The sequence below is a fragment of the Emys orbicularis genome, chromosome 10 (assembly GCF_028017835.1).
Source record: "Emys orbicularis isolate rEmyOrb1 chromosome 10, rEmyOrb1.hap1, whole genome shotgun sequence".
NCBI lineage: Eukaryota > Metazoa > Chordata > Testudines > Emydidae > Emys > Emys orbicularis.
In genome coordinates this window covers 62,709,220-62,853,398 of record NC_088692.1, presented here as the reverse complement: position 1 = coordinate 62,853,398, position 144,179 = coordinate 62,709,220, and the positions used below count along the sequence as shown (strand labels likewise).

The 144,179-nt window shown below is 43.4% G+C and overlaps 1 protein-coding gene across 1 annotated transcript; it reads left to right on the top strand.

Moving 5' to 3' along the window:
* Positions 1–47,452: 47,452 nt before the first annotated feature.
* On the top strand, positions 47,453–137,259 carry CHRFAM7A (CHRNA7 (exons 5-10) and FAM7A (exons A-E) fusion). Its single transcript, XM_065412229.1, has 10 exons — positions 47,453–47,507; positions 49,053–49,192; positions 95,014–95,058; positions 109,868–109,977; positions 127,649–127,728; positions 129,381–129,548; positions 130,179–130,373; positions 132,095–132,181; positions 134,207–134,316; positions 136,741–137,259. The coding sequence occupies exons 1-10, from the start codon at positions 47,453–47,455 to the stop codon at positions 137,257–137,259; spliced, it is 1,509 nt and encodes a 502-aa protein (XP_065268301.1).
* Positions 137,260–144,179: the final 6,920 nt, after the last annotated feature.

Sequence of the window (144,179 nt, the reverse complement as noted above, 5' to 3'; positions counted from 1 at the left end):
ATTTGTACTTTACAGTTGTGCTGCATTAACCCATTAAAATACTACAGTATTCTCCAGTAATCTCAGAAGACACTGCAGTATTGCTATTGTAACATATATTATGTTGAATCATTACAGTAGAATATTGCAATGTTTTCTCATAAGAAAAATTAGCTTACAGAAATCAAGTTATCTGCTGCTTTTATTACCAATCCTAGCATACTGTATCCTGGAATCATCCACATTAATGGGTTGCTGAATGTGTATTATCCACATGTTGTTACACATTATTTAAGCATTTGAAAAGCGCTATCCGTATAATGGAGGTGAGGGTAAAGTGTTTTTCTCACCATCTGGTTAAATTTTTCAAGATTCACTAACACTGGTCCTCTCTTTAGCCTCTGCTTCCTCTGCTTCCATGCCATGGTATGCCACCACTGGATTGATCGTAGGGATTATTATCATCAGTGGGATAGCCTGGTTGATCTATAAAAAGAAAATCAAATCAAAAGGTAGGAAAATTAAAATTAGTAATTAAGATCTGCAGGAATATTATAACTGTTGAAACTTTACAGTGTGTTTTATTTATCTGTTACAGGAAAGCCATCTGCACAACTTCCCAGGTACGGCCTTGAATGGACATAACCAATGAAATATTAGTATCATTTTTAAAATGTTTTTTCCAACCGATAGAAATGACTAAAGAGATTCTTCCCTTATCTTCTTATTTTAGAGCTCAGGCTGCTCTTGAAATTCCAGGAGATGAATGTGAGCATTACATTTTTGATAAACCTTTTTGAAGTGATTGTCTACTTAGCATAGAACCTAGCAGCTAAGTGATTCTGAATAATTTTCCTAGCTACTAGAGGTGGGGTACTGTAGACAGTAACCAACACAGGTCTTAATTCTGGGCTGAATAGAATGGAGTCAAATTCCATTATTTGGGGGTAGGAGAGAAGAATTTATTTAACGTCCTTTTTAAAGGGATCTAATTACTATTTTATTTAGTTGATTTATTTTAGTTGATGTTTTATTTTAATTCTGTGAGATTCATAAACTCTTTGATGCAGAGTACTTGTTTTACAGGTTCCCCATACGCAGTGAGCGGCAGCAAAGACTTGCAAAGAAATGAAGTGTTCTATTCACTTGCAACAAGCCCATATGAGGACTCAAATGCAACCTATTGTACAGTGGATAATACTGCAGCATCTGGCAAGGGGCCAGGAGATGAAATACATACAGTCTATGCAGTGATGCCACAATAGCTGTTCCTGTAAGTGACTTGTAAGAGGAAGTGTTATTTTTGACAAATGACATTGCAAATAGAACCACCCAGGTTAGTCACACTAGTATAACTAATAGGGGGCTATATGAGTACAGTAACTCCTCGCTTAACGTTGTAGTTATGTTCCTGAAAAACGCTACTTTAAGCGAAACGATGTTAAGCGAATCCAATTTCCCCAGAAGAATTAATGTAAATAGGGGGGCTTAGGTTCCAGGGAAATTTTTTTCGCCAGACAAAAGACTGTCTCTCTCTATATATATATACACAGTACAGGAACTCCTCACTTAACGTCACCCCTGTTAATGTTGTTTCGATGTTAAGTTGCTGATCAATTAGGGAACATGTTCGTTTAAAGTTGTGAAATGCTCCCTTCTAACGTCTTTGGCAGCTGCCTGTTTTGTCCACTGCTTGCAGGAAGAGCAGCCCATTGCAGCTAGCTGGTGGGTGGTTGGAACCAGGGTGGACCAGCAGCCCACCTATCAGCTCCCTACTCCCCTAAGTTCCCTGTGCAGCAGCTGTCCCTCCCCCCACTACCATGTGCTGCTCCTGCCCTCTGCCTTGGAGCTGCTCCCAGAGAATCCTGCTTGCTGTAAGCAGGGCCGGCTCCAGGCACCAGCCGACCAAGCATGTGCTTGGGGCGGCACCTTGGGGCGGGGCGGCGCTCGGGTTTTTATTTATTTATTTATTTTTTGGTTTGTTGGGGCAGCACTGGAGGGTTTTTTTTTCCTTTCGGCAGCGCGGCGCTCGGGGGTGCGGGGCTTCGGGCGGCGTGGCACTCGGGGGGGCGGGGGCTTGCCGCGGCGCTGGGGGGGTGGTGGCTGGCGCGGCATGCCGCTCGGAGGGGGGCGGGGCTTGGGGCGGTGCGGCGCTCGGAGGGGGGGCAGGGGCTTGGTGCGGCGCAGTGCTCGGGGGTGCGGGAGCTGGCGTGGCACTGCGCTCGGAGTGGGGGGCGGGGGCATGGCACGGCGCTTGAAGGGGGCGGGGCTTCAGGCGGCGCGGCGCTGGGGGGGGCGGGGGATTGTGCGGCGCTCGGGGGTGGGGCTTCGGGCGGTGTGGTGCTTGGGGGGGCAGGGATTTCGGCTGCGCGGCGCTCGGGGGGGTACAGTGGGGCGGCACTCTTCTTTTTTGCCTGGGGCGGCAAAAAAGTTAGAGCCGGCCTTGGCTGTACGGGGGGTGAGGGGAAGAGTGTGGCTAATGTCAGGGTGTCTCCCCCTCCCCCCTGCTCCTGCACCCCGCTTACCCCATCTTCCATAGAGCAGGGGGGACACGCTACGGAGGGAGCTTCTAGGCAGTAGCTGCGGTCTCAGGTCTCAGCAAGCTGATTTAATTAACAAGGCAGTGTACTTAAGCCTGGGGTCAGCTACTTAAAGGGGGAATGCGCATTTTTTCTCTCATACACAGGGTGTGTGTCTCTGTCTGCCCTCCCTCCTTTCCTGCTGTCTTGTAGAGTGAGAGAGTTAACCCTTGAGGGCTCAGTCAATTGCTAGTTCATTTAGCAGTAAGGCATTCCCTGGGAAATATCCCAGCCTCTGACTCCTCCACCTCAACCAAGCTTCACAGTCATCATCACTGTGTACCAGTATTATATTGTTTGTTTAAAATTTATATTGTGTGTGTGTGTATATATATATATATATATATATATATATAATATAGTCTTTTGTCTGGTGAAAAAAATTTCCCTGGAACCTAACCCCCTCATTTACATTAATTCTTATGGGGAAATCGGGTTCGCTTAACATCGTTTCGCTTAAAGTTGCATTTTTCAGGAACATAACTACAACGTTAAGTGAGGAGTTCCTGTATAAGTTTTAAACAAACAATTTAATACTGTACACAGCAGTGATGATTGTGAAGCTTGGTTGAGGTGGTGAAATCAGAGGGTGGGATATTTCCCAGGGAATGCCTTACTGCTAAATGATGAACTAGTAATCGGCTCAGCCCTCAAGGCTGAACACATTGTTGTTAATGTAGCCTCACACTCTACAAGGCAGCACGAATTGAGGGAGGCGACACAGCATGGCGGAGAGAGACACACACCGTGTGTGTGTGTGTGTGTGTGTGTGTTTGTGAGTGAGAGAGAGAGAGAGAGAGAGAAAGAGGGAGAGACAGAGACACATACCGTGTGTGTGTGTTTGTGTGTGTGTGAGAGAGAGAGTTGCACATTGCCCCTTTAAGTACGCTGACCCCACTCTAAGTACACTGCCTTATTAAGTAGATCAGCAAGTTGAGACAGTAGCTGTTGCCTGGAAGCTCCCTTCGTCCTGAGCCCTGTTGTGTCCCCCCTTGCTCTGTGGAGATGGGGTACCCTGACATTGGCACCCCTCTTCCCTCCCCCCCCCCTGCACAGCAAGCAGGAGGCTCCTGGGAGCAGCTCCAAGGCAGAAGGCAGGAGCAGCACAGGGCAGTGTGGGGAGGGATACCTGAACTGCCTGGCAATTGATAGCCTGCTGGGCGGCTGCCGAACAGGGAACTTAGGGGAGCAGGGAGCTGATAGGAGGGCTGCTGGTTCACCCTGGTTCCAAGCCCCCACCAGCAAGCTCCAATGGGCTGCTCTTTCTGAAAGCGGTGGACAAAGCAGGCAGCTGCCAAATAACGTTATAAGGGAGCATTGCGCAACTCTAAACGACCATGTTCTCTAATTGATCAGCAACGTAACAACGAAACAACGTTAACTGGGACGACGTTAAGTGAGGAGTTACTATATGCACTAATAATGGGAAATATGCTTCCAGTTGTATGAATCTGCTCAGGGGTCTGTTTCTCACTACAGCAGTAAGGAACTTTAGTTATCCCCTGTATCTTCCCCTTTTTGTGCTGTGTAAGCTGTAGATTTGGAATTTCAAATTTGTGGCAAAAGGAACAGGCTAATCAGGGAATTGTTTAGCCCGAGCAAACCTTAAATTGATCACACACATTGGACAGCTGTGACCTTTCAGCTAGTGCAGAACACGCATGAGGGAGATGGCACAAGGAGCAGTGCATTGGTTTGCCATAACTGCAATCTCTGTGCTCTCGTGAGTGCAGGAACTGCTTCCTGGGACACAAGCTGCCCAAAACGTGTAATAGAAGATGCAGGGAGATGGTATGGCCATGGCCCGACCTGCTCCACCTTACACTCTCCTTTGGGGACGCACAGCTTCTGTTCTTGTCCAGCAATGCAAGGGAGTTCCAGGAGACAGTGGGTAAATTGCTTTCCTGTCACGTATGGCTTTGAATACACATAGAAAGGTCTTTTATGGCTCATTTAAGCTCAGAATTCTCAAAGTTGTATTCTTGATTGTTGGTACCATTGTTCTGGCCTGTATTTCTCTTGAGCACTAATTCGCCTTTGTAAAACAGACAGGAAATCCCCACTACTACTCCTTTTTAAGAGTAAAAAAAAATCACTTTGAGAGTAATGGGCCATAGTTTCCTGTCATATGCAATTGCTTTGATATCAGTGTAACTGACACCTGGGAGGAAAATTAGTGTGAGACTGTTATTTAGAAGGTATAATGAATACTGAAATATATGACTTTCTCTAAAACCATATTTAAAAGTTCTCTACTGACCATAAAATTGTTTTTCTTTTAAAGGAGCTGGAGAATGGACGCCAGTTTGAAAATGACTATGAATTTTTGGCTGATTTTAGGGGAAAAAACCCAGCTTAGTAGCCTTGACTACCCAATTTTGACTATTCAATGCCCTATCTTACAAAATATTATGGGGCAGATCCTCTACTGATATAAATTCTCATAGCTCCATTATGAAGCTATGTCAGTTTGCACCAGGGGAACATAGGAATTGTCACACTCAGACCATTGGTTCATTTAATTCAGAATCCTCTCTCCGGCAGTGGCCTTCACCAGATGTGTCAGAAGTAGATGCAAGAATCCCCATAATGGACAATTATGGCACAACTTGTTCACAGGAGAAGTTTCTTCTCAACACCTATCAGCTAGAGATTGGCTATACCCTGAAGCAAGAGGGTTTTATAGCCCTCATACATCTTATCCTATCTAATGTAACTTTATCCTTAGAGTATGAAAACCTATATAAATGAACGATTGCTTTAGGAACAAAGATCTTTATTTTCCTCCAGTTTTACACTGGTGTAATTCTGTTCCATTGGAGATACTCCTGCTTTACATTGGTGTAAGTGAGAGGAGGATCAGAAGCTTAGACACTCAGGTGTGATTACTAGAGCAGGCAGAATCAGTTAAGGACACTATTAGCCCCTACCATAAGTTTTTTTTCTTTAAAACAGGCACATTGGGTATAATGTTCTGAAGGGAGACTGGGGTCCTTTATGTATCCCCAGAAAAGGTACAGCACAAATCATGTTCCAAGAATCAGGACCTGCAGCAGAGCCACTCTCCTAGTAACCTAACAAAAACAGCTGGCCTGTAGTTGGCTGCCTGATTGACTACACCCCCTGACTGGTTTGAAGAGTCAGCAGCCCAGCACTTAAGCCCAGCAGCAGCTCAGTGTCTCTTCAAATCATGTACTCATGGCTGAGCTAGCTCCTGTGTGTGCTTGTTCTAGCCCTGCCCCACTTCAGGGAACCTGTTTCTGACCCTCGGATCTGATTCCTAATTTCAGTTCTGGTACCTAGGCTCTGACTGTGGCTCTGACCCTGGGCTCTGGTGCCTGTGCCAACCACTAGGCATGACTGCCCATGTGCTGGCCACTGACACCATGGCAGTGCCAGTGTCCTCACATAAGCCTTTTTAGCCATCACAAAGGTGAGAGGAACCTCAGCTAGGATGAGAGGATAGGTGTATCTCTGTGCATATTTAAATCTTCAGTCCACTGGAATTTCCATATTCTCCATTTACTTTCCCCTGTCCACCTCAAAAGCTGGATACTGAGTGAAGTGATCCTCTTTCAAGAGTCTGTTGGGTCCATTCTGGATGCTCAGATAGGATGTCTTTGCAGGGGTGCTGGAACAACTTGTATAGTGGGGGTGCTGAGCACCATTGAACCAAACTGTAAACTCTGTATATAATGGAAACTACTACTACTTCAAGCCAGGTGGTGTGGCAGCACCCCATGCACCTCTAGTTCCAGCACCCATGTGTCTTTGTAGTGTTCCCATCCCTTGCTGGTCCGGGTAGGGTGACCAGATAGCAAGTGTGAAAAATTGGGACACTTTATTTTTCGGGGGGAGGAGAGGCGTATAGTTGCCTATATAAGAAAAATCCCCTAATCCTAAATGGTTAATAATATAAAACAGTGGTGGGCAACCTGCAGCCCGCACACGGCCTGTCAGGGTAATCTGCTGGCGGACCGCGAGACAGTGTTTACATTGACCGTCTGCAGGCACGGCCATCTGCAGCTGCCAGTGGCCGCGGTTCGCTGTTCCTGGCCAAAGAGAGCTCCGGGAAGCGGTGCGGGGGCCGTGCCTGCGGACGATCAATGTAAACACTGCCTCGCGGCACGCCAGCGGATTACCCTGATGTGCCGCAGGTTGCCCCCCAGTGCTATAAGAGGTGACTGACATTTTTCTGGTGCTCAAAGTATCATATCCAACTGTCACTGAAGTCAGCAAAAGACTCCCTTTAATTGTAGTGGGAACTGGATCAGACCCTAAATGAAGACAGATTGTATTGCTTCGATGTCACAGCCTTGCAATAAAGCTTTCTGATAACATAGCTACAAGATAAGCATTCATTTTGCTAGCTGGCATTGAGATTTTTGCTACATCCATTAGAAATAATACAATACATTAAGTAGAATAGAACATGATATGCGTTTTTATGCCTCTGATTTTAATTTCCATATTGTATAATGGTTTTTTTTCTTGTTTATTTTAGCCTTCGTGTATGTGATACCAGTGAATTGCAAGAGGGCTTATAAAAGCCACAGAACGGTGGTAGTATGTAATATTACAGATAAAGCTTTGAAAAAATTGCAAATCAACTAGATTAAAAGTATTGATGTTAAAGTGTTTCAATTTGCTGGCAGGTAAATGTTAACTAAATCCAGGGACATGTTTGTTACTATGGACAATATTAATATTCATTCACTTCACGAAGGGCTTGTGAGAGTTAATCAATTCATCTTTTTATTGGTTTTTGAAAAGTCTATAGCCCCAATCTTGCTTATACATAAGCACATGCTTAACTTTAAGCATGTTAGCTTCATTGAAGGGAAAGGGACTATTTACAAGGTGTGAAGTTCAGCATATTCTTAAGTGTTCACAGAATCGGGGCTTATGTAGGTGCAAGATTATTATAATGTAAAATAAAAGGGAACGCAGGGCCCTACAAGAGCTCCTCACAAGCAGCATAGCCCCACCAGTTACGCTGCATCCTGGGCTGTCCATGTCCATGGAGGGGTGGGAGAGAGTTTCAAAATGTGCTAATTTCAGTCATATATTGTAATGGGCTTCCCCTCTCCTGTTGGCTGGGTTGCAGGTGGGTGTAGTTTGAGAAAGGCGGGGAGATTGGTAATTTAAACAAAGAGGGTTTTTTAAGCAGGAGGGAGGGGGTGCTGCCTCTTGTCAGCTCCAGGCAGGCAGTAGACGCAATGTGAGGGCTCTAGTTGCATTAAAGTTTGTTTGGAGTTTTAGAAAGCACGGTCCTGCTTCATTCCTTCAGCTCTTCCTGCTGCTACAGTGTTATGAGATGGAATTTCTCAATAGACCAAAGGAGCCAATTCTTCTCTCTTAAATATTTTTTAGAATTATGATTTTGATATGAATGAAAATTCAAAGTTAAGACTGAAGCATCATCCTTGAACTTCTCTATTCTCACATATTGTGCAGCTGCCAGAGAGTGAATTCTTGGGTCAATTGAATGTACTTGTTTTGCCAAGGAAGTTTTGCCATCAGTGGAGCTAGGATTTCACCTACAGCTTTTGTAAAATTACCCACTGGTACTTCAGATCTTTGAATACTTTGGAATAATAAGTGAAAGACAAATTGACATATTCCAGGCAAATGTCCTTGCTCTTTTTGGTTACAACATTAAGGTAATATAACAATTTTTGTACTTAGGCCAGGGTACATAGTTATTTTAATAACTAATGGCACAAGATCTATTTTATAACCTTACTAATGTTGCCAAAACCACACTGTGCTTACAGCAGAGGACCATGTTCTACATCAATTGAAGTGTTCAAGTCCAATAATCTGGATGAACCCTTCTGGGTGACAGAATTTCATTTTGCATTTCCAAATAATTTGTGGTGATCTTCTGACAAAGCCTTAAAGCCAAAGCAACATCAAGTAATCTGAAATGCCTGGACTAAAACTATTATGAACATATTCAACAAACAAAACTGATATAATCTGTGTACATAGTAGAATTGAACAAAAATAGGAGGAGTACACAGTAAAAATATCTATATGGCGCTGGGTATCTGGCCCTATTTCTTTCTCTCTACTCCAAGCTCTTAATAATGATGTGCCACCTGGAAGAGATTAAGAAGTTTTTTGTTAAATAGTTTTAACAACTCATATTTCTTTGAAAGCCTGAAGTAGACTTATCTCATCACCAGAAAATATGTATCATGTTTACCAGTGGCTAGAGGTTATGGCAAGATAGGCAATAAATATGTTATACGAAGTATGTTATACATGGTGTACTGAATTTAAAAATCATATAGTAATTGTAAGACTATTATCTGTTCAGAAAATTAAAACAAATTTGATTAAATGCCAATGAAAATGTCCTATATTTATAAAAGGAAAAAGCATAAAAACACAAAAGAAAAATCAAAGGATGTTTGATTTGGCCTATCAAGTAAATCTTGTATGCAGTGGTGTTGTAGCTGTGTTGGACCTAGGATATTAGAGAGACAAGATGGGTGAGGTAATGTCTTTCATTGCTCCAGAAGTTGGTCCAATGATAGATATTACCTTACTTACTCACCTTGTCTCTCTAAAGTAAATGTTGTCATTTTACAAGAAATATGGGCATAGCCCTGTGAAAACGAAAAATTATACCTGTATTAAATGACATACAAACAAGAAGAAATGTGTTGCCCATAATTCTGATCCTAATCCTGCAAAGTACTGAGTGCCCTGAAATTCTCTTGAAGTATATGAACAAACACTCATGTCATTAGGTGCAGTCACAATGCTCTGCCATATGGTGCTAGCAAACAAATGAGTTCATAGGCTCTTAAGAAGCATTGTGACAAACCATTGTGAGGCATTGTCACTCTTCAGCTTAAAAAGTGAAATTAACTTCCCCAGTCCATCTCCTGGTGTCACAATTACTTTCTTATTTTTATATGTTTCTTTCCTTTGGCTGGTGGACAGACCCACACAAACAGGATGATATTGGCTATGCCAGAGAAATAGTGAAATTGACTATCCACAAGTTCTCCTCAGTGCATGATCCCTATGCTCATGTCTTTCTCCCTGTTCGATCCCCCTTGGACAGTCCTCACTGCATGATACTCCATGGTCTGTCTGGTTCTTGAATGAACACTGGCTTCCCCAGCATCATCTTGCTCTGCTGTATTATGGGGTCTGCTAGCAGCAACGGGCCATGAGTGACAGACCCGTTGCAACTTCTCCTGTGATGAGAATGTCCGGATGGGCTGCCCAACCAGCCCCCTCTGAAATCCCAGATCACCTCACAGATTAATGGATTTAGATAAATGGAAGAATCAAAAGCAATGTGGTTGTGCAGAGGCTTTGGAGTCAGAACAACTGGGTTCTCTTTGTGGCTTTGCTGCTAATGCACAGTTTGGTTTTATAAATTGATTCTCTCCATGTCTTGGTTTTACTATCTGAACATGAAGCTAATGCTTGGCTCCCCATATTAAACTGTTTTGAGCTCCAGTGATGGGCTGAGGTTCTAGAACCAGGACCGGCTCTAGGCACCAGCAAACCAAGCACATGCTTGGGGGCGGCACATTTCAAGGGGTGGCATTCCGGCCCCCCCTTTTTTTTTTGCTTCGGCAGTTGCACTCTCGGAGCTTGGGATGGCAAATTTTTTGCTTGGGGCGGCAAAAAACCTAGAGCCGGCCCTGTCTAGAATATGCTGAAGTGTTAGTAACCGGCTGCTTCCTGCTGGCGTTGTTGGTTCCTGCTGGCTTTGAAACAGTTCTCATTTTTCAATGACTCATCTGGGGTCTGACTCACTCCACAGAGATGAGAATAGGATGAAGCTTCTTTTCAACAGAAGTTGACTCTTTTGCATTGAACTGCACCCTATCTGGCTGGTCCAGCACGAATTATATATGGGTGACTCACTGAATTGGGCCCAAACCTTCCTTTGCCCTTTCTTTGAAGCTACTTTTTAATATCCATTGTTGAATACGGTCATTTTCTCTGTAGGTGGGGGCCCCTCAGTATTCCATTCCCTCCCCAGATGACTCCATTCTGGCTCTATCACAATCCATGGTATAGCCCTGATGACAGCCGTATCCCTTCCACTGATGTGCAGTGATAGACTTTGCTATGCAATAATGCAGTATTAATATCTTCACTGCACAGACCCCTTTCCCCCTCCCTAGATGGGAATAGGGGGAATGTTGCAGGACAACTGGCATAAGGGAGGCCATTCCCTTTACAGAGTTCAGATATGCAGGCACCATATTTGGGATCTTTCATTATTCACCTCTCTTTGTTGTTGGGGAAGCATCTCCCTCTCTCTCCAAGGTGGAAAGAGCAGAATGTTCAGTCAGCAATGGAATCTACTTTATGACAGACATATGATTGAAAGGTGCATTAAATTCAAATGACTAGAGTTTGAAAGAGGAGAGGTATGGAAATACTGTACTATTCCTGCTGAATGAAAGTGGCCACCAGATGTCACTGTTGCCCTAGACAAACGAAAGAAAGTTAAATTACATATATATGACATCTTTGCTAAGACAGAGTTGATACCGGCCTAAACAATTTCCAGAGTTGTAACACATGCTCTCAGGCAAATCATGGAAGTTATCTTACAAAGTCAAATGTTGATATTCCAGAGACACCAGTTATTAAATCATCAAGGCTCAAACTTGGAGATTCTCACTCAAGGAAAATTCTTGTTGTATCTGCGTAAGGGCTGCTGGGTTTGGTCTACTCCTGCATGACCTCTGTGCATGGAACTGCCATTGAAGTAAATGGGAATTATGTGTATGCCTGACTCACTGAATTGGCACCAAACCTTCCTTTGCCCTCACCACCAGTGGAGACAGGGTCACTATAAAATATAACAAAACAAGGTAAAAACAGTAGAAATAGTAAAGTTAGCAAAGCAGCCTCCTGAATGACAAGTTCTAAAACAAAGCAAAGGTGTAAAGGAATAACATACAGCTGCCTGCTAATGTCTTTAAATGCCTCCAGGAGCTGCTGCTGATGTACAGACCTTTCCCGCCTCTCCATCACATCCCAATACAGGCTGTGGTTTAAAAGTCCCAGCATAATCCAAAATGTTTACCCCCTACTATGTCAACTGTATCTAGTTTTAGAAGGAAAGGCTGCTCTCAGGCCATATAGGGCCCTGATCAGGTGAAGCATTATAGTGGAATGGCATAAAACACTGGAATGTAGACAGTAGGAACAAGTGTAATCCTCAGATGATGTAAATCAATGAAGCTCCATAAACTTCAATAGAACTATGCTGATTTACACTAGGTGAGAAGCTGGCCCTGATTCTTCTTTTATATTAGTTGCAAAGATTGCTATTTAGATTTATTCTATTAATATCTAGGAAGCAGACATAATAACAAAAAAGATATGGATTAGGATGCATGTTTGATTACAGAAGTAAGGGATTTTTGGCTATGCCAAAAATGCTGAAGATTGGGGATTTGACTAGGCTGTGAGAAACAAAGTCAGACACTGATCCATTGGGAGTTACTGGACACATGAAAATATATATACAGTGTCATAGAAGCAAAACATACATACTTTCTACAGCTCTAAAATTCTTTGGCCTCTTCCCAGTGATGAACACAGAACTGAGCTAAAGCTGAGCTCTGGCTTTGCAAATGAGAAATAAAAGAAATAACTAAGACTGAAAAAAGCAAGATAAACGTCACATACTGGAGAGCCTCTCATCACATGCTGAAAGATTTAACTACTGGACACACAGCATAGAAAAAGTCCTCAGCAAGCTGATAAGTATCCACTGAGGAATTAAAGGCAGAATATAAACAGAGAACATGTGAATTAATCTATATCATATTAAGATAGTATGCTTTTATAAAAATCTGCCAAGAATGATGGAGTATTAAGATGTCAAAGATGAAATTGCAGGATTTACCCCAAAAAAGTTGTTTTAGGAGTTGAGTTATAAGAAGGAAGAAATAAAAAGGCATGATAGTGTTTATTGACTGGTTGATGAATAATATCACCAGGGAGAGCAGCTACTGAAAACTAGGGTTACCATATTTGAACATTCAAAAAAGAGGACACACCACACGGGCCCTGGCCCTGCCCCAACTCCACCCCTTCCCCGCCCCCATTCCAAGCCCTTCCCCAAAGTCCCTGCCCCAACTCCGCCCCCTCCCTGCCCCATTTGACCCCTTCCCCAAATCCCCGCCCTGGATCCACCTCCTCCCCTGAGTGCGCCGCATTCCCCCTCTTCCCTCCTCCCTCCCAGCCGTGTGAAACAGCTGTTTTGCCGCGCAAGCGCTGGGAGCTAGGGGAAAAAAGCAGGCACTCTCTCGAGTGATCAGCATTCACTTTCTTTCTCAAATGATCAACATTCACTTTCTTTCTTGAATGATCAACTCTTCTTTGTGGAAAAATAATAATGGCAAAATCCCGGACGTTTTTAGATATTTAAAAATTCCTCCCGGATGGCGATTTAAGAACCCAAAAGCTGGACATGTCTGGGAAAATACTGACGTATGGTAACCCTATGAAAACATTCCAAGGAATCAATGCGAAAGTCCTCGTTTGCAGGAGTCTTCGTGGCCTGACTCCCCGTGGTGGCAATGGTAAGCCTTCAAACTTCCCTATATTCTTCTTGTGTTTGGGTTTGATGCTTAAACCTGTGTGCGACACTACTTTTTTATGTGTGATCGGTTTGATTGCATGAGAGTATAAGCCACTGAACAAATAATTAGTGCCTGAAAGGGGTCGAAGGCCTGTTCAGGGATTCATTCTCAGTTCATGTTGTAAGTCCCTGAATATCATCTGCAAACGTAACCCAGGTTTGTAATAGGGAGATTTCTCTTTAAGATATCTACAGAGAGGGGGGAGGGGGAGGAATGAGTTGTCTGGATCATTGTTGCTAGGCGGGTACAGATTTAGCATTCCACACCCAGAAGTTTCTGGAATTGGGTATGGTAGTTTTGGGCATGCTCAGTAGGTTCCCTGTTTCTGGATTCAGACTCCATTGAGGGCAAGAGGTCAGTTCTGCAAAAGGGTATCTGCATGAGTTGGGAGAAGCTGAGCTACGGGAACAGAAGGGAGACTATTTCCCCCCCTAACTCTGAAGCATTTTGCAGCAGGCTAGTGATATTGGCAGTGTTCATTACAGAAAGGGGAAATTGGGAGGGAACACTATTTTTTTATTTTAATAATTGTGACAGACCCAGACCAGTGGGGTACAGGAGTCTGGTAGAGGGTAAATATACTGGTCACTGGATGAGTAGTTTTCTGTTCCCTGAGTGACCAGAGAAGGGGCTGCACTAGAGTAATCAGGAACCTGCTAGAACCAGTTAAGGCAGGCAGGCTAATTAGGACAGCTGGAGCCAATTAAGAAGAAGCTGCTAGAATCAATTAAGGCAGGCTAATCAGGGCACCTGGGTTTTAAAAGGAGCTCACTTCAGTTTGTGGTGAGAGTGTGAGGAGTGGGGAGCAAGAGGTGTAAGGAGCTGAGAGTGAGAGGGTGTGCTGCTGGAGGACTGAGGAGCACAAGCGTTATTAGACACCAGGAGGAAGGTCCTGTGGTGAGAATAAGGAAGGTGTTTGGAGGAGGCCATGGGGAAGTAGCCCAGGGAGTTGTAGACGTCATGCAGCTGTTACAGGAGGCACTATAGACAGCTGCAGTCCACAGGGCCCTGGGCTGCAACCTGGAGTAGAGGGTGGCCCTGGGTTCCCCCCAAACCTCCCAATTGACCTGGACTGTGGGTTCTTCCAGAGGGGAAGGTCTCTGGGCTGTTTCCCAACCCACATGGTGAATCTCTGAGGCAAGAAAATCCGCCAATAAGCGCAGGACCCACCAAGATAGAGGAGGAACTGTGTCACATAATATATTTTGAATGTTTGCTTTTAGCCAAACTGTCTTAGTTAAATTGCCTCAACCAGTATGATTCACCAGCTCGTCTCGTATTTAAATGTGGTGATAAGGAAAGAATCATTTATATTTTGCTAGTCTCAGTTTTGTATTTTTTCTTCTAATAAGGTTTTTTAAACTGCATGGTTGGTTAATTAGTTAGCTAACTGATTGCAGTAGAAGAGTGGGAACAGTCTGCATGTATTCCAGCTGAAGATTTCTATAAATAAGGAGAGGGATGGTGTTGCTGTGATTTTGATGATCAGAGACAGAGGAGAGCTCAACCTAAAAGTTTGGGAACTTTGAGTTACTTCTCACTGTATTACTGTGGGGACTGACCCTGTTTACATTCAATTTTTCTTCTTCATGTTTATGTATAACTAAAGATAATGTATGTGGATTATAAAGTACCCATGTTATGCTGTAGAAATTAAGTCATGTTTATAAAATCTTAGAATGATAAAGTTGGTAGTTAAGAATTAAGTTCATTGGTTTTGGACTTAATTGTGGGGAGGTTGACCCTGTGCAATCCTTGTTGAATATCCTCAGTGACTGAATTCTGGGTCTCAACGTGCCTTTTTATGGTAGATTTTTAGATACTAAGAGGAGGGCAGTGAAGCAAAGTCTGTTACTTACAGGTAGCAAGAATAACTGTGTAACAGCATGGACTGGGTACTTTGGTATCTTTTGGTTATAGAATAAAATAATAACGAATAAACTTCACAACACCTTTGCTAGGTAGGTATTCTATCTATTTAAGATCTAGGAAAATGGGGAAGACAGAGTTTGACTCAAGGGCCAGGAACAGAATCTAGATCTCCTGATTCCCGGGTTGGCCCTTTAACTCCTTTTCCTAAGCTTCCTTAAGTAACAAGCGTGGTGCTTGCAAACCAGGCATCAGCTTATGCCAAGGTACCCATGCCTCACTTGAATACTGACAAACGCATAGCTGGAATCAATCTGGTTCACCTGTGTGTGTTTAGTATTGGAAAATAAGTATTAGTTATAAAAATGTGCTTAGTATTTAGGCTTTATTGAATGCTGTTAAGTTGCTGCCTGTATTAATCTCATGTATAACATCTATAACACATACAGTAAGGTAGTGTTTGAACATTTGCACTGTAAGCCTCTGTAACTGTAAACCATCAGACAGGAAAGAAGCATTAACTGGTGTGAAATAGTAGTCTCCAACAGGTGTTATGTCCTGCCTGACAAGGCCCATCAATGCCAGATAAGCTATGATGGAACATCAGAAAACAAGACTTTGTTGATTGCTCTCCTCTATGCACCATGAAAAGATGTGCAACTGAATTCCTCTTATTGGCTAAGTTTGTACCTTGAAGCAGAAGGGGGAGGGGAAAGAAATAGGAAGCCCTAACAAGGAAATTATGCTGCTTAGACTCTGAGGGGCAAGGATTACTAAGCATAAAGGAAACATCCCCATTGTTTAGTCTGGGTTAGCTTAATGGACACAAGGCTTTTTTATTACAGAAGCTTCTATTACTTTTTGAAACTTAAAATTGGAACTCGTGTGTGTGTAATATGTCTATCTGCTTTAACCTTGTAAATAACTCTCATTTCCTTTTCTTATATAACAAATCTCTAGATATTTTATTATAGGATTGGCCAAAAGCATTGTCTTTGGTTTGAGATCTAAGGTGCAATTGACTGGTCCTTTGGGACTGGAAGTAACCTGAATGTTACTGTGATCTTTGCTGTAAGAAAGGTTAGCTTACCTGAGTGGTAAGACTGACTGGAATACCCAAGGGGGCTGTCTGTGACTCCATGTTAAGGCTGTTAGTGCCTAAGCAGTTTATACTTGATAATTGATTGGTGAAAGAAATTTTAAGTTCTGAACTCTCAGCCAATTTGGGGTTTGTGCCCTGCTTCCTAACAGTCAGTCCTGAGGTTGGTACTCATGCTCTTGAGCCACTGTAGGACAACTTGACAATGAGTGTTAAATTCTACCATGTCAGGAGAATATCCTATTTATAGAGAATTCTCCTGCTAAAATGTTTTTTATGAAAAAGTACTGCAGTAGTTAATATTTAAATAACTGTTCCCTCAGAATATTACCAGGTCTCATTGCAGATACTTTATAAAGTATTTTCAGTGATTCACTTCAAGGATTTCTATAAAAGTCATGCATTTTTGTAGTTAAAAAACTGTTAAGGAAATCTTCTAGCTCCTAAAGAAAAGTATTGTCCCTGAAGACAGTAATATTCTCTACCTACAGGAATCAGTGGATCCTTTGGTCTCTTTTATAAAGAAGCAACAGAGCATTCAGGAAGGGAAATGACCCAGTTTCCTAAACCTTACAAAAGTCTTTATAAATGCCAGTGAAATGACCCTGTAAACAACCAATTTAAAACAAAGAACTGAGTTTCTGGCTCTCCATTATTACTAGAGGTGGGTCCAAGCTTCACAGTTCGGTTCTAGATCCGTTTGTGGATTTGGATTCTCCCTAAAATTCAAAGCTGTGTGGATCTGAGTTTTTGGGGTGATTATTGCAGAGCTATTGGGCCAGATCCCCAGCTGGGTTATACCCACAGATGAGGAGCTGGCCTAAGGGCATGAAATTCAGATCCAGGCCTGGTTTGAATTCTGAATCCCCCACAAGGTTGTTCAGGGGTGTTTAAAAGTTCATTTCTAGTTACCATACATGGAGGAAGAAAAGGGCTTCTCTTATAGACAGATGAGGTGCTTGAAACGGTATTCACAAAATGTCAACTACAGCTGAACTTGTATGGCTTTATTCTGTGGTTCTTTACGGCCCTCAGTCCTGCAATACCCTAAAGCATGTGTGTAACTTCAAGCACGTGAGTAGTCCCAGTGTCTTTCAATGGGACTACCTATGTGCTTAGTCAGGGTGGATTTGATTTAAATCACTAGTCAGGAAGACTCAATTTAATCATGGATTTCTAAATAAAAGTGCATTCTTGTTGGTGGTTATAACCTTAATACATATTCTTCACAACTCAGAGATAGATGTAGGTTTCATTTTTAGAAGGTACACACTATACATTTTTAAAGTGATTTATTTTGAAAATTTTTCAGATTAGTTTTACAGCTATATCAGAAAATAAATGATTGTTTGGTTATTTCATTTACCAAAGGTAATTGAAGCAGATAGTTCACCTCCCAATGACTTCATAAATATCTCCAGTTCAACAGGTTAATCATTAATATTTGGAGGATTTTTTTGCCATGCTGTATTAGGAGGAGAACATCACCAGACAGACATTTCCATTGTTTTATTAACTAAAACAACAATGTTATGTATTCTGGATTTTTTTCTTCAACAGCAAACATATAATATTTTAACAAAACAAGCACATGAATTTTTGAATTTAAACATTAAAGTTTTTTAAAATCAGGTTTGTTTTTGTTAAAATGGTGTTTAACTAAAATAGTTACGTGAAATATTTAAAAAAACACAAAAATTAAATCGACTCTGTCAGCCAGGTCAACATGAGAAACATAAAATATTGGCTTCTGCAGCTAACTCAGTCGTCTTCACCTTCATTTTCCTGTCTGTTCATAATCTGGAAAAGAAAAACAAGCTATCCTGCTTTTTCAGGTCCCAAATGATTTCTCAATTCGGAATGAATTAGTCCCAAGGAAGAAAATATTCTTTCTACACTGGCAGAAGAAGCTACTTCTGTTAAAAGTGAGATTATCACTTTAACAGTCTCTGAATCCAAGTTCTTAAGTGACTTCCACCAGTTCACTGGTGTGACTTTGGCCTGGTCTACACTAACCCCCCACTTCGAACTAAGGTACGCAAATTCAGCTACGTTAATAACGTAGCTGAATTCAAAGTACCTTAGTTCGAACTTACCGTGGGTCCAGACGCGTCAGGCAGGCTCCCCCGTCGATGCTGCGTACTCCTCTCGCTGAACTGGAGTACCGGCGTCGACGGCAAGCACTTCCGGGATCGATCCGGGATCGATTTATCGCGTCTAGACAAGACGCGATAAATCGATCCCAGAAGATCGATCGCTTACATCCGGACCAGGAAGTAAGTATAGACGTACCCTTTGTTTAAAACATCATCAGCAAACCTATTTCTTAAATGGTTCACCCTTAGCTCTGAAGTTTATTATAGTTGGCATTATGGAGGAATGATTGCTGGATGTCCATGTCATAACTGCTGAAAAAGAGAAGTTGGCTAAGGTTTGACCCTAGTACAGAGTATTGAGAATATTTGCAAGAAAATGACCTGGAGAAAGTGCTTGTCCCATTTGTTTTTTTTAATGTTTGTATTTTAACTCTGTCATTGAATATTTCTCTTATTAAGATCTCACTCAGTTCCTTCCAAATTTCAACAGCATCAGCAATAAAACAGCTATTTCCTGTATTTTGTTCAAGGCTACAGAAATAGGCTTCATGGTACTCAGCATGTGTTCAACATTTCTCTTAAGACCAATGCTGAGAACTTTGGCTTTGACAGTGCCATCTATTTTTTCACGATTTTGTTCACAAACTGTCATCAGATTAGGCCAGTTCTTGATATAGTGCTCAAAACAGTCCACTACTGAGTTCCATATCACGTCTTGTGGGAGAGTTAGCTTGGTTCCTCCCACGTTTTTCAGAGCAGCTGCTGCAAAGCGGTTCTTACGGAAGTATTTTGCAATTTCAACAACATTGGCCTTTATTTCTGGAACACTGAAGTCTTTGGCTAGGAGGTGCATCAAATGAGCATTGCAACCATATGTTATTAGCTTGGGACTCTCTTCTAAATAACTTCTCATATTGGATAGATTTGCACCATTGTCTGTGACCAAGCTGCATACTAGACATTTGAATTTTTTTTCACAGTTTATCGCTTTTACTGCTACTTCTTGTAAGTATTCTGCTGTGTGTGCATTTCCTGATGTATCAATTGTTTCTGTAAGGAAGACATTCCCTTCTTCTGTTGTCACACAAGCACATACAACAGGATCATTGTGGACATTGCTCCACCCATCAAGACTCAGGTTAACAATTTCATCTGCTAGACCTTTTGCACACTGCTCAATTTCTCTTTCATGCACTTTTCCCAGCAATTTGCCTGTGACATCTGCTCTGTTGGGTGTACTGTATCCTGGTCTTAATGACTGAACCATGTTAATGAAGTGTGGGTTCTCAATCATACGGAAAGGAGAGTTTGTTGCATAAGCAAACCAGGCAATTTTTTCATCAATTTCCTCTTTTTGTAATCTGCTGGTTCTTATCACAAACTTATCTATGGTTGTTTCTGGATGATGGAGATTTTTTTTTTTTTTTTTTGGTACAGGTGATATACTGTGGCTATGTGACATACATGATGTGACTGAAACACTATCATTGGCTGATAGCTCTGAAACTATAGAAAATGACGGTGATCTTGAAGGTGGATAGTCTTCAGAATCCTGTATGTTGAGAATGGATTCTCCTAAACAAAATAAGTCAATGCAGTTATTTAATTACTATTACCATACTGCTCATTTAGTATTACTCATTGCATTCACTGACACTCAGTACTACTTTAAAGGTGAAATTGTAAAAGGAAGATCTGCCTATTTCAGCTCTTAATTTTTTATCACAACTGCATCTAAAATGATAGTACCATAGAGTAACAACTATATTTTTTGCTCAAACATGAGAATTCAAGAATAGTCCAGAAGGAAGACAGGCAGTCGTTAATTAAGAAGTATGAAATAAAGTTTACGAACCTGAAGATCCCGCATGTTCAGACATGTTCCTTTCATCATCATCAACGCAGCTTCCTCTGGAGAAGGAACACTTCTCATGATGCTGTTTCATTCGGGCAACCAGGCCTTGCATTTCTTTGTTGCACTGTTTGCATTTTGCACGCATGCCTGTCTTACCCACAGGTAGAGGAACTTCATTAAAATATTCCCAAACTGGGTCTCTTTTATGGCCTGCTGCCATTGTAGGTTTTCCCTTCTAGTGAGAGAATGGTATGGTAGATCTCAAATCAATGAAGGCTACACTCAGAAAGACCTCAAGACTTCTGGAATATACTGCTCAAACAGTTTCACTTTTGTTTCTACTGCCTGTCCCTCCCTTCTCACATTTATCACCAACCTTCTTCTCCTTGTCCAGATCTAGTCCGCCCCCAACAATCTTCTATTCATTGAACTTTTTGAAACTTTGCACTTTTAGAGAGAGGTAAGGGATTGACTCTGTGTGTACACAAATTTGCAGAGGGACAATAGGGTTGAGGTCTGTTCGTTAGTTATAAACAAACATTTTTGCTGTTAACAATCATGTTATCTCTGGAGACACATCCACAATTTGAGAACTGCAAAACTAAGCATCTCTGATAGTATCTTCTAGACTGAGCACTGAGTCCCATTAGGTAGTGTGACAGACCCAGACCTGTGGGGTACAGGAGTCTGGTAGAGGGCAAATATACTGGTCACTGGATGAGTAGTTTTCTGTTCCCTGAGTGACCAGAGAAGGGGCTGCACTAGAGTAATCAGGAACCTGCTAGAACCAGTTAAGGCAGGCAGGCTAATTAGGACACCTAGAGCCAATTAAGAAGAAGCTGCTAGAATCAATTAAGGCAGGCTAATCAGGGCACCTGGGTTTTAAAAGCAGCTCACTTCAGTTTATGGTGTGAGTGTGAGGAGCTAGGAGCAAGAGGCGCAAGGAGCTGAGAAGGTGTGCTGCTGGAGGACTGAGGAGCACAAGCGTTATCAGACACCAGGAGGAAGGTCCTGTGGTGAGAATAAGGAAGGTGTTTGGAGGAAGCCATGGGGAAGTAGCCCAGGGAGTTGTAGCTGTCATGCAGCAGTTACAGGAGGCACTATAGACAGCTGCAGTCCACAGGGCCCTGGGCTGGAACCCGGAGTAGAGGGCGGGCCTGGGTTCCCCCCAAACCTCCCAATTGACCTGGACTGTGGGTTCTTCCAGAGGGGAAGGTCTCTGGGCTGTTCCCCAACCCACAGGGTGAATCTCTGAGGCAGGAAAATCTGCCAATAAGCGCAGGACCCACCAAGATAGAGGAGGAACTTTGTCACAGTAGGTAGAAAGATTAACCAAAATAATCTATACAGAAGCCCGTGGAACCCCATAAGATTGGGTCCCTAATCCATGAACTATTGGAACTCATTTACAAAACTTTTCTTAAACATTACATGAATATATTGTCTCATACTATAGAATTAGAATTTATAATCCCTATTCTATGATGAGATATCTTTGAACTATAATGTATCTTAATTAAAACTACCTTTAGATAGGTTTTTTCCTCAAAAAGCATTTTATCAAAAAATCAGATTTTTTTTTAAAGCATTGATTTTTATCCACCCTGCTTAGAGATAAACCTCCTATCTCCATTCACTTGCCAGGACTTTCTTGTAAGTTTATACAGTACAAGGTTACACTGGAAAGATGGGGTGGAGCTTACTTTGCAGCCTAGGAGACAGGATCTTCAGAAGCAGTGTTCTGTGGAATATTTTATCATATTTTCTTTTAAGCCTCCTTCATTTGAATTCAGCTGACTTTGCCCAAAGGCAAACTCTGCAGGAGCATCTGGCCTAAAAAAGATGCTCAAAGAAGAGGAAAAATTAAAAATCTAGTTGGCTCTTTTCCCCCAGCCTGATTTGGGACTCTAGCTATCTATCTTGGGTATTTATCTGGCCCCCATTACTGTAGCATTTGAGTGCCTCACAATCTTTGTAATGTACTTACCTTCATAATATCCCTGTGCCACGAGGATTATTAGCAAACTGCCTGATATTTGGGAATTCTGGTTCATGAGAAATTTAGACATTTTCGTTTTTCATTCTGAATTGGAACAAACCATCTCTTCCCCCCGCTCCCCGAATTTTTTGCAAATCCCCCAAATTTATTTTGGAAACATCAGCACATGCTGTTTCTGAAATGCAATATGCTCCTGGAACCTGCAGCTGCTGACTGAAATCGAAATTCTTGTCAGTTTCATCACTGCTCATACCCTCAGTCTAGGCTCCTAGCTGTGTATACATGCCAAGCAGAAACCTGCAGCAGCATGCCTCAGAGCTTGGGTATAAGATTTGGGCTTGTGCTAGGAATAGCTATGTAGACATTTGGGCTCGGGCTCTGAACCCTAGTGTGGATGACCAGGGATGCAACCCCATGCTCTGGACTTGTCATAAGCCTCTAACTGCCAGAAGCTGGGAGTGGATGACGAGATGGATCACTCTATAATTATTCTGTTTTGTTCATTCCTCTAAAGCAGCTGGCACTGGCCATTGTTGGAAGACAGGATACTAGGCTAGATGGACCACTGGTCTGACCCAGTATGGCCATTCATATGTCTTAATAGAAGCCATATATACAATGGACCTGCTTATCAGGAAACTTGTGATATCGTTGCTTTATGACATACTGTGGGTATGTCTACACTGCAATCGAAGGCATGATTGCATCTGGGGTAGACTTACATGTCCCAGCTTTAATCCAGCTAGTGTGGCTAAGAATAGCAGTGAAGCCATGGCAGCATAGGCTTCAGCCGGGTCTAGGAATGTGAGTACACACCCCAGGAGACTGGGTGGGCTCATACAACCTGCACTGAAATGCGCGTGCTGTGGCTTCACTTCTATTTTTAGCTGTGGTTGCTAGATGAAAGCTAATGCAGGCATGTCTGTTTTGAGTTGCAATCATACCTTTTGATTGCAGGATAGATACAGCCCGCCTCTTTGGTTTGAGCTCTCCAGATTCCAGGGCTCTCTAAGGCCAGGTCTACACTACCGCGGTAGTTCGACAGCTGGCAATCGAAGTTCCGGGTTCGATTTATCGCGTCTGGTCTGGACGCGATAAATCGATCCCGGAAGCGCTCGTCGTCGACTGCGGTACTCCAGCTCGGCGAGAGGAGTACCGCGGAGTCGACGGGGAGCCTGCCTGCCACGTGTGGACCGCGTCTGAACCGCGGTAAGTTCGAACTAAGGTATGTCGACTTCAGCTACGTTATTCACGTAGCTGAAGTTGCGTACCTTAGTTCGAATTTGGGGGTTAGTGTAGACCAGGCCTTGGTCAAGTACATTTCACAAGTACTAAATCACTTTCAACACTAAAAATTAAGATAAATACACACAAATGATAAAGCTTTAGGGTAAATTTTCCAAAACCACCCAAATAACTTAAGAGCCTAAGTCCCATTTTAAAAACAATTTAAACATGAAGGGGGAGATTTCAATGGCACTAAAGTGTTCAAATTACTTTTGAAAATGTGACTTAGGCTCTTAAATCATTTGGGTGCTTTTGAAAATTTTACCCTAACTCCCGTTGAAAGTCAATGAGAGTTTGGTGCCTCCTACTTGTGCCTTTGAAAAATCTTCCCTTTAGGCACCTACAACCCATTAGCATTCAATGAGACTTAGGTTCCTAAATGCCTAAGTCACTTTTGGCTCCTATGTTGTTTTAATCTAGTCTCAACCTTAAACTTTAGGTCAACATAGCTATGTTTTTCACACCCCTGAGCAATGGATCTATGCCAACCTAACCCCCAGTGTAGGTGGAACTTGTTTGATGGAAGAAGCATTCTTCTGTTGACCTAGATACCATCGCTTAGGGAAGTATTGCTCCTGCAGCAACAGAAAAACCCCTTCCATCGCTGTAGGTTGTGTCTATGATGTAGGATTATGCTGGCATAGCTACAGGGCTATAGCTATTCAGGTATAGTCCCTGTACCATAGACAAGCCCTTAGTCACTTCTGAAATATTTACCTTTAGTAAATATATTTAATCTACTGTTCAACAAGTAAAAAATAAAATCCTATCAGTGTCAGTACCAAAGGGAATGAATAAGGAAATTAATTGACTTAAACGTTCAAAGCCATCTGAGCTACTCACACACTATGATTATAGTCTGGTATTAGAGATGTTACTGTTGCCATTGATCTGCCATATTATCTTCTTAATTAAATGGGAATTCAGAATAGGAGTTCTACTCATCATAAAAAGATAGCTTAGCATTAAAGCCATTAAAGAAGTCAATGGCATTTTTTATTTAGGCATTCCCAGAGGATTCATTAGGAACTACAGCTTCAATTATGAATTAAGATATTATTTATGTGAATCAGTAAATGTAGGAACATTATTTTAATAAGGTGACAGATTCCAGTTGCATATAAGGAGGATGTAGTGATAAACAAATCTCTGTAAATTCAGTTTAATTCATATAAACTTGTTTATTCAAACTTTTATAGTTGAAAAATCAACCTCGGAAATCTTACAAGAACAGGCTTTCTAGTGAGATCTCCCATACCTCTTGCTTTCAGCCAGTCTGGGAATACCATGATATTTCTCATGTTCTTTCAATATTTCTAATGAAACTCTATTGATACTGAATTACAAAATGGATAAATCTGGCTAGTTGTGTCTCTCCTGTCAAGAAATGCAGAGCACATACAAGTTCAAACAAACCGTGTGAACCAAGCTTATCTATGAATCTCAAAAGGTTGCAGGTTACATTGATCTGAGTTTGAGGCAAATGTTTCGATCAGTTTTTATTTTATTTTAACCAGATCATCTGCCCTTGATCTCATGTCTAGTAATTAAAACGGCAAGAGCTCCAAAATTCCTCCTGCTGAAGAAACTCTAAAATAAACAACCCATAAGCCTCTTCAAGCCTGAAAATCTACACTGAGTTAAATTTAAAACTGAGTAAAAATATGCCCTCCAGGATCCCCGCCTCTTTCTCTAATTCTCCCTTCCTTTCCCTGTTTCACCTAACTTCTCTCCCACAGAAAAAGGGAAGTTCTAGCATTAATCTGACCATAGTAACTATACAAAGTTACCTCATATTTTTTTAATAAGCTGTTTGAAGAAACACTCCTTGAGGGCAATGAGATTCAGTCATGAGTAACAAAATCTTTTAGTAGGAATTAAAAAAACAAGAGCACTTGTGCTAGGGTAGCCACCATTTTTAAAAGCAAAGCCCCACGTATTGTTGAGCAACCTTTACTTTGGGTATGCCTGTGTAATTTCAGGTGGCCCATAAATGTACTTGCTCGCATCCTTATGTTGGGATTATCATTACTGTTATGTTTATTATTTATTTGTATTATTGTAGCTTCTAGGATCCCCACTCATGGATCAGGCCCCATTGTGATGATGGGCGATCACTGGTTACCGAGTATGATTGTCTTCCATGGGAGTTATGGGTCCTCAGGTGGCTAATAAGGGCAATCCTTGAACCACAAGTTCTATTGCAGTGAGGGCAGATGTTTTCAGGCTCAGCAGGAGGCTGTTGACCATGACTGGAAGCCAGGCTCTCCTTCCTTCTGCGCCTCTTCTCCTCTTCAGCTTGTCGGCGAGCAAGTTCAAAATGCAGGGGACCATCACGTAGGACTTCACTCCATTTTAAGCGATCCTGGGCAAGTGTCTCCCAAGTGTCAATGTCAATATTACACTTTTTTAGGTTGTCCTTCAGTAAGTCCTTATAACGCTTCCGTTGTCCACCCACGTTACGGTACCCTTCTTTCAGCTGAGAGAACAGGATCTGTTTTGGGAGGTGATAGTCTGGCATCTGGACAATGTGACCAGTCCATCGGAATTGCTGATGGATGATCATTGCCTCGATACTGGTGGTCTTTGCCTTTTCCAGGACACTAATATTCTTGCGCCTGTCTTCCCATTTGATCTTCAGAATCTTACGAAGGCAGCGCTGATGGTGCCTCTCAAGTACTTTCAAGTGGTGTCTATAGGTTGTTCAAGTTTCAGACCCACATAACAGTATTGGGAGAATAATGGTTTGATAAACAAGAAGCTTGGTGTCTGTTCGAATGTCGTGATCTTCAAAAACCCTGTGCCGTAAACGCGAAAAAGCTACACGCACAGCTCAGGCGATGTTGAATTTCTGCATCAATATCTGCCTTGGATGAAAGATGACTTCCAAGGTAGAGGAAATGATCAACCTTCTCCAGTGCCACTCCATTGATTTTGATAGATGGGGCATGTAATAACTCATTTGGAGAGGGCTGATAGAGCACTTTAGTTTTCTTGATATTAAGAGTGAGACCAAGACATGCGTAAGCATCGGCAAACACATTCAAGGTAATTTGAAGATCTTTCTCAGAGTGGGCAAAGATTGCATTGTCATCAGCATACTGAAGTTCCGCAATAGATGTTGTGGAGATCTTACTCTTGGCTTTCAGCCTGCTAAGCCTGAACAGCTTTCCGTCCATTCTGTAAATGATTTCAATGCCAGCTGTAAACTTCTCAGCAACTAGGTAAAGAATGATGGCGATAAAAACCGCAAACATGGTTAGACCAATGATACAGCCCTGTTTTACTCCTGTTTGTACTTTTGAAAGGTTCACTCTGGGAGCCAGTGCTGCTCAGAACAGTCGCTTTCATGTTATCATGAAGCAATTTTAGAACATTCATGTATTTATCAGGACATCCAATCTTAGAGTACAGTCCAGAGGGCACGGCGATTCACAGAATTAAAGGCTTTAGTTAAATCAATAAAAGACATGTACAGTGGTTGGTTTTGCTCCTGACACTTTTCTTGCAGCTGCCGTGCTGTGAAGATCATATCCGCAGTTCCATGACATGGTTGGAAACCACTCTGTGACGCTGGTAACATTTCTTATGACAGGGACAGAAAGCGAGTTGCAAGGATCCGCGCCAGAACTTTGCTTGCAATGGCTAGGAGGGAGATACCACAATAATTTTCACAATCCGCTTTATCCCCTTTCTTGAAGAGGGTGACAATCAGGGCATCCCTCATTTCACTGGGCCTCTCCTCCTTTATCCAGATTTTAAGGATAAGCAGGTAAAGCTGCTGAATGAGCTCTGGTCCACCGTCTTTAAAGATTTCAGCCTTTCCTTTGGGTATGCCTATGTAATTTCATTGCCCCTTACCTTGTGGCCCATAAACATACTTGCTCACATCCTTATGTTGGGATTATCGTTATTGTTATTTATTATTCATTTGTATTATTGTAGCTTCTAGGAGCCCCACTCATGGATCAGGCCCCATTGTGATAGATGCTGTATAAACACAGAACAAATCGCCAGTCCCTTCCTCAAGGAGCTTACACTCTAAGTATAAGACAAGAGACAACAGGGAAGGGGGAGCCCGTTAAGGGATTCGAAGGGAGGGGTGACATAGTCAGAATGGTGGGCTACGAAAATGATCTTTCCAGCAGTGGCACTTTGAATGCATATGAGTAGGGCCAGATTGCATACGTCAAGGCCAGAGACAAGGATATTGCAGTATTCAAGATGCAAGTTGATGAGCGCCTGGATGAGTTTTAGCTGTATGGATGGATAAGAAAGGCTTCAATGGCTTCCTACTTCTTACAAAGCTATGGAAAAGAACAAGGTTTTCCTCCAGAATGTTAGTAAATAGTATTTACTGCCTGTGAGTCAGAACCTCAGCAACACTTCCTGTAGAGTGAGCCACACATGGCTCTTCTCCCTAGGAAAGGAAATGATAAACTAAAAAATGAATATTTTTATTGGGAGTGGACACATGTTGCCTTATATTTTTTTGCTTTACCATAGTTAGCATAGCTAGTGTGCACTTTTCTGCTTCGTGATTCATGCAATTGACACGTGCCACAGGCAACCCCACATGTTGGCTAGCTCAGTCAAGATCAAGCACAGCCTGCCTATTTTTACTAAGAAGGATCAGGGTAAAGTCAAATCCCTGTCACTTCAACACACATAGCAATATCAGAAGTCGAGTTGGGAGAGGACCACCTCCTCCTAATGTGGTTGGACATTTCTGGAAGGTGCTCGGAGACAGTGATGCTTTCTATTGGCTACATTTGACAATGTTTTTCGAGTGTCAAAATAAAATCTCAGTAATCTAATCCACGTAGAGAAATCTATCCTTCCTTGCAAGAGTAAAAAGAGTTGGCCAAATCTTGTTCTCATCACTCCTACAACCAACAGCAGAATTTGCCTCAATACGTACACGATAGCTGCTTTTTATTTTACTATCAAACTAATTAACTACATGTGGTCAAAAAGGTGCAGAGAAATGAATGAGTGGGGAGCAAGAATGAGAGAGACAAGCTGAACCAACTAACTGGACAGGACAAGAAAGGATTCCATCCACCAGCTGAGACACAACTGCAGGTGTTGATATCCTCATTTTAGGCTTTTTGACTAAAACAAACTGCTTAAACACCAATCGTTTACCTCTAACATCAAAGGACCTTTGAATATACTTTAGAAAATTAAAAATTCCAAATACAGAATGCATTATAAAATACCAATGGGCCTAGACAGCTTTGACACATGAGTCACAGATCACCTGACAGTGTTATGATTTAAACTAAAGTACTTGCATTCATTACCAACAACAGACTGATCACAGTAGGTTAATTTTCTCTACAGCATTTTGTCATATTGTATTTTAATGACTACCGAACCTATATTTCTTGTATGTATGTATGTGACATTTGATTGCTGCAGTAGCTTTGGGTTTGGTTTTCCAAGGCCAAAAACAGACGTGATTAACCACCAATTCCTGTTTTAATAGTAAACTAAATGTCTGTTTCAATTCAGTAGTTTCATTATGGCCCATCACTAACATGCTAAATTGCAGATACTATCGTACTGGAATGCTATGAGCTGTCGGGCCTGATCCTGGAAACTGGATCAGGCCTATCATGTTTTATATCTGCACTTTTTACTGAGTATCATCTATCCCTGTAACTTTGGAGAAAATTTCCTTTAAAATATGCATATTTTGCATATTAAGTTAATTAGGGGAGTTTTATTTCATTGTCATTGACCCTAGTTTGAACATACCATGGAAAATACCTCTGTCACAAACTTATTATTTTTAGGAAAGAATTTTCAGTCTGAAAACTTAAGGTGACAGGAAAAAACAACTTGCAAGCTAGAATCCTCTTATAGATATTTTGACAGCTAAAACATTCTGACAGCTAGCTAAAATGTTAAATAGTTAAAACTACTTTTTTATTTCAAATGCTCCAAGAGACAGTCTGCTAGTCAAAACTTACTATAACCACTTTTGATACTTAAAAGGTTGTAATTGCTTGGGGTATGTCTACACTACGGGATTAATCCGAATTTATATAATTCGAATTTAGGAAACCGATTTTATAAATTCGAATGTATTCGGCCACACTAGGCACATTAATTCGGTGGTGTGCGTCCAAGCTACCGTACTAGCATCAATTTCCAGAGCGTTGCATTGTGGGTAGCTTTCCCATAGCTATCCCATAGTTCCTGCAGTCTCCACCCCCCTTGGAATTCTGGGTTGAGACCCCAGTGCATGATGGGGCAAAAAACATTGTCGCAGGTGGTTCTGGGTACAGCCTCCCCCTCCCTCCCTGAAAGCAACGGCAGACAACCATTTCGCGCCTTTTTTCCTGAGTGAACTCTGCAGACTCCATACCGCAGCAAGCATGGATCCCGCTCAGCTCCAGAACGCAGTCATGAACATTGTAAACACCTCGCGCGTTCTCGTGGCGTTTATGCTTACCCAGGACCAGAAAAAAGAGGCGAGGAGGAGGAGGCGGCGACTGCAGCGCAGCGACAAGCGTGATGAGGACATGGACATGGACCGTGAATTCTCTCAGACCGCGGGCCCCGGTGCTTTGGAGATTATGATGTTAATGGGCCAGGTTATAGGCTTGGAACGCCGATTCTGGGCCCGGGAAACAAGCACAGACTGGTGGGACCGCATAGTGTTGCAGGTGTGGGACGATTCCCAGTGGCTGAGAAACTTTCGCATGCGTAAGGGCACTTTCATGGAACTTTGTGACTTGCTTTCCCCTGCCCTGAAGCGCCAGAATACCAAGATGAGAGCAGCCCTCACAGTTGAGAAGCGAGTGGCGATAGCCCTGTGGAAGCTTGCAACACCAGACAGCTACCAGTCAGTCGGTAATCAATTTGGAGTGGGCAAATCTACTGTGGGGGCTGCTGTGATGCAAGTAGCCAAAGCAATCACGGAGGTGCTGCTACGAAAGGTAGTGACTCTGGGAAATGTGCAGGTCATAGTGGATGGCTTTGCTGCAATGGGATTCCCTAACTGTGGTGGGGCGATAGATGGAACCCATATTCCTATCTTGGCACCGGAGCACCAGGGTACCCACTACATAAACTGCAAGGGGTACTTTTCAATGGTGCTGCAAGCACTTGTGGATCACAAGGGACGTTTCACCAACATCCATGTGGGCTGGCCGGGAAGGGTTCATGACGCTCGCGTCTTCAGGAACACCAATCTGTTTAAACGGCTGCAGCAAGGGACTTACTTTCCGGATCAGAAAATAACCATTGGGGATGTTGAAATGCCAATTGTTATTCTTGGGGACCCAGCCTACCCCTTAATGCCATGGCTCATGAAGCCATACACAGGCAGCCTGGACAGGAGTCAGGAGTTGTTCAACTACAGGCTGAGCAAGTGAAGAATGGTGGTAGAATGTGCATTTGGCCATTTAAAAGGTCGCTGGCGATCCTTACTGACTCGCTCAGACCTCAGCCAAACCAATATCCCCATTGTTATTACTGCTTGCTGTGTGCTCCACAATCTCTGTGAGAGCAAGGGGGAGACCTTTATGGCAGGGTGGGAGGCTGAGGCAAATCACCTGGCTGCTGATTACGCGCAGCCAGACACCAGGGCGATTAGAAGAGCACACCAGGAAGCGCTGCGCATTAGGGAAGCTTTGAAAACCAGTTTCATGACTGGCCAGGCTACAGTGTGAAATTTCTGTTTGTTTCTCCTTCATGAAAACCCGCCCCCTTTATTGACTCATTCTCTGTAAGGAACCCACCCGCCCCCTTCCCCCAGCTTGCTTTCAAAGGAAATAAAGTCACTATTGTTTAAAAATAATTTATTCTTTATTAATTGATTATAAAAAGAGGGAGAGAACCTGAGTGTGGTTTGGGAGGAGGATCAGCGGGAAGGAAAAGCCCACTAAAAAAAGGTTAAAAAAATGGCAGCCTTTTGCTTGGGCTGTCCACTGGGGTGGAATGGGAGGGTGTACGGAGCCTCCCCCCCCCCCGTGTTCTTACACGTCTGGGTGAGGAGGCTATGGAACATGGTGAGGAGGTAGGGGGGTTATACAGGGGCTGTAGCGGCACTCTGTTCTCCAGCAGCCGTTCCTGAAGCTCCACCAGACGCTGGAGCATGTCTGTTTGCTCACGCAGCAGCCCCAGCATTGCATCCTGCCTCCTCCGATCTTCCTGACGCCACCTCTCATCTCGAGCGTCTCTCCTCTCCTCACGTTGGTCCCTTCTGTCCTCACGTTGGTCCCTCATGTCCTCACGTTGGTCCCTCATGTCCTCACGTTCACTGGCTTCTTTCCTATACTTGCAAACCGTGTCCTTCCACTCATTCAGATGAGCTCTTTCACTCCTGGTGGATTGCATGATTTCTGCAAACATCTCGTCTCGCGTCTTCTTTTTCCGACGCCTTATCTGGGATAGCCTTCGGGAAGGAGGAGGGAGGCTTGAAACATTTGCAGCTGCTGGAGGGAGTGAAAAAAGGAGAGAATTTTTTTAAAAGATACATTTTTCAGAACAATGCTTATACTCTTTCACGGTGACAAATACTATTCACATTACATAGCACATGTGATTTCTGTGCAAGGTCGCGTTTTGCCTCTTAATATTGAGTGCCTGTGGCTTTGCTACTAGAGATCACAGACGCAGGTCCGGGCAACAGAATTCAGCTTGCATGCTGCCATGGTAAGCCACTGTCTTTAGGCTTCTGCGCCCTGCTTTCCCACATACCAAGCAAAGCCCGCTGTGCTGCAGTTTTCCTGTTAACCTTCAGCAGCAGAAAACAAGCTAACACCCCCCCACCATCCAATTCTCTGGGATGAGTGCTTTATCCCTCCCCCCACCGCGTGGCTGGTATCAGGGAAGATCCCTGCAGGAACCAAACTAACACCCCCCCCAACCCGCCATGAATTCTCTGGGATGAGTGCTTTATCCCTCCCCCCACCGCGTGGCTGGTATCAGGGAAGATCCCTGCAGGAACCAAACTAACACCCCCCCCAACCCGCCATGAATTCTCTGGGATGAGTGCTTTATCCCTCCCCCCACCGCGTGGCTGGTATCAGGGAAGATCCCTGCAGGAACCAAACTAACACCCCCCCCAACCCGCCATGAATTCTCTGGGATGAGTGCTTTATCCCTCCCCCCACCGCGTGGCTGGTATCAGGGAAGATCCCTGCTAGCAAAACGCGAAAAGCTCTGGGCCAATCCTCCCCCCCCCTTTGCACTTGGCTAAATGCAGGGAAGGATTTCTTTTCAGCCACAGGCAAACAGCCCAGTAGGAACGGCCACCTCTGTCCCCTTAATTAAATTCCCGTATTTCAACCAGGTTACCCTAAGCAATATCACTCTCCTGAGGATTACACAGCAAGATAAAGAACGGATGTTGCTTGAATGCCAGCAAACACCGGGACCATACGCTGCCAGGCTTTGTCATGCAATGATACCAGATTACTTGCTACTAGCATGGCGTGGTCAAGTGTCCTACCATGGAGGACGGAATAAGGCTGCACTGCCCAGAAACCTTGTGGCAAGGCTTTTGGAGTACCTCCAGGAGAGCTTCATGGAGATGTCCCTGGAGGATTTCCGCTCCATCCCCAGACATGTTAACAGACTTTTCCAGTAGCTGTACTGGCTGCGAATGCATCCCAAGTGCTCAGGGCAAATTAATCATTAAAAATGCTTGCTTTTAAACCATGTTTTATATTTTAAAAGGTAAACTCACCTGAGGTCCCTTCCATGGGGTCATGGTCTTGGGTACTGGCTTGGGAGGGTACTTCAGTCAGAGTGAGAAACAGATCCTGGCTGTTGGGGAGAACGGAGAGCTGGGTGCTCTCTGCCAGCTCGTCCTCCTCCTCCTCCTCTTCCCCTTCCGCGGAATCATCAGGTGTACCTGATGAGATTATCCCCATCTCGGAATCCACAGTCAGAGGTGGGGTAGTGGTGGCGGCCCCCCCTAGAAATGCATTTAGCTCGGCGTAGAAGCGGCATGTCCGCTCTGACCCGGAGCGACCGTTTGCCTCCTTTGCTTTTTGATAGGCTTGTCTGAGCTCCTTGACTTTCACGCGGCACTGATCTGAGTCCCTATTGTGGCCTCTCTCCATCATGCCCTTGGAAATTTTTTCAAAAGTTTTGGCATTTCGTCTTTTCGAACGAAGTTCTGCTAGCACTGAATCCTCTCCCCATATAGCGATCAAATCCAGTACCTCCTGTACGGTCCATGCTGGTGCTCTTTTTCGATTATCAGCCTGCATGGTTACCTGTGCTGATGAGCTCTCTGTGTGTGATGGTCACCTGTGCTCTCCACGCTGTGCAAACAGGAAATGAAATTCAAATGTTCCCGGGGCTTTTCCTGTCCACCTGGCCAGCGCATCCGAGTTCAGATTGCTGTCCAGAGCGGTCACAATGGTGCACTGTGGGATAGCTCCTGGAGGCCAATAACATCGAATTGCAGCCACACTAACCTTAATTCGGATTGACAATACCGATTTTGACGCTACTCCGCTCGTCGAGGAGGAGTACAGAAATCAAATTAAAGGGCTCTTTAATTCGAATTAAATGGCTTCGTTGTGTGGACGGGTCCAGCGTTAATTCGATTTAAAGCAGCTAAATCCGAATTAAAGTCGTAGTGTAGACCAGGCCTTAGATTCCAGTGGCTGCTTCGATAAACGGAACATGCTGAGATGTTTCACGAGCCACTTTCACAGCTGCAAGTCTATAAGTGTTTATCAAAGAGACAATCTCATAGCTGCTTTGAGAGTTCCTTTAATGTGACATGCTATTGGAGAATCTCCTTTTCAAAGTTTTCCCTTCTCTGAAGGACCCATGGCCTTTGAAGATGATGTATTCCCACTACAAAAATGACTCAGTTTTGTTCTTCATTTCTCTAAAGAAATGCTCACAGTTGGTGAGACATCCCTTGAAGAAGTTATCACCAACATGCTTGGAGACAATCAGCAAGAAAACAGTTGTTTCATTGAGACATGACTGGCATATATTCTAAAATACTAACGGTGATGAATTCCTTATTCTATCTTCATAGTAACACCACAACATTTGCTCTTTCTTGTAGTGAGAGCGATACAGGATGGTGGTAGGAAGGAGATAATTATACATGCATCATTTTAAAAGCAGCAGATGATACACAGTATTTGAGTTAGTTCCAAATGCTTGAAATATCCATCACTTCTGGATTAATTAAAAATATCACACGCAGACTTGCCTGATTTTCTGTCCTTGCATGATTGATGGAAGTTGGAAATGAGACTGAGAGCATGGGAGTGAGAGGTTGGGAGGGGAGGCCGTGCAGTGTAACAATGTGTTGCTTACATGCAAGATGGAAAATATCCCTGTAAGTTTTCAAACTCCTGCATCTCAAGACCAAATAGAGACACCTTTAACATTTAAAACCCTTCTTTTTCATATCATCCTTATGGAAGATGTATTTAATTGAGGAAATTAAAACTTAATCATAAAAATGCCACATGGACCAAAAATATGGTGCTCCTTAAGATGTGGAGAAGATCAAAACCAGCGTGCTTTTGTGTTTGCCAAATCTCATCACTCAAGGCTTGGCTTTGCAAAACTCGGATATTTCAAATCTGGGTCCTACTTTGTTTGGATTGCCAAAGTTTGAGTGAATTTGGATAAATAGTTTCCGTTTTAACCCACCTTTATGAAGAGCTGCCAGTGAAAGACCAAATTTCAAACAATCCTTTCTTTGAAAGGATTAGAGTTAAGCTTCATTTTCAGAGGCCTTATTAACATTAGCCTCTCTGCACAAAATTGTCATTTTGGGCAGGAATTCATTTAGCTATTTAAAATGTAGCAGATGGTAAAAGAGGAGACCTTCAAGTGTTTTGCTCCAGCGGGGAAAAAAAAGTTGATTTTCAGATTCTTATAGATCAGGATCTGTTAGAGCTGCAGGCCTAACATGCAGATTTTGTGTCAAACTTAATTGTCTTTTAAGGCACCAAAATTTATCTTCAGTAATTTAAAATTAACTGGGGAAAAGAGAAGAGTTTTGCCAAGTTTCTAGATTGATACAGTGAAATGGCGAAGTGACAGTGTGATGCTGTGATTGCAGTGTCAGAAGCGACGGCAGTGCCCTGCAACCACAAAATGCCTCACCAGGACTTGACAGAGGCTGAAATGACAGCACCAAGTAATTACTTCTCTAGAAGTCAAAATGGAAATGTGCCAGGTCTGATATGAAAAACTCAGGACAGCTTTCAACCGGGGAAAGCACCTGTGGGGTATTTGTTGGGAAATCTCTGAGTCTTACTTGTGTGACACCCAGTGACTAGGCTCCAGCTGTCAGAAGCAGGGAGACCCACTTTTATTTAATTGGACCTACCATTATAAGAGATACAAAAGTTCATCTCTGGCATAACTGTTTGGTGGAGACAATATATATATAAAGGCCAAAAGGATGGAACTTTAAAAGATATAGTTATGTCGGGATTGACCAGATGGCACTGTTACCCATGATTTTACAAGTTTTTATTCTTAACATGTGAGCACTGTTAAGTCTTAAGAAATACGGCATTGTTGTTTGATTATGGGTTTGGGTTTTTTTTAGAAAGTTGTTGCAAACAGCAAAAGAATTTACTCTCTGCCTTCATCTCTCTAGCTATAGTCAATTTTGGGGGGCATTTGCTTTCTGGGAATTAGTTCTGGGTCCGGTGTTTAACATAGAATCATAGAATTCTATGTTAATAAAGAGGTCCCTTCCAACCCTATCAGGGTTGGAAGGGACTTCTTTATTAATGACCTGGATGTAGGAATAGAGAGCATACTGAACAAATTTGCATATGACTCAAATCTGGGGGGGGGGGACGCTGCAGGAGAGGTTGCCAACACTTTGGACGATAGAGCCCTCTGAATTTTAGATCTTGATAAATCATAGAACTGGGCTATAGCCAACAAAATGAAATTCAACAAAGACAAATGTAAGGTGCTACACTTGGGGGGGGGGAAACAAATGCACAAATACAGAATGGGGGATAACTGGCTTGGCAGCAGCACTGCTGAAAAGGATGTGGGAGTTGTGGTGCATCACAACCTCAACATGAGTCAACAACGTGATGCTGTTGCAAAAAAAGTAAATGCAATTATAGGTTGCATTAACAGAGGCATAGCATGCAAGTCACGAGAGGTGATAGTACTGCTCTACTCTGGTTAGGCCTCAGCTGGAGTACTGTGTGCAATTTTGGTCACTAATGTATAGAAAGGATGTAGAGAAACTGGAAAAAATCCAGAAGTGAGTGACAAAGATGATCAATTGGGTGGAATGTAACCCATATGAGCAAAGGCTGAAGGAACTGGCTATATTTTGTTTGGAAAAGAGGAGATTAAGAGGGGACGTGATATTGGTCTTCAAATACTTGAAAGACTGCCATAAAAAAAGATGGAGAAAAGTTGTTCTCTCTTGCCACAGAGGGCAGGACAAGAGGCAATAGGTTCAAACTACAGTATAGCAGATTTAGATTAAATCTCAGGAAAAACTTTCTAATTGTAGAACAGTAGGACAATGGAACAGACTGCCTAGGGAGCTTGTGGAAGTTCCTTCACTGAAGGTTTTCAAAAGGAGGCTGGATAGCCATCTGTCTTGGATGGTTTAGACACAACAAATCCTGCATCTTGGCAGATGGTTAGACTAGATGACCCTTGTGATCCCTTGTAGCCCTATGATTCTCTGACATTGGTGTTGGAGCTGAGATTTCTAAAAGGACAGATTGCCTGTGCACTGTTTGTGTCCACCTCCGTTCAAGAACTGGTGTATATATATTATAGAATCATAGGACTGGAAAAGACCTCGAGAGGTCTTCTAGCACTCAAGGCAGAACTGAGTATTATCTGGACCATCCCGGACAAGTGTTCTAAATACACCTCTACACCGATATAACGCGACCCGATATAACACGGGTTCGCATATAGCGCGGTAACCCCAGGCTCCGGCAGCAGGGCTCGGGCGGCGCTTTAAAGGACCCGGGACTCCGGCTGCTGCGGGGAGCCCCCTGGGCCATTTAAATCACTGCTGGAGCCCTGCCGCTGCTACCCCAGAGCTGCGGCAGCGGGGCTCGGCCTACGATTTAAAGGGCCCGGGCTCCCCACAGCAGCCGGAGCCCAGAGCTCTTTAAATCACCGCTGGAGCCCTGCCGCTGCTACCCCGGGACTCCGGCAGCGGGGCTCCGGTGGCGCTTTAAAGGGCTCTGAGCTCTGGCCGCTGTGGGGAGCCCCGGGCCCTTTAAATCACCGTCGGAGCCCTGCTGCCGCTACCCTGGGGCTCCGGCAGCGGGGCTCCGGTGGCGCTTTAAAGGGCTCTGAGCTCTGGCCGCTGTGGGGAGCCCCGGGCCCTTTAAATCACTGTCGGAGCCCTGCTGCCGCTACCCTGGGGCTCCGGCAGCGGGTCTCGGTGAGTTAAAGGGCCCGGGGCTCCCCGAGGCCGGAGCCCCGAGCTCTTTAAATCACCGCTGGAGCCCTGCCGCCGCTACCCCGATATAACGGGGTTTCACCTATAACGCGGTAGGGATTTTTGGCTCCCGAGGACCACATTATATCGGGGTAGAGGTGTATTGTAAATAAACAATTTGCACTAAGGAAATACCTAGACTCCAACTCACTGACTTCTTCTCCAGTCGTAACCTGACCTGCAAGGCTCCAAGATCTGCAACCTCTTGGCAAAGGGGTGACAATACGTTTAATGTCAGAGTAGCCCAGAAAGAAAAAGAAAGTCCAAGAAGTACAATACATGGTTACATTTTCAGAGGGCTGATGCCACTGTTTGAACAAATTAGACTACTGTAAATACAACACCAAGAACATGGAAAGTGCTTGCTAGGACTCACCTTAAGATCTGAATGTATGGGAAGTAACTAAACAGTTACATAAATTATTTTTATTTGAATAATTAGAAAATTTAAATATATTCAGGAATGAGTCCTCTTTTGTAGGGCAAGCAACTGAACTGCTCACATATATTGTAGTTTACTTTTTTTTAACTGAAAGGCATACTCTTCTAGCCTATTCTACATCTATTGTATCTGCTCTATATGACTTGCAAAATCAAATCTTCTATGACATGGCAAGTCCTGGGTCACTGCAGTCATACAAGAATTATATCAAAGTCAGAAATCACTACAGTCCCTTTCTAGTTGCATCTAAATCACAGTCACTTTTGCAATGATATAATCTCAGGACTGTCATATCATTTTTCTGTCATGTTAATTGCTTTGCATGTCCTAGGCCTCTGCAGAGAGAAAAAGATCTTCACTCACAGATATGAACCAGTCACTGAACCAGTGCAGCATATTGCAATCACTGCACAATCCTAATAATTCTGCAGTCAACTGGCAAATCACTTTGAATTGTCTTCAATCCTTGTCCCCTGTGCATTGACAACTATACTAAACTTCCTTATACTGTATATGAAACTAGAAAAGCTCTCAGGTATAGATGAGCTATGGTTTATGTAACAATTTGTGTGTGTGTGGGGGTTCACGTAAGCTTTAGTGCAGGATTTTGCAGCTTTTTCAACAGTAGTTTTCTGTGCTATTTGCGTGGAATTTACCCCTGTGCAGAGGGCCAAGAGACCTTTGCACCATTATAATTTCATGTAAATTCTCAAATTAGGGTTTAAGTGGGATCTATGCAATACGTGGATGATGTGCTGCACAGGGATACATTTATCTTTTTGCATAAGAGAGAGAGAAACAGGCCACATTTTCAAGTTAGATAAATTTGTGCACAGATATTTGCTTGCGCCCAATCTTACCTCCAAATGCACAGTTTGAGTCACACTCATTAAAATTAGGCAATCACAGATGTGTATTGATACAACTGTATTTTCTAATTTTGAAAAACTGGATCAATATGTTGGAAAAACAAAATTTATATTCAGTATTTTGGTATGCTAATAGTTCTGCATTCTACATGCTACCCAGAGGTGGGTGAACAAGATTTTCTGCAGAAATTTGTTTGCATTTTTAAATGAGTTTGCTTTGACCATTGTGACAAGGTTAAGCAGCTCCCTGGGAAGGGCTAATGGATCCCTGCCTATCACATGGCTGGATGACATCTGTAAGAAAGAGGAAGCTGGACCTACAGGGTTGACTGGAACTGAGTGGATTTTTCTCCTTGGGTGTTGGAGGCAAGGGAAAAACCTTGGGGGACTGAGATAGCATTTGTCAGCAGAGTTGTTTTCTTTTGTGTTATTTATGTCCTTTGTTTACAAATTATAAATGGAGCCCTGAGTCAAGGGCCTTTAAAGGATCTGGATGTGATGTTTGCTTATCTGCCCAGGCTGCTGAAACAGCCCAGCAATGTACAACCATGTTTGCAGCCTTTTCTGTTTGCTTCATATGTCTTTTCACTCTCTATGAATATTAACGATAATATTTTAAACTTGAGCCACTTCCTGTGAGCATTCACACCAGAAATCTCATAAGAGTTAAACTCCAGCGAGGAAACAGAAATAATACCACAAGATTTATGTGCCCACTCACAGCGAAGTATCAGAGTTCACATTATGGATTTTGAATTTAATAGCAAACTATGGAGTATATAAAATGGATTTAATAACTTCAAATAACAAATGTGAGCTATTCCACAAACAGAAAAATAAGATTTATCAAGGAAATTATTTTTATGAATTATTCTCTCAGCGCTTATACTACTGGAGGTTGGGCTTCCATATTATCCATGAAGAACAGACATTTCTTTTTAACCTTTCCTAATGAACAATTAAGTTGCTGATTTACCCTGAGTTTCTACAGGTAAGTGTTAGTTTATTTTTACTGCAGGTTTATTCTTTATTAATGTTAATGAGCTCATTGTTGGAAACAGAGCAGAATTTTTATAACTGAGTTTGCTTTTAATTACTAAGAAGGAAAGATGTTGAGGACCCCAAATGGTTCTAAATAACGTGGTTGTGTTTGTCTTTAACTGGCATGTGTTGGTGATTTGAGCATTGCTCTAGCATGGAAGCTCAGTCTAGACTGCATAGGGCAAGATTCACAAAGGGGTCTTAGGTGTTGCAACACCTAACAGTGCCCTGTCACCTAGTGGAATTCATAGCTCCGAGTTAGGTGTCCAGGCACCCCATGCACTGTAGGGATTCACAGAAGCCAGCAAGCTGAGCAGGGAACTGCCTAAGCTAGTCAGGAGTGAAATACTGGAGAAGGGGGAGCACTTAGGGCCTGTATCTACTAGGGTGACCAGACAGCAAATGTGAAAAATCGGGACGGGGTGGGGGGTAATAGGAGCCTATGTAAGAAAAAGACCCCAAAATCGGGACTGTCCCTGTAAAATCGGGACATCTGGTCACCCTAGTTCTACAAAGGGACTTAGGTGCCTCTTTGTTAAGCATTCATGGCTCTGAACCCTCTTCTGGAGTTAAGTGGCGGGAGCCCTTATAGCCAATAGTCCTGTGGGTAGGGCACTCAGCTGGGATGTAGGAGATCTGCTTTTAAATTTCTTCTTTCTGATTTGCCATAGAGACTTGAAGGTAAGTCGCCCAGATCCGAGATCACCCAAACTGCTGGGCTGTAATCCTGTACCTTAGAGGGACCCCACTGGTCACCTAGTCTAAGTCAGGGGTTCTCAAACTGGGGGTCAGGACCCCTCAGGGGGTCACGAGGTTATTACATGGGGGGTCGTGAACTGCCAGTCTCCACCCTAAACCCCGCTTTGCCACCAGCATTTATAATGATGTTAAATATATTAAAAAGTGTTTATTGATTTATAGGGGGGTCTCACTCAGAGGCTTGCTATGTGAAAGGGGTCACCAGTACAAACGCTTGAGAACCAGTCCACTGCTCTAAGTGGTTCTGTGATTCTCTAAAGGGCACAGCATGAGACGCCTGATTGCGCTGTGACACAGCTGCTCTTAGCTCCTTCCTGTGTGTGCTGACAGTCCGGGGGCGAAGGGACCTTTGGGTGCACCCAGGCCTGAGGGTAATTGTCCTGCCCCCATTTCAGACTGCGGGGAACAGCATGGGTCTCCCGCGTCCCGCCCTCACTTGCAGGGGCAGCCTGAGGCTACTACCCCGAGTCACGCAGCGCAGGGGGCCCAGGACCTGCTCTGGACGGCCCGGTGCGCAGGCACGTGGAAAGCTGCAGCGGCCGCGCCCCTCCCATCGCGGGTCGGCTCCGCGCCCTCAAGTTGCCGAGGCTCGGGAAGGGTCAGAGCGGCGGGATCGCAGCCAGCCAGCAGAGGGCAGCGCTGAGCTGCGGACGCGGTCCCCCGGACCGGTGCGCAGGCGGCTCCCTCAGGCGGCCTGTGGCAGAACCAGAGCGGGCGCGGGCAGCCTCTGGAGCCGGGCGCTGCGAGGGCGGATTGCAAAGGGGTGATGGGGGAGGAGAAATGCTGCCGAGCTCTGGCTGGAGTGAAGCCGCGGTCAGCCGCAGGTTTGTCCCTGATTCCCAGCTCCTCATTGCGGCCGAGATCTGATTCCAGCCCCCAAATCAGTCACAGCCTCAGGCAGAGTATTTAAAAGGAAGCCACTGAGGCGTTACCCCGGGGCGGGGGGATTGGTCTTGATGACCGGACACGCCTTGGGTACTGTGTGATTTCAAACGAGCATGGCTTTTCTATTGCCTCGGCTTGCATCTCATTGGCCAGTGTCCCGAAGAGGCTGCAGGAAATACACCACCTTGTATGTGAAAAAGCAGAAATGTTCCTTCCTGCTCAGGCTGTGCACACTTAGCTGTTGCTTTTAGTTCCTGGTCTTGAGACTAGTGCAGGCACCTAGGTACCAAGTGACAGGCCCTTTAGAGATAACTAAACAGATGATATGATAGGTAACTTAGGTGAGCATCTTAGATAATTAGGGTTTGGGGTAAGTGGCCCTTCAGAGTTCAAAACTAACAGTGACTGATAAACTGCTCTTTTCTATATTATTTGATGAACACTCCCTGTGGTCTATCACAGATAAACAAAACAATAGCAAATATCTGCTCAGATGCAGTTACCCAGGACATTAAACTATTGTAGCAAAAGCACAGAATCTGAGGTCAGGGATTTGAACCGAAAGTAACAACCCACTTATTGACTTAAAATGCTTTTAAAATTGTAAATGGGAAACACAGTCAAATATTTTAAAATACATAATAAATGTTGCATGTGTCATGATGATTTTCCAAATTTTGTATATTAGAATTGCATCAGATCTTTTCTATTCAGTCATGTGATTGTCATGAAATAAACCTTGATGTTTCTCAGAAATACAGTGTGACAGCTAGTTATGGGGTGGTTAAACTTACCTAAAGCCATTTTAACAACTAAAATTAATCAGAAATGGATCCTACAGTCCAATCAGTCACCAGCTCAGTCACTGACACCCCCCCCCCACTCTGCTGTTAATTTTCCATCTGACATTGCACAGTATAACCCATGTCATAGAGCTCCTGACCACAGAAAATCTGCATGGAGAAGGGTTGATTTACACCATTAAATCTTGCATTATGGTGTTGGAGAGGGGAGTACGCAGCAAGCCAGCACAACCTAAAATGTGGCCAGGGATGGCCAGTGGGAGTGTGATTCACATGCAATGCCTGCTGGTGGAGATCCAGTGGAGTCTCAACTACAAGGTAGCACACATCATGAGCAAGGGTAGTGCAAACATTGCCACCCTCCCTGAGACTGAATCCTTGGTTTGAAATGCACTGGCATCTGCTAGTGCAAGGAGTTGCAGTTTGTACTTTACTGCCCTAGCAGGATTCAGTCAATCCCTAGGAGTGAAATTCACTGGCTCCCTTAATGTGGCTACAGAAAGGCCCAAGTGCAACTGAAACACCCTGGCTGTGCTGTGTGCAAGGGGGCCGGAAGAGAAGAGGCTATTCATGAGAGACTCTGCATCTTTCTACATACTGTGGGACTGAGGACCTTGTGACGGGTTGGATCACAGAAACCCCCTTGGGAGCTGCCACCCAATGTGCAAAGACTACCCCTGCTTCTGTTTTCCCTGCCAGCTCAGGACTCCAGCACCCTGTCTTGCTGAGCCAGACACTCCAGTCTGCTCTAACAAAGACTCAGGATCTGAATCACTTGTCCCAAAGCTGCAAGTTTACCTGAAAACAGCTCTCAGTAGTGTGCTTGTCTTTAGCACTCAGATGCCCAACTCCCAATGGGGTCTAAACCCAGATAAATCCGTTTTACCCTGCATAAAGCTTATGCAGGGCAAACTCATAAATTGTTCGCCCTCTATAACACTGATAGAGAGATATGCACAGTTGTTTGCTCCCCCAGGTATTAATACATACTCTGAGTAAATTACTAAATAAAAAGTGATTTTATTAAATACAGACAGTAGGATTTAAGTGGTTCCAAGTAGTAACAGACAGAACAAAGTAAGTCACAAGCAAAATAAAATAAAATGCGCAAATCTATGCCTAATCAAACTGAATACAGATAATCTCACCCTCAGAGATGCTTCAGTAAGCTTTTTCGCAGACTGGACACCTTCCAGGCCTGGGCACAATTCTTTCCCCTGGTACAGCTCTTGTTCCAGCTCAGGTGGTAGCTAGGGGATTCTTCATGATGGCTCCTCCCCCTCTCTGTTCTCTTCCACCCCTTTATATATCTTTTGCATAAGGCGGGAACCCTTTGTCCCTCTGGGTTTCCACCCCCCCCTCACTGGAAAAGCACCAGGTTAAAGATGGATTCCAGTTCAGGTGACATGATCACATGTCACTGCAAGACTTCATTACTCACTTGCCAGCACACACATATACAGGGAGACTCACAGGTAAACACAGTCATCTGCAGACAATGGTCCTTGTTAATGGGAGTCATCAAGATTCCAAACCATCATTAATGGCCCACACTTTACATAATTACAATAGGCCCTCAGAGTTATGTTTTATATTTCTAGTTTTAGATACAAGAGTGGCACATTTATACAAATCAGATGATCACACTCAGTAGATTATAAGCTTTGTAATGATACCTTACAAGAGACCTTTTGCATGAAGCATATCCCAGTACGTTATATTCACTTTTTACCATATTTTTCTAAAACTATCCCAGTTACATTATATTCACTTATTATCATGTTTTTATAAAACCATATAGACTGCACAACGTCACAGACCTGTCTACGCACATATTGCACCACATATAGTTAGTGATACAGCCCCTCTACTGCACACACCGTTAAATTAGTATAGTTTCTTCTTATAAGGTAAGGGGAATAAAGTGTAACAGTATAGCTACAGCCACAGGAGGGATTGTACAGCGTTAATTATTTCAATAGGAAAACAAGTCCCTAACTGAAATAATTGAATTGGTACAAAACAGTATGTAGACCAGACCTAAACGTCATGGTGGCACTCCTCCACATCAGTATCTGTGTTTGTGTAGGGACTAGGGATGTGTGCTTAAGCTGAGGGAGAGTGAGAGCTTGAGGAGGTAGAGTCAGAGTCAGTATATCTGTGAACTTCAGGGATCCACTGTGTGTTCTGCTGCTAGGAGAAAAAATTCATCTACATATGCCCAAGCTCCCCCCACCCTCACCCATTTACTCAGGTTCTGCACTTGGGCTATGGATTTCAGGCTAAGTGAAAGTTTCTGGCAAAATAGGTACATTAAAAAGCCCTATTAATAAATTTGTATTTTGACTATTTCTAGCCAGTTCCAATCAAAAGTACAGAGTTGTGGCAAATGCACATTTTTTTTCTCCTAAGCACTGATTACTTACGATTTATGGTTTTAAGGCAGTAGCCTAAATGTTTGTTTCCCTGGAAATGTGCTTTTACTATAAGTTATGGTTTAGTGAACTGTAAAATGCCCCACAGATGCTGATCTACGAATTAGCAATTCGTAAAGCTCTCCAACAAAATGAAGATGTCTCTTTGCAAATCTGAGCTTCACAGAAGGTTTAAGCAAGGGTGTGTATGGCGGGGGGATGGGGGCGGGGGAGAAGGGTGGCTGTTGACCACTGGCTTGTCAGAGTTATGATTACATTTCACTGGTTGATTAAGTGATCCCTGTACGGGGTTTGTGTGTAAATTTAGGTTTGTTAAAGTGCTTCAGTATCCTTTGGTTGAAAGACAAGCAAATATAGAAACACTATTGGGTATAAAGTAATCCACTATTTTAATATGCTCCTGAACAGCTTTAGAAGCCTGATCCTGCTGAGTGGCTTCAATGCCTGTTGAAGTCCATTGATGTGAAGGATGCTGAACATCCAGCATTTGGCACCCAGGAGGACTGAAACTCTTAAGGAAGAGCATAAAATTGCATGTAAAGACAATTTTTTTTTTGAAGGAAAGGAAACCAGACCTCAGAAGACTAATATTTTTGTTGCTTCAGTGTAAGAGCAAACAGACCTGAATCTCATTGGGTGCGTAGCATAGCGAGGGTTTGAGGCTGTGGGCTGTGTCCCAGATCATTGGATATGGCTGACTTTCTGGTGTCCTTTAAAAAAATGTGTTTAGCATAATCAATAAATCAGGGACCATGGATTTCTCCTGCAACTCTTTTTAAATTACGTGGTATTCTAGACACTGGAAAAATAACCATCTCACACCTGAGCTCCCAGCTCTGTGCATCAGCTGGGATCTAAAGATCACAAAATGGTTCATGTATATACAACGTTATCTGATTCCACCTGCCCCCCCAAAACAAATATGACTGGGGCCAGATCCTTGGCTATGGCTGCAGTGCACACAGTGCAAGTCGGGGTTGGGGAGGGGGGCAAAGGTGACTTATAGCTCTCTTCTGCAGTCCTCTATCCTGCTGCAGCTATGGATAGACCAGTACCCTTCTTTGTCACGTTAGAGCAGCAAGTTCATGCCACGGCCAGTCTGCAATGGCCCCTAGAGCCGAAGGCACCGGTGAGGAGCAGTATGGCATGGGGGTCCCAGCCACACTCTCTTTTTCCTTGCTACCCCAGCAGCCTGGAGTGAGAGAGGCATAAAGCCACCACTGCACCAGCAGAGTATCTTATATGGGGTTATCCTTCCTGAGGCCAGTTAAATTGGGTTTAGGACTAATTCATGCTGGCTGCTGCACCACACCAGAGAATCAGGTGCTATGTTGCTGAAGACCAGCGTGCAGGGGGTTGAGTGAGGTAGGAGTGGGGGCTCTTATTCCCAGTTTTCCAGTGATTGGATCTTTAATTGCACTTAAAGCTAATCAGGTTCCAATAAGGTGCTCTCACTTGAGGGACCACCAGAATGTATATTCCTGCCTTATAAATAAATGCAAGTTTGGCACAAGTTTTGCTTTGCCCTTATTTGTCCCAGGAGAGGAGCCCCCATACTGCCGAGTCAGCTCCATTTACTAGGAATTGCTGGATTTGTGGCCGCCCCAGGGTCTGGCTGCTGTGCAGAGAGAAGGGTCTCTGCAGGCAGGGACGAGCCAGAGCTGCCTCCTCTGTGCTTCGCACCCCAAAGGAGAAGGCTCCAGCTCAGCTTGGTAGTTAAAACGTGAGCAAGAGTAGCTGGATCCTGCGGTAGTGAAGTGCCCCTCTTGGAGTGAACTGCAGAGACTGGCAGTGGGATGGGGCCAGAGGGGAGTTGTGCCTGAGTGACTGTCACAGGGCTGAGTAGGGAGGGAAGGGGTGGAGAGTGAGATCCGCTCTTAGCTCACACGCGCAGCCCTATAAAGCTAGGGCTGCTCTGTTGAACGGGCTGCATTTCTCCTGCTGCTGCTGCAGCAGCAACGTCTCTGCCTCCCCTCTGCCCTGCCTGAGGGTCTAGAGGGATTAAGGAAAGTAGGGAAATCCATCACGTGGAGGAGGAGGTGGAGGGAGAGGGGCGGTCATTAGCATTCCTGTGCTGTGCCTGAGCTGGCAGCATCTCAAGGAGAGATCCGGGGCCAGCCCAGGAAGAGGAGCTGGAGCCCTGTTCCTGACACCCGGTCCCCCAGAACCCCTCAGCCCGGTGTGCCACCAAGCACTCGCCTTCCAGTCTCTGCTCTGCGTCTCTTTCCCGTTCTTTATCCCGCTCGGAGTGCCTGTTCTCGGCAGCTGCCTGGCTGATTTGGGGCTCGAGCTGAACTTTGCTTCTGGGTTTGGGGCTCTGCAGCTGCTGCACTTCCCCGGCGAGGCTGGCTCTTGGGATGGGACTCCGGGAGCTGACTGTCTGGCTGATCGTGGCTGTGGGGCTCGTACATGGTGAGTGGACTTTTGTGCTCCTCTTTCCCTTTCTGCCCTTGTGGCTGTGTATCTGAGGGCTCTGCTTGCCCACGCATCCTTTGCTAAGCCCCTTCTCTCCACAGGGCTCGGGCTGGAGTTTACTCTCCTGGTTCTTAGTCATCAGGTGTAGCCTTGGTGATGAGGCCACTGTGCAGATGCTCTGCAAACTGCCCCTAGCCCAACAGGTAGCTGTGGGCAATGTTTGGCAAGCTGAGAAGAGGGGATGTGATCCCTAATGTGCTGGCATGTAAGGGGGATACCCATGTGGGTTAGGAAGAAAGGCAATTGCCTTTAAATCCTTTTGGAGAGTCTTCTGCAGGACTCTTCTGCAGTGGTGGGTGGACTGATGCCCACCCCCATATTGATTGGTGCTCAAATCAGTGGAGTGAAAACTGTTCCCTAGCCAGATCACTGTCTGGGATCAGCCTCAATAGTGTTTACCCCCTTGGCAGGGGTAGGGGCTAAAAGATGAGGGGGGGGGACATACCCCTGGCTTTTAGACAGTAAGCTCCTCAGGGTAAGGACCCTGGCTTCCTTTGTGTGGGGAACACAGGGCTGGTGATCAGGAAATAAGCTGGGGTGAAGGTGTGAGGCGGGAAACAGATGACATTGCTTTGCGATGGGGACAGACACACAGGTCAAACACAAAAAGGGCTGATTCCTACAGTGATGTGGATTTCCACGTGTACAATTCTCTCCTGTATTTGCTGTTCCATCCCTCCACCCCAGGGGTATGATTTCTCTCTCACCAAAAGTAAATGACAGAATGATATGGAGCTTTGAGGTGCACAAAGATGATAAAATTTCCCCAGTGGTGTGATTTAGTATTTGTATTACTGCAACGCCTCGGAATCCTAGTCATGGACCAGGACCCCATTGTGCTAGGTGCTGTTCAAGCACAGGGCAAGAAGACTATCCCTGCCCCAGAGAGTTTACAATCCAATGATATGGGTACTTTGGTTGTCCTTGTAACCTCCAGTTATTCTGTCATTGTCTTGTCCTTTTCAGGTATATCACATTATTCTGTTTTTCTAGTTACAGCTATGCTACAGTAAGTATCAAATTATGAGCAGTGTATTTCATACATTAAAAACTGCTACATCTCACTAGTTCTCATCCCTGATACAAAGGATACAAATGTTGACACATTGATCTTAACATTTGGAAATTGCTCTCCTTGGCTAAAGAGGGGAACTGGCCAGAGTGGCAGATTCTGAAAGGTGAGACACATCAACCAGAAGTTCTACCTACTAAGTCAGGGAAGAGAAGAGGTGAGTGGTAGCAGTTTTGGGATAAGAGTTTGCTATGGTAATTAATGGAATAGATGTAATACATGAATTATGGTAGCATTTCTTGGAAGGAGGAAGTAGAAAATAAAGCTAACATAATAGCTGATTTGGCTAATGGGAGCAGATTCTGAGTGGAAAGCATTTCTGAGCGCTGCATTCTTTTACATCATGATGCTGGCAGTAGATTCCTAAGTATTTATCAATTTACTTATTCAAACAATTTACTTGTTTAAAGTGTCCCTGCAAGGAGAGTTCCAGAGGAAGCTCTATAAGGAGTTGCTGAAGAATTACAATCCTCTGGAGAGGCCTGTGGCCAATGATTCCCAGCCGCTCACTGTCTACTTCACTCTTAGCCTCATGCAGATTATGGATGTGGTAAGTCTTTAACATTACAGGATGCTATTTCTTTAAAAGGCTAAGTATTACTTCACCCAATTGACTTAGCCATGGAAATATGATGGTGATGGGTGGATGGTAGAGCTTCTTTGGGAAAGCACGGGTAACTCGGACAGTCCAAAGCCAAGTTTTGACTGATTCATTTTTAAAAATATAAATCAAGATTTTAGCTATGTCAAATGTAAGTCTCTTTCTGAGATCTATTCAACCTCCTAGATATTCACAAACCTACCAATTCTCAGAACAGATCGCTTTCAAAGAAAGAGTCAAGGTTTCTTCTTTGCTTTATTCTATTCCTTAATTATACTTTGATCCAATGTAAAAATGCTGTCTTTTGAAAGAGATGTAAAACAAAGATCCTGATTACAGTGGCTGTTAAAGAACTCGTGGCACTTTGTGGTGGTGGGGTATCCGGCCAAATCTCACCTTGGATCATTGCATTTTACATTGCTCCTGTATCTTAATTTAGATAAGCTGTTCTTCATGTCCTATCCTAAACTTTTATGTAACTGTGTGCTGTTAATTAGCTGCTATGTTCCACGCCACAACTGGCTGCATATCCATGGTGAATGAAATGATTCCTGTGCAGAGTTTGTTATATTTGCATTTGTGAAATGACAAAACTGCTGGGAAAAATCCCATGAATAGCTAGAATGTACCACATGAGGTCATTGATATGTGATATTGGGGTGGTTATACTTTACTGTTCACCACATCATTCATTTTTATTAGATTTAAAGTCATTTAGTAAAGAGGTTAGTTATTTAAAAACTAATAGTTAACCTCCAAATGCCATAATGTCTCCAGCAGATGTTCAAAGTAAAAAACATTAGGAGCAGCAGAATAAATAAACGGATGGGATTATACATGACAGATAGCTTGTTATTTTTTTATTTCCTTACAAACTGCCGATTGGCAAAAGCTGGTCATTGTTGATTTACTATCAAAAGGTCAGTACATTGAGAGCTGTGCAGGCTTAAATGTTCATAGTCTCTAGTAAACATCACTTTTAGGGTGCAAGTTTTCGATTTCCAACATCTAAATGGGAATCATGATAGGTATTTCCAGTGTGTGATTTATTATTCACTGACATGAGTGTAGCTAGTAGTAGGCAAATTTTTGTGTCTGTGCAATTAAAGCCAACAAGTAAACCTATCACTTATATTCTAGTTGTGGCTATTGTCATAATAGTTTTAATACATGGCACATCAGAACATAACACTGGCCATACTGGGTCAGACCAATGGTCCTTCTAGCCCAGTATCCGGTCTTCCAACAGTGGCTGGTGCCAGGTGCTTCAGAAGGAATTAACGGAATAGGGCAATTTATCTAGTGATGCATCCCCCTCCAGTCCCAGCTTCTAGTAGTCAAGTTAAGGACAGACAGAGTGTAAGGTTGCATCCCTGACCATCTTGGCTGATAGCCATTGATGGACTGATCCTCCATGAACGTATCTAATTCTTTTTTTAATCCATTTATACTTTTGGCCTTCACCACATCCCCTGGCAATGAGTTCCATGGGTTGATGGTGCATCAACCTGTGGAACTGGTGGGACACTGGATAGGAGGACAGAAATTACAGGCAGTGTGTCTCTAGGCGCATTAGGGAGGGAAGGATGGGTGTTTTATGTAGGCTGGAATAGGCAATTTGAAGAGGCACTGGCAGGTTAAATTTGCTGCATAATTTAATCACAGACTGTGGCTGCACCTGCATGGGCACATAGTATCGGGAGAGGTCAACTATGATGTGGGTCAGAAGCACAGGCACAGCAGTAGACTAGTGCTGTAGATGGTACTACCTTCCCTGTTGGACGGTATACAGGGCGATGGTATTAGTAGTAACCGTTTGTTATGGTAGTGCCTAAGAACCGACCAAGAATGGGGGCCCATTGTGCTAGGTGCTGTACAAATCCAGAGTTACAGACTGTCCCTGCCCCAAAGAGCTTACAGTCTAAATGGACAAGACAAGCACCAGATGGGGGAAGGGGTGTTAAACAGAAGCATAATGAACAATGTGATGGCAGCAAACGTGTTAGTTCCACATTTTTTTGGGGAGTGGGGTGGGCTTAATTAGGAGGGGATCAGCTAAATGGAAAGAAAAATGAAGGAAGAGAGCTCCCTGAGGAAAGGGGGACGGGGCAGGGGACAAGAGGGTAATAGGGGCTGATGTAGATGGAAGCTGAGTTGAAGGGAGTGGGAAGGAGAGGGTTGGAGCAAACAGCCAGTCAGTGCAGGCAGAGGAAGTCCACTCAACTGTAGAACATTCCCTGAATGTCCGAAGGCCCCTGCATTGGCTGCTTCTGCAGCTGTTCCTACCAGCTGGAGTCTCTGGCTGGTTCCTCTCAGCAGTTGTTCCCTAAGGACACATGTGGGGAGGGAGAAGAGGGGAGAGGAGGAGAGGCACCACTTGGGTCCTAGTGCCCCCAGAGTAGAGGAGGCATCTCAGCTCAGTTCTGGGTCCAGAGAGATGCTGGGGAGGAAGGGTGGCCCCGACTGGATTCTCTGGCTCCCCGTGTGTGCTTTCTGCACCTACTTACTTATTTAGATTTCATCTCTTTGTGCCTTCCTGCCTTGATAGTTCCAGAATTATCAGAAGAGCTCAGCACTCCTTATTGGGGCCAGACTTTCAAAAGAGTTCAGCACTCTGGATGATGAGCACTTGAAAATCTGGCTGCCACCTCTTCTGGTCTAATATGTAATTATGTACAGTTACAAATGCAAACTTCAACATGGTGCAAAGGTACCTTAGCTGAACTCCAAACAGACTTCAAAAAAGCCTTCCACACCATTGATCTAATTTCCAACATGGCCTCCAGCTGCAGAGTTCCTGCTTGAGTATGTGCCTTCCCTTGCAGGAATTCGGACAGTGCAGCACGGTCCCCTCCATACGCTGTGCCTCTCGTACAAATACGTTTGTATAAAACCTAAGACCAATCAGAGTGTTTCCATACTTTTTTAATTCCAAAAGTAAGTTTTGTTAAGAAAAGAAAAAGCAAATCAGTGCCCCCTTTGCAGTGCATTCAACCCATTTCAGCATTATGCTGATACCTGAGAACCTGAAAGTGAAATTGACAGGGAACTGGTCAGCTAGACAATAAGAAAACTGATTAGTCTATATTTGTTTGAGCTGAAATACAGAAAGCAAACAAATAGCATGAAAAGATGAAAGAAGTTTAAAAATGATTTATTTTAATAATTAAAGGTGCTGTTTATAACAAAATTAATTACATTTAAGGGCTTTAAAAATATAGACATATGTGATGTAGCCTTACTGAAGTCAATGCAATTACACCTGGAATTAATTTGGACCATATATGTTAATCTGTGTCTACACTAGAAAGGGTTTGCCAGTAGAGCTGTACTGGCAAATCCTCCTAGTGGCGATGTAATTTATATCAACAAAAGAGTTCCTTTACTGCTATACTTATACCAGTTCTCTGAATGAAATAAGCTATGCTGTGAGGCTTTGTCACTGATATAACTGCACAAAGGCTGGAGTTTTTGCCAGCATAGCTATGATGTTGAGGGGCAAGATTTTCCCCCCCACACTCATAATCGACATAGCAATGCAGGCAACACTGTTAAGTGTAGACCGAGCCCCAATGAACTCTAACCAGAGTGCAAATAGTTGGATACTCAAATGGCTAAAGGCCAACAGCTAGTGAACTTTACAGAGTTGTCATTTCTTCTGGAGTTGTCGAGTATAATCAAAAATAATAGAAGGAAAAGGCAAATATCCATTTATCTTTAGATTGAAAACTCCTTTCTGTACATTGTTTTTTTTTTTTTTAATTCAAACAACAACAAGCCAGTGATACTGTAGTTACTCACTGTAAAATTGATTGCATCTCTCCCTCCAAGTGTTGGGATTGACAGGCATGGGGAGAAACCAACCAGGCTTCACAATATAAAATAAATGAGTATTCTGCATTTTCAACAAGAATCAAATACTGAAGGGAATGATGAGTACTCGTCACAACAAATTACTTAATGAGCTAGTAACAAAATGTGCCACCAACATATTTCCTGGTGACTGATGCATTCACTTTACTTGACTCACTTAGTGGTGGATTAAGGGTGCATCTCTAGTGCACCGGACTGGACACCACCTCTACAGGAGGCCCTTTAATTTCCCCTGGTGAATAGAATGTGCAAGCCCACAGCCCAGTTTATTCATCTCACTTCTGTTTTCTCCTACACAGGGGAAAGAGGCAGAAAGTACTTCCAGCCCCTCTGCCACAGTGGGGGTTACTTCCTCACAGTTTTTAATGGTCCCTGAAAGACCCAGTGAATGCTTCCCCCTGTCCCCCGAGGGTACTGAGCCTACTGAGTCCTCTTTACTGCTGTGCTTATTACTATAGAGGCTGACATCAGCATTAGGTAGAGAGGGAGCTACTCAGATCTTGTGGTGGTGGTGGATTGAGAGATGGAGTTAGCACCAGGCTTTATGGGAAGAGTGGTCACTGAGGGACTGCAAGAAGCGGGTGGGGAAACAAGGGGACCATGCCAAGAGAGAAGCCAGGGAACAGTAGAAAGGACAGATGCTGGGAAACTGGGAGGTCTGTTAAGAAGAGGAGAAATGGGGAAGGCCTGGAGGGGATCAAGAGGAGAGATTGGGGAGGATTCTTCAGAGGAAAGATGGGATTTGGGATGGGAAGATGAGTGGGAGATGGGACGGGAAGAGTCAGTCCTGTGGTTGAGTAGAGGTGGGCGTGGAAGGAGATTTGTGACAATTTATTTCTAACAGTGCGGGTGGGTTCTGTGTACCATTTGGTCTTCATTTCTCTGCTCACCAATAGAAAATCATTGCATGCACCTCTATGCACTGAAATCTTTATCTTGTGTTGTCCAGCTCGTCTTTTTTTCCATATTGTACCATCCTCAAGTTTTAAGGGGAGGAGGTGACAGTCAACCGGAACTGGTTTTTAAGGGCAGATACAGATTAATATTTTCCCATAGACTTTATTTTTGTTTCACCTTTTTTGAAATGGGAATTGCCAACCACTTTGATAAAGGGAGTGAAAAATAACCTGCTTTCTCTGTGACTTGTCATTTGCTGAAATCTTATTTTGAAACTTCTTGTGGCACAGCAATTTAGGATGGGCCAATGGGCTGATATTCAAATTCAGAGGGCCTGTTGCATTTGGTAATTTTGGGATCAAGACAATTTTGCCCTTCCTCTGTAGTGTTCAGTTGAAGTAGGTAGCAAAACTAGTGCAGTTCTAAGTCTATAAAAGACACTCAGAAAGGAAATATGGTAGCTGAACAACATACAGTGATGATGGCAGGAGTTTTTTGTTCCTCTTATGAAATTTCACAATGGATATATTTATGTTTACTGTGAGATAACATGATCTAGAGAAGCTTTTCCAAAAGACCTCAGGGACACCACAGAATGTCATGAGACATAATGTGAAAACTCTAATCAATGAATGCCAAATCAGCATAAGTCCCCACTGTAGACTTCTCAAGAGAGTCAGGAAGAAAAAGTTGGAACATCTGAGATGCTATACTGTTCAAGTACTATCTTTTATGGTTTTTTTTTTTTTTTTTTTCTTTTTGCATCTGTAGAGGTTGCAGAAACAACATTTAAAAACCCTTGTCCCATTAAACCCATTCAGGTCCCTTTGCCCTCTCCAACAGGACTCTCTGATACAAGAAAAAATACTTTAGATGAAGTTTAACAGAATTATTGGCTATTTGCTTCAAAGCATTTCCTCTTCCACGCTGTACTTGTCTCCTTTTTTCCAGCCCAAACAGAATGAAGAGTTAAACTCATTTGATTGAATGTTTTTGCTTGTGCTGTTTTCTTTCAAAACTAACATTTTGTGTCTGGGAGCTTGTTGCTTCAAGGCATTAGTGGTCTCCTTCCTTGTTGGTGTAAATATATCCTAATGGCATCCATTGATGTAATTTTAAGTCCCAGATCAGCAAAGTATTAGAATGTGTTTGTTGTCATTGAGACTTAATCTGGTGCTTAAGTGCTTTTCTGAATTGGAGATATAATAAGGTTTTGTCAATGTTTTCATTATAAACCGTGAAGTGGGAGCATTTGGAGTCTGTGTAAGGGGGTGAGATATCTTGTCTCTGTCCCTTTACATTGGACTGGAATTTTGTATACAAGTTATCCCTGTCCATGCAGACTTTTGTTAACCAGGTGAGACATTTGAAAGTTAGGAATACAGACCCCGGCTTATAAAGCTAGGTATATGCTTTCTGGTAGGGTCCAGTAATAAGAGCTTCAGTAGAAACTGGGACGTTTTAGTTTGCAGATGTTTGTGTGTATACTTCATTCTCTTTTGAGATGCATGGGTTTAAATCCCTTATGTTTTACTTTAAATCTAGAGTTTGTACACAGTATCTCAATGTAAAACTCAAGAGTTTCTCCTGATTTCACATAAAATTCATGTACCTCTTATAATTTCCAAGCAAAACCAAATCAACTTAGGTGCTCTTAAAACTGAGCCAGATTCATAACCTCGGAGAGTCTCTAGCTAGACAAAAATGGTCTCTGTTTTAGATGCTATAGCAAAATCCTCAACCAAGTGAGCTGTGTCGTTTGTGGTTTTAATTGCAACCAATTCACACAAACATAGTATTGCTGTTCGGCACAAACATCAATATTTTGAAAATGTGTTTGATTTTTTTCCTTTTTTGATGGATAAATTTATTTTCAAAGTCTCGCTTCTTTTGATATGAAAGCAACCATTTTGTGTGGAGTATTTTCATGAATTTTTTCTCACAACTATTAAATAGCCTGTTAACTAGGTACTGTTGAACTGTTCTAATTAACCTGAGAGATGACTCAAACTTTTGCACCAAATTGAATTAAACCTCCCCATCTGCCAAATATTTCAGATAAATTTTTCACCCCATTATTTTTCATTTTCTCCTGCTTCTGGTCTGTTTCATTTCTACTCCGGACTGAAAGAAAAATGCTGAAATATTGTTTGTGAATAGTATCTCATGCAAATGTGTTCTTGTTGGCTTTTCAGTTCAGTTTTGCAGACAAAATATATAAAAAGATCCAGACTTCTGGCAGCTTATCTCAGCTGAACTGAGGATTGCTCATCATACTTTCACTTCTGGAAACATGGCTATACAAAGCAAAGGCTCTGGTCATGCAAAGGCTTGCACATGCTAAGTTTTACACACTGTGAGTAACACCATTCATTTTAATAGGGATACACACCATGCTTAGTTAAGCCTGCATATATGTCTCTGCACGATCAGGGCCTAAGTTAGATTACAAATCACTTGGATCCAATAAACAAATATCAGTGTGAAATATTATGAAATGTTAAAAGAAAATCACACTCTTATTCAGAGAGAACAATGAGTTCTATAAAACCAATCACCCATCAAAGAAAAGAGAAAAGAAAAATAAATCTGGAAGAAATTAATAAAATGGAGCTGAATGAACAGGAACATTGAAAATGAGTGCTAAGAACATGCATAAGCTGCTTATCAAGTCTCAACAGCTTCTTTCGCAAACAGTAGCTCTGGGAGAAGCTCATCAAATCTGCATTGTTCTTTGTAATTGTTAGCATTCATTTGTGGACTTTAGAAAAAGTCTCTCTGAGTCTGTCTCTGCTCTCTTTTCCCTGCTCTGTCTTCCTCTCTCCATGCTGCAGAGAAAATGTGCAACCCTTTCATCTCCTTGAAGACATTTCTAAACGACTATAAGTTTTCCTTGGATTGTAGTAAATTGGAACAGTGCTGGAATATATTTTCCAATAGTTTTAAATGAATTTGGTGCTCTTGAAAGTTACTGGATTGACAGAGGATATGTCTACACTGCAATTAAAAACCTGCAGCTGGCCAATGTCAGCTGACTCGGGCTTGTGGGGCTCAGGCTAAGAGCCAAGGAGCTGTTGAATTACGGTGTAGACATGCAGGGTCAGGCTGGAGCCTGGGCTCTAGGACCCTGCGAGATGGAAGGGCCTATATGTGCTTCTTAATTATTTTACTTTCTAATTTATGGCTTGGCTAATAATTTTGCCTCTGTTAGTTTCCTGTTCCCAGTCACTCTTCTCAAGCTATGCTGTCTCTTGAAAGAGGCCTTAAATAAATTCAGTATGCTATAGGATGCACAATGGTGAAGAATAAAGGACTAGTTTAAACTACTTGCATAAAGGAAAATAAAGGTCACAATGTTTCTTCTTTTGTAAAACTGTTTCTGTATTCATTGGACTTTGGATCAGGCCCTTGTCTATGAACATCAGGACTTGTGAACTCTCCTTTCAATGTCCAGGAGAGTGGCTATTTTGCAATGGGTAATGTGTGTAGAAAATTGCCTCAGAGTAACTGTACCAAGAAGAAAAATATTTTCATTAGTTATCAGCAAAGCAATTCATATATCTAACATTTTTCTCATATCCTTTGTAAGGCCGTGCTGTTATTACAAATAGAGGGGTCACACGACTTCCTGTGTCATAAAAAGATTTATTGAATACTTATTATTATGGTAGGGCAAAAGGTCTGCTCTGTTCAGTCACTTGAGATCATCTGCAGAACTTCTTGTTAACAGGACAATAGGTTCACGATTGGCATGAATGTTCAGTTCTTAAAGAAACACTACTAATGTATATATTAACTGTTTTACCTAGAGCAATAAATCCTCACAAGATACAGCATCCAGATTTCGAGGGGCCTAGGGAACATTATGTGCATATTCAACCACTGTATTAAACCATAACCATATCACAATAACACATCAGCTCTTTGAAGCAAGGGCCATCTCTTTATGTGTTTGTAAGTACAATGGGGCCCTGCCCTCTAGCTGCTACCACAACAGAAATAATAAATAATAATGAACACAATAAACAAGAAAATAAGAAGCGTTCCTAAGATTTTGTGCAGGACTTTAGTCATGTAATTAATAATAATGAGAGCTACCCAATTAAATCCCTTCATACTACTTTGAAAATGTGGAGCTAATGCATTATGGGCCAGACTCTGCAACCCCCTTGCATTGAGCAGCACTTACTCACACCACCCAGTCCCATTGCCTTTATTGGGACTATTGGTGTCCATTCAGCATGAGTAAGGGTTGTAGAATCTGGCCCTAAAAAGTTGGTAGTACCACGATGTTACCTTGATGCAAGTCCACTGATGAGCTCCTTTTTCAAGATAAGTGCCTGCTTTTTAAAATTCTTCAATGTTAATTATTTTGTTTTAATTTATTTTTTGGTGTCCAGTAAACAAAGGCAAGTATTAAAGACACTTCCTAGCTTCCTTCTAAAACAACAAAGTGAAAACTCACTTCCTGTATTCTCTAATCTAGGATCTCAGTATTTGAGGTTCCAAGGAAATCAGGCTACGATTAGGATTGGTAAATGAGACTTTAATGCTCTGAGGGCATTGTATTCTTCTGTATATTAAAAAATGAAACAGTGGTTTGTAACCTATCATCTTTACATGCTATAGCTCAAAATACATTATCAGTAAATGTAAGTCAAATAATTATATATATGACTATATAAATTACAGAAAAGTGGATCAAATTTCTCCAGCACTCATCTTAAAGCCATAAAAACATTTTGTGATTAATAATGGGGGTGGTGGAACTCTGTATTATTTTCCAGTAGTATAATTAAAATACTTAGTCTTATCTAATACATATAGTCTCTGTTCAACTCTGGTTGTTATATGTAGACAATATTCAGAGACATCATTAGGAAAAAAACTAGAAAAGTGGTCTCAAGGCCTTTTGATTTTAATGACTTAATTCACCTGGTTGCCGATCTCTGGACAAATCATTCTGTCCAATTTTTCTAAATAATAGTTAACAATTTACCAGGAAAGCTTTGTTCTTGCTAGAAAGGTTATTCCAGGCCCCTGGTCGATTGCATTCTCTTGCATTAATGTAGCAGTGCTGATAGAAATTTCACTCAAGTCAGATTGTATAGATGTTCAGTGTATGAAAATTCAAAAGTTCAGAAATTTGAAAGTGCAGAAAGCTTCCTAGCATATATTTAAGAATGAAAGTGAGTTGGTCCATATTTGAAACATAAAAATCCTGGTCAGTCCCATATACACCAGTTAGTGTGAAAATCTGTAAAGCCAACAGTATTCCATAATCTATATTTAATTGTGGCTTATTCCTGCATCTCAGAATTGACACCTAGGTCAGCTAAATAAAATGTAAGCTCATTTGTGAAACATATTTTCTTAGAGAATCAAACTCTTTAAGCATTGAGAGAGCATTTTCTGGGAACAACTTCAAGAACATTAAATTAAAATCAACACAATGGTATCTTTTCCCTCAGTGATGCATTAGGAACCCTGCCGCTGTCAGCAATGGTGTCGGTCCCAAGCCCGTATAAAACAGGAAGGTGCTGCAGTTGGGTTTGTGACTCACTCATGTAAAACCTTATTGTGAGGAAACAGTTCAGTTAAATCCAAATTTGAGGATGGTAGGTGCAGTTGGAGCCAAAACCCAAGCATGACAGATCTCAGTGAAAGCCGAAAGAAAGCTGAGATCTTGACTCATCGAATCCTGATGACAAAATCTGTAACAAGAGTAGACGTATGGAATGGGCCTACTTTGTATAGTATTGGAAAACTGGCACAAGTTACATGAGAAATTAAAAAATACCCTTTGAATGTGCTTGGCATCAGTGAGACAAGATGGACAGGGAGTGGCAAGATGGTGTCTGATGGTGCTATTGTCTTATACTGAGAAAGAGGAACACACACAAGAGGTGTAGGAGCTATGCTGGATAACATCACAGCGAAGACTGCTGGCTTAGGAGCCAGTGAATGACAGATTAATAACAGCCAGGCTACAAACAAGACATGTCAAGTGTACAATAATCCAAGTATATGCACTGACAGATGCAGCAGGCAATGGTGAAAAGGATACATTCCATGAACAGGTGCCGCAAGTATTGCCTAACTATGATATCACGTTGATTATAGGCCACTGCAATACACAAATTGGCAACAACTTTATTGGCTGGGAAGAAGTCATGAGCGGGACAATGGAAGGCATCCAAAGTGATAATGGCAGACAGCTCTGTGGCACAAAGATAGGAGACAATCTCTTCCAGCACAAGAGGCTTCACTAGCTGACACAGAGATCACCAGACAATGCAACTGTCAACCAGATATCTCTTGTTTGTATATCTAAGAGATGAGTGTGACGGTTCCCCCCCCCCCCCCCCCCCGGGTGCCTCCCAGAACTGGGGTACCCCTGAGCCCTAACTGAGTCATAGCAGCCATTACTTACCGGCCAGCTAAAATGTTTACAGGAAGGCTGAGCTTTTCCACAGATCATTGTCTTTGTTGATGAGCCATTAGCACTATCTAGCTTCATCATTGTTGTACCTGAAAGGCGGGCTGTGGATGTTTTTGCAGAGTAAACGCATTTGAATATTCATAACTTCAGATACAAAAATGATACATGCATACAAATAGGATAATCATATTCAGCAAATCATAACTTTTCCAATGACACCTTACATGACCCATCTTGTACAAAATGCATCATAATTATGCCATAATCATATAATAATCATACCCCCATAATGAATGTGGGGTGTAGTGTCACAATGAGCATCTTCTTTGGGGGATATCAGAGTTAGCACAGGAGCTGATGTTGGCTCAGATAATTATCTTTTAGCAGCCACATTAGAACTTAAACTCCAAAAGATCACAAAGGTGTACAAAAAGTGTTATAGCAATAGAGAAGTTCAGGGATAAAGAAATGCAGATCAGACTTCAGATTTCATTTAGGAACCATTCCAGTGTTTTACAGGACCAGGCTGATGAAAGTCTGGAAGAAGGTGGTAGTCAAGACAGCAGAGGGAAGTAATGGGCTTCCAAAGAGGGTGGAAGAAAGATGCATGGATTATATCTGGAACATGGGCAGTGATTGACAATTGGAAAGCTCTGAAGGCAAAAAAGAAACAGCGCGAGGCACAGGTAGAAGTCTTAGAGGCATATGAAAGATACAGAGGAAAAGATAAAGAAGAGATGCAGGAAAGATAGAAACAACAAGGAGTCTGGTGGCACCTTAAAGACTAACAGATTTATTTGGGCATAAGCTTTCGTGGGTAAAAAACCTCACTTCTTCAGATGCATGGAATGAAAGTTACAGATGCAGGCATTATATAATGATACATGAAGAGAAGGGAGTACCTCACAAGTGGAGAACCGGTGTTGACCGGGCCAATTCGATCAGGATGGATGTAGTCCACTCCCAATAATAGATGAGGAGGTGTCAATTCCAGGAGAGGCAAAGCTGCTTTTGTAATGAGCCAGCCGCTCCCAGTCCCTATTTAAGCCCAAATTAATGGTGTTAAATTTGCAAATGAATTTTAGTTCTGCTGTTTCTCTTTGAAGTCTGTTTCTGAAGTTTTTTTGTTTAAGAATAGTTACGTTTAAATCGGTTATAGAATGTCCAGGGAGATTGAAGTGTTCACCTACTGGCTTTTGTATGTTACCATTTCTGATGTCCGATTTGTGCCCATTTATTCTTTTAGGTAGGGACTGTCCGGTTTGGCCAATGTACATGGCAGAGGGGCATTGCTGGCACATGATGACATATATAACATTAGTAGATGTGCGGGTGAATGAGCCCTTGATGGTGTGGCTGATGTGGTTGGGTCCTCCGATGGTGTCGCTAGAGTAGATATGGGGATAGAGTAGGCAACAAGGTTTGCTACAGGGATTGGTTCCTGGGTTGGTGTTTCTGTGGTGTGGTGTGTAGTACTCAAATGGGAAATCTCCTGGAGTTGACAGAATTTAAGCAGAGGCACTAAAGGTGGGAAGTGAACATCTGATTGACTACCTAACAAAACTCTAACAAAATACAGGTGAAAGAACAAGTGCCACAAGATTGGAAAGATGATATCATTGTGGCGTTGTCAAAAAAGGGGTGATCTTATTCGGTGCATGAACTGGAGATGTATTATACTGCTATCAATCCTGCGTAAAGTATTGTCTACCATTATGCTGAATAGAGTGAAGAAGGCAGTGGATGAAATGTTGAGAGGAACAGGTGCACCATGTGGTGAACTGATATTCACCCTTTGACAGATCATCGAAAAAGCTACTCTTTGGCAAAGACTTATCTTAATCAATTTTATTGACTTTAAGAAAGCATTCAGTAGTGTCCACAGAGATCCGCTGTGGGATACCAAACAAGCTGATCAATGTAAGCAGTAGACTTGGTGATAAAACAGACAACACAAGACATTGTGGATGGTTTAAAATAGATTAGTGGAGATGAGTTACATGAGGTTGACTTTGCTGACAACATTCCTTTTCTAAGTATGATGAAGAATGGAATGACTGCCCTTACATCAGAGGTTGAACAGGAAGCAGCAAAAATTAGATTGGAAGTAAATGCAGAGAAAACTCAGATTATAATAGTAGGAAACTGGAAAACTGTTGCAAAGGTGTACATGGATGGAAAAGAAATCGAACAGGTAGAAGAATTCTCCTTCCTGGGGAGTGTGGTGACATTTGAAGGTGGCTGCAATAAAGATATTCATATGAGATAAGGAAAAGCAAACACAAATTTTGGAAAAATAAACAACATCTGGTCAGAGATCTCCATACCCAATTAAAGGTTACATTATACCATGTGATTGTACTGAGCATGCTACTGTGTGTAGCATAGACTTGGCTGATAAGGACTAACAAAAAAGGAGGCTGCCCATCACAGATGGCTGAGGAAGATATTCCACATTTCATGGAAAGGCAAAATAACAAATGTGAGAGTAAGAGAGCTGACAGAGCAGGACATATTAGAAAATATCCCAGAAAGAAGGCTTGTGGTTGGGACATGTACACCATATGGTAGATAGGAGACATGTTAAGTAAACACTGAACTGGGTACATGAGGGAGGAAAGAGAAAGTGAGGAAGGCCAAGGAAGAATTGGCAGGGGATGGTGACAGAGAGATTGAATGATCTGGCATCAGCTGGGAAGAAGTACCACAACTAGCGAGTGACCATAATCAGTGGAGGAATTGGACTGCCTATTGTGTCAATGGCTCAGGAGGAACTAAGGTCTAAGGATGAATTGGGGATTTTTCAGGTGTACTTTAGGTAGTTTTTATTTTATTTTTTTCCTGGGAATTTATCAGTGTTTATTACCACAACAACAAAAACAGGTGAAAATCAGTGCAAAAACCTATTAATAATTTTTCTGGGTAAATATTGGGGTTTATTTGAAAAGTTTTCAGTAGATTAATGCTTTGAATTCTGTTCATCAATATGGTTAGCTGCAGAACTCAAAACACAATACCACCTCTGAGTTTAAGAAAACAATATATCTCTAATCCCCAAATACAACTTTTCATTTCAATAAACAGTTTACTGTTGTACACTTAGAACTATTAGCCTATAAATATTTACATTTAATAACTGGGCCACACCATTTGCAGAGCATCCACTCAACTTCACCCTTTTCTCCTGTTTTTTGTTTTCTTAAAACTTTCGAATACCTGTACTTCCTTGTGTTCTGAAACGTATTCTGATACAGATTTTCATTTTCTTCCCATTTTAGTGTATCATATTTAAACTGTTATCTGCTAACAGCTTGAAATATGTATGTGGTGGGCGTGAGATTCATCAGTACGTTCAGATGCGCACGCACTTCAGAGCTTGCGTGCATGCCTGTTTGTTTATGTATTAGTCTAGAAGATACACAAAACAGCCTTACTTCAACAGGCAGCTTTGCATATACACACAGACTAATGTATGATCGTAATACATGTATCTCATGCAATGTATTGTATTTTCATAATAAAACAAGTTATTTTTTATATATTTGAATGATACAAAAGTAGGGTGAAAATCTGAAAAAATTGAATAATACTTTTTTAAAGCCCAGGAATTTTTCGGTAAAAATCAGTTTAAACTGAAAACAAAGGGGTTTAATGATAGGACTCCATGAACCATGAATGCAGAGCCCCCATTCTCTGTCAGGAGATGAGGCACAAAGGGTGGATAGTGACTCTTGATAGTACTAGGGCATTAGGGCTTGTCTGGGTTTCAAGCCCAATAAGTGTAAAGAAAGAATGTATACAGTGACTTGGATATTACCCTAGTGTGGTGGAAATGATGCATTTTCAGAATTCTAGTTGAAATGTGCATGCTCAGAAGGAAAGCACATAGATGATTCTAATATGTACTATAAATAGCATAATTTGAATTGCTCATATAAATAGAGTCTAATTCCTCATTAAACCCATCAATCTCATAAATAAGGTTTCCTATACCATAATAAATGCATGCAAAACATATTTGTAAATAAGATTAAGGGGGACACATCTGCAAAATCAAAGACCTTTGCATTGGACATTGTTGGCTTTTGTTAGTTCTTTCATTTTGGGTCTGTGTGTACCCCAAGGAATACTCGAGACCATAGTAAAGGTGGGTGAAAAGGAAAAACAGTGAAAATATATCCTGAGTTTGACAGCAAATCAGCAGACTGAATGAGTGTGTTAAATAAAAGTAAATAAACAAAATTCTATCGTCAAATACTTTGCCAAAATTATTTCTTCGGTCTTCAGAATTCCAGCACCGTGGTAGGGGATGTGAGGCTAAGGTCAATAATTAAGCTAGGTTTTAGCTGTGCTTTGGCAGCGATTAAAGTAGGATGGAGTGAGCCAAGCACAGCTGTCTACCAAAAGGTTCTAGGTGGAGTGCAAAGCTTCCATTGAGAAGTCATCATTTTCAAAAGTGACAAGTGACTTTTTGTGTGCCTCATTTTTCAGTGTCCAACTTGAGGCACTTAAAGGGGCCTCATTTTTCAGAGTTCTGTGCTCACCACTTGCTAAAAATCAGACTGCTTAAGGTGCCTCTAGTTGGGTAAACAAAATGGAGCCACCCCAAATTACTAGTTAGCCTCTGAAAATTTAGACCATGGTGACTGGATAATGCAACATCAACTGTAGGGTGTAAATTAGGGTAGAATTTGCCTAATATGGATAAATCTTGCCTAACCAGAGAAATTAAAATATCATAGACATGTAGGGCTGGAAGGGACTTTGAGAAATCATCAAGTCCAGCCCCCTGTGCTGAGGCAGGACCAAGTAAACTTAGACCAGCCCTGAGGTCACCAGGGGCTTTTCTTGCGGCCATAGCCTCTTGAGTGGTGATTGAGGGGGGAGGGGCAAAACAGTGGCCCCTCCTTTGGGGCTGCCAAGAGGGGTTGGGCCCTGCCCTCCTCTGGAGCCACAAATACTGGAGAAGCAGACAGCCGGTGTGTGTTCCCCACCTTCCCAGGGGCAGTGGGGCTCAGGCTTCTGGCCTCAGTCCTGGGGTAGTGGGCGACAGGCTCCGGCTGCATGGCAGCGGGCTCCTGCCACGGACTCTGACCGTGGGACTTCGGGCTCTGGGCTTGGGCTGCGCAGCGGCGGGTTCCATCTCCCGGCTGCAGGACTCCATCCCCAGGCTCACCATCCCCCTCATGGTCCCTGCTGCCTCCCTACCCACCTCCCCATTCAAGGCTTAACTTGTCCCCCAGCTTGCCAGGGCTGAGTAAGTCTGCTGTGAAAAGTGATATTTGCAAGTTTGTTAATATCACTTTTCACTGCCTCCCAGCTAGCTAAGGGATCTGCTGCTGTGAAAAGTGATATTAACAAACTTGCAAATGTCACTTTTCACAGCAGCAAACTTACTAGCTAGCAAGTCTAAAAAATTCAAACAAAAAGCAGAAGAAACAATAAAAAAGGACAAGAACATGCAAAGCACCTTATTTGTGTTTCTATTCTGTTTAGGTCCAGTAAAGAATGGAGACAACTGTACGTTATTTTTATTACTGAGTCTTCAAAAAACCCCTAATTAATAAATTACTATGATTTGGACATGTATATGTGCATATTTATTTGTTTTTTCTAAAGTTAATTAAATACTTCAAGAAAAATTGTCTGAGTGGCCACCAGTAAGAGGTGATGTCTGCATTCTGAGGCCACCAAAAAAATTGTTGTGAGAACCCGGCCCTAGCCTCTGTTTCCCAGAAGCTGGGAATGGGTGACAGGGGATGGATCACTTGATGATAACCTGTTCTGTTCATTCCCTATGGGGCATCTGGCATTGGCCACTGTCGGAAGACAGGATACTGGGCTACATGGACTTTTGGTCTGACCAGCATGGCCGTTCTTATGTGTTTGTCCAACCTGTTCTTAAAAAAGCCTCTAATGATGAGGATTCCACAACATCCCTTGCAAGCATATTCCAGTGCTGAACAACCCTTATATTTAGAATATTTTCCCTAAAATCTAACCTAAATCTCCCTTGTTGAAGATTAAGCCCATTACTTCTTGTCCTACCTTCGGTGGACATAGAGAACAATTGGTTGCTGTCTTCTTTATAAAAGCCCTCACTATACTTGAAGATTGTGACAAGGTTCCATCTCAGTCGTCTTTTCTCAAGACTACGTTTGTGCAGTTTTGCTAACCTTTCCTCATGTCAGGTTTTCTAAACCTGTTATAATTTTTGTTACTCTCCTCAGGATTGTCTCCAGCTTGTTCACATCTTTCCTAAATTGTGGCACCCAGAATTGGACACAGTTCTCCAACTGAGGCCTCACAATGCCACTTAGAATGGGACAACTACCTGCCGTGTTCTGCATATTACAACTCTTGTTAATACAACAATCATGTTAATACATGTCCCAGAAATCTCTCTGGTTAGGTAAGATTTATCCATATTAGGCAAATTCCACCCTAATTTATACCTGTGTAATCTGACTTAGGGTGGAATTTGGTTCATTGCTTTCAGAGAAAGAATCAGGTCATGACCTCTGTCCATCCTTTTATGAATGGAAAGCAGGAAATTCATGGTGAAACATGTCCCATATTTTATGAGAGGGAGTGGGAATTTGGATCTGGGGTTTTGATTTGAGCCCATCTCTAATTTTGACCCAAAGATTTTAACTTCTTCTTCTTGTTCGAGAGAGATGTCCCTGTGGGTGCTCCACTCCAGGTGTTGGAGCATCTCTGTGCCTTCGCTCAGAGATTTTTACAGCAATACCTGTGCAGGCTGCACATGTGCGGTGCCTGCCTCACGCGCCAACTGTGCCTCAATAGCACACTTGTGCAGCTGGGCTCTCCAGTTCCTTCTCTACCATCGTGGCCTGAGCTGGAGCTCAGCAGACTCGCTCAATTTTTTTTCCACTTTAGCTAGTTTAGTTAGTTTTTCCATACTTTTACCCAGTATTTAGTTTGAATTCTCCTTTTCCCGTTCTTGCCAAAAAAATTTTTTTTTTCCCCTTCCCGTTTTCCTGTCAGTTCATACTATGCCTGGCTCACCAGATTTTAAGAGATGCACTACATCCAGAGATGCCATTCCCATCTCGGACAGCCACTCTCAATGTGTTCACTGTTTGGGGGAGTCCGACGTCCCCCAAAAATGTGCCCAGTGCAGTAAGTTAAAGGCCAGGGCATGAAAAGACAGAGACCTGAGGCTCAAGTTAATCTCAAAGGAGAAGTCCCTCAGACCTGCCTCCGACCCAGGTGCGGAGTCCTCTTCAAGACAAGGTCCAGCTAGGTCAGTAAAGGATAAAAAAATGGCCACCTTCCTTGCCTCACAGAGACCAATTGCTTTCCAAACGATCTCCGAGCAGGTTTGTCTTGTTGGTGCCAACCGCTCCGCGGCTCAGCATGTATGATGCTCCGGGCACCTCCGGCACTGCCCGTATCCCGGCTGCTGCTGATACGCACCGCTCCGGCGCTGAGGCTTCAGGCTTAAAGTTGCCTGCCTCTTCTCATACGGCACCGATTAGCACTGCAAAAGACCCAGTGCCAACTCAGCAAAGCCTGCCCGTGCCACAGCCAAGTACGATTGCTGCCGCGGCACCAACACCTCAACCACCCATGCCTGCCCATACGGCACAGCAGCACTCGGCATCGGCCGACCCCACGGCACTGCCGTCGCCTCCAACACAATATACTATAGCTGCAACTACCTCAGTACTGCAGTTCATTCATTCAAGGGATTTGCTAGTATCACTGACCCCAGAATCCCCGCTGCTCGGTACTGATCTCTCACCAGAACCATCAGCATGGCTCCGACAGCTAACCGTTATTCCCTCTCACTTCTCTAGTGATGAGGATGATGATGTTCAGGGATTTTTTTCACCATACCATTCCTCCCATTTTCGCACTCCTACTAGCATGGGACCAAGGAGACCAAGGTCCTCATATTCCAAGGACCTACCACCCTGGTATGGACACCCGTGGATGGGACCACCAGTGCCATGCCCCAGACAATGGCATTACAGGAGCCCATGGGGATTATACAGGAGACACTATAGTGACTGACACAGCCCCGGAAGAGATGACAACAGATCTCCTCCTGAGCCTGTGCATACTTCTGCGACTAAAGGACAGGAACAATCTGCAACCCTGCACATGGAAGAGGGGGCACCTGACACCTCTCCAACCAATAATAACTCATCGCCCTCACCGGACGAGGCTGTTATGCCCCCACCTCCAACAACAGCAGATGATTTTACTCATTTTCAGGACCTCTTCAAAAGATTGGCTAACAAACTCAAGATTACTCTGGAGGAGGTGTTGGAAAATCACCACAAGCTGACCAACATATTACAACCTTCCAGCACATCCAAGATTGCCCTCCCTATTAATGCAGCCATTATGGACCCTGCCAAGAATATCTGGCAAACACCAGCAATTCTAACCCCTACCTGCAAACGCTCAGACCAGAAATACTATGTCCCATTCAAAGGCTCAGAATTCCTTTTCACACACCCAGCACCAAATTTGCTGGTAGTTGAAGCAGCCAACCAAAGGAACAAACAGCAGCATTTGTCCACCCTTGTCCACTCCCTCTGACAAGGACAGTAAAAGACTAGACCCACTCGGCTGAAAAGTTTATGCGTTATCTACACTGCAATTCAGGGTGGCTAATTACGTGGCTCTACTGGCCAAATATGACCACAGAAATTACAGGAAACTCATGGACTTTATTAATGACATCCCAGAAGACAAGAAACAACAATTCAAAGCCGTAGTCTCTGAGGGACAAATCATTTCTCACACAGCACTACAGGCTGCCCTTGATGCTGCGGATACGGCTGCCAGGTCCACCATGACGGCTGTTGTTATGCGTTGGGCTTCATGATTTACATCTTCTTTCCCACGTGAGATTCAAAATACCATGGAGGATCTCCCCTTTGATGGAAAGAAGTTATTCACTACAAAGACCAATGAAGTGTTGCACACCATGAAGGACTCCAGAGCGACGCTCAGATCCCTAGAAATCCACACACCATTGACTAGAATGAGACAATATAGGTATCAGCCTTATCAATGCCCACGTTGTCCGGCCTACACTCAACAACACCAGAGATTATATGATCAACAAAATCAACAACGCCAGAGACCTAAGTACCAATGACGACGCCCCACACCATCGGCACTGTCCCAACCCCTCCACCTAACAAGCAGATTTGAAGCTATGGTCAAGGGTATAGAAGACCTCCCACCCACTCCAGCGCTCATACTACCTACCCAGATTTTTGCGCACCGTTTGCTCCCTTTCTACCACAACTGGCAGGCCATCACTACGGATTAATGGGCCCTAGAGGTCATCAGATTGGGCTACTCCATTCCCTTCCTGTCTATACCCCCCCCCCCGTCCCTCTTTAGGAACTCCTCTCATGACCACTTGCTACACCGAGAGGTACAACATCTCCTGCAAATAGGAGCAGTGGAGACAGTGCCCGACCAACACAAAGGAAAGGGGTTTTACTCCCACTATTTTTTAACAGAAAAGAAAGATGGGGGATGGCCATTTGCAACCTCAGACGACTCAACAAGTTTGTCAAAAAGCAAAAATTCAAAATGGTTACCCTCACAACCATAATTCCAGCGCTGGAGCAGGGAGACTGGTTTTCAGCCCTAGACCTGCAGGATGCCTATTTTCATGTAATTGTACATCCTGCCCACAGGCATTTTCTCAGATTTGTTATGGGCTCAAATCATTACCAATACAGGTTCTGCCCTTTGGCCTCTCAACAGCACCCTGCGTTTTCTCCAAGATTCTCGCGGTGGTAACAGCTCACCTAAGGAAAAAAGGAGTGATAATTTTTCCTTACCTGGATGATTGCCTGCTCAAAGTGCAGACTTTCGAAGAGGCCGTTCAAGCCATACATATGACCATTGACTGTTTCCAGGATTTTGGCCTACAAATAAACAAAAATAAATCCACATTGACTCTTACTCAACAACTGGAGTTCATAGGTGCACACCTCGACTCCATAACCAGTCTTGCATCTCTCCCGCTCGACAGATTCAACATCATAAGGAATCGACGTCTGTGGCTTTCCTACGTAACATTTCCCTTGCAGATATTTGCAAGACTGCCACTTGGACTTCTGAGCATACATTTGCAAAACACTATGCTCTTACTCAAGGACTCCTAACTGATACTCGTAAGGGCTGGGCTGTGTTATTCACAGCTTTCCTACCAGATCCGAAGTCCCTACTTCCTTAAGAGACACTGTTTTCAGTCAACTGGAGTGGAGCACCCACAAGGACATCTCTTGAAGAAGAAGAGGAGGTTACTCACCTGTGCAGTAACTGACATTCTTCAAGATGAGTGTCCCTGTGGGTGCTCCACTACCCATCCTCTTCCACTCTGCTTTGAAGTTGGAGTGGTCTCCATTGTAGAGATGGAACTGAGGAGCCCGGCCACGCAAATTGAGACACGGTTGGCACATGAGACCTGTGTGGGTACTGCCGTAAAAATCTCCAAGCGAAGGCGCAGGGCACACCGACACCTGCAGTGGACACCCACAGGGACACCCATCTTGAAGAACATCAGTTACTGCACAGGTGAGTAACCTCCTCTTCTTCCATTTTCCTTTTGGGATACAATTGTAGGCAAATAATTTGCAATGAATTAACTAATTAGCAGTATTCATAGAAGCAAACTACTTCACTTCTTTACATTTCCCAACTATGTAGGTATGGATTCTCCATTAATTCAAAAAGTATAGCAGTTAACGCATCATCTTTATAAGTGGGCATTTAATAATATGCCACCTGTGATTGAGGAGGTTTGAAGCCTTACTGTGAAAATGATTAAGGTCCTGGAAAAAAGAGATTCTTTAATGATGGATTGCTATAGAGTACAGGGATGAGAACATAAAGCTTTCACATTTTACATAGTACCTTTTACTAAAATAACAGAATCAGCAAATTCACATGTCTTACAGTCGTTATTAATAGTCACCATAAAGCAGCTAATAAAATAAAATTACAGCATTGGATGTAGTTTCTGTGCTCTGAGCCTGGCTAGCTCAAGTAGTCTTCTACATAACTGGTAAGTCAAGAATGTTTTGGGATTGAAATAAACATTCAATGGAAAAGAAAGTTCAGAGTTATTGTTCTTCAGTTGTTTTTTAAAAAAGAGAACAATGGAGACTAAGTACTGTTTTATGTTGCAGCCATTGAACAGTAAATCAAATTATTACGTAATACACGCTGCATAGAGAAAACAAAAACTTTTCTCTTTACATATATGGACCAAATTCTACAATGTTACATCCCTGCGGAAGTTAATGGGAAATAGACGAGTATGTGAGGGCTGAATTTTGTCCATGTTTGATTTTTACAACATTCCTGTCTTCAACTGGTGTAAGTCTGTGGGGGTCAATGGAGCTACATTGATTTACATCAGCTGTGGATCTGCCCCTACATACTACTATGTTCCAAAAGTAGTAAATAAAATGTTAGATACTCTCCTTTTAATTTAAACTTATATGAACTCTTGCAGAAAAGGATATACTATGATAAGTGATTACCGTGCAACTTATTGATATAAAAAGTGATGATGGAATATGAACAAACTACTGTCAATAGAATGTCAATAGAATGAAAGAAAACCCTTTTCAAAATTATAGACTACTTCTCCAATAGAAGAATTCAAATCTTAAATATTATAACCAAACATGGTACTTATTTGAATTAATATTGTGTCTTCTGAATAGAACTTGTTTGCCTGTCAGTCTTCAAACCAATGCTTCTAGCTTTTAGCTTAGATATACTTGGAATGAGACAGTGACAATGTACGCTACATATAAAAGCACTAGCATATGGAGTAGCAAAAACCAACCTCTTTATGTTGTTGAAAATTAAACATGATTGCTCCCTAAGAATAACCAGAAAGAAGAAGAGTTAGACTCTCCCTTCACTTACATCTGTGTCACCCCATTGATTTACATACTATTAACTGAAGGCAAAATTTAGCCTAAAATGGGAGGCACCAAGAGCAAAGCACTTTATGATTCTATTTGCAGAAATATAAAATTAGGGAAATTTAGACAGGCAATCTATCTGAAGTGCTCAGGAAGTGGTATGAAGCCCATAACCGCGTGTCTGCTTACCACTTATTTAACCTTGTTAATGGAACCACCTGCAGGGAAATCAACCAATAAACATCCCTGGTGTCCTGAACCAATGTGCAGATTTACTTCTAAAACAGCTCCATGTGGTGTTTTAGTGGCTTCTTGTTTGTTCAGTTGTTATAACTAAGGCTAAGCTTTTTGTCATGGTCAATAAAGAAAAATTAATGGAAACCCTTGACTTGTCCCTGACTTTTACTAAAAATATCCATGATAAAATGGGAAGGGTCTGGGCAACTGCGGGGTGACTGGGAGGTCCAGGGCCCCCTGGGGGCAGGATCAGAGCTCCAGGGTCTCCTGCCCCCTCTCCCGCGGAAGCCGGGGAGCTGCGGAGATCCCCCTGCCCCCTCCCCACGGCGGCCGGGGAGCTGCTGAGTACCCTTACTGCCCATGGCAGCTGGGGGTACCTTACAGCTCCCTGCCACTGCGGGAGGCAGCGGGACCCTGCAGCTCCCAGCCGCTGGGGCTGAAGTCACGGAGGTCTTTGGAAGTCACGGATTCCATGACTTCCACAACCTCCATAACAAAATCGTAGCCTTAGTTATAACGAGGATGTTTCTGAGGTTGGCAGCCCTAGAAATGTTCCCTGAAGAATTTCAGAGTTACATTGTCTAATTCAGTGGGAGAAACAGGCCTCTTAATCAGGTTGATGCTACAACAATATCACTAAATGCTAGGGCTGTTGATTAATCGCAGTTAACTCAGGCGATTAACTCAAAAAATTAATTGTGGTTAATCGCACTGTTAAACAATAGAATACCAATTGAAATTTATTAAATATTTTGGATGTTTTTCTACATTTTCAAATATATTGATTTCTGTTACAACACAGGATACGAAGTGTACAGAGCTCACTTCATATTATTTTTTATTACAAATATTTGCACTTTAAAAATGTAAACAAAAGAAATAGTATTTTTCAATTCACCTCATACAAGTACTGTGGTGCAAGCTCTTTATCGTGAAAATGTAACTTACAAATGTAGATTTTTTTTCTTACATAACTGCATTCAAAAACAAAACAATGTAAAACTTTAGAGCCTACAAGTCCACTCAGCCCTACTTCTTGTTCAACCAATTGCTAAGACAAACAAGCGTCGGTCCACTCTGCTTTGGATTGCTATTGAGCAGAACCAGTCATCAGCATGGACACATGTTCTCTAGTATGGTGGTTGAAGCATAAAGGGACATATGAATCTTTAGCGGATCTGGCATGTAAATACCTTGCGACGCCGGCTAAAACGGTGCCATGCAAACACCTGTTCTCACTTTCAGGTGACATAAAAAAGAAGCCGGCAGCATTACCTCCTGCAAATTGTAACCAAACTTGTTTGTCTGAACGATTGGCTGAAGTAGGACTGAGTGGACTTGTAGGTTTTACATTGTTTTCTTTTTGAATGCACTTAATTTTTGTACATAATTCCAGATTTGTAAGCAGGACCGGATTAACCTTTTGTGTGCCCGGCGCCAAACTTTAGTGGGCCCCCATGGAGGCAATGAAGCATGGCGCAGGGAGGTCAGTCCCCGGAGCGAGAGGCCAGCTAGAGGCAATGGGGCACGGCATGGCAGGAGAAGCCCTGCTCCGCCCAATCCAAGGGCACTATTTACAAACCGGCAGTTGCCAGACGTACAGTGGCCTGCCCGGCCCTGTGCTGCCAGCATGCCCCTTCCCCTCCGGGGCAGGCCCATGCCACATCCCACAGCCCCCCCCATCCAACCCCCCCCGACTCCCTATGGCCAGAGGCCCCCCGGACCCACTATGCCCAGCGCCCCCCCCAGACCCACCCACAAATGCACAGCGCCCTGCAAAACACCACCCCTGCCCACAGCCCCTCCACAGCTGCCCAGCACCCGCCCACACAGAACCCCCACTCCCTAGTGCCCCAACACACAGATCTTCCCCGCCCCTTCACAGCCCAGCAGACCCCATACTCCCCACAGACCCACTCCCCCAAGCCCTGCCTCCCAGCCGCACTTACCGGCCCTGCTGGGAGGTGACTGTGCCTGCTGGGCTGAGCCAGCAGCGCAGCCAGGGCCGGGAATTGCTCCAGCCCCTCAGGAGTGGCGCGATCTGCCAGGCCAGGGCCTGCCCCAGCCAGGCTCCCTCAAGACACACTAGCCTGGAGGGGCCCAGCCAAGCCCTCCACACTGTCTCCCCCCTCCCCCACACCTCTGGCTGAGACTGGCCAGGCTTCTGCACCAGTCCCAAGCAGCTCAGCTTCAGGGAGACAGTGGGGGCCCCACAGGTGGTGGGAAGCAGAGACTGCCCAGAGCCAGAGGTGCACTGGGGTCCCGCCAGGGGGCTGAGAGGAGCAGGGGGTGGGGCCATGGAGCGGAGAGGAGCCCTCAGCAGGCAGGCTGAAAGGAGCAAGTGGTGGGCGGGGCGAGCCAGCGGGGCCTCGGGGTGCAGTGCAAGCGGAGCAGGCTGGGGCCCCTTCTCAGCATGGGTTCGGCTCCATGGAGCCACTGTAAACCCGGCACTGTTAAGTTCAACTTTCATGATAAAGAGATTGCACTACAGTACTTGTATTAGGTGAATTGAAAAATACTATTTCTTTTGGTTTTTTACAGTGCAAATATTTGTAATTAAAACTAAATATAAAGTGAGCACTATACACTTTGTATTCTGTGTTGTAATTGAAATCAATACATTTGAAATGTTGAAAACATCCACAAATATTTAAATAAATTGTATTCTATTATTGTTTAGCAGCGTGATTAATCACGATTAATTTTTTTAATCGCTTGACAGCCCTACTAAATGCACTAATCAGTTACTGCCCAACTGGATGGAAATATCAGATATTCAGTCAAACCACCCACTGCTTCTCAGAACACCCTGAGCTGATAGTCAGCTGTGGGGGGCTGGGAGCTTAAGGAGCTACCTGATATGTGGAAAGATCATGAACCTGCTGCTATTGTACCATACCATTTGCAGAAACTATATGGAGAGGAGCTTTAGAAATGTAGGTGCTAGCCTACTCTTTTGCCTAATGTAGGATAGAATTGCAGAATACCAGATAACTCATAAATTTTGAAGAATTTGCAGCTTCTGTGTAACAGTTCACAAAAGCTCTGTTGATCATACGATGCTTGGTCAGAATTATCCATAACATTTGTTGGTGTTTACTAGGGGATTCTGTGCATATAAACTTCATCATAATTTTTATTACTCTGAATTCTAAAGGAATAACTTGCCATTTATTATAAAGTAACAGCTATACAATATTTACTATAAAATTAGGGATTTTTCCATTTTTGTGGAAGTGCTTGACCCATTACAACACTTGCACTTTCCAGTTTGGATGGAGATAGATTTGAACTGAAAACTAAATCATATTTACTTACATGCTGCTTAAATTGTACAAAATCAGAGCAAATTCTGTTGTGAAGGGTTAAATATAGAACTTCAGTATCTTGAGTTGTGGGAGCATTTATGTGCAGGTACAGTCCAAAGAGGACTTTTTCTTATCACATATTTAGTACAGGTCACTGTAGTGCTATTATCATTAGTAATAAATTAAATCAGATCTGGCTATACTAATTTCCAGAAAATTGTAAATTCATAGAATGGCTCGAAGTTAGCAAGAAGTAAAACCCTCTCTCCTCCCCTACTCAAAATAGTGAACTAAATAAATAATAGTTATATTAACGCTACTTAGCACCACTAAAGAGTTTTTAATTAATAGACCTCAAGGAACATTTTTAGATGTGGATAAGGGTCATTATCCCGATTTTAAAAGTGGGGAAACTGAGGCAAGAGAGGTTACATGACTTGGTACTCAAACCTCCTGACTCCCATGCTGAATGCATTATCCTGTAAAATACTTTTGAGTTACTATTTTAATAAAATCAGTATAACTTTCTTTAATTATACAAACAGATGTAAATAGTTTTACATTTGAACCCTTTTCTATCTATGGTATTTATCTTGCTTTTTATACTACCACCCATCAACATAGTATCTAAGCACCTCACATGTAAAATCAATAGAAATAATGAAGTCTCTAGTGGTCTTCATGGAGTCTCTGGCACTTCTCCCTTTTGGGGTCAAAATTCTGCTTGGGGTATGGTTTTTTGGGGATGCTGGGGTTGGGGAGGATGTTTGTATTGGGACAGCGCCACTTACTGTGGAAAAGGCTTTCTCAAAGAGGAAGGTTTTATAACATTTCCTAAAGATGGCTAGGCTCTGACATTGTAGTAGTGGCGGTGGTTGCATCTTTTAAGAATGAGCTATAAAGTTGAGTGTCATCAGCGTACCATTGGCAGCTAAGCCTCTAGTGTCTCACTACATCTCTGAGTGGTCTCATGTAGATATTGAAGAAAAGAGGGGATAGTATTGATCACTGCGAGACCCTACAGGTGAGGGCTTTTGGGAGGGAGGAGCAGTTACCCATCACTGCTCTGAACTCTGCTGAAAAGGAACCGTTGGAGCTGTTATAGTGCTGGACCATCTACTCCAGCTGTGTCACATTAGCAGTGAGACAGCTGGAGTCCACTGTGTCCACTGTGTCAAAGGCTTCAAAGAGGTCAGTAGTGTGAGCCTGGAGATCTTATCTTCATCCCTGGACACGAAGAGGTCATCTTTTAGTGCCACCAGAGCTGTCTCTGTGCTGTGGCCTGGTCTGAATTTTGATTGTGAGATATCCAGGATGCTCACTGATGGGTTACTACTTTCACATTTATTTTGTCTAGCAATGAGAAGCTGGAGATGGGACAGGAGTTGGAGAGAGCTTTGTGGCTGAGTGTTGGCTTTTTGAGGATTGGGTGAACTACTGCATTTTTCAAGGAGCCTGGTAGGTGTGTTTCTCTGAAAGAGTCATTAACCATTTCCCTTAGTAGAAGACATAGTTGCTTTTTACTGGCTTTTACCAGTCAGGAGGGGCATGGATCTGTTTCACAGGTTGTGGCATTAATATGGCTTTGGTGTGTATGATAAGGCCAAACTCAGTCAGGGTGGTGAGGTGAATAAAAGTTTGGGAGTGGAATTTTCTTTCCCCGTCAGCTCCGTACATATTTGGTTGATCTTATCAGTGAAGTATGTTGGCGGCTTTTCACAGGGGTTGATGCTTGGGTCTGGTGTATTTCTAGACCTCCAATCACCATAGGAAAGAAGGATTGTCTTCTGGTCGAGGCACTAGAATGGGACTTGGAGCTATGGTCAATCCATGGCTTTGCCATGGACTTTCTGTATGACCTTGGACAACTTGTCTGATCTTTCTGCCTCAGTTCTTCATTTGTTAATGGGGATAATACAGTGGTTCTCAAACTTTTGTACTGGTGACCCCTTTCACATAGCAAGCCTCTGAGTGCGACCCCCCTTATAAATTAAAAACACTTTTAAAAATATTTAACACTATTATAAATGCTGGAGGCAAAGCGGGGTTCGGGGTGGAGGCTGACAGCTCATGACCCCTCTCCCCAATAATATCATCGTGACCCCCCGAGGCGTCATGACCCCCATTTTGAGATCCCCTGGGATAATACTTCTGTACCTTATATGCTTATGGCGAGGATAAATACTTGAGTGAGTGAGAGAGAGACAGTGTAAATAAGAGATAAATAAGTGTAAACATAGAGTAAATCAAAAAGTCATAAAAATTTAATTAGAAGCTTCCCTGGCCCTTTGATTTATACATTGTGCATTGGCTGGCTGTGCAGGTTCTATATGGAAAGTTTAAAAAAAAATCCTCAAACTGTAATAAACTAAAATATAAAGTGAGAGAGATGGATCCCTTCTTGTGCCTAAGCTCTGGACCATTCTGTGCTACACCTGGTTCCAGCATGAGTTAGAGCAGCTTGTAGATAGACTACTCTAACTTACACCAGTGGTGTGTGGTCTCTAAGGGAACAAATACCAGCTGAGAACTGGTAAAGCCAACGTCCTCCCTCCTTGCTTTCTCTCCTCCCCACCATCCCCTAATAGGTCTCCTGTGTGATTTGGGGTGTGTGTGGGGAAGTTAGCACAGGAACACACTGCCAGCCTTCTGCCAATTAAGAGCTTCCCTACCCATGGTGAGATTATCAGTTTTCTGATGCCAGTTAGAGTCTAGCTCCTCTGCATTGTCTGAGTGTCAATGTGAATCTGGCCCTAAATCTAGCATTTAACTCTAATTCAGGGTTAAATCCTGGTCCGATTGAAGTCACTGGGAGTTTGGCGAGTGAATTCAATGGAATCGAGATTTATCTCTAAAATAAATGTACAGAATACAGTTATTACAGTGCATGCTCAGTAAATGTAACTACAGTTTTAAATCTTCAGATATATTTTATAATTGAGATGAATAGAAATGTGTGCAGTGAGTTGTGGGAATTCATAAATCAAGCAGATCAAATGTGGTCTCTCTCTCTCTTTTTCAAGTATCCTGTCCATGATAATATTGTGGAAAACAAGGTGTGTTAAAAAAGTATTTGATTAGCTGGGATTTATTCTGTTGACTTAATAAGCATATTTTCTATTCTTCTTTGAAAATAAGTGCGTGTTCAGCGTTACACACCACTCTTTTTTTGTAATAAGTTAAAATAAAAAGCAGCTACTATTGCACTAAAGTCTCGGTATGAGCTGGAGGGGTACCATGATGTAGTTAATGCCTGTTATAACTGGAGCTCCACAGCGAGTGGTAGTTGAGTGTATTTATAGCATCCACTTCTTTGCTAGGAAGTTGGAAGAGAACATGTAGGGCCATAACTGAGGATGAGGCCCTCACTCAGGCAAATTCGAATGAACGTCAGTGATGAACAAGAAGGATAATGAGAGTTTGCGGCGTAAGTATGGTGTAAAAACTAAGGCCCAGATGTTGCTGTTCTGATCTCAGCATTGAGGGAGCTCTTTCTTTGTGGCTATCCCGTCTCCATGCTGAATAGGGTTGTGGGTGTTTCCACCATGGCAGTATTTTTCTGTTCCTCCACCATAGGGCAAAAAATCTATGTGAAAAGAGGGACCAGGGATGGTGAACATAGCAGAAAAGTCAACAGCAAGAGGCTATTTCAAGTTTCTTCGGGAGCCTCTTTCCCCTAAGAAATCAGCGATGTTGTCCAAGAGCATGACAGAATTGCAGGGCCCAGAGCTGCTTCAGGTTCCCAGTGCAGATCACCCGTTATCCTTGGGGTGCCCAAGATTTGGATGATCCTGAAAGATCTGTGTATTTTGTGCTGCAATTTTGTGCTAAATTTCTTCCCTGGGAGAAGGGGGGTTAGGGGGAGAGGCAAAGCTTGCCCCTGAAACAGGGGTGATTTGTGTGTGTGTGTGTGTGTTTGTAACCTTGTGGAGTTTCAAGATGCCTAAGGTGGTGTTACCACATGAGCTGTCTCTTAAAAAGAGTGTAGAATTTTATCTGTAATTAAGGAAATATAAAGCAATCTGAGGCCTCCAACTCTTGCTCCAAACCCAAAGTGATCCTGAACCAAGCTTTGACATAACTTTGGTTAAGTTTTCCTCATTGTTTTAAAAATATATTTTATATCTACAAAGAGGGAAGAAACAAACCAAGAAGACCCTTCCTATCAGCCCACCCAAAGAAGCAAAAACAGTGAATCCAAAAATGAGGATAGAAGATGATAGCTTTAGAACCTTTAAAGCTTTTCTGTTCCAACATATAAAGTGATTTCAGTATATCCTACATTGGATGCACATGCATAACTATCAGTGGTAGTGAGTGACACACACTAGCAGTGTAGTGGAACAGTTCAGATTCAGAGCTTTGGTGTTTGATGACTCTGTAGCCCATACACTAAAAAGATTTTGGTTTTCCACAGGCTGCTAAGGGCCCAGTCAACCATTCACTAAGAAGAATGTGGACTGCTACTTCGAATAGTTTGATAGCAAGCCTGGTATTAAGTAATTGCAGGATCAGGCTTTTACACAGTGGCCTGGGGGGAAGCAAAACCTTTCTGGTGGATGGACTGCACAGTAATTAAAGATTGAAGCCCTGGATCCAAACTGCCCCAGGCTGCTTTTTTCTACCCACGGTGTTTTTTTATATTTGTGCCCTTTTGGAGTGACCCTTTGTGTTACTCTGCTTTGTCTCCCAGCCTTTCTCTTCTCCTTGTCCCTATTAACGTATGCAAACCTCTGGAATTGGTGAAAGCACATGTGGTACTCTGAGCTGCAACAAGGTGAACTATACCTGCAGTGCAAAAGATTACACTTGTGAAAATGTTTACAGTAGTGCTGAGAATTGTGATTGGCTGTAGTGGCAGTTTTGCAAAGCTAGCCTTTTGCTAGCCCTTTAACTCGTAAAGAAGATGGACACTTTTATTCCTTATCTTTAATTTTTTTTAGCATGACAACATGCCCTTCAGAATAGGAGATGGTGCTGATGGCTTGCACATAGAGATCATAAGCACCCAAGATAAAACTCTTCACAGAAAGAGTTAAAGATGTCATACCATGACTGCACACGGAGAATTGCATAGGGTATTTTATGGGTTAAAGCAGCCTTCTTCTTCTGCATGGCATAAAGGGCATCAGTAATAATAAGTATTCCTTCATGCATGTTTAACTGAAAACTGTCATTTTAAAAGACAATTTGGAAGTTATTTTGTGTGTGTGTGCACACGCGTAAACCACACTTGCGCGCCCACATACTATATATATGTATAATTTTATATATTATAATTTCTTTGCATACATTAACAACTTTTGTTCTCAGGAACAAAATAACTGAGATACTTCATTTACTAGAGTAGTTGCTGCTCACACATGCTAATTTCCTATTTTACAAAGATCGTATGTCGAGAATGAGCTGGAGGCAGCTGTACACGCGTCATAGACTATAATTGAATTAAGCCCAAGGGCCTTCACACTTTAATGGAAAGGTTTTTCTTTTTAGACTTAGTTTTTAAAAAAGTTTCATTGTTTTTTAACATTTCTATTAATACTTCAATAAAATGTGCAACTAAATTGAACCACAGAACAACCACCAAGTATTGTTAACAATAATGGAGACATTTTCAGGCTAGATTGTATGGATTTTCCAGTAAGACTCCCATTAATGTTACAGGAGGCACATGGCTCAATCCTGAGCACTGCTGTAATACTTTATCTCTAATGTTCTGATTAAAGCCAGAGAGATTCAGAGTTGAAAGGATGTGAGAGTCACTGAGTCCAATACAACCCTACCAGTAAAGTTGCCCCATGGCTGAATTTGGCCTTGTATGTAGAATGTGGAAGAGGAAAAAAGGTGATGTCTTGGATGCTTTCGACTTCCACTCGGCGCTTGGAGTGGTTGGGTTTAGAGTGGCCAGTGGCTTTCAGGAGGCATTCAGCACTTTACAGGATCGGGTCCAAAATGAGCAGCTTGGTAGTCTGCTCCAGCACTGCCAGATGCATCAGGTATATCTAGCCTTCAGTTGGTTTAAGAGGAAACTCCTTTTACATCAGAAGCCTCGGATGCCAAGGTTGGGGGAGCAACCATGAAAGAGGTGAAATATACAGCAGATTGGGCTGTATAGTAGCTCACCTGTTTAATTTCTATTTGTGATAGGTTGTGTCTTTTGCTATCATTTTTAGAGCTGAAGACAGTGATGGATTGTCAAGACTATAGCTGCTGCAATGTTGTTAAGGCTGTGTTACAGAATTCTTTTACAGAATCCCTTTTAACAGAGCTTTAAACCTATGTTTTGCAAAAATATCTTATTGGAATTACAAAACCCAGAATATAGAATCTAAACTTTGAGTATGATTTGAATTTTTCTTGGTGGTTTGATGAAAAATGAATTGATACAGAAAGGAGTGATTTTTAAACTATTATTCTTTTGGCAGTTTTTTCACTAGATTGTCTCATTTTTATTTGTACCCCTTTTGCAAGAAATCTAAAGCACTCTGGGACCTGTCCTTTGTCCATACCATTCCTCCTCATGCACTGTTTCCTAGTATATTAATTACATTGGTAGTGTTTGTCTACAGAAGATTTTAGACATAATGGTAAATATGTGCTCCAAACTGAACCCCCAAATTGACTGTTGACAAACATTAGTTGATTAGTGTTTTAGGTAGCTACGCTGGAGGGTAGCGATAGGGTCCAGAGTGACCTAGACAAATTGGAGGATTGGGCCAAAAGAAATCTGATGAGGTTCAACAAGAACAAGTGCAGATTCCTGCACTTAGGACGGAAGAATCCCATGCACCACTACAGGCTGGGGACCGACAGGCTAAGCACCAGTTCTGGGGATTACAGTGGACAAGAAGCTAGATATGAGTCAGCAGTGTGCCCTTGTTGCCAAGAAGGCTAATGGCATATTGGGCTGCATTAGTAAGAGCATTGCCAGCATATTGAGGGAAGTGATTATTCCCCTTTATTCGGCACTGGTGAGGCCACATCTGGAGTATTGTGTCCAGTTTTGCCCCCCCCCCCACTACAGAAAGGATGTAGACAAATTGGAGAGAGTCCAGCGGAGGGCAACGAAAATGATCAGGGGGCTTGGGCACATGACTTATGAGGAGAGGCTGAGGGAACTGGGCTTGTTTAGTCTTGAGAAGAGTGAGGGGGATTTGATAGCAGCCTTCAACTACCTGAAGGGGGTTCCAAAGAGGATGGAGCTTGGCTGTTCTCAGTGGTGGCAGATGACAGAACAAGGAGCAATGGTCTCAAGTTGCAGTGGGGGAGGTCTAGGTTGGATATTAGAAAACACTATTTCACTAGGAGGGTGGTGAAACACTGGAATGGGTTGCCTAGGGAGGTGGTGGAATCTCCATCCTTAGAGGTTTTTAAGACCCAGCTTGACAAAGCCCTGACTGGGATGATTTAGTTGGTGTTTGTCCTGTTTTGAGCAGAGGGTTGGACTAGATGACCTTCATAGGTCTCTTCCAACCCTAATCTTCTATGATTCTATTTATTTATTGTTTATTTTTTGGTTTGTATGTATAACCAACATCCAATGATCCCTCTATCTAACCATGTTAGTTGGCTATGTCCTGTACTTTAGCAGTTGTCAATCTGATTAGAAATAACTTTTATTAAAACAAATACTTTGGTAGGCTCTGTTTAATTAATGAAGGGGGAGGTAGTTGTTGTCGGTGTGTGTGTGTGAGGTTAAACATTCCCTATCTCTAAGTGACAGAGAAATTTCTAGCACTCAGCTCCATATAGGCTTCTAACAAGAATAAATCACTTTCTTCCCAGGGGGAGGGAAGAGACCAACCCCATCCAATCCACTCACTCATCCACCCACCACACTGTAGCCTAGGGAATAGTTCCTTGGGCTGGGAAAGAGGAAACCAGAAATTCACATCTTACCTCTTCTAACAAATCTTACCCACTGCATTCCTTTCCATTTTCATATTGCCTGGAGTGCTCTCAGTTACCCACTCCATAAGGTGCTCACCTCCAGGTAACAAAAAGTAAGCATAACCTAACTTCATCAAACCTTAACAACTACCTCAGCAGCATTAATTTCCTAACTGCACGGAATGTGCGACAATCAAATGTGCTGACTTACTGTTATAAAAGCATATGAGGTCACTGTTAGGTTTCGTGTTAGAATGCAAGTTTGATGAAGATGGGATACATATTTCTTTTGGGTATCTCTTGGAGATGGAAGTGCTGGAGTGCATTATTGATAGTGCAGGAAATGTGAAAGTAGAGCGGAATGCACACTATTTCCCCTTAATCTCTTATTTCCATTTGGATGGATGGTGTTTGTCCTGCCACAGCCTTAACTACCATTATATCTATGGCACCAATATAATCCCCATCACAGCACAATCTGAGCACCTCACTGTCTTTAATGGATTTATTCATCCAACACACCTGTGAGGTAGGAAGTGCTATTCTCCGCATTTTACAGATGGGCAATTCAGGCACAGAGAAGCTCACTGATTTGCCCAAGGTCACACAGGAAATCTGTGGCAGAGCAGGGTCTGGGCTAGTTCCCTGGCCACTGGACCTTTCTTCCTCTCCAGACAGGTTTTGTTTGCTAATTTTAAGAAGGGCTCTTATAAAAGTTGAAATGTTATGGATGAGTTAGGTTCACACATCCTCTGAATACTGCTTTCAGGAGCAGGGAAATCATCCCAACCTGTTTAGTTTTGTGGCAGAACTGTAGCAAGGGGCTTTTAGCAGCCACCTCCAGCACATCACTACGAAAATAAATTTATCTGCTTATGTCTCATATGGCCTGAAAGCTTCAATGAACCTCAGCTTCCTCTTGGCAATAGCTTGGTATGACATTGTCACAAAACTATCAATTAGAAGCCAAGGAGCAGCACGGAGTGTAGAGAGGATTTTTAGTGTTTTTTTGCCAATTGCAATTGATTTTTAGGTGGTTCTAAATCACCCTCCAGCCTTATCTATGAACAGTAAAGCTGTGGAGGCTGAAGGGATCAGACATTAATTCTGGCTCATTCACTCTGCTGAGGTACAGTATAGTGAGCTCAGTGTGTGACCCTAAAAAGGGAGGAAAACCTCACTCAATTAAGTGGTAAATTCATTAACTAGAGAACATTGTTAGGGTTTCGAAAAAGCATCATTAAGTACCAATTATTTAACTTGGTAGATCAAAAGATGCTTCAAATATTTACTTAGGAAGTGCTGAGACAATGAGATAAGAGAGAATGAAGTGAATAACCTAGTTGAAGGTTATCCTGCTAAAACCTGTAAATAAGTGACAGTATAGAACAGGGGTTGGCAACCTATGGCACGCGTGCCAAACACGGCACGCGAGCCGATTTTGAATGGCACACGGCTGCCTGCCGCGGTTCCGACCCCCAGCCGCACTCAGCCCCCCCCGCCCACCGCTCTCCCCTGCTGGGGCAGGAGGCAGAAGCTTCCTCCTGCAGCAGCCAAGCTCCTCCCTCCCCCGCTTCTTCCCACAGCCATGGTGCAGCCTGCTTTCCTGCCCCTCCTCCTCTCCTTCCCTGCGCCGGCCCTTGCAATGGGAGGGGGGAGGAGTGGCAGCGTGCTCGCTGCTCCGCAAAAGCCCCGCGGCCCCGCTCTCCTGGCCGGAGCTCCAGCCGGCGCATGGCAGCCCCACGGCCCCTTGCTAAAGCCGGCCCTGGGTAAAGGAGGCAGAGAAGAGGTAGGGACGGGGCCTTGGGGAAGGGGGTGGAACAGGACATATCCCTTCCAGCCCTCTGCCCTGAGCCACTCAGGGCAGAGGGCAGGGGGCTGGGAGCTCCCCCACGAGCCGAGCACCCCAGCCCTCTGCCCTGAACCCCCCCCACACACCCAGCCTTCTGCCCTGCACCTCCACACACACACCAGCCCTCTGCCCTGACCCACCCCAGCCCCAGCCTTCTGCCCTGCACCCCCCACACCCCCAGCCCTCTGCCCTGACCTCTGAAGCCCCCCACACCCCCAGCCTTCTGCCCTGCACCCCCCACACCCCTCCAGCCCTCTGCTCTGATCTCTGAAGCCCCCCACACCCCCAGCCTTCTGCCCTGCAACCTCCACACACCCCCAGCCCTCTGCCCTGACCTCTGAAGCCCCCCACACCGCCAGCCTTCTGCCGTGCACCTCCACACACCCCCAGCCCTCTGCCCTGACCTCTGAAGCCCCCCACACCCACCCTTCTGGGGGTGTGGGGGTTTCAGAGGTCAGGCCCCACTCAGCCTGCTGCCGGCCTAGGTGAACAGAACGCCAGGCTGGCAGCGAGCTGAGCAGGCTGGTGGCGTAAGATCAGCATTTTAATTTAATTTTAAATGAAGCTTCTTAAATATTTTGAAAACCTTGTTTACTTTACATACAACAATAGTTTAGTTATATAATATATAGACTTATAGAGAGAGACCTTCTAAAAAACGTTAAAATGTATTACCGGCACGCGAAACCTTAAATTAAAGTAAATAAATGAAGACTCGGCACACCACTTCTGAAAGGTTGCCTACCCCTGGATTAGAATAAGAAATCGATAGTTGTGTTGTTGGTGGCCAGCATCTGGCTGAAACAGTCTGGTCTCATTATGATTAGCTGTTCGGGAGCTCAGCATTTTTCTATAATGAGGTATGCCTTACAATGTTTTTAAAAAAATCCTTTAAGATACAGTGAAATTGATCCAGTACAAGGAGGCCTTTCTTGGTGGAGTCTGGAAGCAAGCTGTGTCATTAAAGGAAGGGAGAAACCTTTTAGAGGATCATCCTTGCGACTTTTAATCACATGAAAAATTAGCATTTAAGAGGCTTGATGTGGTCAGCCAACAAACACTGAACAGACTTCCTTCTCAAAATCATTGGTTGAAATCCTGGCCTTGTTGAAGTCACTGGGAGTTTTGCTATTGACTTCAGCATGACCAGTATTTCACTCATTTACTTACATTAAAATAATGTGTGGAGTGCAAGTGAAAACTAGTACACTAGGTAATTCACAGTTAAGGTTCCAATGTCCACTCTAACTTACTAGCCGCGTATATAAGCATTATAATGGTTGGTCTTTCCAATATGGTGTCCAAGAGTGCTGGGTGAGACGGTGCTGCCCGTGGGAGCCAGCTGAGGTCACTCAATCAGGGTGAACTGCAAACAAAATGGGGCAGACAAACCCCAAACGCTGGTGGATATTCCAATACTTAGATTTACCAAGCCAGCACAAAACAACTTCTATATTACCATACAGGTTACTCAGAAGTCCAAACAACGCAGCTCCCTTAAAGGACCCAGCCTTAGGCCTCCATCCAGACACATACGTTAGATATGATGATTATTGAAAATCTTACTTCATCATATAAAAGAAAAGGTTCTTCCAATCCCAAAGGATCAGCCACATACCCAGGTCCAATTATAACTTAGATCTTACCCAAAATACATGCTATAGCCAATTCTTATTAACTAAACTAAAATTTATTAAAAACAAGAAAAGAGTGTGAGTGTTGGTTAAAAGATCAATATACATACAGACTTGAATTCAATTCTGGAGGTTCAGATACATAGCAGAGGTGAGCTTGTAGTTGCCAAAAGTCCTTTTAGATATAGTCCATAGGTTATAGTCCAATGTCCATATTCAGGGTGGCTCTAGTCAATGACTGGGGATCTCAATCCTTATGGCTTAAGGTTTCCCCCTCTTGAAACCCAAAGCAGATCTGAGATGCAGAAGGATCGTGTCCCAAGGTTTTTATACATTTCCAGCAGCCTTTTGGCCTGAGAAAACAATAGGCTCAACTTTCCTTCTTCTAAACATCACGGCAATTAGCAGTATAATTTATCCATTAAACAGTTCAGATACAGGTTACCACAACCTTCAAAGAGACATATAGACAATAATACTATTTCACTCAAGTATCATCATAAATGTTAATATTCCTTCTTTGATATTTGAATTAAAGCTGTAGCAATAGACAAGACTTGTTTGCTTACATCACAAAACCTGAGCAAACATCTCCCCTTCTATCTCTAACAATGCAGACTTACATTTCAAAGCTCTATTCATTTACCTATCTTCCTAGCCAGTCTCTAAAGTTCTAAAGTTTAGAGATTCTAAAGTCTCTAAAGTCGGTGAGTTAATTAACTCTTTTTGGCCCTGTCATCTTTCAATGAGATATTATATTATACTCATAATGTCACACTGGGGCTAAGATTTTTCTAAGTGATTAGTGATCTTGGGTGCCAACATTTTTGAGTGTTCAACTTGAGCAACCTTAAAGGTGCTTCTTGAAATCAGGCTCCTTTATGACTTGTCAAGTTAGAGACCCATAAACTGAGTCATCCCAAAATCATGAGTCACTTTTGAAAATCTTGGCCTGAGAGAATATTTTTCTGAAACAGGCATTCAGTGATTTTTGAAAAATTACTTTCTCAACAAAATACGTTAACATTTTTCATCACAACTCTGTGCAGTTTCTTAACAAAACATTTAGAGAGACTGAAACAGTCCAAAGAGTTGACACAAGTGGTTATTTTGAATAGAGAAATTGTAAAAGGGTTAACAAATGTATTGAGAAGAACTGGTTGGAAAGGTACCCAAGAAGTGTGATTGGTCCTCAATAGCGTCACTTCTTAAAGTAAACTTAAAAATAAAATGTTTTTTTTTATAAAATGTTTGAATTGCACTGCAGCACAGTTCAGGGGAGCATTCGGCCTTTTTAATTGTATAGCTGTGGAATTGTAAATTATTGCTTGGTTATGTTTTGTTTTACCATAATGTCACACTGGGGCTAAGCAGGAATAAGAACCAAGCAGTAAATTATTATTAAATAGTATTAATGGTCACTATTTGGATATTAGTGGAGCTACAGTTTGGTTTATATAAGAGTTACATTTTTTCATACATTTAGTGCATGTTTTCTGTAAGTAAGAAATACATTGTGAGGAATCAAGCTTGTGTTGGAGCTTCATTATATCACTAAACATTGCATATAGCCTTCATATTCTGATAGTTTTCATAGAGTTAGTGATACATTCCAAAACAGCCCATCAGCAAGTGCTGAAAATGTTCTGAATGTCTGAATAGCTCCCTGTTCAAACCACTTGACATCACAGTGTACACGTTTACTTTATGCAATTGCTAAGAAAAACAAATGGGAACTTTTACGACTAGATTGACACCAAACCTGCACAGGAGATGAAGGGTCTTGCCCATCCTCTGTGCAGCTGCATTAGGACTACATGGATTATAGTAGGGGTTGTGCAGCCAGTGTTCTCCCAGGGCACAGGTGGAAGTGGGTGGAGCCATGCCGGTCACTCTCTCTCTCACCTGTACCTCATACATCGGTCAGAAGAGCGGGCTGAATGGAGTAAGCTGAATCCTGAAGAAGGATGAAATAAATTACTTTCCTAGTAGACCAATAGGAGAGCTGGAGAGGAATTCTTCCTCTGTGAGGCACAGTGCCTCCTGCAGCTCCTCTGACAGTGGGGCAGCTGCATGCTGCCCCTTAACTCATGGCTAAGTGAGAAAAGCACCGTCTAGCAGCCCTTAATTCTGTTTTGGAGTGCATGGGCAGGTGGATTCCCAGACACTGTCATTAGGGAGAAAGTTATCCCTTTAGCATTTATCACAGAATTGCAGGTGGGTTCACTGCTGTTCACTGCACATCCTTTGATGTGCTTAAAATCTGAGACATGAATACTAGCTGGGCTCGTGCCTGTATCTTCTCTAAGCATGTTGTGTTGAAGGTGGAGGTTTGGGGAAGAGTAGGGTGAGGATCTGATACTGGGTTTCCCAAAGAAAGTTAGCCTGAGAGATTGTTGAATGTTAAGAATAACAACAAAGGAAAGGGGAAGAGAAGGCATTGTTAGAAGCTATTACTGTTAGAAGCTTACACAGAGAAATTTCCAGCTTTCAGTTCCATCCCCATCGACTTAAGGATAGAGAATGTATAATCTCCCCAGCCTCACTGATCACAGTTACCTCCCCTTCATTACTTCCGTAGACCCAGCCTACTCTCATAATTAGCTTGACAACAATTTACCCTGTACAGTATTGAATTATTACTATAGCTATGAGTTTCGTAGCCAAAGGATTAGTCAGACCACTAAATGAATAAAGTAACGCTCTCTAGTGAGCTGAGCTGTTTGACAGATACTTTCTCAATAGTCACCACGAATCACACTATTATTCTTGTGCAGTGTTTCTCAGACTTTTGCATTGGTGACCCCTTTCACACAGCAAGCCTCTGAGTGCGACCCCCCCTTATAAATTAAAAACACTTTTTTAAATTTAGCACTATTATAAATGCTGGAGGCACAGTGGGGCTTGGAGGTGGAGGCTGACAGCTCCCGACCCCCATGTAATAACCTCACAACCCCCAGTTTGAGAACCCCTGTTCTTGTGTGATTTAAGGCCTGCATTAACTAAAGTAGCTAACATAGTAACCCCCCCCCCCCCCCCCCCCGCAAAGTGAATCATTTTGTTCCTGGCCTTGTTTTCTGTGTTGTGTTGTTGTTTATGACACCTCCAGGCAATGTGAAGTCCTCCTTTCCTTATCATATTAAAAACAATATTTGTAAGAGAAGCTCTAGAAATGGTTTGCCTCATTGGGTGTGACACTCTTTTTTCCCCAAATAGTTGCTGCTAAAATACTGCAAAATGATGACAAATTTGAAATGTGATGGAATTTGAGCAAAATTTCATGATCCATTTTAGTGTCTAAACATTTTGTTAAGAGGTTGCGCACAGCTGTGATGGAAAACAATGTAAATGTATTTTGCTGAGAAGCTGTTTTTTCAGAATTCATCCATCATATTCAAAAGCATTGTTCAGCATGCGACACACACACACAAAAACCCGAAGAATGTTCCCTCCCACCCCAATTGAAGTTGTTTGTGAGATTGCAGAGTGCAATGCAAAGCTTCTGCAACCGGAGAACTGCCAGTCTGCCCCTCTTTTTGATGAAAACCAGCCAAACCAATTTTAACTAAAGTGTGTGAAATAATTTTCTCCAGGACAGGAATATTATAAACCAAGCTTCAGCCTGCAGTGAAGTTTTTACAGCTGAGTTAGAATGCCCTAGAAGTTGGGGGTTTATGATTAAAACACTGATGGGGCCTTAAATATAGTGATCCAAATGGGCGCCATTATTTTCAAATCCCCTCTTTCAGGTTCTGAACTTTTAAAATAACAAAATACTCAACAGGAGGGCAGCATGTTGCTTAATGATGCACATTCACTAGGCTAACAGTTCTGTAACAAGATTTCAACCAGCTACCTGCTTCTCTACTGCCTTGCACCTTGTGCAGCCATTTATACCGAGGAAAGTGCATGTAAAATGCTCCCAATTCGAATTCACACGCTGGTAGTGTCCTGCATATGCTTTTGCATGGCTGTTACAGACTAGACAGGGTGTAATTGGAATTTGTCTGCCCACCTGTGTTTAAAACGCATAGCCTTGAGAAAAGTGCTATGAGATCTTTAATTTATTTATCATGTGTATAGTCATCTAGCCAAGTGATGGTATCTTCAGTGGCATGATACAGTTCTTCTAGGCCTCCGCTGAACCTAGTCAGCAGGCATTCATCGACAATGTGCGTCATCATCTGTGTTGCATCACAGCTGCACAAAGGGCTGTCACAAAGGCAGGGCCGGCTCCAGCATTTCTGCCACCCCAAGCAAAAAAAAATAAATAAATGCCGCGATCGCAATTGCAATCGGCGGCGGCAATTGGAAAAAAAAAAAAAAAAAAAAGCCGCGATTGGCGGCGGCAGTTCAGTGACAGGTCCTTCGCTCCTAGAGGGAGTGAGGGACCTGCCGCCCCAGAATTGCCGCACGTGCCGCCCCTTTCCCTTGGCCGCCCCAAGCACCTGCTTGTTAAGCTGGTGCCTGGAGCCGGCCCTGCACAAAGGCCCCAGCGATACTGGTTGGCTGCACAGAGAACTTGCCTGGTCTGGAACCTGTTCAACAGGGACCATTGGCGACAGGACAGGTCAAAACCAGGCGGGCAAATTGTAGGGTTGGCAATGAGGGACTGGTTGGGGATTATAACAGATATCCATTCCTCTCGCCAGAGTGTTTCTGCCCTAACATCCTGGCGTGGTGGATGAGACCATAATGGGCGACGTGACAGCAAACGTGCAGCTGGTGGTTTAAAAAGGTCATTGGCAGCGGCAGGCTTGAGTTGGCACGTACTTTCTCCAGTAACTTGCCAGTGGCAGCCTCTCGTCTGATATGAGGAAGAGCAATATTGCTCAGAACTGGGAGCCCCATGGGAGTGGAGTCGGATGCAAGGTGCCGGAGATGATACTGATCACAAGTTGTCAGAATCTTGATTTTACTCCTCACTCAAAAGATGGATAACACCAGTGAATAGAAAAGTATTTAAACCTTTTGATTGCAATATGGTGAATGATCCAATGGACATCATTTCTTCATTAATTAATGAGTTAATGTCCACTGGAAGCTAGTCCTGTTATGCTACTGGGACTGGCAAACTCTCTAATAACACTGATAGGTACTTGAGTGATGCATCACACAAATGTTACAGAGTAATAGCTGTTAATATCGATCAAGGACTGCAGAAAAAGCAACACCTTTACTCAACCATCAGCTATATATTTTGGCAACCATAATAGCTTTAATTACTGTTTTACTCTCATAAGACATAACTTTAGCCTGCAGCAAGTACTGTACTTCTAGTATTGAAGGGTAGATGAGACAATTCCCCCCCCCGCCCCGAAGACTCATAAATGAATGTTTGCCTGTTGGAGGGAGTCTTGGATGAAAGGCAGGATTCACTGAATGAATGCGACAGAATATAAAGAGAAAGTTTTAAATTCTGCCACTGGCTGTGGGCTCAGATCCCATTGACTTTTATGGGGGCTAGGTACACTCATCTAGGGGGAGAATGGAGCCATGCAGAATACTAATTAAGGGGGTATTTTTATCTGAATTCTTTCATTTGCCTTTATGCTGTACATTCAGTTGTTGGGATCCCATGTGATTCAGTAACAGTTTCACACCTTTATTGATGTTCCTCTTTAAATGTCTCCATTTGCTATTAAAATGTCATCTTCTCTGGCAGCTATAGCTGGTTTTACATGCTGTATAACTATTACTGCACTGCCCTGATACTGCTACAGTTAAAGGTCTTTCAGTCCTTCCATTCATTCAAAAGTCTGCAAACAAATGGATTACAGATTAAATTGCATATATACATTTTCAGTTTAAGAAGATTCTTGTATTGTATGTAAAAATTTGAATACAGTTGTCTTTGATCATTTATTATTTGGTGAAGAATAAAACATAGATTACTTTTGCTTTAAAATTGTAGTGGTTGTAGATGTATCATCTGGTTTGAGAGTCCTTCCACACTGTACAGGTGACTCTGGGATATGCTGTGGAATTTCCAAAGAGTTCCCATGTACTTTCTTTGGTAGAGCTCGGGGATGGGGGTAAAACTTATGGAGCGGGAGCTTCAGTTTGATTTAAGACAGAAAAGGCTGGTGTTTTACATTCAGCGTAGAAAACAAATTCTAGTGATGGGAATTGGAGCGCAGTGTATCCTATTACCTTGATAGAATCCCACTGAGGCAGAAATACCCTAAGGAAGGTCTGGTGGAGGGCTGAGTAATTGCTGATAGGTCCAGGGTCTTGAGGTTACAAATATTTATCCATGTCTGAGAACTGAGGAAATTATCTTCTTAGTTAACTCTAAATTTAAGGCGTTAGTTCTGCCACCCTTACTTGCATTGAGTAATAACTTTTTCTTGACCTGTTATGTTGTGTGTGTCCATGTAGGTAAGTTAGGGGCTATGCAGAGCTGCTACTCTCCATCCCACACTGGTGGGTGGCCAGCTAAGCAACAGCTCCACCCCATAATATGTGAGGCAATTTTTCTGCCAGTATACTGAGGACCTATTCAGTGATATGGCTCGTGCAAAGTACATCCACCTGGAGTGTGTTTGTGTGGAACTCTGAGACAAATTGAGATTTTTTTGAGTCACAGTCTGGTTTCCAGGATGCTCTTGGGGCAGTCTATCAATACACTTCCCCATACACAAGGTTTTGATAAAACCATGATACATTGAAATCAATGGGACTTTGTACAGTAAGATACTACTCCGCATGGATAAGAGTAGCAGAAACAGGCTCTAACCTTGCATAAATACCTATTTGCAATTATCCAGGGTTTTTTTGTTTACATTGTTTCTATAATTTGTACATGCTGGTGTAACTCCATTTCTGATGTGTTAGGTTAACTAGTAGATGAGCTGCTTGTAAGCGAAGTTGAAATGGGCAACCTCTAGTGCAATTAGTTCTGCCTTTGCGACATGCTACATTAAAGAAAAAGGCTCAGGGACAAACCAAGAAGAAACACTTTGGAGATGCCAACAGTAGAGGGCTGTAGTAGCATAAAAACAATTAAAAAAAAAAGCCCTCAAAAACAGTGTTACAGTGGGGTACAGAGAGTCATAACTGGTTTCACATAGGCTAACAGGACATACTACTCAGGATCACTTTTATTGAAAGATACATTAACATAACTGTCTGACTATCTGATTTCACTAAAACTTCTTGAACGATGTTACCACAGTCCAGGGGTGGCCAACCTGAGCCTGAGAAGGAGGCAGAATTTACCATTGAACAGTGCCAAAGAGCCATAGTAATATGTCAGCAGCCCCCCATCCGCTACCCCCCTCCAGTGCCTCCTGCCCACCGGTAGCCCTGCCAATCAGCGCCTTCCCCTCCCTCCCCACACCTCCCACCCGCTGCAATCAGCTGTTTTGCAGTGTGCAGGAGGCTCTGGTGGGGAGGGGGGAGGACCGAGGGCATGGCAGGCTCGGGGCAAGGGGTAGGGTCCTTGGGGGAAGGGGTGGACCGGTGGCAGGACCTGGGGCAGAGCAGGGGGTTGAGCAGTGAGCACCCCACAGCACATTGGAAAGTTAGCATCTGTAGCTCCAGCTTTGGAGTCAGTGCCTATGCAAGGAGCCGCATATTAACCTCTGAAGAGCTGCATGCAGCTCCGGAGCCATAGATTGGCCACCCCTGCCACAGTCCTTTCCATGAACAAATGTTGAGTTGTTTATTTTTATTTTTTTCTCTTCTCCCCAGGATGAAAAGAATCAAGTTTTAACAACCAACATTTGGTTACAAATGGTAAGTTGTGAAACATAAAATCTCTGTTCAAATGCAGCTTTAAATGTGCTTTTCATTTTCAACAAATATAAAACCCACATTCATGTTGCTTGCAAGTTTTTGTTCTTTGTTCTGAGACATACGGGATAGCTCTGAGGCGATACATCCTGTAGAATAGATGATTCTGGGTTTAAGGTTTTAGACTGTCAGGAGAAGGACTTCACATCATCTCATAGATACTTATACAATTGTATGGGTTGTATTGTTGTACCATATATGATGGATTTATAAACTCATACATTGCATTTGTTTCAGTCACTCTAAACACTAGATCACTGCAAGATATTGCAGTCCTAAGGGGTCCCGGGTAGTGATACTTACTGTATTGTACAAAACGCACCAATTGCAACAAATCTGGCACCTTTTCTTAAATCATATTTGATAGTGAAAGAGAACATGAAATACAATTTCACACATTTATATAAATATTTTGCCAACCTTGTTGATAGAGTGACTATTCTGAGACTCTCTATATGTTTCTTCTTTTGGAGGATGGGCTTACCCAAAGGAGTTATTTATTCCTGTGGTTTGTTGCCATTCTCCTAAGGATATCAATCTTTCCATGTCTGCTACATTTGCTGTCTGTCTTCTTAAGAAACTGCAAGATGATTTTAATCAAATGCCTATGATTGCAAGTGATACCTAAAAGAAATTATTTATACATAGTACTGTGTCAAAAGTAACTGTGAAAGGAATTATTTGGGTTAAATGTCCATAATTCTGAGATTTAGTTGCATGCAAAACACGGGTAACGGCAGACACTGTCTCCAGTTGCCTAATGTTCAGTTATGGGCACATTCATGCATTTTTCTTGTGCTCCTATTTGTTTTGTGCATGTATGGTAAGGTGCACATTTTCCAAAATTTAGCCCTATCTTTAACTATACTGCAATGACAAATTCTTGACACAGAACTCTTACCCTGCAGTTACCATTGAATACCAAATTCTCTATTGATGTAAATTGGTGGACGTTAAATGATCGTAGTGAAGCTATGCTAATTTACACCATCGAAAAATCTGGCCCTATACAATCTAATTCTTGACGTTATGGAAACAGATGGCAAATGGGTTTCACTCATGTTTTGCCAATGGAAGATACAATGGAATTTTAAAAGGTAGCACCTTGTGAGGGGTTGGGTTTTTTTATGCCCATGCATGTTTACTTTGATTTGACTTGTAATATTTTCCCACAAGCTTGGCATTAATGTAGGCTTTGGACTGACTCATTCCAAGTTGGAGCCTATTGCAGTTTAAGGGGCACGGGCTGACATTGAAAGAGCAAATGTAGGAGGATGAATGAAAGCAAGGAGAATTATTCACATGCTTTGGCACTTTCCTTTGGGCTTACATCACATCTCTGACATTTACAATTTTATATGGAAACAACACATAATTCCTTTCTGCTTCTACCACAGAGCTTGTGGGAACCACCTCCGCTCACAATGCACTATAACTGTGTGTTCAGTCCTTAATTGGGCAATGGATAACAAAAGAAGGTCAGATAGGAGAGGGAGATTGCAGTGTCTGGTTTTTAGCAGGGGAGACTATGAGCACGGATAGAGTACTTTGCTCCTGCTCACACATGCAGAACAGGATGCTTACCTCCCTGGGCAGTACCTCCAATGGGAGAGAGCCCTCACGATTATTGTTTCTTGCTCTCCTGCCTGATGAGACAGGGTCCTCATACCACTAGATGGAGAGACTGCCATAGGTTGTCGGTGCTTCCTGAGACTGGGTCGGGGAGTAGATGGGGAGCTCTCCCCCCACTTTCAGCAGAGGGGATAGGAACTTTCCTTTCCTTTAACCGCTGCTTGTAACAGAGAACCTGAACTCGTTGGGTTAAGTGGTAGTTTACAAAACAGTTTTATTGTTCAGAACAACTGTGTTGTGTCAGCAGAAATTTGATCTCTTTTGTTTTAATCAAAATGATAAACTCACTCAGTTTAATTCTTTCTCTGTGAGTCCATCTTTTTCCTTTTACTATAACTTTTATAGAGTGCCTCTCTCATTCTGGCAGATCTTAGGATACAAAGGAAAGACAATTTTGGTAAGCTACTGAGGATAGTGTGGTTGCTACATCTGTTCACAAAGAGAGGCTGATGTGGAGGAAGCAGTCAGCTCCTGCTGTTTACACAGTAGTTTTACAATAAGATTAAAACTGTCAAATATAATCTGTTTTCGGCTCTGAGTTACAGTGACATCAGTCACTGTGATTTCTAAACACAGGATAAGAAACAACAGTTCATTCTCCAAAGACTATAATTTACTTATTTTGTCTTTTATGTTTCTCTTCTTCCTGTTTCCTTATTTTTTTGTTTTTTTTCCCCCTAAGGGAATTCTTAATTCTTTTACACTGTCACATTAAGTTTCTTTTCATTCTTCTTCGAGTGATTGCTCATGTGTATTCCACAGTAGGTGTGCGTGCTCGCCACGTGCACCGGTGCTGGAAGTTTTTCCCTTAGCAGTACCCGTAGCGGGGAACACTGCTGCGACCCCTGGAGTGGCGCCTCTATGTCGCGCCATAAAGGGGGCTGCGTGCTCCCCCCACCCTCAGTGCCTTCTTGCCGCCAGTGAAGGTAGTCGGAACTTGTGCTCCAGCATTGCTGCAGCTTTCCTTAGTAGTACGATCTTCGACTGTTACTGGTCTCCACAGTTGGTAGCCTGGCTCGGGGCATGCCCCGAGCTCCAGGCTTCAAGTCGTGCGACTCCTGTCGCAATTCCATGCCCAGAAGCAATCCACACTCTGAGTGTCTTCGCTGTCTGGGCAAGGCTCACATAAGTGAGCGCTGCAAAAGTCCTTCCAAGCCCCAGACTAAGCGCGAACGTGAGATCCGTCTCCGGGCCGTACTTATGGAGTCGGCACTGGCCCCGGCACCGGCGCGCCGAACTGACCCGGCGCCGGGCACCGCGTCTTCGGTGCAGAGTGACGCCCCATCCACCAGTCGGCACTGCTCCCCTGTTAAGAAGCAAGCCAAGACCCAGCGGCGCCGAGACAAGGACAGGGTGAGGCCGGACCCGAGTTGGGCAGCCCACGATCCCCCTCGGGATCCAGACCTCCGACTCGTGTGGAGTGGAGTAGTCCGGCCCCGTCAGTGCGTGCCTCCCCGACGATGCGGATTCCGTCGATGCCGGAGGCAGCTCAGGCAGCACGCGACATCCTCGTCCTGCCGGTACTGAGCGGGCCGCCCGAGTTGGGGCCCCGGTCCCGAGGGAAGCCGCCGTTGGGCGCTCACCAGCCCTCACTGGCCAGGTCGGAGGTAGAGGTCTCTGCTTGATCCGCGGGGCCTTCCTGAAGCCCACGACAGACCTCCACTCCGTTGTCGGGGTCGCCTGGGAGCGAGTCGGCGAAGTCCTCCTCAGCCTGCAGGAGCCGCAGACGCTGAGACAGGAAGCGTCGACGCTCCTCATCCAGCCCAAGTGATAGTAGGTCTCGATGCCATTGGCACCGCCGACCGTATCACGGTGCGCGCCATGCTCGGAGTGTATCCGGACAGTCACTGGCACCGAGGCGTCTTAGCTGTGGCCATCGACGGGACACCAGAGATAGCACCTCCGACGTCTACGTTTCATCGTCGTCGAGGTCTAAATCCTGGGGCAGGACCCGACGTGGACGGGACAGGTCGAGCCGCTCATACGGCACCATGCGATCCTCGGCCACCTCTGCCTCGGCGCCCAGCCGTCCCTCCCCGGGCCGCACCGGCCCCCAGGAACGTGTAACCCTGGTGGACCCCAGATGACTCAGTGGCAAGGGGCGCCATGGTAAGGGCAGTGGTGCCAGTGGGCACCGTGGCCCCAGGCGCCCACACCGCCGGGGCCCCGCTCCGTGGCTGGGGTATCCCAAGCCCACTCAGCGTCCCCGCCTCGGCATCGAGACCAGTCCGCGGGGACCATGCCACCGGTACCGCACCCAGACCAGGAGTGCGACATACCGGCACCGACTGATGCCCTAGGGGCCGTCCCGGTTGTCCCATCAGCACCGGATGAGTCCATAGCGGCACCGCCCCCCCCCCTTCTCAGGAGGACTTCAAGGCACACCAGGAGCTCCTCCGGCGGGTAGCCACCAACCTCCAGCTCCAGGCGGAGGAGATGGAGGAACCTTCAGACAACTTGTTTAATGTCCTCTCCTCCTCGGCACCGGGCCGTGTGGCATTACCGCTTCACCAAGGCGTAGCCAATATTTCGATTCGACTATGGCAAACCCTGTCCTCTCTGCCGCCCATTTCCAAAAAGGCAGAACGGAAATACTTTGTGCTAACAAAGGGGCATGAGTACCTTTACACTCACCCTACCCCGAACTCATTGGTGGTAGAGTCAGTCAACCACCGTGAACGACACGGCCAGCCCGCACCAACCCCCAAGGACAAGGAGGCCAGGAGACTGGACACTTTTGGGAAAAAAGTTTATTCCTCTGCCAGTTTCCAGCTCAGGGTGGCAAACCATCAAGCACTCCTGAGCAGGTATGACTTCAACTTGTGGGCTCCTTGCCAAAATTCAAGCCCTCCCTCCAAGGGCACAACAGGAAGGAGTTCAGGGCTGTAGTTGCTGAGGGTGCGGTGGCAGCAAAAGCAGCTCTCCAGGCCGCCTTGGATGCGGCTGACATGGCACTTCGTTCGATGGCTACGGCTATCTCAATGCGATGGGTGTCGTGGCTTTCCCTGTCAGGGCTCTCACTCGAATCCCAGTCCTTAATGCAGGACCTGCCATTTGATGGCAAGGCGTTATTCGCGGACCAGACAGACACTTGTCTGCACGGGATGAAGGACTCCCGCACCACCCTGCAGACACTCGGTCTGTATGTCCCGCCGGCCAAGGACAAGCCCAGACCGCAGCCCTTGGTTCCCCCTCCACGGGGCAGATACGAGCCCCCGCCCAAGAGGCCTAGGGACCAAAGGCGCAGATCATAGCATCAATCCCGCTCAGCCCCATGTCCCGGACCCTCGAAGGGCAAGAGGCAGGGCAAGAGGCGTTTTTGACTGTTTGCGGAGGGCCACCCGGCCTGTTGCCAGGGAAACCCCCCCCCCCCCCAGTTAATAAAGTTGGTTTTTGGCAACCGTTTATCTGCCTTCAGAGTACATTGGTCCCGTATAACGTCGGACGGGTGGGTCCTCAGTACCATCTCCGAGGGGTACAAGCTGCAGTTCGATTCAACCCCACTGCACCTCCCTCCGCCCCAGGGGACCCGAAGCACACCCTTCTGTTAAGTCAGAAGGTGACTCGCCTCCTCACCCTAGGCGCGGTGGAGAGGGTGTCTCAGGAATTCCAGGGCAAAGGGTTTTATTCCCGGTATTTCCTGATCCCCAAGGCGAAAGGCGGGCTAAGACCCATCCTTGACCTGTGGAATCTCAACCAGTTCCTGGTTCGCTGCAAATTCCGTATGGTATCCCTGGCCTCTATTGTCCTGTCAATGGACCCGGGAGATTGGTTCACAGCCCTGGACCTCCAGGATGCGTACTTCCATATCCACATTTTCGAGGGCCACAGGCGCTTCCTCCGCTTCCTGGTGGGGACAGACCACTACCAGTTTACGGTCCTCCCCTTTGGCCTTTCCACGGCCCCCAGGGATTTCACCAAGTGCATGGCGGTAGTGGCATCCCACTTAAGGAGGAACGGGCTGCAAATCTTCCCCTACCGTCCTGGACAACTGGCTGCTCAAGGGCAAGTCTCAATCCCAGGTGCAGACGCAGATGAAATTTCTGCTAGATACATGCACGAGTCTAGGCCCAGTGGTAAATGAGGAAAAGTCCACGTTAGTTCCGGTTCAGCGCATACACTTCATAGGGGCGCTGTTAGACTCGATGGTGGCCACGGCCTCCCTCCCCCGGGACAGGTTCGAGACGCTCAAAGGTCCCATCGCCTCGGTCACGGCCTTCCCTGTGATGACGGCACGGGTGTGCCTTCAAATCCTAGGCCATATGGCAGCATGCACCTCCATGGTGCGACACGCCAGGCTCAAGATGGGGCCCCTCCAACTCTGGCTGGCCTCCCGTTATTCCCAGGCCAGGGATGGCCTGGACAAGGTCGTCACGTTGCCACCCAACGTAGTGGCCGACCTGCAATGGTGGTCCCTCCCGAGCAACATGCTTCAAGGTATCCCCTTCCGAGAGCCCCCTCCCTCACTAGATCTGGTGTCGGACGCCTCGGACCTGGGCTGGAGAGCCCATGTGGGGAGCTTCAAAACCCAGGGCAGATGGTCGCCCCCGGAATTGTCCCTGCACATAAATGTCAGGGAACTCAGGGCACTTTGCCTGGCATGCGTGGCCTTCCGCCAGCACCTAGGAGGGAAGATGGTCAGAGTCCTCACGGACAATACGACTGCAATGTATTATATCAACAGGCAAGGGGGAACACGTTCCGTGGCCTTGTGCCAGGAAGCCCAGCTCCTGTGGGAGTTCTGTACAGCCCACGACATCCTTCGGAGGGCCTTTCACCTGCCTGGCCAAGTGCAACACGCTCGCGGATCACCTAAGCAGGTTTTTCTCCCAACAACACGAGTGGTCCCTTCACAGGGAGGTGGCCAGGCGGCTCTTCCTACAGTGGGGTACTCCCCAGGTAGACCTCTTCGCCACCGCCCATAATCGCCTATGCCCACGATTCTGCTCCAGAGTGGGAGAGGGCGAAGGGGCGATATCGGACGTGTTCCTAATCCCATGGTCGGGCCGCCTGTTCTACGCCTTCCCGCCCTTTCCCCTGATAGGCAAAGTCCTACAGAAGGTGAAGGCAGATGGGGTGCGGATTATCCTCATAGCCCCGGATTGGGCCCATCAGCATTGGTACGGGACCCTCCTGAAGCTTTCAGTGGCCTCCCCGCACAGGCTGCCGCTTCGACCGGACCTCCTCTCCCAGGAGGGAGGACGTCTCATCCATCCCAACCTGGCCGCGCTCCACTTGACAGCGTGGCTGCTCCATGGTTGAATGAGGAGGAGGGCAGGTGTTCCGAGGATGTTAGACAGGTCCTGCTTCAGAGCAGGAAGCCGTCCACACGTCGAACCTACCTGGCCAAATGGTATCGGTTCTCCATGTGGGCGAGGGAGAGGGGCTCCTCCCCCTCCTCCGCATCTCTCCAGCTCATCCTCGACTACCTCCTGTCCCTTAGGTCCCAGGGGCTGGCGCCCTCCTCGGTCAGGGTGCACCTGGCGGCTATTTTGGCCTTCCACCCACCGGTGCAGGGCCACTCTGTTTTCACACCACATGATGTCCCGGTTCCTAAAAGGGCTGGATCGGGCTTTCCCTTACACTAGACCCCCGGTCCCGCCCTGGGACCTGAACCTAGTGGTCTCCCGCCTCACAGGGCCCCCCTTCGAGCCCTTGGCCACATGTTCTTGGTCCCACTTGTCGTGGAAAGTGGCGTTCCTGGTGGCTATCACCTCAGCCCGCCGGGTCTCGGAGCTTAAGGCCCTGACCTCCGAGCCCCCGTATACGGTCTTCCATAGGGATAAGGTCCAGCTCCGCCCACACCCGGCCTTCCTGCCGAAAGTAGTCTCGGCTTTTCACATGGATCGGAACATTTTCCTCCCGGTCCTCTGTCCTAAGCCCCATTCCTCCAATGAGGAATGACGCCTGCACATGCTAGATGTGCGTAGGGCACTGGCCTTTTACCTAGACAGAACCAGGCCGTTCTGGAAATCCCCTCAGCTTTTCATTGCTTCGGCTGAGCGCATGAGGGGGCGACCGGTTTCCACCCAGCGGATCTCCCGCTGGATCACCTCGTGCATTCGCACGTGTTACAACCTGGCAGGGGTTCCCCCGCCTAATATAGTGAAGGTGCATTCGACGACAGCTCAGGCCTCGTCAGCAGCCTACGTGGCTCATGTCCCCATTCGGGACATCTGCAGAGCTGTTACATGGTCCTCTGTCCACACCTTTTCATCGCACTATGCGATCGTCTCCCAAACGAGGGATGACGCCGGGTTTGGTAGGGCGGTACTCCGCCCGGGTAACCCTTAAACTCCTACCCGCCTCCATCAGGTATAGCTTGGAGCCACCTACTGTGGAATACACATGGGCAATCACTCGAAGAAGAAAGGACAGTTACCTGTTCCGTAACTGGCTTTCTTCGAGATGTGTTGCCCAGGTGTATTCCACATCCCGCCCTCCTTCCCCTCTGTCAGAGTTGTCTGGCAAGAAGGAACTGAGGGTGGGGGGAGCGCGCAGCCCCCTTTATGGCGCAACATAGAGGCGCCACTCCAGGGGTCGCAGCGGTGCTCCCCGCTACGGGTACTGCTAAGGGAAAAACTTCCGGCACCAGTGCACGTGGCGAGCACGCACACCTATTGTGGAATACACCTGAGCAACACATCTCGAAGATCGCCAGTTACGGAACAGGTAACTGTCCTTTTATTTGTCTTTGTATTCTGTATGGAGCAGGGAAGACACCAGTTGCCAGATCAGCTGTTTACTATCAATACTGTAACTGCTGCTTGTGGCCAATGTGTAGACTAAGTTTATATGAACAGTAAAAGAATCAGTGACGTAAGTGTTTTTGTATGGCTAGTCTGGTAACAAATAACAATAAAATTCATAGATCGGCCTGATTCAAAACCCATTGAATTCGGTGGTCATCTTTCTATTATCTTGTCTTGTTTGGATTAAGAAGAATGACTTTCACTGCATATGTGTGATTCGACAATAAACTGTGCTTATATCTCTGATTACAATTACTGATATCAGCAGTATGTTTATCTGTCCATTATCCAAGTGCGTAAATGCTAAGTTTATCTCTTGAGGTGAAAAATATAAACCTGTTGATATCCCCTTCCTACATGGAGATAGTCAGGAGTAACCCTGAATTTCCTCTAGGTTACAGCAGGACCCAGGAGGGACTTCAGCTGGTCCCAGAGCTGCTCCCTATTTTCAGGTGCATCAAGAGAATCTAGCCTAAAATGTTTAAAAGTGTGTGCAATTTGGGTGTGAAAATGCCCTAGTGCACATGCTTAAGGCGAATGCTCACAAAAGAGCACGTTAGTTTGAAGATTTGACCCAGTTAGACTAAGTAAGAGGTTTCCAAACTCTCTTCCTAGGGTGGACTACATTTTAATGCATAGATTGTTTTCTTTCATGGACCATCTCTTGCCCATTCACCTTTCATCATGTCCATATGGCAACTATATAAATTGCTTACTTGGAAAGTAATAATAGGAAAATATTTCATGTCTAACTATCGTTTAATGCAATTTAGTAGCTGGAAATGAGAAGGAGAGCCAGCACCACGTAACCAGCCAGTTGCCTGGACAGCCACCAAGTGCTTTGTGTACCACAGTCTGGGAACCTCTGATCAAAATGAAATACAGAATGGATAGTACTTCCTATCAAAATAGCTTAAAATTAATTCCCTGAAGCCACCAAGTACACATTGTTTTGAAAGGAATGTGGCAACAAGGGCCGGGTTCAGTATCTAGGGATTCCTTTTCAACAATACAACACACAACCATCTCGAGCCCCCACCCAGTGACCTGGGACAATTATACAATTAGACACCATCCCCTGGGCGCCGCTAAGAGGCAATATTTCCCCTCTCACAAGCACAGAGTCTGAGTGTAGCAAAAACTTTTAATAAAAGGAGGGAAGTAACTCAGCATTAATTTGGGAAAACAGCACAACTAGGGTTCATAAACATAAACCATGAGCAAAAGACCCACCCCCAAGTAAGTTAGGCAGTATCCTTTTCCCCTCAGGTTCTTAAGTCCAGCAACCCAAAAGTCTCTTTAACATGTCCGTCCCTTCTCTGCACCCCGCTCACAGTTGCAGTCGTTGGCCTGCAGCCCCAGAGTTCACCTCCCACCATGGGTGGAAGGGGGCGGGGTAAGGAGGCACCTTACATGCTCCGCTGCTCGGGCACTTGCTCGTCGGCCCGCCGGCTAATTGCCGTGCGTCTCTGTGGGGTTCTGCTGTGGCCCTCTCTGCCAGCCACCATGCTGGCTGCTTGCCACACCTTTCTACCAGCCACCTGGCTGGCTGCTCATCGAGATGTCTTCAGGGCCCACCACTTAACACAGCTCTCACTGATTTCAGCTGTTAGGGGAGCCTCACTGCTGGTGCACACTGGGTAGTGTCTTGCAATAGAGACACTGCCCTGAAGTAGGTCTCATGCTTAGAGCTAGATATCAGTGATTTCAGCTCTGCAGGGTGCAATAAGATTCTCAATTAGCTCTTTTATTACTTATGGAGAGGAGAAGAATCAAATGGTGTCTAGGTCTCTTAAAGAGGGCCCATATCACCAGGTACAAATACCTAGCCACACCCTCTCTCAACTCATTGGGCTTTGGAACCCATGTCCCCTGCCTGGAGTGTGCCGTTCAGTTGAGGGTGAGTCCCTCCATTGGGGTATGCCTGGTACAGTTCTGCTGCCCTTGGTTCACACAACAAGGATAACAACACTTTATTACTCCTGCCCCAATAACAAGGAGCCTGGGGATCCAACACCAGCCGCAAGTGATCCTTTGGGCAAGCAATACCATCTTGCTGAGCAGCTGGGCAAGGTGGGTGTGTCCATGCAAATGAGATCAGCTCCTGAAGTCCTTTTCCACAGCTCACCACTATATGTCAGGGAAGAGCTCATTCAGACTCTGCTTACACATGTAAAATATGTGTCCATGCTAGTAGACTCAATCAAAAATCCAGATACAGGGAAAGACTCAACATTGCTACACACTGCAAGAAGGGGAGGGACAAAAAAAAAATCATATTTATTTTCAAAGGGATCCGGAAGTTGACAAGTTAAAAATGACAAAATAATTAAAAGGTTTCAGGCATAATGCAGTTATTATAAAAACTGGCATAGGTAAGGTTCTTTAGCAGAAATTGGAAGACAGAAAATAATTGTTCAGCTTATAGAAAATATGGAACTTGAGCAATTCAGACTGTTTGATTAAAAATAATTGTTAGTGGAATAAGCAGGGCGGGGGGGAAACCCCCAAAGGTACTTAGATATCCCGATTTAAGTCTACGTCAAGCAACTGACATCTGTAGAGCTAAAGGACTAAACAACATACTGCTCAGATCATTTGTCAGGCTGACAGTGTTGTAAACAAATTAGACAAAGCGTGAAAAGCACATATTTCAGCAAACTCTACAGCGACGACTATAGAAAAGGCAAAAGTGTCCAGTACATGGTGTCACATGTACAGCATGCAGCAAAACTAATCACTTTGAAACTGTGCTACTCTAACAACACAATTTTGTTAAAGCAAAATGTTTAAAAAAATAAAATAAAACTTGAATGTGAGTAATAGGACTCTGATTGGGGCAACAGACTGATGAGGGTGGTAAACTCAAGTCGAATTTGGATTTGTCTATCCCCTAATGATTTAAACAAAGCAATTGGATGGGAATGCTACCCCATGAGAATGATAGATAATGTTATTTCCAGAATGCCCAAGGTAAATCTTTTTCTGTTCTAAATGCCTGTCAAAGATTTTTGGCAAGTGCCACTGGATGATTAAAATTTCATATTGTGTGCATTTAATGCCCTGTTTGGAAAGTTTATGTTTAAAAGCCTGCCATTTGGCTTTGGAGCAGCCCTGCAAGTACTGAAGTATTATATGGAGGATATCTGATGGCTAGTTTGTGTGGAAGTTAATGCAGGGGAACAGGCGATGCATAGCATAATGAAAGGGTTTGTAAAATGTCATTGAAACTATGAGAGAAATCAAATCAAGTTAAAGCAAAATGCCAATATGAGCTAAAAAGGAAATTGTCCACATGTTCAGTGAACACAATGTTAAATCTTACCAAAAAACGTAGAAGCTCTTTGTGCGATGGAACTGCCACAAGTGAAAGATGCACTTCAAAGATTCATGGTATGAGCATGTATCATATTATAATCACCCCTACCCATTGCATATATGTGTACTACCTCTGCTTCCTGACAAAAATGCCAGTTGATATGGGGTGAAGTGCAAGCTCAGTGTCAAGAAAATAAAACACTTCAAAAGCCACTTACATGCCCTATTTTGGTTTAATCAACCTGTAAAGCTCTCAGTGTATGCAATTTCATGTGGCTTGGCAGAAGCGCTCTTGGGAACAGGTCACCAATAAGCCATTGCAAGCCTTCTTGTAATGATAGTCTTTGATATTAAATGGTAACCAGGAAAAAAACTTCTGTTGAGGCACCAATTCAGCAATACCTCTAAGTATGTGCTTAGGTGACTTAGGGCTACAAGGACCTGCTAAGCCTAAAAGGTCTTCTGTACTGGATAATATTGATGAAGACTTTGAGGTTACTGTGACACTGGTCATAATTCTGGCCACAAAAGCATATGACAGACTAAAGCCTGAACCCTTTTAAAATATAGCTTTTCAGCAGCTGGAGGAGACAATTGTAGAAGAGTGGACAGAAGAGAAGTCAATACTTCTAGCTGGTGCTAGACCTTTTTGGGTTTATCATGATGAGCTAAGTGTATGAGAGGTCATTATACAGGAAATGCTAGAAATGCTCCATAGTGAACATACTCATTTAAAAACCAAGGAAAGAGCCAGATGCACATTCTAGATCCTTGTCTACAGCTGAGAAGCATTCAGCCCAACTTGAAGCCACCTTTCTGCTCCCCCCAATTTTAGGCTGTCTGTGTGCCAGACTAGTCTCATATTGTAAATTAGAGGAGCCCAAGGACTTCTCTAAATTACAATGGCTGCAAAGAGGATTTTTCCAAAGGGACTGTTATAGCAACTAAGATATGCTAACAGGGAAGCCGCTGGTCATGTCCCTTGTTTTCTGTGCTATCTGCAAGGAGCTATTAGGAACTGCTATGCCAGTTGTGCCACTGGAAGAATCTCTACATTGTGGTGATCTGCCGGTGGCTGGCTAGGCCAGCTTTAGGGCTTCTTTGTGCTGGCAGAGTGGTGCAACATGGTGCAGCCTTTTGTTGGCTAAGCATGGCGGTATCACAGATGTAGTCTCAATAGTTGATGTATGTAAAAATATAAATTGTAGTATCCCCAAGAGCTGTTATCACCACGCAGTTCAAGACTGAGGTGGTCTGAAGCAAGAGCTGATCTTTTCCCTCTCAGAGTTGTTGACCAGTTGATGCTCAGATATTCTTAGAATAATAGTCAAGCTTGAGCTAAACACATTATGGGTTTGAGTCTCCCACACTTATTTATGCTGTGCAGGACGTAATGGAGAGCGGTTTCAACGTAAGATGCATGTGTATGGAAAACCACAGTTTAAATCTGATATTAAGCTGTTTACTACCCTTCTCCCCCAAATATCATGGCTGCTGGTTACCTCAAATTGTGAGCGAGCTGCTCGCAGCTTAGTGGTCAAAGGGATTGTATTGTTTATGGAGAACAGAAGTGGGTCTTGAACAGGGCCGGCTCTAGGCACCAGCAAAACAAGCTGGTGCTTGGGGTGGCACATTTTTAGGGGCGGCATGGCCGGCGCCAGAATGCCACCCCTAAAAATGTGCCCCGGCCGCCCTAGCTCACCTCCGCTGCTGGCGCGCGAAACAGCTGATTTGCTCACCACTGCTCGCCCTCCCTCCCAGGCTCTCAAACCTGGGAGGGAGGGGGAGATCCCGAGCGGCCGCGGCGCGCGAAACAACTGATTCGTGCGCCGCTGCTCATCCTCCCTCCCAGGTTTGAGAGCCTGGGGGGAGGAGGCAGGGCTGGGGATTTGGGGAAGGGGCGGAGCTGAGGCGGGGCCGGGGGTGGGGTAAGAAAAAAATGGGGGGGGGGGGGGACCGGCCAAAATTGTTTCTGCTTGGGGCGGCAAAAATCCTAGAGCCGGCCCTGGTCTTGAAACCCTGACCCATTTATTGGAATTTATCTGAATTTTGATCTGGATGTTTCCATGTGATGTGTCTGGGCCAAATATTGTGAGAACAACCTTCCTCGTGACACAAAACCAGGACAGCAGCTGTGCACACTCAATTTTTAAAAACAAAGTGAATTGAACTTTTGCAAATCTCTGGAAAGATTTGTGTGCCATTTCTGGCCAGTTATTTTATCCAATTTTGACTCATTTCCTAAAAAATAGTCACTAAAATATATTGCAGTCAAAGTGTGATACAGTTGATGGTGGGAGATGAGATCCCTGACATTAATGCATTTTACATTCATTGCTTAAAGAGTGACAGATCCAGACCTGCTAGCAACACAGGATTAACTAACCCTGAACTAAAAGCTAGGTCTTGACCATTGTTGCTTGCACTGGGCTGAGCAGCTATCTATGGGAGTTGTGTTCAGCACCTCTCAGGATAGGGTCCATAATTTTCAAAACCACAGCAATTAACATTCTTTTTTGAGAGTGAAAAACATGGACTGAAACTCTTTGATTGCAGACGTTCTCTCCTGTAGTAGATTTGCATTGTTCCCTTTAGAGGCTGGAAATTCAGTAGTGTAACCCTTATCAGTAGAGACTCTTGGCTGCTATACCCAAAATGCCTCTGAATGGTTACATAATCCAATCATTTTTAACAAAAGGAACTATCCAAGTTATGTCTCAGAAGCAAAATGTAATTGGAATTAGTATTAGTATTAAAAAAAAATCTGTTCTGTTCCAATTTTGTGCTCAAGACAGCATGAACAATAAAATACAAGCATATTGAACCTGCTTTTGTAGGCTGTTGTATGCAATCACTGTGAACTAAAAATGGAATTTTTGTGCTTTGCAGTGTTATTTTCAAGGTGGCTAAAGTCATTCTTTCTAAACATTTCATTGTCTGAAGCTAAATAATACTTTTAAAATAAAAATAAACTTTGGTTGGGGCTAGATAATCCCTGGAGAGAGGTAGCGATTGGAAAAAAGTGACACTAACACATTTCTTTGTGTCAGTATTGGACAGATTACTATTTACAATGGAATATGTCTGACTACCCCGGAGTGAAGAATGTTCGTTTTCCTGATGGTCAGATTTGGAAGCCAGATATTCTTCTATACAACAGGTAGGCACATCTTCATGAAAAGAAAGCATAACTATTCCTTTAGAATGTCTAGATGTTGGGTACTAGCATTCAGTGTATGGAAAGCAACCATTATGGTATTTACAACAAGAAAGATGATGATGCAAGTGTTTACCAAAAAACGTAGTTTCAGTTTCAGATACAGTGTGATTATAGAATCATAGAATATCAGGGTTGGAAGGGACCTCGGGAGGTCATCTAGTCCAACCCTCAGCTCAAAACAGGACAAACACCAACTAAAACATCCCAGGCAGGGCTTTGTCAAGCCGGGTCTTAAAAACCTCTAAGGATGGAGATTCCACCACCTCCCTAGGTAACCCATTCCAGTGCTTCACCACCCTCTAGTGAAAAAGTTTTTCCTAATATCCAAACTAAACCTCCCCCACTGCAACTTGAGATCATTACTCCTTGTTCTGTCATCTGGTGCCACTGAGAACAGTCTATATCTATCCTCTTTGGAACCCCCTTTCAGGTAGTTGAAAGCAGCTATCATGGCCCCCCTCATTCTTCTCTTCTGCAGACTAAACAATGCCAGTTCCCTCAGCCTCTCCTCATAAGTCATGTGCTCTAGCCCCCTAATCATTTTTGTTGCCCTCCGCTGGACTCTTTCCAATTTTTCCACATCCTTCTTGTAGTGTGGGGCCAAAAACTGGACACAGTACTCCAGATGAGGCTTCACCAATGTCGAATAGAGGGGAATGATCATTAGATTATTAGAATATGATTATTAGAAAACTAAACTTTACTTGCACTGTTTAATGATATTGATGGGTACAATTTTCCCCTGCTCCTGCCTGAAATGTCACTCTTTTTGAGGTAGAAGAGCTCGATTGCCTGTAGGCCCGCTCTTACTCTTTGTCCGGTTATGCCGGAAGAAGGCCAGGAGACACTGGATGTGCTTTAATTAATCTGCAGCTTTATTCCTAAATGTCTGGGAGTACTTGGCAGATAAAAGTGTGCAGTGCAGGTATGCCATAGTCATTTACGTATACCTGATAGTATAATTTACACATATCCCCCCTTTACCCATCCTGGTCCCCAGCCAACCTGCTGCTGGGACCCTGCAACATTCCCCCAAATGAGGGCTAAGGGGGGCTCTGGAGGGTGGGAAGGGTTTGGCTCCCTCTCTTACCACTCATAGGAGCCCCAACCTCCTCCTGTTTCTGCTCCTTTAAAGAATACTTCCTCTAAATCCTTTACCAATCCATTTCATCTGATTGTTGTATTCCTTCCCTACGGAGTACCTTCACTTGGCATCCTCCCCACGCCTACATAATGAGTTGCAACATCACAGCGTATCCCCGCCCCATTTCATGTTCACCCCAACTAAACCTCCAACCTGCTGTGGGAAGGAAAAAAGTCCCCATGTCACCTTGGCCCATCTGGCATTGAGGGAAAAAAGTCCTTCCCAGCCCACTGAGAGAGGACCAACTAGCATAATTCACACAGCACATCATGACAAACCCTGGTATTTAACTAGTCCCAGGGGTGGGAGTGTGGGTGCTGCTCCACTTGGTCCTGGTAAAAGAGGGCTTTTTCTGCTCCAGTGTGGACCTAAATAGACCCCCCTCTTCTGGTCACTTGGTGGGGAGAAGTGTCAGTGTCCCCACCCTGACCTGGGCTGAAGTTGCCGCAGCAAGTCACTGGCTTTCTAGCCCTCAAAGGGGCCACACACCTTTTCCTGCTTAATGTGCAGCGAGGTCATTCTCCTGTCTGTGCTCCCCCAAGCTATAGAAAATGTTAGCATACCATTAAAGGAATTGCTGCTGTCTTCTCTAAACAGCTGACTCTTTAGGTCTTTCAGGGCAGGCAGGTAGATAGCAGCAGAAATTACCAATTGCTCAATGAAGGGAGTCTGGGCGGCACTGATAAATCCTCCTCTTGCATCTTTATCTGCCAGCTTCATTTGTGGGATTTGTTTAATAACAAAGATGGTACAGTACTACTCTTTGTAAAACCACTGAGTGTTTTAAACATATTTTATGCTTGTATGTACACTAAGCTATACAAGTGCCAGTTTGTTTGTTTAAAGTGTATTCTGTGCTGAAGAAACGGGCTGAAAAATTATGATGCTGCAGCAAAATTAGTACAAGGGTAATTTTGTATGAACTCTTGTGAAAACTATGAAACTTTAAAAATATTACATAAAATATTTCCAGCAAATCACTTACTCAGTTAATTTTTAGATGGGTTCACCATAAGGCCATAATGAAACTTTCAAAGCAACCTTAACTATGGAATCCCTTTACTTTATGGTGTTCCGGTAGTAAGACTGAGGTGAGTACACATGCTAGTATATTCAGGACTTAATACCAGGAGTATCACCTATTAATAAATACACTGCAAAACCAAAAGCCATCTAAACTTCTTATTTAATAATAAAAAAGCTATATCCTAGCCTCATTCATCCATCAAGTAGAAGTCTCATAACTTTAATAGGAGTTTTGTGTGAAAATTGGGTGTAGAATAAGGTCTTTAATCTTCAATATTTTGTTAAGACAAGATTCATAGTTCATTGATAAATACCGGGTGCTGCTGCTTTGATTACTAAAAATACCTGATGTAGTAGGAGATGAAATGTGGGTTTGTTTTGAGCATGAAATGTAATTTGGTGAGTAGGCATCACCACAGTGTAACAAACCCCAAAGTATTCTTTTAGCATTTGTTCTGACACTGGTGAGTGTATCTAGCCTTTGGCAGCGTGTAGTCAGTTTTTCTGCAGGTTTCAGAATCAGTGAGAACTGCCTGTTAAAGCATGTCATTTATTTGAAAGGCAAGACTTTGCTCACCATATAACATTAGTCTGAGATACTCTTTCAATAATGTATATATTATGCATGGATTCATGATGCACATCTAAGAGAAGTTATGAGAACTATAAAGGCTGTTTGGAATTGCAGAAGTAAATCTATTCGGATATATTCTGTCCAGATTATACCCTATGCAACCCCAATGTAATCCACAGGATTGCATGGGTTACACATGGGGCAGAATTTAGCCCCATGGGACCCAATGCTACTCTTTTGAATTCAAATTTCTCTTCAGTATTATGAAAATAAATTATTTCACTTCATTAATATTAACACCTTTGAGAATTACCTTGATTACACTAATTGCCTCATATAGTCCAAGGCTCTATGATACTGTAAAAATGAGACCATCTGTCTGAACAGGGATACGAACCATATCAGGAGAAGTGAGAGCAGATTCTAACAGTAATTTCAGTGCTACTGTCACCAGAGTTCTATCAGGAGCTCAGATATGTTACTTTTACAACAAAGTTGACTGAGTTTTAAACAGATTTTTTTAAAGCTTCTACTCAAAATGTATAAAGTGGAAAAGATAGCCTTCAGCTAGCAAAATCTACTTTGTTGTACATTTGTATTGTCACAGATCTTGATGGCTTTTGGATTTAGTAGACTTTGCTAGTTGAGCACCATTCCTGCTAATGTTGGATCAGCATCATATATGGTATATTGTAGGTTTCTGTTATGAAACAAAAGGAGCTTTATTGTAGTTCCTTTGTGAAGTAAGTGTGCTCTCCATCCTTTCGTGTAAATCCAACAAGTCAGATTCTGCCCTTAATTATACCCATACAGCAGCCTCTTCGTACAGCTTTTATCTCACTCATTGTTAAGAAAAAGTTCCATAAACAAGCTGGGAACAGACTTTGGCACCAAATTGAGTCTGTAATACATGCATATGTGCACCCCAACTACAATCATCACAAATACTTGTTTGTGTACAGTCACTTATTTTGTATGTGCAGATTTTGTGTGCACAACTCAGATGGCATATTTGAAAATTTGTTTCCAAAAATTCAATTTGATACTCAGAGTAACTATTCTATAGCAGAATTACAATGTCCAGTGATGAAGTGTGTGTGTGTATGTGTGATATAATCAGTGCCATATGTTATCAGCTAGTTCTCTTATACCCATACAGTCATAAATGTCACATGACCGTACAATTATAAATAGGTATAATACACAGTTTTTTTAATGTTACATAGTTTAAAGTTCATGTGCCATGTTACAAAGTATCCATCCATACTGATTTTTGTGTTAAACATTTCTTTGCTGGATCAGTTTGCCTCCCTGTTAAATAATGAATAGGTTAAAAAGTTTTCCTGGAAGTTGCAGGACTGATATTTGCCATAAAGGATGGGTGAGAGCATGAGGAAAAACAGCTTCTATTATTTAAAAACCTCCATCTGTAGACTCTGAACATCTTTAATTTAGTGCCTCCGACTAGAGCATTCCTCTTTGTGTCAAAATCTGCTGAATGCTAACAAAAACTACCAATGCAGTGTCAATATTGTTTTCTGCAGGGCAAAATAATTAAAGAACCTATCAAACAAAACTTACCTTAAAACCTCTCTCCTCCTGTTTTGGTGTTGAATAACTGTAGCATTTTTAGTCTATATATTCATTTCACTTGTGTTGATGATGAAATTGCATATATGTGCATGTGCATCTCCACATGTCTTGTAGAATCAGATACATGGCCTGCATATTCAGGGACTGTAACTGATTGTACAGCAGTGCTTGCCAGCGTACAATATCTGAGAGCAGGATTAAGCCAAAGGCTTGCTTTAATATTGCCAGGTTCTTGACTCCTCTGATTACCAGTGTTGCTCATTTGAAGTAACACTGTTCTCATTTCACTCTCAGGTGTGGTCTTTGCACACTTTGCAAATACATTCCACAACATATAATGGGAAAATAACAAATAACAAATATTCAGATTAAATATGTATGCTGTATACTCATTTTTTTTTCCTGCATGGTACTTCAGAACAAAGGACATGGGGCTAGAGCAGTATTTCTCAAACTGGGGCCACCGCTTGTGTAGGGAAAGCCCCTGGCAAGTTACCTGCCCCGTCCGCAGGTCCGGCCAATTGCGGCTCCCACTGGCCGCGGTTCGCTGCTCCAGGCCAATGGGAGCTGCTGGAAGCGGCAGCCAGTACGTCCCTCGGCCCGCGCCGCTTCCTGCAACCCCCATTGGCCTGGAGCAGCAAATTGCGGCCAGTGGGAGCCGCGATCGGCCGGACCTGCGGACGGGGCAGGTAAACAAACCGGCCCAGGCCGCCAGGGGCTTTCCCTACACAAGCGGCGGCCCCAGTTTGAGAAACACTGGGCTAGAGTTTCAAAATGTTTGCCTTGAATAGCACAAAAACTAGAAATGGAGTGAGGAAAGCATTCAAGCATGTACTTTAAGTGCATCCCTGTTCAGAACAGCTTGCTTCATTGTAAGCCCATGCTTAAGTGTTGAACTGAATAGGACGGCCTCTCTGAATTGGAGCCTAACTGATGAGTTTGAAAGAGTGAAATGAAATCAAATGAAACAGAAAAATGCTTGACAATGTGGGACCGAGTGCAGGCACACGCATTCTCCCCTCCCTCCACCCCACTTTGCAACAAGAACCAGCAACTGGGGAGTGGCGGGGGGAGGGGGGTGGAGAGGGAGGGGGCTCTGTGCCATTACAGCAGCAACCATGTGTACTGGATGTTGAAAGGGTGGAATAAGAGCAAGGCCATAGCCCAGTCCTTCTCTTCAGCAACTAGCAGAGCAGAGTAGGTAGCATGCTGCACCTCTCCAAGGATAGCTGCTGCACTGCTGTGTACTGCCTGGGAGACCACAAAAAGGATACAGCCTGGGGCTTTTGGCTGCAGTGCTGTCCATCTTACACAGCAGGGGACACCACTGGTAGCTACAATAGATTAGCACATTTGTATTTGGCATGATATAGTATCTCTGTGGATTGGGTGATTATAATTTTTTATCTTCTAGTGTTCAGTGTCTAGTGTGGCTATAGAATTATCCCTTAAATTGTATGATTTTGTTTTTCAGTCTAGAGACTGTTCAGGACCCATGTGTACATTATGCCATAAGATTGAGAAATGTCTCCACTTTGTTTTGAAATGCAGCTTGTCAATACTTTGATTGAAGATGGCAGATAGCACCAAATTCTTATGGGGTTGTCACAGTCTCCTTAGAAGTGAAACAAGAGGAACTTCTCATTAACTGAGACCCAATAATGGACAATGTCACCAACATCGATTGCAAACCATTTCTGAGGCGGTGGATGTTTAGTAGCAATTCCAGAGTGTGTACTGTTACCAGCAGCAGCAGCCATATTGTCATGGTTTTTTCCTCTACTAGCAGTGGCATTCGCAGCGGGAAAGACTGAATGGGAGGTGATAGTTTAATACAGCTGTTTCCCCCCATATCCTTGCTCTGTGTCTGTATTTGAGAGAGCACCTTTATGACAGCCCCAAGTTGAACAGGAATGGTGTATGTATTATAGTGGCATGGTAGAGCCACATTAGTTGAGTTGTCCCAACTTCTGTTTAAAGGTTGACCTTTTAAAGTCCTCTAACATTGACATGCTTAGTCATGTTCCTTTAAAATATGGTGTGCCTCAGCAGGGTGCAGGATAGGGTTGGTGATCCAAATCTGGGGTCATTTGAACTAGGTGTTGCAGAGATACAAGCCCCTCCCCCCCCCACACATTTTCTCCAAAACAGCCATTTTCCAAAAAGTTTTTAGGTGTTTTTTTTGTTTGCTTGGGTTTTTTTTTGCGAAGAGCTAGTGATCACTGTTGAATCAATGTGGTCAAAATCGTCTTAATCTGTTGAGTTTTACCAAAGTGAGTGCATGGCACCCACTAAATCAGTGTTTCTCAAACTGGGGCCGCCACTTGTGTAGGGAAAGCCCCTGGCGGGCCGGGCCGGTTTGTTTACCTGCCCCGTCCGCAGGTCCGGCCAATCGCGGCTCCCACTGGCCACGGTTTGCCGCTCCAGGCCAATGGGGGCTGCTGGAAGCGGTGCGGGCTGAGGGACGTACTGGCCGCCGCTTCCAGCATCTCCCATTGGCCTGGAGAGGCGAACCGCGGCCAGTGGAAGCCGCGATTGGCCGGAACTGCGGACGGGGCAGGTAAACAAACTGGCCCGGCCCGCCAGGGGCTTTCCCTACACAAGTGGCGGCCCCAGTTTGAGAAACACTGCACTAAATCTTTGAGGGACCCAATCTGAGAACAGTATTTAAGAACACGTTTTTTGTTTGCATAGATATGTAGTGTGGAATTATTACATTCCATATGCACTAATAAAGAAAAAAAGTGCGAGGTTTTCTATGCAGCCACTTTATGCTTATCTGGGCAGTTCGAGGAAATATACCGACCCCATTGCCCCGGTGAACACACAACCCCTGACATTTCTAGTTCAAACCTTTGTGCTCCTGAGCAATAACAATTTAATTACTCATGTTTCTTGCTGCAGGTTGTCTGTTATAATGTGTGTTTAATTTACGAGGAGGTTTACTGTGAACACAGCAGAATAGTTACCAGCCGGTCTAACCAACATTTTTCTTTTATTGGGTGAAGAGGAGTCGGAGACAGTGAGCTTTGTGTGTAGGAGGGTGGGAATGGGGGACCAGGGATAGGGTTGCGGTGATGGAGGGAGTGGGAAATGAGGACAGGTGATAAGCAGACCTTTGATTGGTTGTTTGAGAAGATCTGTATTTTGGCTAGTACTTGATCTGGGAGCAGATTAACATGGTCTTTCCAAAGAAAGACAGCATGGAGATTTGGAACTGACAGCAAAGGTCCTTGACCCTGAGGGAAAAGAAATATGGGTGCTGTCAGGGTTGCCAGGGTGTGGGTTCTGGAAACTTCTGGACCACAAGGTTGCAGAAGTTTGTGGGAGAGCAAGGAGTACACCATGACATGGGGATTGTTGCCTTCAGGCTGCCTGGTTGAAAAGAAGTGGGCTGCATTGGCCATCATTGTTTTGCCTAGTTGGTAGCATCCAACTTGTGCCTTAAGAGGTTGTGGTATACTGGACATTGTGATGATTGACTTGGGAGGAAATGATCTGGGCCTTATTCCTGGTATGCGCTTCATACAATGTACGAGAGCAGATTTGGACTACATCAGACTGTGTCCAGGTGCTGTGAGAGTTTTTGCTGATTTGGCTGAATAATTGCTACAGTGACAACATGAAAGTTATAAATAACTGTTGGAAAAACATTAATTGGGAAAGTGGAAGGTTAATGGCTGACCAAAAATGTGTATTGTATGACATAGAAACATTAGAAGCTCTGACACTACACTGGTTTTCAGAGATGGGGAACGTCTATTGGACAGAGGCTAGAGATCTTTCTTTCAAACATAAAACTGTTAGGATTTTGGAACAGAAACCCTGTCTGTGATTTTTCTTACCAGCTGTGCCACAAACTACACCCTCCAACCATTCTAAAACACGACCAGGAGCACCCTTCTATTGTAACATGGTTGTCCTTTGCTCCAGGCTCTGTCTGTCAGTTAGGTTATATGGTGGGGGAAGTAACGACAATAGAAACATTTGTATACCAGGGAGGGAGGACTTCAGGGAGATGTGATCCCTGCTGGCAGTGGGGGGTGCTGGGTACAGTATTGGGGAGGGGGCCAGGTTGAAGGGGTGCACACATTGAATCGGTCAGAGGTGTGGCTAGGAAGGTGTGCTAAAGCAGGACTGATGGGGTCCAGCTGACGTGTGTGGGTGGGAAGGTCTTGTTGTCTCGGTATGCAAATTGAGAGACATGATATGTTCAGCTGCCTAAATTACTACTAGCTCCTACCAACAATAGAGCTTTTCCTGTTCAAAAAACTAGGAAATTCAGTGGCAAAAATATACAGTAACACAGAGTTGAAGTTGCTTGGTGGCCTGTCATCCCCATGCAGAACTTTGAGTTGAGCAAAACTCAAACTTCTGAAAAACCAGGAAATGCACAGTTAAGGGTTGCCCATGCAGTTCGGTTGCTGAAATGAACAAGCTCTTCATCCTCTTTTACAACCTATTTAGTGCTCCAAAGTGAGAGTTTGGATGCACCAGTGGAAGCTGGGGGTGAGGCTGTTCTAAAAATTAGGTCCATACTTCTATTTCTTTCAATGAATTTTTAATCGGATCTCTCTTCTTACCTAACAGACAAAAACCTACGTATCTTGTATGACTCACATTCCAAGAAACATTTCATATTAAAAAAACCACAATACAAATAACAGTTATGGGAAGGCAGATAAATACTCAGCTACTGCTGATAGTTCATATAGTATCTTGAACTCTTAGTTACAGAAGATTCAGCAAACACTCTGTCTCATAACACAAGAACATGTTCCACTAAATTAAAAAGAAGCAATTTCAGAACTGATTAAGAAGGGAATACTTTTTCTTGTAACACATAATTAAGACCCTCAGCCATGGGAAATTAAGACCAAGAATTTAGTATGATTTAGAAAGGGATTGGACATCAGATGGATAACAAGAATATCCAGCATTATTAAGATAAATAACATTTTTGGAAGGATGTTAAGTCTCCTGCTTCAGGGCTTAAGCCAATATCTCAGTATTAGCGATCAGGATGGGAACTATGTGAGGAAGCAGATTATCCCACATCTGCCATCGGTGCAGGGCAGTGGGGGGAAGAAGAGAGAGTCTTACACCAATACATCTGGTGCTGGCCACAATCAGAGACAGGATTCTGGACTAGCTGGACCTGGAGGCTGATCTGGGCTGGCAATTCCTATGTTCCTGAATATTTTTATTAGAAGTGTTTTAAAGAGTAGCAGAATCTCACTTTAGTTTAAAGCAGTGTTTCTCAAACTGGGGCCGCAGCTTGTGTAGGGAAAGAACCTGGCGGGCCGGGCCAGTTTGTTTACCTGCCCCATCCGCAGGTCCGGCTGATCGCTTCCAGGAGCCCCCATTGGCCTGGAGCGGCGACCCGCGGCCAATGGGAGCCGCGATCAGCCGGACCTGCGAACGGGGCAGGTAAACAAACTGGCCCGGCCCGCCAGGGGCTTTCCTTACACAAGCGGCGACACCAGTTTGAGAAACACTGGTTTAAAGGAGTCTTCTGGCCTCTTTAGCCTCCTTCCCGTCCCACAGATACATCAAAAATTGCATCTGACGAAGTGGGTATTCACCCACGAAAGCTTATGCTCCAATACGTCTGTTTGTCTATAAGGTGCCACAGGACTCCTTGTCGCTTTTATCAAAAATTACTGTAGCAAATTGGCAGCATGGGCTAGGCCATAAGACTAGATTTTGATCTTGGATACACCATTGTAACTATGGAGGAACCTTGAGGAAGTCAACGGCATTGCTTAGTTACACCAATGTAAATACCAAAACCTGCCCCATTGACTACATACCTTTCTTTTTAAATCAGGGGAGGGGCCCAATCAGATTAATTGTAGTGTGGCTATACTGGGCCAAATTCTAGCCTGAGTAGTGTTCCTGTAGTCCCACTGAAATCAGCAGAGGTGTAACAAAGAGCAGAATGTAGCCTGTGATATCTTTTTAAATTATTGTTAATGCAGTCACACCTGCGATTATTGCTAAATTGCCTGTAGGGCCAAATTATGGCTCTGGAGGGACAGGGGGCGTACAAAGGTTTGGGGAATGCAGCGCCAGCACTCAGGTGATACGAAGGGATAATGTCTGCTGGATGCTCAGTGGAGCAGCAGTTTAGCAACATATAGCTTCCTCCAGCACAGGCTGGCTTTGACTTCAGTGTGCTTTTGGGCAGAGCATAAGTGATTCACAGGTTGGGATGGCCATAGCCAATCCCCTTCCTAGTCCCTAGGTATACGCCCTCTAGGATATGCAATGCCATTTGGCACTGCTAGCTAGCCACCCTTTCTACCAAAGCAGCCATATTAAAGCTTTGACAGATGGCTGCTCTTTAGTCTCTAACTTCCTGTCTTTTTCTGCAGTCAGCTGCAGGTGTAGGTATATAATTCCCCAGCTCAGGGAAAGACAATATATCTGTTTTGTACATCTGTTTTCCTGGTTCTTATGTGCTAGATAAGAGGTTTTTCTATCATTCTTTGTCCATGGAGATGACATGACCCTTTTGTTTTTCTGATGGCTGCTAGTGATTTTGTTTCCTGTCTTTGCCATATGTTTTCTGATTAAACACACCCCTGCTGTGTGTAACAACCAGATTTCCCTTCTCCCTTTCAGAAGTTGCATTGTTTGTTTGACTAGTTTTGTATACAGTAGTTGCATCCAATATGTCACTTGCAGTTACATTGCCCCCCTGTCTACTTGATAATCATCTAGATGAGTAATGTCACTGTCACAGGTGTTGTTAACTCACAATATTGTTATAGCAGCACATAGTGACAAGGTTTTACTGTCAACCACTTGAGTGCATCTCTCTAGGGCCCACATTGCTGCCCTGCTTATAGCATGCTTGCGTGCATTTGCATTCAGCGCTAAATGAGTGAGGAAACTGAGGATGAATTCTGGTACAGAGTTCCCCATATCTAGCGTAACTGCTGTCAGGATTAGGTGGTTGTTTCTAATTTAACCAGTGTAATTAGCACTGCACTTGTCCACACATCAGCCTAAAAAAAAAAAAAAAAATCCTTGAAATGTTCCATTCACAAGATGGAGCATCATGTGGCCTGAGCAGGTGTTTTCACAACATTGATTTTGCTTAATGTATCTTTTGCTGCAAATTAGTTTTCTCTTGAGTGTCTTTTCCAGTCCCTGATCCTGGCTACATTTCTCTCGCTCTCTCATGCATGACTAGCAGTGAAATGGCAACTCAAAAAGTGGACAATTTGTTCATTCATGTCCAGACTACCAGTGACTAAGATGTTTACCTGCATGCCTTAAAATCTGTACTTTTGGAAGAGGGTGTACTGATGTAAACAATGAGGTATGACAATCATATCTAACATACTAACAAACAGATATATAGATTTTTTTCTCTATTCAGTGATGCAAACTAAAGTTATTTTAAGCCTGATTTTGAAATAATGCCCATTATTTTTGATACCTCTACTTTGTTGTCCAATGCCTGGCATGCAAAATGCTTATTTACAGAGATGCTGAGCTCTCTCAAAACCAACAGCACTCAATAGGCAAGGCGGGTACTAGCACCTCCTGAAAATCAGTACCTAGGTATCAGGGCACCCAAAATTAGAGGCCACTTCTGAAATTTTTTGATATATTTGATTGTACAGGTGAATACTTACACTGTTTATGATAACGATATGTACCACTAATTCATATAACTGGAAGTTTAATGTAATTTGTTCATGTTGTTTTTATAATCCTGGTACATTAACCTTTACACCACGATTACTGAAAACTAATACTATTTGGTACATATATTTATTACAAAAAATCCTACAGGCAGAAATTTAATTACATGACTGAAGTGACTATATTTTAAAAGGAATCCGTATTCTTGTGTAATTTTTCCATTGTGACTAGCGTAGCATAATTGTCTTCTCACAACTGTCTCATATAATTGCATGGTATTTTGAAACAGGTACTTTCATTTCCTGTTGACTTATATATGGACTTGTAGCTGTAACTGCAAATTTAAAGCCATAGATATTAGACTGCTTCTTCACTTTGATTTATTCTTATATTTAACCATTTCCCCAAGCCTTACTTATGTTGACTGGTAGCTGTATCCTAATGGAGGGAAGCCCACTGCAGCTACCGTAAACTTTACTATCCGCCCACTGTGCCTTTGTATATAATCTTTGCCAGTTTATTAATAGTAGCTGCAAGCCTTCATTTCTCTTTAAAACTTCTACAGTAGAACCTCAGAGTTACAAATACCTTGGGAATGGAGGGTGTTCATAACTCTGAAATGTTCGTAAGTCTGAACAAAAATGGTATGGTTGTTCTTTTACAAGTATACAACTGAATATTGACCTAATACAGCTTTGAAACTTTACTATGCAGAAGAAAAATGCTGCTTTCCTTTAATTTTTTAGTAGTTTTACGTTTAACACAGTACTATAGTTGCCCTTTTTTGGGTCTCTGCTGTGTGAGTGTGTACTTCTGGTTCCAAATGATGTGTATGGTTGACTGGTCAGTTCATAACTCTGAGGTTCTACTGTACATCAACCCAAGGCAGACTTTGTGCAAATTTATCATAGAACAGTATTGCAAAAATGGTGAACATGATGGTATAGACTGTAACACCCATATTAGTGAGGTGTGCTTATTAGTGATATTATCATTTTCCAGCTACAATGTTCTGACTTCAGTATTTTCATCATTCCATGTTAATTAAGCCTCATAACCACAATTTAGTTTTTTTTACTCTGTGATAATTTTTTATTCTGTAGACTTTCACCATCTGCTTTCAGGATACAAAATACATTTTAATATATAGTCAACTATGTGAAGGGTTAGAGGGAGAGAAAATCCAAATCACCTCAGTGGCACACTATTGGCAGCTTCACAGCTTCACCACGACTGCTACTGCAGACCTTGGTTCATGCACGTCTCCTTCATGAGTTTGAGTACAGCCCCCGTCTCCTTCTTTAGGATACTACCAACTTCCCCTTGTCCCCCAGTCTCCTGGGCAGAGCTGGTATGGAGTCAAGCTCCCTTGCATGCAGCAAGAGTTTTTCTCCTTCACACTTACTCCAAGGATGGCCATCTGTGGGGCAGGCCTACCGCACGGAGTATGTGTTGCAGTCCCAATATGGAGGGGTGAATGTAGTAATTACATTGGCATACTTACTTCCTTTTGCAATGATAAATAGCATATTTATTGTTAAGTCCAACTCTGTCTGCTGTACAAATAGGAGACCTGTGTTTGAGCAGTGGTAGATCTCGAGTCCTGGTATTCTATTTTAGCTGCACGTACATGCAAACTAAAGCCACTTTGGAAAGTTCCTTTCCTTGCTCATCAGTGGCTGCCAGTGAATGCAGCTGATAATTTACATAGTACCTTAAAAGGCAGTGGCATGTGGGTATGCTCTTTAGCCGTTTGCCTGCTGCCTAGGAGCCCATCACTGGAATGTGCACCACAGTTTTACGCTGCATTACATTTATTCGTTTTCTGAGGAGATGCCTCCATGTCAGAACTGCCCTTGTGTTTAAGCCAAGAGCTGTTTCATCTCAATTTATACCAATCAGTATCTGCACCTCTTAAAAAACTGTCTGATTCTTCTGCTCCCCTCTATGTGAACATATTATTATATCCATATCATGATGATACCCTGTGATGAAGTTCTAAAGCTTCATTAGGAAAAACATGGTAGCTAACTATCTCAATTTGAAGCATTGCACTTCAAAAAGCAATTAAAAATCTAGACTATGGGTAGAATTTTCAAATGTGCCTTAGTCCCATTTCTAAAAAGCAGTAAGAGGTCTAAATCCTACTGATGATTTTCAGTTAGAATTCTGCACCCAAGTCTCTTTTGAAAATGGGACTAAGCGCCTAAGTCACTTCGATGCTTTGGAAAATTTTACTCTATGCAAAATTCCCAGAAATCGGGGGGAGAGGGGCAGGCTAAGATCCTCAGGAATAACTGTGTGGTGCATGGCTTAGCCTCTCGGGGAAGGTGTAGCGGGGCGGAGAGGGCTAGAATCTGGCCCAGTACGTTAATATTCCTTTATGTACCTCAGTGTCCCCAATCATGTTACACAGCATTATGTTTGTTTTTAACTCTAATTAGTTTGGGCCTCAGCCAGCACCCCTTACTGGTGTCAGTGCATTTACTTGCATGAGTAAGTATTTAATGTAAGTAGGGGGTGCAGAACTGGGCCTTTTTTCTTTTAAAGTGAATGAGTTGCATCTTCTGCTTTCATTTCTCTGAAAACACATTCTCTAACCAATATCCATGCACATCACAGTTGCAAAATTTAGCTCTGTTCCTGTCTTCAGACTTCACGTTAATTTGTTTCAGAGACACTGACAACTACATTGCTTAATATGTAAACTTTCTGTTCATAACTTGAAACAATGTAACCACAGTTGGTCAAATTACTCTTGCAGATCTGGCTCTTTTCTCTGTTTTGCAAATTATTCAGAATTAGTTTTTTTTAAATATATTAATTATTGCGAAGCATACAGTGGTTTGAGTATATCTAGCTATTAATCAAACACTACTTGCCTTGTTCCATGACTGCACTGAGTTACAGTATTCAAAAATATATCAATGCAATTACCAATCCTCACTGGAATATCTGACCTAAATTGCAGTACTGTCTACAAAATCAATGCTTCGATCTATGGTATATACAAAATAATTCTGTTTTGCCTTTTAGCAGACAGATTGGTTAAAAACAATGCATGCAATAAAGGTAGCTTCTTAGTATTGATTGGTGGGTCTGTGCTAGAAGGGCGCACAGCTTCCTCTCACCCTGAGTTTCAATTATGGAGAATTTGCTGTGTTGGAGTCCTTTAGACTCAAACCCTTTCCTAATACTCCTTATCCACCCTAGTCCTCCTTAACACCACTCAATCCACAGCCCTCCCTAATTCTGCATCTGAACTCACTGACAATGCCTCTTATTCTTCTGGCTCATGAATATTGTACCTTCACCCTAGCTCAGATCCAAAGCCTACTCTGCTGATGCTGTTTTTGAAGTTGAGAAGAATCTAAACTGCTAATAGGCAGGGAGAGCGGAGCCTCGTCAAGTTCAAACCATCCTGTAGATCAGTGTTTTTCAACCTTTTTTTGGGCAAAGGCACACTTGTTTCATGAAAAAAATCACGAGGCACACCACCATTAGAAAATGTTAAAAAATTTAACTCTGTGCCTATATTGACTATATATAAAGTAATTCTCTTGAATAGGAATCAAATAAACACAAAGAAAGTATTTTATAATTACTTTATTATGAAATAGTAAGTAAACAGAAATATGAAAAATTATAAAATACTTTATTCAGTGCGCAACCTGGGCCTGTTTGGCTGAACACAAAGCTGATATTCTGAGCTATTTATAGTCCTTAACATCAGTGGTGGGATTCAAAAATTTTAGTAACCAGTTCCGACATTCAAGCATGGTTTAATATTTTTTTCCCACGGCACACCAGGCAACATCTCGCGGCACACTAGTGTGCCGCGGAACAGTGGTTGAAAAACACTGCTGTAGATAACGTGGGTTTCTTGATCAGCTAAAGCACAGACTGTGCCATGGAGACAGATGACTGAGTGTCTTGAGAGGGGCTGGCAGCATTTCCTCGTGGCCCAAGCTAATTTCCCCTGTATTTTCTGGGATTTTCTCAGGTGCAGGTCCACAGCTAGGAGACCCTATACCCAAGCCGTCTACACCAAGCTTCTGGTTTGTTTTTGATAGTGGCAAAAATTCTTACCCAAATGGGGTGATTTTGGTTTAAACGAGTGGTGAATGTTACTTAGGCTTAGGGTTACTTACCAGCAGAGTACTATGGTACTGCACATATATAGAACAAAAGAATCCCTCGTGGGACACTGGCAATAGGAAAGTCTCACCCCAAACCCTTGTAAGACGTTCCATTCAGGTGATACTTTTACAGACCTTATCACTGGAGCATCCCAAACATCTGGAAATATCATGGGGGACGAGGGTTTCAGAGTGTGGGAGGAGGTTGGGGTGCAAGCCTGTGGGAGGGAGTTTGGGTGCAGGAGGGGGCTCCAGGCTGGGGCAGAGTGTCGGGGTGCAGGTGGGGGTATGGGGTGCTGGCTCTGGGAGGGGGCTCAGGGCTGGAGGTTGGGATGCGGGCTCCTCCTGGGAGGCACTTTCCTCGGGTGGCTCCTGGTCAGCAGTGCAGCAAGGCTAAGGCAGGCTTCCTGCCTGCCCTGGCCCCACACCACTCCCAGCAGCGGCCATCATGCCCATGCAGCCCATGGCTCCGCATGCTGCCCCTCTCTGCAGGCATTGCCCCCTGCAGCTCCCATTGGCCGCAGTTCCCCATTCCTGACCAATGGGAGCTGTGTGTGTGTGGGTGCTTGCAGGCAGGAGCAGCATGCAGAGGGAGACCCCTGCCTCCCCACTTCCCTGGGGCCTCAGGGGCGTGCTGGCCGCTTCTGGGAGCGGCGCATGGCCAGGGCAGGTAGGGAGCCTGCCTGAGCCCTGCTGCACCACCAGACTTTTAGCAGCAGGAGATCACAATCAACTGGCAGAAGCTCCCGGATCGACCAGTCGATCGCAATCGACCGGTTGATGATCTCTGTTCTAAGGCATTACAAACAGCACTAATAGTAATATTATTTCATAGCCCTATTAGATTAAAAACGGAAACAATAATAAGGGCTGATTTTAGTTTACCAGCCTCCTGATTTGTCAATTCTGAGTTAAATACTCAGAGTTTGATCTGGTGTCCACAGAGGTGAATGGAAGACGCCTGTTGATGTCAGTGGGGATTGACCAGGCTTTAAGCTATCTTTTCACTGAGCAAAAGTAATTGGCCATATTGGGGGCAGGCAAGGAGGAGAAATTGGTCATAAATCCTCTCAATGTTCATTAACTCCTCTTAATGCTAATGAAAGTTATATGCTGCTGGCAACAAGAGGAGGCCAGCTCTCTCCTCTAGGATTTTTGGGAAGGGTTTATTTCGCAAATTGAAACCAATCAGCGATGCCATTGTAATTAATCTAATCTTAGATTATAGACCAGTTGGTCAGAGAGCGTGCAAATGAGACCATTAACTGCTGATTTACAGCTGTGTTTATCAGGAGCAACTCCACTGAAGTCAGGTACACGACATTGGGATAAAGTTGGAGTTAGAGGAGAAAACAATCAAGAGGTTTTTGGTTTTGGGGGATGGGGAAATCCACATTTTGTAAGAATACTGCAATTCTTTAAGACCTCATTGATTCCATCAGAGTGTAATTCAGCTCTTCTTCCCTCCCATTCTAGTGCTGATGAGCGATTTGATGCGACGTTTCATACCAATGTTTTAGTCAATTCTTCAGGACATTGCCAATACCTGCCCCCAGGTAAGAAATAGATTGTTTTCATGTAATAGCTCTTGCCTACTCATATATGAAGTCATCTCATAGTTTGGATAAAAACTCTTTCATACTACACCTCTACCTCGATATAACACAGTCCTCGGGAGCCAAAAAATCTTACCGCGTTATAGGTGAAACCGCGTTATATTGAACTTGCTTTTGATCCACCGGAGTGTGCAGCCCCGCCCCCCCGGAGCACTGCTTTACCACGTTATATCCGAATTCGTGTTATATCGGGTCGCGTTATATCGAGGTAGCGGTGTACATATAAATCCAGATAGTACCTGTTTGCTAGATTTAAAACTATATAAACTACATATATGTACCTATGCATGCATCATTTAAGAACACATTCTTGCATGGATGCCACCATATAAAAATAAATTATCAATTGCAATGATGTAAATTCTCTGTCATATCACTGGTTTAGCCCCATTTCCTATTATCAATTTATGATTTCAGAAGTCTGGAATTATGAATAGAAATAAAAATGATATGACCTTTTAACATACAAAGAATATTTTTTCCTAAAGCTGAGGGAATAATTAAACATGAATAATTTATTCCATGAATTTGGCCCCTCTGTTCATGAATTCTTTCTTATAGTAAGTAGTTTATTAATTTCTTGGATGGATTTGCTATTTGAAATGATGCACCAAACACTTTCTCTTTTGGTCTGTAGCTCATTCCTGAGAATACTTGTATTTCATATTTGAAATTTTGAAATATAGTGATCAGTGTTTGATTGGACACTTGGTGCTGTTTCTGTTCCCTAGAGTATAATTCTTAGAATCAGGTTTCTTTTGTCTATTTTAGGGTCTTATAGAGAGACTATCCCTGTAGTATCCAAGTGCTTCCCAGGTAAATTAAATCTACTGCGGTCCTTAGTATGGTCCATGGAGTCTCCTACCCTTCTGCTCATAGGAAGCTCCAATTGGTGTTTATGGACTTAATCTTGCAAGGTGCTGAGTGATGGGTCCTTGATCTGTCATGCTTAACTTTGCCCACCGTTTTATACAATAAACCCAACAAATAACAAATAGAGGTTAGCCTTCTTGAAAGGAATGAGCCAATGTTATGTAAATCTTAAAAGACAGTAAATCATCTTGCAGGGCCTCTCATTATATTTAGTAACAGAAATCCCAGCCCAGGCACATCATGAAGAGAATAGTAACACCAGGAAAAGGTATTAGAGAAGTGACCTATGCAATTCAATGAAAGGAGGATATATAGTCAATATATAGATTCTGCAAATCTATTACTATAGTAAGTTTGAATGCTCTTCCTTTTCACTTCTTGAGATGTACCTTACGTGTATTAAGTGTGCTTTTACGGTATGTCTACACAGCAAAGAAAAACCTGCGGCTGGTCCATGGCAGCTGATTCAGGCTTACATGGCTCAGACTATGGGGCTGTTCCATTGCTGTGTACGCTTCTGGGCTTGGGCTGCAGCCCTGCGAGCCCAAGTCGGCTGGCACAGGCCAGCTGCGGATTTTTCTTTGCCGTGTAGACATACCCTCAGAGTAAGTACTGGACAGCTGCAGTGTGTAACAGGGATCAGTTACAAAAACAGATGAAATAGTACGTGAAGCAAGAATTTCTATTGATTTTTTTTGTTCTTTTTAACTCTACTTTAGGCATATTCAAGAGCTCATGCTACATAGATGTGCGCTGGTTTCCATTTGATGTTCAGAAGTGTAATCTGAAGTTTGGATCCTGGACCTATGGTGGATGGTCCTTGGACTTACAAATGCAAGAAGCAGATATATCTGGATACATTTCAAATGGAGAGTGGGATCTAGTAGGTAAGCTCCTTGGACCTGATTTTCGTTTACACTCTGTACTTTGGGAGTGTAAAGGGGCTTTAAAGTGGATGGAAAGGTAGATCAGTATAAAAGGATTTTTGTGTAAATGATGATCAGGCCCCCTGTCTTTTTTTTTCAGATAGTAAAAATGTACACAGCTCAGGTAGCAAGTACCAGTGCAAATGCATGCTGATCCATCAGTCAATTGACCTAACAGATCCTTGGCAGACATACGAACCAGCATTCTTTGTAGATATCAGAAAAAAGAAGCTATAGGTTAGGGTCACCAAGCCGTGGATTGGTATACGCTATGAAGGTCTGAGACAGTGGCATTTGAAATGTGGTGGAAAAAAAGATAAAAGGTGAAGAACATAGAAAAGGAGAAGGTGGAGGCATTGAGAGAACTCTGATCATTGCAAGTTCATTGAAAACCTTTTTGACTCAGATTCTTTATTACCTAATTTTGGTCATGTAACAGAGAGGAGAATTGGAATTAAAGAGGAACATTTTACCTGCTGTGGGACTTCAGAGATGATACTTGGAGACTTTTGTCTAAATGTAACTTCTACATTAACATAGGTTATATGCAGATTAGCTTCTGCTTTTCTCCCTGTTTTTTTTTCTATGCAGGAGTTCCTGGAAAGAGGAGTGAGAGTTTTTATGACTGTTGTAAAGAACCTTACCCAGATGTGACATTCACAGTGACTATGAGACGTAGGACTCTGTATTATGGACTCAATCTTCTCATTCCTTGCGTGCTGATATCGGCACTTGCCCTATTAGTTTTTCTGCTTCCGGCTGACTCAGGAGAGAAGATCTCACTAGGTAAACACATTACCAAGTATTTTAAAAGTTGGCTCTATAAAAGGCTTCTGATTTCAGTGTAGCTAGATAGCCTCAGCATGCTCAGGGGAAAAGTTTGTCTGTCTTGATGCATTTCTATCTAATAAATGTATGTAGGTGTTTTTAAAGCATATCTTATGGTGGTGTCTTAGCAAAGATATGAAAGAAAAGGTCATACTACTAGTTAGGGTGGAGCTAGGAGTTACATAAACAACAAAAACGTATCAGTAGCATTACAATGTTTAGCTGTATAATTCTGTATTACAAATAGCGCTACTGTTTGACACTTACGTGCTGGAGGGAAAAAATAATTTCACTGAATAAAGGTTATGTTGTAAAGAACATGTATATTGGCATTTTAGTCTGGCATTATTTTCAGTTTATATTCCTCTTACTAGTAAGTGATACATTAAGAGCCAGGAGTCACCCTTTGCATCCTTTTGAAAAAGTTGGGCTCCTTCCATTTAAATATTTTAGTGGTAAGGCTATCTTCTTTTGTAAATTTATGGCTAAATGTTGGATTGTGTGATGATAGTTAAGGTATGACGTAACAAATGTATTCATTTCTATTTAATGAAAATGGTTGTTCAAAAGACAGAATATAAACTGGGCATCTCTGTACAAGTGCTGTTTTAATGTTTAGTGTATGTTTCTCTTGGATTTCAGAACAGCTTCCTTAGCCCTTGACTTCTGACTACCCTCTGTATTTTTAGGATGTGCTCTCCTGTCCTTCAGTCCCTTTCCAACTGACAGGGGTTCCCTCTGTGCAAATCTAGTCCTGAGATCCCATCAGGACAACAGCTGAGTCATATTCAGAGGGGCAGATCAGTGAGCAACAAAAATCAAAATCCAGAAATCAGTATCAGAACTGCTTAGAGCAAGCAACTCTCAGAGATCAACAGCTAATTTCAGAGAGAACATACGTCTCTCTCCCAGGGCAATTTCTGTTTTCTGGGATTAACTACTGTACTTTTTAGCTTCATGTCTTCCAAACTTATTGATCAGTACATCACATACTGTATCAAGTTATTGAAAGCTCAAAACAAAAGACTCCCTCGTGAACTTTTCTAAAGGGGTGATGGAACATAAAACAAGGAGTACTTTAATTTGTCATATTTTATCAAATCCCTTGGACAGTGATGCAAAGTGAACAGTGCTTTATTAGTATAGCAAGGTTTAACAAGGCCAAAAATAAATTACACCTCTACCTCTATATAACGCTGTCTTCGGGAGCCAAAAAATCTTACTGCGTTATAGGTGAAACCGCGTTATATCGAACTTGCTTTGATCCGCCGGAGTGCACAGTCCCGCCCTCCCCCGGAGCACTGCTTTACCGTGTTATATCAGAATTCGTGTTATATCAGGTCGCGTTATATCAGGGTAGAGGTGTATTAGATCCAGCTCCTACATTTGTACAAGTGCACAAAAATTGGGACCTAATCATGAAGCCTTTTGTATTAGATTTATTAAAAGCACAGATTTAGAAAAAATTTAACTAGTTTGGCAAGATTTCTACCCTCTAAAATGGGAATTTGTAAAGTAGTATCAAAAGAGAACAGGATTGAGTACAATCAGTAAATCAGTGTAAAGGTATGATTGTGAGAATAAATTTCACACAGCATTTCTTCAAATCTGTTCTTTAGTGGATAGCAATTACCTGATAAACTGCTGTCCTAATTCTGTACTTCATATATATCTTTCAGGTATAACAGTTTTATTGTCTCTTACTGTCTTTATGCTACTTGTGGCAGAAATTATGCCAGCAACATCAGATTCAGTGCCGTTAATAGGTAACCTTAACTTATTCTCTCTCTCTCTCTCTCTCTCTCTCTCTCTCTCTGTCTTTTTTTTTAATCAGACAAGTTGGAATTAAATCACTTCAAAGCCAAAAATAAGGCACATTTAGAAAGTGTATGATGTGTGTGCTTACAGCAGTTGAATCAGAGATGTTTAGTCTGATCCTGCATGGTGCAGAGCAATGATTTCAGTGGGAATCGAGGCTGCTCAGCACCTCCTTCTGGGGCACGGGTGGGTAAACTACAGCCTGCGGGCTGGATCTGGCCCCTCAGGGCTTTGGATTCAGCCTGCGGCCCCCAGGCAGGGGGCAGAGGCCTCCATGCGTTGGCCTTGCCTCCAGGCACTGCCCCCGCAGCTCCCATTGGCCGGGAACGGGGAACCGCGGCCAATGGAAGCTTCGGGGGAGGTACCTGGAGGCGCAGCAAGGGCAATGCACGCAGAGCCCTCCGCCCCCCCTCCCCCAGGGGCTGCAGCGCTTCCGGGAGCAGCACGGGGCCGGGGCCAGGGCCAGGGCCAGGGCAGGCATGCAGGGAGCCCCACACCCCAACTCCCTGCCCTAAGCCCCCTGCCTGCACCTTGCACCCCTCCTGCACCCCAACCCCCTGCCCTGAGCTCCCTGCTGCACCTGCACCCCTGAACCCCCTGCCGCACCCCACACCCCTCCTGCACTTCAACCCCCTGCCCTGAGCCCCCTCATATAACCCGCACCCCTGCTCTGCCCCAATCCCTTGCCCTGAACCCCTTCCTGCACACCACACCCCGCACCCCAACCCCCTGCCCCGGCCCTGCATACAATTTCCCCACCCAGATGTGGCCCTCGGCCCAAAAATGTTGCCCACCCCTGTTCTGGGGGAACTTATATTGGGAGGAAGATAGGGAGCACACTATGGGGACAATGGGAATGGTTGTGGAACATGTGCTGGGATACACTGGGGGAGGACAAAAGTGCAGTGGGGGTCACATAGGGACATTTGGGTGAGAAAACACTTGGGCGTAGGAAACACTGCAGAGTGGGCAGGGTGCCCACAGGGGCTCGCTGAAGTGTTTGGTCACTGCAGGCCTCCCACCTACTCAAGCCTCATAATAGTTCCCTCTCTTACTACCTTGGCATCCAATGAAGTTTGTCATAAGCAGGGTCCTCTTGTGGGGGGTTGTCTCTGGTCTGCTGGAAGATCTGGAGCATAATAAAGAAAACAAATGGGATGTCGCTGGGGATAATGCCAAAGAATTTCCTTTGGAGTATGCAGTTGTTGCATCTTGGAACACAGTAAGCGAGGGCTCTATAAAACAGCAGATTGAAATATACTCTGGAAGGGGGAGGGAATTTTCCATTACAATTCCTCCACATGGCAATTAATATATAAGCAGAAAACCCCAACCACTCTCTCTGATATTAACCAACTAACTAATAATGATAACAACAATAACGAAAGGGGAGATTTTCAAAGGCACTAAAAAGAGTCAGGTGCTTATGTTGTATTAAAAACTGTTAAAATTACACATTATCACTTTAAATATGTATGGGGTTTCCTGGTCCTGTTTGCAGGGTAGGGGGCTCTGTAAGGAAGAGTCTGATATATGTCTTATGTCAGTGGGCTAAGTTCTGCCTCTCTTTCTTAGGGAGCAGACTGTTTTGTCGCTCTCTGGTTTTGGTTCTTGGGTGTTAGGTTCTGGATGCTAAGAAATAAAGCAGTGTTATGTTGCAACTTTACAGGATGAATATTTAATTCTTTTATCTATTTTCCCTATGTATATGCTGTGAACATAACAGTTGCCAACTCCCATTGAAAAATCAGTGAGAGATGGGAGCCTGACTACTCTTTCTGCTTTTGAAAAAATCTCTCCCAAATGCAATAAAAAGTAGCTCATGTAGAATCAGATTTGTTTTCCATTTTAACTGTGTTCCTTCAGATTAGTACCTATTTATGTAGGTGTATGCATTCACACAATAATAGATGTATGAAGCACTGCATATCACTATAATTTTACATATCTTAATTATGTATTTATTTTTGCAGCTCAGTATTTTGCCAGCACCATGATTATTGTTGGCCTTTCTGTTGTTGTCACTGTTATTGTTCTGCAATATCACCATCATGACCCAGATGGGGGAAAAATGCCAAAGTGGGTAAGGTCTGATTCCAGTTCATTTATATCTACTTTTTCACTATATACATTTTCAGATTAGAGATGTGTCATAGTGGTAGGTGACCCATTACTTCTTGATGCCCTTCTCCCTCCCCCCCCCCCCCCCGAAGCTTCACAGCTGAGCAAAAATGTCCACATACGTTTCCTTTTGTGGGCCTCTCATTTTTCAGTAAGAGGGAAACACTTGCAAGAACTAAGATAGTCATCTTGTTTCTATCTTAAGCATTTCCTGTGATACAGCTAAAACCCCTAGAATATGAAGTACTGTGTCCAGTAAGAACACATTCATTTCATTACAGCAGCTGCTATAGATTTAAGTATTGTTTACTTGTGAACAGCTGCAGCTGTGACCATCTTTTAGAGAGGTATGTTAAGGTGGAAGCAAAAATGTTTGAGCTTTCTATGAGTTATATACTGACTTTACCATCAAGCCAGGGGACTATGTCAAGTACAAATGAAAAGTTAGTATCTCTGTCATATTCCACTCTCCCTGAAGTATAATGCCATCTTCATGAGCTAGTACTATGAATTATTGTTTTTATGTAAAGCACTATCATAGCATGGCTGAGAACTAGAATCTTGCATAGTAACTGAATATTGATGAGATCATGCTAAGGGTATGTCTAAACCCCAGAGTCCGGGGTCTAGCTTGAGCCCGAATGTCTACAACCCAATTTTACGAACCCCAGTCAGTTGACACAGGTCAGCTGTGGGTGTTTAATTGCTGTGTGGACATACCCTATGAGTCCTGCATAGGTTGGTATTGCAAAGGGAAAGGTGCATTCTCAATTCCCATATATTTTACCTTGCATCCTGCAGCATCAGGTGAAAGGTGGAAAGTACTCTCCTTAGATTTTAGGCAGGAACGAGTGATCACTACTTCATACAGTCCCAGGCCCCAGTGCCTTACAGACATTAGATATTCCCTGCCCGAAAGAGCTTACACTATAGACAGTTAGGTGGTGGCATTGGAAATTAAATTGAAAGAGAACTGGTTAAGTATCAGTCAATGCAAAAATAGAACTGATTATGTATAGACCAATGCAGTGTGAGTTAGAAAACCAAAACTTGATGACTGCATTTGCATAAATATTCCTACTGGAATCAGTTGGAATACTCATGTAAAATAAGCAAGACTTGGCACTGAAGACCTGATCAAAAGCCCATTTAAACTCAGTAGGAGTCAATAGGCTTTTGGATCAGGCCTTGGGTTAATAAAGGTGGTCTATTTTTTTAGCTGAATTACATTAGTGGGGGGAAAATATGAAGACAAGGGCATGTGAAATCTGTCTTTAGCAAAAACATTTACCCTCAAAATGTCATCAGGAGTATATCTACTCTAAGTGGCATTCTAAAATCATAACAAATGGACTAAATCCAATATAAATTACATTGCAAGAGTTACATGTGGTTTGAAACAATGAAATGACATTATGACTAGGAAAAAGAAACACTGGAATTACTTTTTGAAATCCTGATTGAGCTGAATTTTGGAAGCCTGAATTTGAACTGGAACATTCTTGGACTCATCTGTCCTTTTTGTAGGGCTGCTAGAGAACAGCAGTGCAAAAAACAATAAAATGAAACCTAGTGATTTGATTTGCAACTGGAATTAAACTAATCTTTTTTTACCAAGGACTTTTCTTTTCCATCTGTGCTCTGTGGTATATGCAGATCTGTTTTATACAGTTTGCAATCAGCTTCATAAAAGGGTTGAGTGCGAGTATAGTAAAAACACTGTAAAATATAGCAATCCAATCCAATTAGTATGGCATATTTTTAGCAACTGCCTCCAAAAAGCACTGAAGTATTAGACTGCAATTCTTTCACTCTTATTTCTGTTTGTAACACTTATTTTATTACCTCAAGTATAAAGCAAAACTATTTCGAGTCTCATTGAAAATAATTGTTTTCTAATAAAAGGAAAGTCCATAGTTTCAATTTAAAAAGAGCAAAGTTTGTCATGTCACTGCTCTGACATGAATGTGGTAAAAAATCAACATTACTGAGATACCTGTCAGACCAGCCCACAGCAGTAATAATTTGACAGTTGCATATGGCCATTAGCAGCACTGCTGGGAGTGGGACAGTGGACTCAATGGCTGAGAGTGACTGTAGGACAATTATGACATCACCACTAGGCTACCAGGCAAGATCAGCAAATAGAGACCAGGGAGCACAGGGGTGCTGGAACACAGTTTTTATAGTGGAAGTGCTGAGAGCCATTTAGTCAAATTGTAATAAACCCTGTATATAATGGAAACCACTTCAAGCCAGGGCGTGTGGCAGTACCCACCGCACCTATGGGGAGCAGAGAGCACCAGGGCTCTACAATACAAATAGGTATTGATGACGATCAGTCTTTCTGTTTACAAAAATGTTTTACTTCTCAATCTTCTTCCAGACAAGAATCATCCTTCTGAACTGGTGTGCCTGGTTCCTGAGGATGAAGAGACCAGGGGAGGATAAAGTACGCCCTGCCTGTCAGCATAAGCAGCGTCGATGTAGCTTGTCAAGTTTGGATATGAACACTGTGAGTGGGCAACAAGCCAGTAATGGGAATATGCTCTATATTGGGTTCCGGGGGCTGGAAGGGGTCCATTGCACTCCGACCACTGATTCTGGGGTAATTTGTGGGAGGATGACCTGCTCACCAACAGAAGAAGAGACTCTCCTGCACAGTGGACACCCCTCTGAAGGTGACCCAGATTTGGCTAAGATCTTGGAGGAAGTCCGATATATTGCAAACCGATTCAGAGACCAGGACGAGGAGGAAGCCATTTGCAATGAATGGAAGTTTGCAGCCTCTGTGGTAGACCGTCTCTGCTTGATGGCCTTTTCTGTCTTCACAATCATTTGTACGATCGGCATTTTAATGTCCGCACCAAACTTTGTAGAGGCTGTGTCTAAAGATTTTGCTTAATTCTGCAAAATGTCTGTGATCCTCCAAGGTATGCTATGTAGCAAATAGATGAGTACATGGTCTTTTTTTTTTAAAAAAAAACATGCCTTATCATGAATATACTCTTACTCAGTGACCCATTTAAAAACAGTAAAATGTCTATAGGGCTCACTCCAGCCTGTGAGATGTTGAGGGACCTTAACTCCCACTGAAGTGTGTAAATAGGGCAGAGGTCGGCAACGTTCAGCACGCGGCTCACCAGGGTAAGCACCCTGGCGGGCCGGGCCAGTTTTATTTACCTGCTGACGCGGCAGGATCGGCCGATCGCAGCCCCCACTGGCCGCGGTTCACTGTCCCGGGCCAATGGGGGTGGCGAGAAGCGGCACGGGCGAGCGATGTGCTGGCCGCGGCTTCTCGCCGCCCCCATTGGCCCGGGACGGCGAACCGTGACCAGTGGGGGCCGCGATCGGCTGAACCTGCCGCGTCAGCAGGTAAATAAAACTGGCCCGGCCCGCCAGGGTGCTTAACCTGGCGAGCCGCGTGCCGAACGTTGCCGACCCCTGGAATAGGGCATTCAGTTTGTAGGGTTGAGCTTTGGATCAGGCCCTTAGCCAAAAAATGACACAAACGCTATAATGAGGGAACACTCCCTCCAGCTTATGTTGTCAGAAGCAACTAGTGAATGTGGGGGCCCAAGCTGACCCCTGATTTTCAGAGGGCAGGTACGCAGCAATACTGAAAATCAGGCCCCCGAAAAGTGTGTCAAGTTGGGCTCCTAAAAACTGAGGCTGCCAAAATGGACACTACCAACTTTAATGGGAGCCAGCTCTGAAGCATAGATCCTAATTTTAACAGCACTAAAAGTGTGGGCTGAATTTTTAAAACACACTTCAAATGATTTGTCAAGGAATTTAATTTTGGGGCTTATACCCACTGCCTTCTCCAGCAAAGACATTCTTTGAACTGCTAAGTTTTGTTGAACCCATTTTGCTATATAGATGTCTGTCTTTTTTTTTAAAGGAAAATGCAGGATTCAAGATCTCTACATCTTCATTTGTTAAAGAGAGACTCGGGTCTTTTTTGTGATTGCTTTCCAATGTGGGAAAAATAACAATCTCTATACAAACTCAAAAATAAATGGCAAATCTAAAGCAAAACGAGCCATTTAAATGTTCAAAATTAATGTTTTGTCTGATGCATGCACAGTATTTTACACACAGCATCATCTTTCTTTTGACTTACCAATACATATTATGGAAAGAAAACTGCTTAGCTTTTTTGCTCAGTGCATTGGTTAATGCTGAAAACTCTTCTTGCTGTGTATATGCTGTAAATATTCACCAGGAAGCGTTAAATAGGAATTCCTTTTTAGAAAATCATTCTATGGGCAAAGTTTTAAGTGCACAAATAAGTAATTAGGTGCCTAACATTTAAAATTTGTACCTTTAAAATTCTCCCCGTGGAATGTTAAACTTTTCAAGTGAATGTGGTGCTCAAGGAAAGTGCTAGAGACTGAAGTCCTGTGTCTACAAAACAGGTGCTGAAAAGTGTCCCTACTCTCTCCTGCCAATGTGCCTGAACTATGATCTCAGAGGATGGGCTTCTCTTTAGGCAGCAGAAGCTAGTTCAGTTCTGAGATTGCCAAGAAGGCTGCAAATTGATGCCAGTTGTGGGAGGTTTTTATTGAAGTGGATATTAGACTGCGAATCCAACTGACAGCTGTAAGAGCAATGGGATAGGAACCACTTTTGGTTATTACGGATTTTAGCTGGATTTGAATTACAGACATTCAGTTGAAAGGCTTTGGGTGAGAGCTTCATCCCCACTTTGCTCACTTGCTGCCAAATCAAAACCCTGGAGTGGTGAAAGGGGCCCCTAAAAAGTCCTCTCTATAGCTGGGGGAGTATTCTTCTGGCATAGGGGGCATGCTGGCAGTGGGAGGGGTGTTGAGCCACAATACACAGCACTGTGGAGATTCCTGGCAGTGCTGCTTCCCATAGGGCAGTCCAGGGAGGTTGCTGTAATTTAGACAGGCCTGTGCATGTTGCACCCGGGGGTTTGTGGAGGCCAGGATCAGGAGGCGCAAGGTGGGGCCCTCCCCTCCCCCTGTGCTGTGCCTCACAGTGCAGCACAGAATCCCACCTATAATATCTAGAGCTGAGCAAATAATTTATACTGATTAGTTAATTTAGTCTCTTTGGTTTTGATTTGTCCATGAGGAAATCAGTTTCTCGGATGTATTTATTCAAAATTATTCACCGAATAATTCTTAGTTTGGAGATTGCTCATCAGCAGTTCACTATGAGTATCTGAGTTTGTGTGGAAACCCAGGTCACATGGTATAATTCCCTGATTCTAGGAGTTATGCTCTGCCAGGCTACTTTCTTGTGCAAATACTTGTGTTCAAGTTGAAAATGTCTTTAGAGGTATTTATTAAACAAGCTCTTAAAATGTGCTGAGTCAGCAAAAATTCCTAGTAGCCAATTCACCTGTTATCATATTCCCCGAAAGTGAGTGCAAGTACAGGATGAATCAAATTCAATTGTTTAGTTGAGTGAATATCGATGGAATATATTCTTGAAATTTGCTCACCTACTTGTAGTTCTCAAAGATCTTTACCAATACTCTGAGCTATCCATTCCCTCGAAAAAAAAATTATTTCTAAACATGTTGGCTTAGAAAGCGTTGTTAATGTGACCATCTGGCTGGATATGGACATAATTTTTGGTACCATGTAACATGGTGGTAGAAATGTTTTGTCAGACTACACTGCTCCCCATCAAATGGAATTTAGTGTTAAACAAAATGTTTCCTATTTACACTCAAAAGTTCATTGTTGAAGTAGTTGTGTAGCCAGATGGAAAGTGGATTACAATTTGACGTTGAGCTCCTATGTTACCATACTGTGTGTACACTTGGAAAAGTGGGACCTATAGTTTTCCTATGGGGCAGCTCTACCAGAGGTAGCAATGGTGGAGGCCGTAGTATATCTAAATCTCAGGTGTTCTACCACTGATGTTTCACACTATTAAGAATAGGGCTTGACAACTTGGTGGTAAGACGCCAGCATCCTGTCTACACTACAGCCTCCATCATCACCAACATGGAAATGCACCAATGATGAATTATGAGTCCTAATTTTCCTAGAGTGGAGACAGCCTTTTAGACAAATATTGCCATTTTATAGCAAGATGACAGCTGCCAGCAATTACAACCGTGAATTTTAATTTTGTTATGTGAAGATACTGCTTACAGTTGTAAATTTTCAGACTGCTGGGCTGAGCAAAATAGGTAAAATTTTCTTTCCAAACTGTAGGTATTATATGTATGTGTGCTAAAAGATAGTCTGATCTAAATGCTGGGGGAAGTAAACTTAAAACCCTACGCATCAAGTTGGAAATTAAATACTATATACTCTATGTGTATATAATATATAGAAGATACATGTTGATAGTGATCTGTTATGATCTTACACTGTGGTGAGTGAGTTCTCTCAAGTGACTTGTCTGGCAGACACATTAAAAAGCTCACTCTAGAGCGCTGATATCATGTACAATATTATTGGACAATGGACATTACTTTGTCTGTTTTTATATTGAATATGAAGCTTTTTAATATTTAAAAAATAAATTGTCATTATGCCAAAAATAAATTCCAACCATAAATTAAATAGTTTTAAAGAAAGATAAAATATTTAAACAATATTTAAAATAGTAAATTATTTTATATGGGATTTAACAATACTGTGTAAAAGTTTTTTTTAAAGGATTCTTGAAATTTAGGTTGAGTAGAGCTGTGGGGTTTAATCTCAGATCACTTGTGACTGCTCCACTTTTTACTTCGTATTGAAAAATAAAGTAAACCAAAGCCCTGAGTTAGTTTCTTTTTGCTACATTATTTTTAATAAGAAACAATGTACAGCTCGCATTAGAAAGAGATGATGCATTCATTAAATATTGTTTGTTATAAAAGTAATGCGACACCTTTTTGGTCCAGTACAAATAAATATTTTAGATCAAAAGGTCTTTGATCTGTTTCTTCCTTGTATTTTGTTGATCAATACATTTACAAACCCCAAATAACTGAAATAAAGTTTCGCAGGATGATTGCAGAAGTTCAGTGGAAATGTCCTGATCTCTGTATAGTCACACTCTGCTTAGCAAACCACTTAAGTGATGCATGAACTTTGTGCTGGTCTTCTGTATGGGAGTAAATATCACCATTTGTTTCTTATGAGTCCCTCAAAGGAAGCTGAAGTGGCGCATATGCTTTGGGCTGGGGCACTCTGTAACTAGGGTGAAGTTAATCTTTTGTGTGTTCTACATCAAGGGTTAACAGGAGAAAAAGCTATCAACTGAATAGCAGTTGTAAGGTTTCTATATGGGCTACACAGGAAGAATATTGTACTGAGCAGATCAAGGAGCATGTAATTTATGTAGAAAATTGAATCAGTGTCACATCCATGGGGAAAAAGTCTACTGAGAGCTACGGCATGGAAGAGATTCTGTTTATATCATTCCCTTCCTCCCTGGTTCTTACTCTCTGGCATTAGGCTCAGACTTTCGATATCATTTCAAAAAGGGATGCACTAATTTTATATTTTTCTTATGTGGTCATTAATGGCAAGTCATGAAAAATTCATGCTTCTGTAGAATGCAGGTACCAGAAGGTTCCAGGTTCCAAAACTCATGTGCATTGAACTATGTACAGCAATAAATATTCAAACAAACACTTGCACAGGTATTACTTTCCATACAGGGGAAACCCAGACACATACTAGTTTATTATGTACTATAGATGAGAGGAGTGACTCATGATAGAAAGTATATTGACCTTAACAGGCATAGCGAGTCTGAGGGAGGTCAAGAAGGCCTAGGGCAGTGGTTCTCAAACTTTTGTATTGGAGACCCCTTTCACACAGCAAACCTCTGAGTGCGACCCCCCCCCATGCATTAAAACCACTTTTTTAATATATTTAACACCATTATAAATGCTGGAGGCAAAGCGGGGTCTGGGGTGGAGGCTGACTGCTCACGACCCCCCATGTAATAACCTCGCAATCCCCTGAGGGGTCCCGACACCCAGTTTGAGACCCCCTGGCCTAGGGGATACTTGAAAAAGTTCTCCAGACCCATAACCAATCAATTACTTGTTCTTTAATTATGATGATCAATATAGTGTAACAAGGCTCTGAAAGATCGGGCACTTGATATTGCAGCAAATCTAATGTGGTGATCTGGCATGTCTACATTCACTAGAGAATACCTTCTGCTGTTACTTCACCTTCAACGTAGCTGCTGATATTTAAAAGCAAACAGTACATACGTAAATTACATATTAAAAACACATTGAAAGGAATTAGGAATCCATCCCTTATTTGCATAAAATGCCATATACAGAGACTAAATCTCACATGAGTCAAGCCATCTCTTTTCTGACCTACAAAAGCACATACTTCCTTTCTAAGGGTACATCAACACTGCAAAAACAAACCATGGCAGGCGTCTCAGAGCCAAGACCAATTGAGGCTGGCTGCTGCTACAGGGCTTAAAATAGCAGCGTGGATGTTCCCACTCAGGCTGGGGCCCAGGTTCTGGATGCCAGTGAGGAGGGTGGGCCTAGGAGCCTGGGCTCCAGCCCCAGTGGCAATGTTTACACGGCTATTTTTAGCCCTATAGCACGAGTCAGTTGATCCAGGCTCTGAAACTTGGTGCTGTGGGTTATATTTTCTTCAGTGTCGACATACCCTCAAGGGCAACCTTTTATTAATAGAATTGCAGTCATCACTGCTACTAGAGTTAAACAAAAACTGAATTCTCTTAGAACTTTCATTTGGACCATCAAAGGGGAAAAGTACAAGGCTTTTCTATCAACTTCTGGTCATGTTAAGTCAATTGCATCTTTGTCACCTGTAACTTATTGGGTTCTCAGAAATGCACTGCTTTGCATCTGTAAAAAACCCAAGAAGGGATGTTGAACAGTTATGCTCCAAAGCTGTAGTAGGCAAATAATTACTAACCTTTTAAAAAATAAGACGGCACCTTTTCATATCACATTGGATCATGTACATCTCGTTGATAACTGAGGTTTTTTATCAAACCTAGGCAAGAAAAGATTGTAATAAAAGCAACCTCTTGACTATGTAACACTTACCTCTTAACCTTTAGGTGTTACAGGATCTGGTCCAATACCCACTAAAGTCAATGGGAATCTATCTATCCCCATGGGACAGGACCATAATTAGTATAACAATTCCAATAGTTATCACTTACCTACTATTCTGGCTTATTGTAAACATGTAAAAGGAGGAGGAAATAGCAATACATTGAAAGTAGCACATCTATTTGCTTGGTGTTACTTCAGGCTCAGAAACCAAAAATCTGGGATAATCTGATCCCAAATTGTGATACATACATGACAGCCACAGGGCAGTATTAAATTAGTCATCACATGCTGAGAAATTACATGCCGCTATTAAACAATTTAATGATACACAGTTACTATATCAATGCAACTTTGTTGTACACACACAGTTCCCGCTCTCTCACTGATCAAGTGATATTTTTTGCTTTTGTAAAATAATTTTTAAACAGAAAAATGAAACCATTGCAAGAATAAATACTGGGCCAAGTATTTCAGAACTTGCCTTGCCTTCCATAGATCAGGGGAGATGGCAAACATGTACCGTGGCATCATCTTACCATCAAATTGCAACCATAGGGCAAAATTCTCCTCTCAAAGCTGCATGATGGAATCCTACAGCGAGGTTCCATTGAGGCGAATGGAATACTTGTGCTTGTAGGCAGAACAGAATGGGAGCTGTGTCGTGCTTTAAAGCAAACGTTGCCCCAAGACCCTCATATCCAAATTCTGACTGTATAGGAAGAACTGTACAGGAAGGATGGGCCTCACCTAAACCAAAATGAAACCAGACTGTTGGT

Bases quoted from the DNA above. Each gene is read 5' to 3' on its own strand.
- CHRFAM7A (XM_065412229.1), top strand. From the start codon at position 47,453: ATGGGACTCCGGGAGCTGACTGTCTGGCTGATCGTGGCTGTGGGGCTC. The intron at 49,193-95,013 runs GTAAGTCTTTAA...TCTTCTCCCCAG, and splicing joins TCATGCAGATTATGGATGTG to GATGAAAAGAATCAAGTTTT. The intron at 129,549-130,178 runs GTAAGCTCCTTG...TTTTCTATGCAG, and splicing joins TGGAGAGTGGGATCTAGTAG to GAGTTCCTGGAAAGAGGAGT.